Here is a 121,896-nt window from a genome sequence, read left to right as displayed (position 1 = left end):
TGCTGTTTGGAGATCTCCTTGGTCTTCATGGTGCTGTTTGGAGATCTCCTTGATCTTCATGATGCTGTTTGGAGATCTCCTTGGTTTTCGTGGTGCCGTTTGGAAATCTCCTTGGTCTTCATGGTGCCGTTTGGAGATCTCCTTGGTTTTCGTGGTGCCGTTTGGAAATCTCCTTGGTCTTCATGGAGCATTTGGAGATCTCCTTGGTCTTCATGGTGCTGTTTGGAGATCTCCTTGGTTTTCGTGGTGCCGTTTGGAAATCTCCTTGGTCTTCATGGAGCATTTGGAGATCTCCTTGGTCTTCATGGTGCTGTTTGGAGATCTCCTTGGTCTTCATGGTGCTGTTTGGAGATCTCCTTGGTCTTCATGGTGCTGTTTGGAGATCTCCTTGGTTTTCGTGGTGCTGTTTGGAGATCTCCTTGGTCTTCATGGAGCATTTGGAGATCTCCTTGTTCTTCATGGTGCTGTTTGGAGATCTCCTTGGTCTTCATGGTGCTGTTTGGAGATCTCCTTGGGCTTCATGGAGCATTTGGAGATCTCTTTGGTCTTCATGGTGCCGTTTGGAGATCTCCTTGGTCTTCATGGTGCTGTTTGGTAGTGGAGCCTCTTGTTAATGGTGTTGCAGCCTTTGTGCCCTTTCAGAGAGGGTAAAGTGTATTTCCTGACAGACATGTGACACTTAAGTTGCACATGCGGGGCGTCCTGTCACTAACCATGGGACTTAAGGACATTGATTGGACCAGGAACTTAAGGGGTGAATACATACGCACACACCAATGCTTCGTTATTTGATCCCATAAACCTAATTTTTGCCAATATATTTCTCACTTCACTAGTTTAGACTATGTAGTGCTGATGCGTCAAACACATCTGACTACAAAAATACTGACACAGGTTGTAATGTAAGAAAAGCCAAGGGGGTGAATACTTTCACAAACCACAGTACATTGTACCAACCCCTCAAGCTGTGAGATCATCATCTGCACTGATACACTGTACCGAACCCTCAGCTGTGTGAGCAGAACGCGCTCTCTTCACATCACGATGCGACCACGGCGGTTAATAAATAGCATTTTCTTGGTTTTATTGTTGTGGCTTTCGGCATGCCGGACTGCAGCAAAGAATACAGAAAGAAATAAAACATCAGACAAACGTCCCACAGAAAACCCCAGACCCACAGCGCCCTCCACAGGTAGAAATCTGCAATGCCCTCCTCAGGGTTTTTGGATTTTCATTTTTTTTTTGGTGGCAAAGGGAGGAAAGATTCCCAGAAGCCATGCATAGCGAAGCGGGGGGAGGCCGTTACAGGAGGGGCGAAGTAACGAGGATGAGCCCCCTGCGCCCCGGCCCCCCGCAGTGATTGCACGTGCAAGGCCTGCTCTGGGGGGCTCACGTGGGGAAGCGTCCGGTCCTGGCCTCGCCGCCCCCCGCCGTGTCCTGCGCTCTGAGGACAACGAGCGTCTATTTCTTTGGCTTCTTAAAGATATTGAGCGACAGCTTCTTCTTGCCGGAGTTGGGGTCGTTGTCCTCCCCCATGGAGCCGCCGCCGTCCTCCTCTCCGGGGCTCTTCTTGGCGGCCAGCTGTGGGATCCGTGTGCTCTTGGTGTGGTTGTGCCTGGCCTCCGATCCGGGGGACGGCGTGTCGGCTTCAGTGGAACTCGGACTGTGGGATCGGGAAGAGTCGGAGTGGTGGGATCCCGTGCCCACCAGGCTGATCTCTCCTAAGCTGCAGGACTTCTCATCCAGCTTCTGCTCCGCTTGGGGGCTGTCAGAAAGTCTCTGCAGGGCCCCCCCAACATTGGACAGTTCCAGCTGACGGTTTCCACCATTGGGGGTTTGACTACTGGACGGCAGCTCCTCCAAGGCTCGCTGAGACAGACAGGATCTGGAGCTGGGGATCTTATTGAGTCGCGGATCCCCCAGATACGAGATGGATGATTCCGAATCCGAGCGACTCAGGTCCCTAAGAAATAAGCAGATCAAACCATTAGTGAGAGCAGGGGGAGGGACAGCACCATCCCATCATGCAGAGGGGGGGGGGGAAAGGACCACATCATACAGGGCAGGGGATGGACCGCACCATCCCATCATACAGAGAAGGGGGGGAGGGACCGCACCACCCCATCATACAGGGCAGGGGATGGACCGCACCATCCCATCATACAGAGAAGGGGGGGAGGGACCGCACCACCCCATCATACAGGGCAGGGGATGGACCGCACCATCCCATCATACAGAGAAGGGGGAAAGGAGGGGGGGGGGGGGAGAAGGACCACATCATACAGGGTGAGGGAGGGACCGCACCACCCCATCATACGGGGCAGGGGAGGGACCGCACCACCCCATCATACAGAGAAGGGGGGGAGGGACCGCACCACCCCATCATACAGGGCGGGGGATGGACCGCACCACCCCATCACACACCACCCCATCATACAGAGAAGGGGGGAGGGACCGCACCACCCCATCAGAGAAGGGGGGGGCAGGGACCGCACCATCCCATCATACAGGGCGGGGGAGGGACCGCACCACCCCATCATACGGGGCAGGGGAGGGACCGCACCACCCCATCATACAGAGAAGGGGGGAGGGACCGCACCACCCCATCATACAGGGCGGGGGATGGACCGCACCACCCCATCACACAAGGCAGGGGGAGGGACAGCACCACCCCATCATACAGGGCGGGGGAGGGACCGCACCACCCCATCATACGGGATGGGGGAGGGACTGCACCACCCCATCATACAGAGAAGGGGGGAGGGACCGCACCATCCCATCAGAGAAGGGGGGGGGCAGGGACCGCACCATCCCATCATACAGGGCGGGGGAGGGACCGCACCACCCCATCATACAGAGAAGGGGGGGGGCAGGGACCGCACCATCCCATCATACAGAGAAGGGGGGGGGGGGCAGGGACCGCACCATCCCATCATACAGAGAAGGGGGGGGGGGGGGGCAGGGACCGCACCGTCCCATCATACAGAGAAGGGGGGGGCAGGGACCGCACCATCCCATCATACAGAGAAGGGGGGGCAGGGACCGCACCATCCCATCATACAGACAAGGGGGGGGGGGGGCAGGGACCGCACCATCCCATCATACAGAGAAGGGGGGGGGGGCAGGGACCGCACCGTCCCATCATACAGAGAAGGGGGGGCAGGGACCGCACCATCCCATCATACAGACAAGGGGGGGGGGGGGGGCAGGGACCGCACCATCCCATCATACAGAGAAGGGGGGGGGGGGCAGGGACCGCACCGTCCCATCATACAGAGAAGGGGGGGCAGGGACCGCACCGTCCCATCATACAGAGAAGGGGGGGGAGGGACCGCACCATCCCATCACACAGGGTGGGGGAGAGACCACACAGGGCGGGTGAGAGACTGCACCATCCCATTACACAGGGCGGGGGAGGGACCACACCACCCCATTACACAGGGCGGGGGAGGGACCACACCACCCCATCACACAGGGCGGAGGAGGGACCGCACCACCCCATCACACAGGGCGGGGGAGGGACCACACCACCCCATTACACAGGGCGGGGGAGGGACCACACCACCCCATCACACAGAGAGCGGGGGAGGGACCACACCACCCCATCACACAGAGAGCGGGCAGGAGCCGCCCATCACACCATACAGAGGCTGCCCGCCACACCATGCAGAGAGGGATAGCCCATAAATCCGCAATACATTGGATGACACTATGGTAAAGTGGTGGTTAGGGGGGTGCGGACTGATAGGACCATGGGGGTGAGAGGTCAATCAGCATGTAAACTATCAGGCTCAGCCCCCGGGGGCTCCTGGGATGTGGCTACGAGCGGCGGTGGAGCAAGGCGGCAGCTGGTCTTCGGCTTCATTACGTAAGTGCAGGATGTGGGCGCAGCGCCAGTGTCTGCCGTCCAGGAGCAGCGCTACTTCCTCGCCGTCTGCTGTCAGTGTGGTCGCACAGCATCGGGAAGGATTCTACAAATTACTGCGAATCATCTGCCACTTGTGACTGTATTTAGTAAGGAACAGGCAGGTGACCGCGGCGACCTGCAGCCATCGGAGCTGCCGTCTGCATCGCCTTCTATGTACGAAAATGTAAAAAATGCCGAGAGTTCTGGACTGAGGAGCGCGGACCCCGCATAAAAAATCCACGGCCCACCCCGATCACCTGACACTAACCCTTCAGATGCTGGAGCAGAATAATCACTACAGATTACATACACAGCACAGGATAAGAAGGCATACTCCACTCACCTCCAGAGCTGCACTCACTGTTACATCATGTCTTATCCTCCAGTCACCTCCAGAGCTGCAGTCTCTATTTCAATTGTGGTGAAATATGTGTACATACAGTACAGACCTAAAGTTTGGACACACCTTCTCATTTAAAGATTTTTCTGTATTTTCATGACTATGAAAATTGTACATTCACACTGAAGGCATCAAAACTATGAATTAACATATGTGGAATTATAAACTTAACAAAAAAGTGTGAAACATCTGAAATGATGTCTTATATTCTAGGTTCTTGAAAGTAGCCACCTTTTGCTTTGATGACTGCTTTGCACACTCTTGGCATTCTCTTGATGAGCTTCAGGAGGTAGTCACCGGGAATGGTTTTCACTTCACAGGTGTGCCCTGTCAGGTTTAATAAGTGGGATTTCTTGCCTTATAAATGGTGTTGGGACCATCAGTTGTGTTGAGCAGAAGTCTGGTGGATACACAGCTGATAGTCCTACTGAATAGACTGTTAGAATTTGTATTATGGCAAGAAAAAAGCAGCTCAGTAAAGAAAAACGAGTGGCCATCATTACTTTAAGAAATGAAGGTCAGTCAGTTCGAAAAATTGGGAAAACTTTGAAAGTGTCCCCAAGTGCAGTGGCAAAAACCATCAAGCGCTACAAAGAAACTGGCTCACATGAGGACCGCCCCAGGAAAGGAAGACCAAGAGTCACCTCTGCTTCTGAGGATAAGTTTATCCGAGTCACCAGCCTCAGAAATCGCAGGTTAACAGCAGCTCAGATTAGAGACCAGGTCAATGCCACACAGAGTTCTAGCAGCAGACACATCTCTACAACAACTGTTAAGAGGAGACTTGGTGCAGCAGCCTTCATGGTAAAATAGCTGCTAGGAAACCACTGCTAAGGACAGGCAACAAGCAGAAGAGACTTGTTTGAACTAAAGAACACAAGGAATGGACATTAGACCAGTGGAAATCTGTGCTTTGGTCTGATGCGTCCAAATTTGAGATCTTTGGTTCCAACCACCGTGTCTTTGTGCGACGCAGAGAAGGTGAACGGATGGACTCTACATGCCTGGTTCCTACCGTGAAGCATGGAGGAGGAGGTGTGATGGTGTGGGGGGGCTTTGCTGGTGACACTGTTGGGGATTTATTCAAAATTGAAGGCATACTGAACCAGCATGGCTACCACAGCATCTTGCAGCGGCATGCTATTCCATCCGGTTTGCGTTTAGTTGGACCATCAATTATTTTTCAACAGGACCATGACCTCAAACACCTCCAGGCTGTGTAAGGGCTATTTGACCAAGAAGGAGAGTGATGGGGTGTCACACCAGATGACCTGGCCTCCACAGTCACCAGACCTGAACCCAATCGAGATGGTTTGGGGTGAGCTGGACCGCAGAGTGAAGGCAAAAGGGCCAACAAGTGCTAAGCATCTCTGGGAACTCCTTCAAAATTGTTGGAAGACCATTCCCGGTGACTACCTCTTGAAGCTGATCAAGAGAATGCCAAGAGTGTGCAAAGCAGTCATCAAAGCAAAAGGTGGCTACTTTGAAGAACCTAGAATATAAGACATAATTTCAGTTGTTTCACACTTTTTTGTTAAGTATATAATTCCACATGTGTTAATTCATAGTTTTGATGCCTTCAGTGTGAATGTACAATTTTCATAGTCATGAAAATACAGAAAAATCTTTAAATGAGAAGGTGTGTCCAAACTTTTGGTCTGTACTGTAGAATATATAATATATATTTATATATACACACATACTGTATGTGAAGTGGACTATGTATAGATTTATTGTGTCACTGGCAATAATGTAAAGGTATCTTCACACTGAACGATATCGCTAGCGATCCGTGACGTTGCAGCGTCCTGGCTAGCGATATCGTTGTGTTTGACAGGCAGCAGCGATCTGGATCCTGCTGTGCCATCGTTGGTCGGAGCTAGAAGGTGTGACGCTGATTCAGCGATGTCTTCACTGGTAACCAGGGTAAACATCGTGTTACTAAGCACAGGGCCGCGCTTAGTAACCCGATGTTTACCCTGGTTACCAGTGTAAAAGTAAAAAAAAACCAAACACTACATACTTACATTCCGCTGTCTGTCCCCCGCTGGGCTTCTCTGCACTGGCTGTGAGCGTCGGTCAGCCGGAAAGCAGAGCACAGCGGTGACGTCATCGCTCTGCTTTCCGGCCGCCGCTTACACAGTGCAGAGAAGCACAGCGCCGGAGGACAGACAGCAGAAGGTAAGTATGTAGTGTTTTTTTTTTTACTTTTACGCTGGTAACCAGGGTAAACATCGGGGTACTAAGCGCGGCCCTGCGCTTAGTAACCCGATGTTTACCCTGGTTACCGGCATCATTGGTCGCTGGAGAGCGGTCTGTGTGACAGCTCTCCAGCGACCAAACAGCGACGCTGCAGCGATCGACATCGTTGTCTGGATCGCTGCAGCGTCGCTCAGTGTGAAGGGGCCTTTACATCTGTCTTGAAAAGCTGCAGGTTCGCACCCAGGTGTTAATATGTATTTTCCTGAGACAAGAAGACTTATGTCTCCAGTCTCACCAGGGGGTTCTGCCAAGAAGAAAGGGAACATTTGACACCACTTAGATGTTGGAAGAGAGATGTTAATTACGGCCAGATAGTATCTGTGAGAACTTTTACACAAAGGATCTCAAAAGAAAATAATATATTCATTGGGGGGCGTGGCAGTGGTCCAATCAAAAAAACAAGCAATTATGATATTAACCTGAGGGGCTGGTCTAGTAACCTAACCTCCAGACCAAACCTATTAATTAGGGCTGTATACAGAGGCTCCAATACTTCAGAGACCTCTATAAAGACATTCCAAAGGAAGGACTAAGCCAAGAACAGGAAAACATAATGGCGAAACTAAAAGCAATGGAGGAAAAAATCAAAAACTTCCAAAACCCGGTGGATACACCTATAACACTACAGGAAGTAACCGAGAGACTCTCCTCCATAAGATGTAGAAAAGCCGGTGGCCTGGATGGAATCCTACCAGAAATGCTGAAGTACAGCCCACCAGAAATACAGGCTGCAATGGTTAAACTCTTCAATATTGTACTGAGTGCCGGCTACTTCCCTCGTACCTGGAACCAAGGCCTCATCACACCCATCCACAAGAGTGGGGACAGGTATGACCCAGCCAACTACAGAGGCATATGTGTCAGCAGCAACCTGGGAAAACTGTTCAACAGTATCCTGAACAAGAGGATCCTCACCTTCCTCACCGAGCACAACGTCCTCAACAAGAGCCAAGCAGGGTTCATGCCGAACCACCGCACCACTGACCACATCTATACTCTGCACAGCCTCATTCAGAGACACATCTACAATACAAAGAATGGGAAGATATACGCCTGCTTTGTGGACTTTAAAAAGGCCTTTGATTCAGTGTGGCACCCGGGCTTATTCCTGAAACTGCAGGAGAGTGGAATAGGAGGAAAGACCTACGATGTCATCAAAAGCTCCTACACCGAGAACCGCTGCAGCGTGAGTGTGAGCGGCAAAAGAACGGCTTTTTTCCAGCAGAGCCGCGGAGTAAGACAAGGCTGCAGCCTAAGCCCAACGCTCTTCAACATCTACATCAACGAGCTGGCTACCGCCCTGGAATCCTCCTCAGCACCAGGTCTCACCCTCCACGACGCCCAGGTGAAATTCCTGCTGTATGCAGATGACCTGCTGCTGCTGTCACCAACCGAGAAAGGCCTCCAGGACAACCTGAAAATCCTAGAGAAATTCAGCTCCACCTGGGCCCTACCGGTCAACCTAAAGAAAACCAACACCATGGTGTTCCAGAGGAGAAAGAGAAGATCAGACCAACACCCATCATTTATCCTCAACAACTGCGACCTCACAGGAACGGACAAATATACCTACCTGGGCCTAGAGATTCACCGGTCAGGGAACTTCAAACAAGCCATAGAGACCCTGAAAGACAAGGCCTGCAAAACCTTCTATGCCATCCGAAGGACACTCTACCATCTGAAGCCACCAGTGAGGGTCTGGCTAAAAATCTTCGACTCCATCATCGCCCCAATCCTCCTGTATGGCAGCGAAGTCTGGGGTCCTCACACCTACCCAGACTGGTCAAAGTGGGACTCCAGTCCAACAGAAATATTCCACCTGGAATTCTGCAAGCACCTTCTCCAGGTCCATCGGAGCACCTCCAACAGTGCTTGTCGGGCCGAGCTGGGCAGATTCCCTCTACACCTAACAGTTCTAAAGAGGGCGCTGTCATTCCGGGCTCACCTGCATAGGAGCAATCCAAGCTCCCACCACCATAAAGCCCTGATACATGAAGGTGAAACAGAAAAACCAGAACCCCCGGAACAGCCCAGCCAAACCCAACCGGAGCAGAACACCAATCACAACAACCTGACAAAAGCCGGAATCAGGAAGATGGCAGATGAAGGCCAGGAGAGGTATGTCAGTGACTGGAAGAATGATATCATCAGCTCACAGAAACTGATCATGTACCGGAGCCTACAGAGAGATTACAGACTGGCCCCATATCTGGAGAAACTCCCGGACCCCAGAGACCGCCAGATCCTGAGCCGATATAGACTCAGTGCCCACAGTCTGGCCATCGAATGTGGCCGACACAGGCAGAGCTACAAGCCCAGGGAGGAAAGACTGTGCCAACACTGTGACCAGGAGGCCATAGAGGACGAAACCCACTTCCTGCTACACTGCTCCAAATACTCAGCAGTGAGGGACACTCACTTCAGGAGACTCTCACATCTCTTCCCAGACTTCACCACCATGAAGGAGGAAGAGAAAACATATATCCTGCTGGGAGAAGAAGAGAGAGCGGTGGAGATAGCAGCGCGGTATGTGAGCGAATGTCATAGACTGCGAGAAAGAACTATGATGCCATGGACTATGGCCCCCAACCTGGACCTGCCCCATCCACCTCCCCTATGCCATGGACTATAGCCCCCACAATGGACCTGCCCCATCCACCTCCCCTATGCCATGGACTATAGCCCCCACAATGGACCTGCCCCATCCACCTCCCCTATGCCATGGACTATAGCCCCCACCCTGGATCTGCCCCATCCATCTCCCCTATGCCATGGACTATAGCCCCCAACCTGGACCTGCCCCATCCACCTCCCCTATGCCATGGACTATAGCCCCCACAATGGATCTGCCCCATCCACCTCCCCTATGCCATGGACTATAGCCCCCACCCTGGATCTGCCTCATCCACCTCCCCTATGCCATGGACTATAGCCCCCAACCTGGACCTGCCCCATCCACCTCCCCTATGCCATGGACTATAGCCCCCACCCTGGATCTGCCCCATCCATCTCCCCTATGCCATGGACTATAGCCCCCACAATGGATCTGCCCCATCCACCTCCCCTATGCCATGGACTATAGCCCCCACCCTGGATCTGCCTCATCCACCTCCCCTATGCCATGGACTATAGCCCCCACCCTGGATCTGCCCCATCCATCTCCCCTATGCCATGGACTATAGCCCCCAACCTGGACCTGCCCCATCCACCTCCCCTATGCCATGGACTATAGCCCCCACCCTGGATCTGCCCCATCCACCTCCCCCCACAGCTCCTACCCAACATCCCCTCAGTCCCTATCCCTATTGCCTCTATACACTTGCTTTGGCAAAACTGATGTGTATTTGGTCCTGTCAATAAAGCTTCTTTGAATCTTGAATCTACAGAGAAAACGTGTTCACGTGAGGGCAGCCGACGCTGATGTGTTCCACCAACTCCATTCATCCCCCCCTCAGGGAGCAGAACGCAAACTACCAGTTAGATGATTTCTGTAACATAGTAACATAGTTAGTAAGGCCGAAAAAAGACATTTGTCCATCCAATTCAGCCTATATTCCATCATAATAAATCCCCAGATCTACGTCCTTCTACAGAACCTAATAATTGTATGATACAATATTGTTCTGCTCCAGGAAGACATCCAGGCCTCTCTTGAACCCCTCGACTGAGTTCGCCATCACCACCTCCTCAGGCAAGCAATTCCAGATTCTCACTGCCCTAACAGTAAAGAATCCTCTTCTATGTTGGTGGAAAAACCTTCTCTCCTCCAGACGCAAAGAATGCCCCCTTGTGCCCGTCACCTTCCTTGGTATAAACAGATCCTCAGCGAGATATTTGTATTGTCCCCTTATATACTTATACATGGTTATTAGATCGCCCCTCAGTCGTCTTTTTTCTAGACTAAATAATCCTAATTTCGCTAATCTATCTGGGTATTGTAGTTCTCCCATCCCCTTTATTAATTTTGTTGCCCTCCTTTGTACTCTCTCTAGTTCCATTATATCCTTCCTGAGCACCGGTGCCCAAAACTGGACACAGTACTCCATGTGCGGTCTAACTAGGGATTTGTACAGAGGCAGTATAATGCTCTCATCATGTGTATCCAGACCTCTTTTAATGCACCCCATGATCCTGTTTGCCTTGGCAGCTGCTGCCTGGCACTGGCTGCTCCAGGTAAGTTTATCATTAACTAGGATCCCCAAGTCCTTCTCCCTGTCAGATTTACCCAGTGGTTTCCCGTTCAGTGTGTAATGGTGATATTGATTCCTTCTTCCCATGTGTATAACCTTACATTTATCATTGTTAAACCTCATCTGCCACCTTTCAGCCCAAGTTTCCAACTTATCCAGATCCATCTGTAGCAGAATACTATCTTCTCTTGTATTAACTGCTTTACATAGTTTTGTATCATCTGCAAATATCGATATTTTACTGTGTAAACCTTCTACCAGATCATTAATGAATATGTTGAAGAGAACAGGTCCCAATACCGACCCCTGCGGTCCCCACTGGTCACAGCGACCCAGTTAGAGACTATACCATTTATAACCACCCTCTGCTTTCTATCACTAAGCCAGTTACTAACCCATTTACACACATTTTCCCCCAGACCAAGCATTCTCATTTTGTGTACCAACCTCTTGTGCGGCACGGTATCAAACGCTTTGGAAAAATCGAGATATACCACGTCCAATGACTCACCGTGGTCCAGCCTATAGCTTACCTCTTCATAAAAACTGATTAGATTGGTTTGACAGGAGCGATTTCTCATAAACCCATGCTGATATGGAGTTAAACAGTTATTCTCATTGAGATAATCCAGAATAATATCCCTCAGAAACCCTTCAAATATTTTACCAACAATAGAGGTTAGACTTACTGGCCTATAATTTCCAGGTTCACTTTTAGAGCCCTTTTTGAATATTGGCACCACATTTGCTATGCGCCAATCCTGCTGAACAGACCCTGTCTCTATAGAGTCCCTAAAAATAAGAAATAATGGTTTATCTATTACATTACTTAGTTCCCTTAGTACTCGTGGGTGTATGCCATCCGGACCCGGAGATTTATCTATTTTAATCTTATTTAGCCGGTTTCGCACCTCTTCTTGGGTTAGATTGGTGACCCTTAATATAGGGTTTTCATTGTTTCTTGGGATTTCACCTAGCATTTCATTTTCCACCGTGAATACCGTGGAGAAGAAGGTGTTTAATATGTTAGCTTTTTCCTCGTCATCTACAACCATTCTTTCCTCACTATTTTTTAAGGGGCCTACATTTTCAGTTTTTATTCTTTTACTATTGATATAGTTGAAGAACAGTTTGGGATTAGTTTTACTCTCCTTAGCAATGTGCTTCTCTGTTTCCTTTTTGGCAGCTTTAATTAGTTTTTTAGATAAAGTATTTTTCTCCCTATAGTTTTTTAGAGCTTCAATGGTGCCATCCTGCTTTAGTAGTGCGAATGCTTTCTTTTTACTGTTAATTCCCTGTCTTACTTCTTTGTTTAGCCACATTGGGTTTTTCCTATTTCTAGTCCTTTAATTCCCACAAGGTATAAACCGCTTACACTGCCTATTTAGGATGTTCTTAAACATTTCCCATTTATTATCTGTATTATTAGTTCTGAGGATATTGTCCCAGTCTACCAGATTAAGGGCATCTCTAAGCTGGTCAAACTTTGCCTTCCTAAAGTTCAGTGTTTTTGTGACTCCCTGACAAGTCCCCCTAGTGAAAGACAGGTGAAACTGCACAATATTGTGGTCGCTATTTCCTAGATGCCCGACCACCTGCAGATTTGTTATTCTGTCAGGTCTATTAGATAGTATTAGGTCTAAAAGTGCTGCTCCTCTGGTTGGATTCTGCACCAATTGTGAAAGATAATTTTTCTTGGTTATTAGCAGAAACCTGTTGCCTTTATGGGTTTCACAGGTTTCACTTTCCCAGTTAATATCCGGGTAGTTAAAGTCCCCCATAACCAGGACCTCATTATGGGTTGCAGCTTCATCTATCTGCTTTAGAAGTAGACTTTCCATGGTTTCTGTTATATTTGGGGGTTTGTAACAGACCCCAATGAGAATTTTGTTACCATTTTTCCCTCCATGAATTTCGACCCATATGGACTCGACATCCTCATTTCCTTCGCTAATATCCTCCCTTAAAGTGGACTTTAGACAAGACTTTACATAGAGACAAACCCCTCCTCCTCTCCGATTTTTACGATCCTTTCTAAACAGACTGTAACCCTGTAAGTTAACTGCCCAGTCATAGCTTTCATCTAACCATGTCTCGGTTATTCCCACTATGTCAAAGTTACCTGCAGATATTTCTGCTTCTAGTTCTTCCATCTTGTTTGTCAGGCTTCTGGCGTTTGCGAGCATGCAGTTTAGAGGATTTTGTTTTGTTCCAATCTCCTCGCTGTGGATTGTTTTAGAAATGTTCTTACCGCCCTTCTGAGTATGTTTTCCTGGATCTTCTTTGTTCAAGTCAAATGTTTTTCTTCCCGTCCCCTCTTCTTCTAGTTTAACGCCCTCCTGATGAGTGTAGCGAGTCTTCTGGCGAATGTGTTTCCCAGGTTTGTTGAGGTGTAGTCCGTCTCTGGCGAGGAGTCCATCGTACCAGTAATTCACACCGTGGTCCAGGAATCCGAATCCTTGTTGTCTGCACCATCGTCTTAGCCAGTTGTTTGCATCAAGGATCCTGTTCCATCTCCTGGTGCCATGCCCGTCTACTGGAAGGATAGAAGAAAAAACTACCTGTGCATCCAGTTCCTTTACTTTCTTCCCCAACTCTTCAAAGTCTTTGCAGATTGTCGGTAGGTCCTTCCTTGCCGTGTCATTGGTGCCAACATGTATCAGAAGAAATGGGTGGACGTCCTTGGAGTTGAAGAGCTTTGGTATCCTATCGGTCACATCCTTGATCATCGCACCTGGAAGGCAGCATACTTCTCTTGCAGTTATGTCCGGTCTGCAGATGGCTGCTTCTGTGCCTCTCAGTAGTGAGTCTCCCACCACCACCACTCTTCGTTGCTTCTTGGCTGTACTTTTTGCTGTCACTTGTAAGTTTTCTCCTGTTATTTTATACTGTTTTGCATAAGTTGTATGTCTTTTTATTATCATATTTTTATACCTTTTTCTCACTGTAAGCACTGAACCTTTTTTGTATTACAGTATAAAACTAACAAGTTGAACCTTGAATGTTCTAAAAGAATCCATAGCCTAAAGTGTTTGAGCCTTATGAGTGGTAGACATTATTAGTATTAATATTTCCGGGACTCATCGCCCGTGTATTTGGTGAGTGGTGGCAGCGTGTATGAGCGGGTGTGTGGCCTGGGTCCGTGTGTGATTTATGCTCCCATTACAGCATAGGACAGAGGTTGAATGCTGGACTGAGAGAGAGGAGATAGATTAACCCTTGCAGGTACAACCCCAAGTCACGTGCTGAGAGCGGACACGTGACGAATTAGTTACACCACGGAGAAGGGATCCGTGACACTGATGTTACATTGTGTCTTATCCTCCAGTCACCTCCAGAGCTGCAGTCACTATTCTGCTGTTACATCGTGTCTTATCCTCCAGTCACCTCCAGAGCTGCAGGAGTCACTATTCTGCTGTTACATCATGTCTTATTCTCTAGTCACCTCCAGAGCTGCAGTAACTATTCTGCTGTTACATCATATCTTCTTCTAAAGTCACCTTTAGAGCTGCAGTCACTATTCTGTGGTTATATCTTGTGTCATCATGTAATAGCAGAATAGCGCCAGCTGCTCTGGAGGTGACTGGAGTACGAGACCTGATGTCTTAGCTCAGGGTGGGCCTCTGATTTCTGGTAGTGACAGTCATCCAGAGGGGGCACATACTTATTGGACCGATTGGAGGGGCGACATTTTCACAGCAGGAGGAAACTCATGTGATGTCTGAGGTTACTAATTGCAGATGTTTGTGTCAGAACTCTATGCAACGGTTAGTCGGCACAGCCGTCAGTGATGGCACAGCACACGGGGCACAGCCGTCAGTGATGGCACAGCACACGGGGCACAGCCGTCAGTGATGGCACAGCACACGGGGCACAGCCGTCAGTGATGGCACAGCACACGGGGCACAGCCGTCAGTGATGGCACAGCACACGGGGCACAGCCGTCAGTGATGGCACAGCACACGGGGCACAGCCGTCAGTGATGGCACAGCACACGGGGCACAACCGTCAGTGATGGCACAGCACACGGGGCACAGCCGTCAGTGATGGCACAGCACACGGGGCACAGCCGTCAGTGATGGCACAGCACACGGGGCACAGCCGTCAGTGATGGCACAGCACACGGGGCACAGCCGTCAGTGATGGCACAGCACACGGGGCACAGCCGTCAGTGGTGGCACAGCACACGGGGCACAGCCGTCAGTGATGGCACAGCACACGGGGCACAACCGTCAGTGATGGCACAGCACACGGGGCACAGCCGTCAGTGATGGCACAGCACACGGGGCACAGCCGTCAGTGATGGCACAGCACACGGGGCACAGCCGTCAGTGATGGCACAGCACACGGGGCACAGCCGTCAGTGATGGCACAGCACACGGGGCACAGCGGTCAGTGATCGCACAACACATGGGGCACAGCGGTCAGTGTTTGCACAGCACACGGGGCACAATGGTCAGTGATTGCACAGCACATGGGGCACAGCGGTTAGTGTTTGCACAGCACACCGGTCAGGCTCGACACGCTCATGCAACTCTACCCAACGCTAGGAGAGCGGCAGGGGATCCCGGAGGTGAGGTCCGGTGGGGGCAGGTCAGGCAGAGAGTCCATCTGCAGGTAGTAGGTGGTGGAGTGGTGGTAGTAGACAGGCAGGGAGTGTGGCCCGGGTGGCGGTGGGGGGCATGCAGAGCTGCTGGAGGGGTAATGCTCCGAGCTGAACGACTGCCCATGAGAGAGGCTGCGCATACGGTGCAGCGACACTTTGCTGGGTCGGTAGTGGACGGGGGGGCTGGCCTCAGACTGGCCGACCACGAGACCTTCTACCAACCTCTGAGATCCCATGGTGGAGTGCGGAGAGTCCGTGTGCCGCTGCCGGAGCGAGGGCGCTGCAGAGAGAAGAGATGGCACAATGTCAGCGAGGCTCTGCTGGGACCCCCAGCCCTCCCAGTACACCATGACTTTCCCAGCATGCACAGCAGTGGAGAGACCATGCCGCCATATGCAAAGCTATGGCGCTACAGACCGGATTAGAGTCCGGCAGCCCCATGTAAGCAGAGTGTGGACGAGAGACGCCTCCTCGGGGTCGGACAGTACTTGGCGGTCAGCTCTCACCATCACATTAACTATGGATGATGGGAGTAGTGATACACTGTGAGCTCTGGGGATGAGGAGGGCGATACGTGGCCCATTGTACAGTAGGTGCTGGTCTGGTCGGACCCCCATGTGAGGGTGGATGGTGGTGGGGGCAGCAGTGGGCAGCCCATGCTCGCCTGGTGCTGTGGTGGTCCGCCCCTCCCCCGCTGTTAGATGCCCGTGCACATTCTCAGCAGCAAGAAAGTGAAGGGTTACAGGAGAGAGACGAGAACATGGAGCAAACCGGAGAACTTCCAGAGGGCAGAATCCTCGGAGCAGGTGGACGGGCGCTCGCTGTACCGGCGACCCATGAGCCAGGCGGCATCTGTGCCAACCGGGAGAGAAACGTTTCAGTGAGGGAGATATGGGGCGACACGACCACCTGCATCACCCCCGGAGAGCCGCGCACTGGGCAGGACGTGGCACCCGTCATCAGGCCCTGCTGGGAGCCACTGGATACAGCCCGTCACCTCCGCTGCGCATCTCCTCCGCACCCGCTCACTGCATCACTCTTCACCGCCGTCTCGTGCAGCACCCTCATGCTGCACACCCCCTCCGCCATCCCGCACCCCGCCCTCCTCCTAGCCCCGCCCTCCTCCTAGCCCCGCCCACACACACTTACACTGCATGCTGAGTGGAGACACGAGCTCCTCGTCCAGGTCGTCCATGTCGTCCGTCATGATGAAGTGGGCGGGGGCAGGCCGGGCTCCGCCCATCAGGTTGGGGTCGATGTTCAGCGAGGTCATCAGGACGAGCAGCCCGGGGTTATTAACGATCTGGAAGCCGCAGAGCATCTCAATCTGCTGCCAGCGATGCAGCCGCTCTCGTAGGGCCGCCGTCACCTCACTGAGGGCCTGCCTGGGGGACAGCAGAGGTCAGCCACATGGAAGACCACCGCAACATGGTGCCCCGACATACAGAAGAGACCCCAGATAGCGTTCCCACACCTGCTACATAAACTAGAGGTGGAGGGGTCACCGGTGGGGGCGCGGAGCCAGGCGAGTGGGGGGAGAGTTTGGGCGCGGAGCCTGGCAGGGATGGGTAGGGGGCAGATGGGGTGGGAGAGGGAGGTTTTGCAAAGCCCAGCAAGTGGAAGGGAAGGGGGGGGGGGGTGGAGTGGAGGAGTGCGGAGCGAAGACTGACGTGGGGGGACAGACGAGAGGCGCGGGGCCCGACAGGGGGGGCGGACGAGAGGCGCGGGGCCCGGCAGGGGGGGCGGACGAGAGGCGCGGGGCCCGGCAGGGGGGGCGGACGAGAGGCGCGGGGCCCGGCAGGGGGGGCGGACGAGAGGCGCGGGGCCCGGCAGGGGGGGCGGACGAGAGGCGCGGGGCCCGGCAGGGGGGGCAGACGAGAGGCGCAGAGCCCGGCAGAGGGGCAGACGAGAGGCGCAGAGCCCGGCAGAGGGCAGGGAGCCAGACGAGGGGCCGGCCAGCACCATTGTTACAGACTCACTTTGCAGACAGGATCTTGTGGTCCACGTCATCCAGCGATGAGGAGTGCGCCACGTGGAACGTCCCGAATAACGTGTTCCTCTTCTTCTTTATCTTCTCTGCCTAATAGGAAACCAAAGAGAAGGTGAAGGAGTCGGCGGCTGGAGGGTGGGGTGGCATCAGGGACCCCCGGATCCTCACCCCTTCCTTGGCCAGCATCAGCTGCTTCTCGGCGTTCTGCTTCTTGATGTTGTAGTACTGGACCTCCACCTCATGCGTCAGCTGCAGCCATTTCTGGAGAGATTCGGGGGCCGACCAGTTACTGTGAGACTCCAGCTCCTTCTCTGCGTTCTTCAGAGCCATGCGCACCTGCCGGGGGGCAAACAGGCGACGTCAGGGGGCAACGAGGTACCAGGGGGCACAGGGGACACAGAACACCTACAGGCCTTGTGCCAGGGCAAGAGGGCGACACGGGGCGTTACCCAAGGACACGGTAATACAGGGTAATGGGTATTCGTGGGGACGACTCGGGGGTCTTCTCCAGGGCACTGGTAATATGTGGTAATGGGGATACGTGGGGGCGACTCAGGGGACTTTACCAGGACACTGGTAATACGGGGTAATGGGGGATACGTGGGGGCGACTCGGGGGTCTTCTCCAGGGTACTTGTAATACGGGGTTCTAGTGAAATATGTATATATAAACAGTATATATGTGCAGTGAACCACGTATAGGTTTATTGTGTGACTAGTAATAATGTAACATCTGTCCTGAAGGCTGCAGGTCTCACCCAGGTGTTAATATGTATTTTCCTGAGACAGCAGACTTCTGTCTCCAATCTCAACAGGAGGTCTTGCTGGGAACCAAGAAGAAAGGGAACATCTGACACCTCCTAGCGCTTTGAAGAGAGATGTCAATTACAGCCTGACACTATATCTGTGGGAAGCTTTACACAAAGAATCTCAGAGAAAATAATATATTCATTGGGCGCGAGGCCGTGGTCAAAGCAAAACCAATCTATTAGAATATCAACTTGAGGGGCTGGTCTAGAAATCGGACCTCCAGGGTGACTCTATAAATTTGGCTTGTATACATTCAAAATTGTTCACATGTGAGGGTCAGCCTAGCTGATGTGTTCCAGTCTATATTCATCCTACCCTCAGGGAGCAGAAGCGGACTGCCAGTTAACTATTTCTGTAAGTTTTCTCCTGTTTATTTTATACTGTTTTGCATAAGTTTTGTGTCTTTATATTTCCATATTTTTATACCTTTTTCTTACTGTAAGCACTGTACTTTTGTATTAAAGCATAAAACTTTAACAAGTTGAACCTTGTATGTTCTAAAGAATCCATAGTCTTAAACTGTATGATCCGTATGAGTGGTAGACAGTATTAATAATAGTCTGGGGACTCATCGCCCGTGTGTTCGGTGAGTGTTGGCAGCGTCTATGAGCGGGTGTGTGGCCTGGGTCAGTGTGTGATTTATGCTCCCATTACAGCATAGGACAGAGGTTGAATGCTGGACTGAGAGAGGGGAGATAGATTAAGCCTTGCAGGCACAACCCCAAGTCACATGCTGAGAGCGGGTAAGTGACAAATTAGTGGCAGCACGGAGAGGGATCTGTGACACAGGTTAATGGGGATTCGTGGGGGTGACTCAGGGGTCTTCTCCAGGGCACTTGTTATACCGGGTAATGAAGACTCGTGGAGGCGACTTGGGGGTCTTCTCCAGGACACTGGTAATATGGGGTGTAGTGAAATATGTATAGTTTTATAAGTGTAATCAGAAGTAACTTATCATCTGTCCTGAAGGCTGCAGGTCTCACCAAGGTGTTAATATGTATTATTCTGATAAAGCAGACTTCTGTCTTCACTCTCGCCAGGGGGCCTCCTAAGAACCAGGAAGGAGAGGAAGCGCTTCACACCTTCAGCTCTTTTGAAGAGAGATGTCAATTACAGCCTGACACTATCTATACCTGAGAACCTTTAGGCAAAGAGTGTTCAGAGGAAAATAATATATTCATTGGTGGAGTGGCCGTGGCCCAATCCAAAAAACAAGCAATTCTAATATTAACATGAGGGGTTGGTCTAGAAATTTGACCTCCAGGGTGACTATAAATAAGGCTACTTTCACACTTCCGTCGGTACGGGGCCGTCGCAAACCGTCGGCCCTACGTACCGACGGACGTTGTACTAAATTTAGCACAACGTGGGCATAGGATGCAGTTTTACAACGCCTCCGCTGCCCATTGTGATGAGCGGGGAGGAGGGGGCGGAGTTTCGGCCACGCATGCGCAGTCGAAAATGGCAGACACGTCGCACAAAAAAAGTTACATTGAACGTTTTTTGTGTCGACGATCCGCCAAAACACGACGCATCCGTCGCACGACGGATGCGACGTGTCGCCATCGCAATGCGTCGCTAATGCAAGTCTATAGAGCAAAAATGCATCCTGCGGGCAACTTTGCAGGATGCGTTTTTTCTCCAAAACGACGCATTGCGACGTAGCCCAAACTACGGAAGTGTGAAACTAGTAGGCTTGTATACATACAAAGTTGTTCACATGTGAGGGCAGCCTGGGAAGCTGATGTGATCCAGTCTATATTCATCCTACTCTTAGGGACAGAGTATCAGACTGCAAAGTTCGATATTTCTGTAAGTTTCTCCCTTTATTTTATAACTCTTTTGCATATCTGTATGCCTCTTTATTACCATATTTCTATAACTTTTTTTTTTTTATTATAAGCACTGTACCTTTTTTGTATTAAAGCTAAAAAACTTTAACAAGTTGAACCTTGTATGTTCTAAAGAATCCATAGCCTGAGGTGTGTGAGCCTTATAAGTGGTAGACATTATTAGTATTAATATTTCTGGGACTCATCGCCCATGTGTTCGGTGAGAGGTGGCAGCGTGTATGAGCGGGTGTGTGGCCTGGGTCGGTGTGTGATTTATGCTCCCATTACAGCATAGGACAGAGGTTGAATGCTAGACAGAGTGGGGAGATAGATTAACCCTTGGCACAACCCCAAGTCACGTGCTGAGAAGTGGGTACGTGACGAATTGATGGCAGCACGGTGGGATCCGTGACACAGGGTAATGGAGATACATGGGGGGTTTCAGGGGTCTTCTCCAGGGCACTGGTAATACGGGGTAATGGAGATACGTGGGGGTGACTTGGTGCCTTCTCCAGGACACGGAAATATGGGGTAATGGGGATACGTGGGGGGACTCGGGGGTTTTCTCCAGGGCACTGGTAATATGGGGTAATGGGGATATGTGGGGGGACTCATGGGGGGTCTTCTCCAGGACACTGGTAATAGATAGTAATGGGGATACGTGGGGGGAATCGGGGTTCCTCTCCAGGACACTGGTAATATGGTGTAATGGGCATACATGGGCGAACTCGGGGGTCTTCTCCAGGGCACTGGTAATCTGGTGTAATGGGCATACATGGGGGGACTCGGGGGGTCTTCTCCAGGACACTGGTAATAGATAGTAATGGGGATACGTGGGGGGACTCAGGGACTTCTCACCTGCTCCAGCTCTTGCTCCGCGTACTTCTGCCGGCTCAGCTCGTTCTCCGTGCCCTCCCGCAGCTCTCGCAGCCGCTGCGCCTCCTGTTTGGCCAAACTGATCTCATTCTGCAGCTTCTTCTCCAGATGAACCTTCTCCACCTCCACGGTGCGGTGCTCCTCCTGCGCCTTCTGCAGCCTGGAGAGGACGGGAGCGTTATACGGAGGCAGCGAGCACGGGGAACACCATGGGGGGCACCAAGGGGAATAGTCATCATCAAGCAGACCCCCCTCACACAGGGATCTGGACCAGCCCCGAGGGTGGTCGCACTGGATGTGACCGTTCATCTGACTGAGGCCACCCGGCCAGCGCACTGATCTCTCCTCACCACTAGAGGTCGCCGAGGCTGCAGGTCGCTCGTTTCCAGTACGCAGGCACATTCCGGGGATGTGAGCAGGGGGCCGCAAGCCCGAGGGTCTCCTGGGGGGATGTCCTATACAGCTGAGTCACCACTGCTTAAAGGGGAAGTACATTGGTGTCCCCACAGCCCCAACGTTTCACAGGTGCCCGGGGGTCTCAGTGGGAATGTGAGTGGTAAAGAAGGGATGGTGGGAGTCCTACTGATTAGTCAGAGTCCTAAATGAACCTAGTTCTAGATGAGGGGGAGACGAGAGAGTGAAGAGCCCCCCACTACCACCAGCTATGACGGGGGGGATCCAGGTGCTTACAACCCCCATCCTGCCGTCTGTAGGGCGCATCCTGATGTGGCCCCCGCTCCATGCACAGTGGAGGGTGCAGTGACCGCAGACACGAGGGGACACAGTATATACACCGCAAGCAGAAGAGCCGGCAATCTACGTGGGGGCGCAGAGAGGATGTGAGCGCAGTGGGGCCTAAATATAGCGGCCGCCGCCGGCTCCAGACTGTGTATACACAGAGACAGCGCACACTCAGCTCAGCCACATCTGACCCGGGGTCACAGGGTGTTTACACAGCGATATATATAGAGCCAGCGCGTAATGGGGGCTCCACTGCAACGGGGGGGTTAACGAGGCCTCAACCGTACATGGAGGAGCATCTCCTGTACAAACCCAAAAGTCAGGAGGAAAGGAGACAACCAGTCCTGGAGAGGACCCCTACAGTGCATCACCCGGCGGACCCCTACAGTGTGTCACCCGGCGGACCCCTACAGTGTGTCACCCGGCAGACCCCTATAGGAAAGGAGACAACCAGTCCTGGAGAGGACCCCTACAGTGCGTCACCCGGCGGACCCCTACAGGAAAGGAGACAACCAGTCCTGGGGAGGACCCCTACAGTGTGTCACCCGGCAGACCCCTATAGGAAAGGAGACAACCAGTCCTGGGGAGGACCCCTACAGTGCGTCACCCGGCGGACCCCTACAGGAAAGGAGACAACCAGTCCTGGGGAGGACCCCTACAGTGCGTCACCCGGCGGACCCCTACAGGAAAGGAGACAGCCAGTCCTGGAGAGGACCCCTACAGTGTGTCACCCGGCGGACCCCTATAGGAAAGGAGACAACCAGTCCTGGGGAGGACCCCTACAGTGCGTTACCCGGCGGACCCCTATAGGAAAGGAGACAGCCAGTCCTGGAGAGGACCCCTACAGTGCGTTACCCGGCGGACCCCTACAGGAAAGGAGACAGCCAGTCCTGGAGAGGACCCCTACAGTGCGTCACCCGGCGGACCCCTACAGGAAAGGAGACAACCAGTCCTGGGGAGGACCCCTACAGTGTGTCACCCGGCGGACCCCTATAGGAAAGGAGACAACCAGTCCTGGGGAGGACCCCTACAGTGCGTTACCCGGCGGACCCCTATAGGAAAGGAGACAGCCAGTCCTGGAGAGGACCCCTACAGTGCGTTACCCGGCGGACCCCTATAGGAAAGGAGACAACCAGTCCTGGGGAGGACCCCTACAGTGCGTCACCCGGCGGACCCCTATAGGAAAGGAGACAGCCAGTCCTGGAGAGGACCCCTACAGTGCGTTACCCGGCGGACCCCTATAGGAAAGGAGACAACCAGTCCTGGGGAGGACCCCTACAGTGCGTCACCCGGCGGACCCCTATAGTGCGTCACTCGGCGGACCCCTACAGGAAAAGAGACAGCCAGTCCTGGGGAGGACCCCTACAGTGCGTCACCTGGCGGACCCCTACAGGAGAGAAGACAGCCAGTCCTGGGGGGGGACCCCTGCAGCGCGTCAGCTGGCGGACCCCTAGGGTGCGTCACGTGGCGGACCCCTGCGGCGCGTCACCCACCTCTCCTGCAGATCGTGCAGGCTCTGCTCGGCCCTGTGCAGCCCCTCCAGGTCCTTCATCATCTTCTTCATGTGCTCCTTGGAGTAGCGGTTCTGGATGTAGGCGAACCAGCAGCCCCCGACCCCGATGACGATGGAGACCACCAGCATGAAGTCCTTCAGGTGGTTATGACGAGTCACTGTGGGCAGAGGAGGGGGGGTGAGTGCGGCCCACCCATGTGATCAGTAACGAGGGCCCCCCAGTGTGCGGATCTGCCCATCTCCATCACGCAGCTGCAGACTCCTGGGACATGCTGGGAGTTGTAGTTGTGCAGCATGTTGGAGACCCCAGGTCACCGGCCTCCTCTCTGGGCAGTGTATGGTTAATCCATCCTCCTCTAGTCCCCCTCCCCCGCTCTGTACAGGAGGAGCGGATCTTAGTGTAACTGAGGTGACACTGGGGGGCTCGGCAGCTGTACAGCGGGTCACATAAAGGACCACCCCGGGGTGCCCGCCGTCAGCTGGTGCTGGCATTACCCAGAGTGCACCTGCCGCCCCCCGTGCCCTGCGGCACGTAACCTGTGGCTATGAAGCTGCGCACAGCCGAGTGGAGCAGGATCTGTAGCCGCCTCGTCCCCGGGGGCCGCGCTTCCTCCCATTATGCAGCGCTGGCTGGGGCCCCGCTCGCCTCTCGGGTTTCATTCCGTGAGAAATTATAAATTAAACGGCCTAAAAATAATCCGGTGTTTACAGCGAGCTGAAAAAACCCCGCAACGACCGCGGAGCAGCCCCCCATCATCTGTGACCCCACAGAGCGTCAGCTCCGCGGCCAAGAACGAGAGCGCCGCTAATGGGGGATTCAGAGCAGAGAGAGTGCCGCCGATGGGGGGATTCAGAGCAGAGAGAGTGCCGCCAATGGGGGGATTCAGAGCAGAGAGTGCAGCCGATGGGGGGATTCAGAGCAGAGAGAGTGCCGCTAATGGGGGATTCAGAGCAGAGAGTGCAGCCGATGGGGGGATTCAGAGCAGAGAGAGTGCTGCCGATGGGGGGATTCAGAGCAGAGAGAGCGCCACTAATGGGGGATTCAGAGCAGAGAGAGTGCCGCTAATGGGGGATTCAGAGCAGAGAGAGTGCCGCCGATGGGGGGATTCAGAGCAGAGAGAGCGCCACTAATGGGGGATTCAGAGCAGAGAGAGTGCCGCCAATGGGGGGATTCAGAGCAGAGAGAGTGCCGCTAATGGGGGATTCAGAGCAGAGAGAGTGCCCCCGATGGGGGGATTCAGAGCAGAGAGACCGCCACTAATGGGGGATTCAGAGCAGAGAGAGTGCCGCTAATGGGGGATTCAGAGCAGAGAGAGTGCCGCCGATGGGGGGGATTCAGAGCAGAGAGAGCGCCACTAATGGGGGATTCAGAGCAGAGAGAGTGCCGCCGATGGGGGGATTCAGAGCAGAGAGTGCCGCCGATGGGGGGATTCAGAGCAGAGAGAGTGCTGCCGATGGGGGGATTCAGAGCAGAGAGACTGCCGCCAATGGGGGGATTCAGAGCAGAGAGAGTGCTGCCGATGGGGGGATTCAGAGCAGAGAGACTGCCGCCGATGGGGGGATTCAGAGCAGAGAGAGTGCCGCCGATGGGGGGATTCAGAGCAGAGAGAGTGCCGCCGATGGGGGGATTCAGAGCAGAGAGTGCCGCCGATGGGGGGATTCAGAGCAGAGAGAGTGCCACTAATGGGGGATTCAGAGCAGAGAGAGTGCCGCCGATGGGGGGGATTCAGAGCAGAGAGAGCGCCACTAATGGGGGATTCAGAGCAGAGAGAGTGCCGCCAATGGGGGGATTCAGAGCAGAGAGACTGCCGCCAATGGGGGGATTCAGAGCAGAGAGAGTGCCGCCGATGGGGGGATTCAGAGCAGAGAGTGCTGCCGATGGGGGGATTCAGAGCAGAGAGAGTGCCGCTAATGGGGGATTCAGAGCAGAGAGTGCAGCCGATGGGGGGATTCAGAGCAGAGAGAGTGCCGCCAATGGGGGGATTCAGAGCAGAGAGAGTGCCGCCAATGGGGGGATTCAGAGCAGAGAGAGTGCCGCCAATGGGGGGATTCAGAGCAGAGAGAGTGCCGCCAATGGGGGGATTCAGAGCAGAGAGAGTGCCGCCGATGGGGGGATTCAGAGCAGAGAGAGTGCCGCCAATGGGGGATTCAGAGCAGAGAGTGCAGCCGATGGGGGGATTCAGAGCAGAGAGAGTGCCGCCAATGGGGGGATTCAGAGCAGAGAGAGTGCCGCCAATGGGGGGATTCAGAGCAGAGAGAGTGCCGCCAATGGGGGGATTCAGAGCAGAGAGAGTGCCGCCGATGGGGGGATACAGAGCAGAGAGAGTGCCGCTGATGGGGGGATTCAGAGCAGAGAGAGTGCCGCCAATGGGGGATTCAGAGCAGAGAGAGTGCAGCCGATGGGGGGATTCAGAGCAGAGAGAGTGCCGCCGATGGGGGGATTCAGAGCAGAGAGAGTGCCGCCAATGGGGGGATTCAGAGCAGAGAGAGTGCAGCCGATGGGGGGATTCAGAGCAGAGAGAGCGCCACTAATGGGGGATTCAGAGCAGAGAGAGTGCTGCCGATGGGGGGATTCAGAGCAGAGAGAGTGCCGCTAATGGGGGATTCAGAGCAGAGAGTGCAGCCGATGGGGGGATTCAGAGCAGAGAGAGTGCTGCCGATGGGGGGATTCAGAGCAGAGAGAGCGCCACTAATGGGGGATTCAGAGCAGAGAGAGTGCCGCTAATGGGGGATTCAGAGCAGAGAGAGTGCCGCCGATGGGGGGATTCAGAGCAGAGAGAGCGCCACTAATGGGGGATTCAGAGCAGAGAGAGTGCCGCCAATGGGGGGATTCAGAGCAGAGAGTGCCGCCGATGGGGGGATTCAGAGCAGAGAGTGCCGCCAATGGGGGGATTCAAAGCCGCTAATGGGGGATTCAGAGCAGAGAGTGCAGCCGATGGGGGGATTCAGAGCAGAGAGAGTGCTGCCGATGGGGGGATTCAGAGCAGAGAGAGTGCCGCCGATGGGGGGGATTGAGAGCAGAGAGACTGCCGCCAATGGGGGGATTCAGAGCAGAGAGAGCGCCGCTAATGGGGGATTCAGAGCAGAGAGACTGCCGCCGATGGGGGGATTCAGAGCAGAGAGTGCAGCCGATGGGGGGATTCAGAGCAGAGAGAGCGCCACTAATGGGGGATTCAGAGCAGAGAGAGTGCTGCCGATGGGGGGATTCAGAGCAGAGAGTGCTGCCGATGGGGGGATTCAGAGCAGAGAGAGTGCCGCCGATGGGGGGATTCAGAGCAGAGAGACTGCCGCCAATGGGGGGATTCAGAGCTGAGAGAGTGCTGCCAATGGGGGGATTCAGAGCAGAGAGTGCCGCCGATGGGGGGATTCAGAGCAGAGAGAGTGCCGCCGATGGGGGGATTCAGAGCAGAGAGAGTGCCGCCAATGGGGGGATTCAGAGCTGAGAGAGTGCCGCCGATGGGGGGATTCAGAGCAGAGAGAGTGCCGCCGATGGGGGGATTCAGAGCAGAGAGAGTGCCGCCGATGGGGGGATTCAGAGCAGAGAGAGTGCCGCCGATGGGGGGATTCAGAGCAGAGACTGACGCCAATGGGGGGATTCAGAGCTGAGAGAGTGCCGCCGATGGGGGGATTCAGAGCAGAGAGAGTGCCGCCGATGGGGGGATTCAGAGCAGAGAGAGTGCCGCCGATGGGGGGATTCAGAGCAGAGAGAGTGCCGCCGATGGGGGGATTCAGAGCAGAGAGACTGCCGCCAATGGGGGGATTCAGAGCTGAGAGAGTGCTGCCGATGGGGGGATTCAGAGCAGAGAGAGTGCCGCCGATGGGGGGATTCAGAGCTGAGAGAGTGCCGCCAATGGGGAAATTCAGAGCAGAGAGAGTGCTTCCAATGGGAGATTCAGAGCAGAGAGAGTGCCGCCGATGGGGGGATTCAGAGCAGAGAGTGCCGCCGATGGGGGGATTCAGAGCAGAGAGAGTGCTGCTGATGGGGGGAGGATTCAGAGCAGAGAGAGTGCCGCCAATGGGGGGGGGGATTCAGAGCAGAGAGAGTGGTGCTGATGGGGGGAGGATTCAGAGCCGAGAGAGTGCCGCCGATGGGGGGGGGATTCAGAGCTGAGAGAGTGCCGCCGATGGGGGGGATTCAGAGCCGAGAGAGTGCTGCTGATGGGGGCGGGGGGATTCAGAGCCGAGACAGAGCGCCACTGACATGGAGGTGGGGGGTTAGGTAGACGGGGCTGAGACAGAGCGCCGCTGACGGAGGGGAAATCAGAGCCGAGAGTGCTGCCGCTGACAGGGGGTGGAGGGTTAGAGGGACAGGGATGAGACAGAGAACCACCGACAGGGGGGCTGATAAACTACACAACTTCACCATTGACAGAGATAGATTCTATTCAGCCGTTAATGGGAAAGCTGCGGGGAGATTACAGCTCTGGAGTTAACACAGACTATGGATAAAACACAGCACGGCCCCTGAACTTCCAGCCCCAGGGTCATGGCACTCAGAAATCCCCCCACCCCCAGGTTTTCACCCCGGGGTCACCAACCTCTGCAGGAAGTAAATCATTGCTGGTGAAGTAAACAGCAGTGACGGCAGTAATGGCTGCCGGGGGTCACAGGCGGGGAGTCCGCTCCATCGGAGAGCCCCAGAGATGTAATGTACCCCAAAGCCCACCATTGACACTCCCTAATCACAGGAGCTCTGCGTGCAGGACCCCACCTCACCTAATGCCCCAGGACTTTCTCCGCTGTCAGTGAATGCCTCCAGGACGCCATTATTATACAGCGCCATCGTCACTGTCCCCATCGGGGCTCACGATCTACATCAGTCTCTAGAATGTGGGAGGAGCGGAGATTCCAGAGGAGGAGACCCCTGAAAAACTGGGGAGGGGGAGAAGATACAGACATAACCACCCCAGTACACCTCCAATCACAGAACGCAGGCGCCCCGGCCGTGTCACCGCCATAATGCGCCTGCAGTGCTGTCCGCCATCCTTCCCATCAGTGCAGAAGAGCGGAATCCCCGGGTTACTCACACAAAGGGGGTCCGAACAGAACCGTGTCCAGAGCCTTTAGCTGCAGCTTCTGGCGGTGGCTGCGGTCCGTCATCTTCAGCAGCGTGCCAGTCATGGTCGCATTCGCCACCGCTAACCTGAGACACAAAGGTGGAGAAAGTCAGTGGTGAGGACGGAGCAGGAGACGTGGCGGCCATATGCCAGAGCGCGGCGGCAGCACGGCCGAGGAGAGAGCTCACACCGTGCAGTACCTAACCCAGTTACCACGGGCACCAGGCTCCGCACAGCCGAGGAGGGAGCTCACACCGTTCAGTACCTATCCCAGTTACCACGGGCACCAGGCTCCGCACAGCCGAGGAGAGAGCTCACACCGTTCAGTACCTATCCCAGTTACCACGGGCACCAGGCTCCGCACAGCCGAGGAGGGAGCTCACACCGTTCAGTACCTATCCCAGTTACCACGGGCACCAGGCTCCGCACAGCCGAGTAGAGAGCTCACACCGTGCAGTACCTAACCCAGTTACCACGGGCACCAGGCTCCGCACAGCCGAGGAGGGAGCTCACACCGTTCAGTACCTATCCCAGTTACCACGGGCACCAGGCTCCGCACAGCCGAGGAGAGAGCTCACACCGTTCAGTACCTAACCCGTTACCACGGGCACCAGGCACCGCACAGCCAAGGAGGGAGCTCACACCGTCCAGTACCTAACCCGTTACCATGGGCACCAGGCACCGCACAGCCGAGGAGGGAGCTCACACCGTCCAGTACCTATCCCAGTTACCACGGGCACCAGACTCCGCACAGCCGAGGAGAGAGCTCACACCGTCCAGTACCTAACCCGTTACCATGGGCACCAGGCACCGCACAGCCGAGGAGGGAGCTCACACCGTCCAGTACCTAACCCAGTTACCACGGGCACCAGACTCCGCACAGCCGAGGAGAGAGCTCACACCATCCAGTACCTAACCCAGTTACCACGGGCACCAGGCACCGCACAGCCGAGGAGAGAGCTCACACCGTCCAGTACCTATCCCAGTTACCACGGGCACCAGGCTCCGCACAGCCGAGGAGGGAGCTCACACCGTCCAGTACCTAACCCAGTTACCACGGGCACCAGACTCCGCACAGCCGAGGAGAGAGCTCACACCATCCAGTACCTAACCCAGTTACCACGGGCACCAGGCACCGCACAGCCGAGGAGAGAGCTCACACCGTCCAGTACCTATCCCAGTTACCACAGGCACCAGGCTCCGCACAGCCGAGGAGGGAGCTCACACCGTCCAGTACCTAACCCAGTTACCACGGGCACCAGACTCCGCACAGCCGAGGAGAGAGCTCACACCGTCCAGTACCTAACCCGTTACCATGGGCACCAGGCACCGCACAGCCGAGGAGGGAGCTCACACCGTCCAGTACCTAACCCAGTTACCACGGGCACCAGACTCCGCACAGCCGAGGAGAGAGCTCACACCATCCAGTACCTAACCCAGTTACCACGGGCACCAGGCACCGCACAGCCGAGGAGAGAGCTCACACCGTCCAGTACCTAACCCAGTTACCACGGGCACCAGGCACCGCACAGCCGAGGAGAGAGCTCACACCATCCAGTACCTAACCCAGTTACCACGGGCACCAGACTCCGCACAGCCGAGGAGAGAGCTCACACCGTCCAGTACCTAACCCAGTTACCACGGGCACCAGGCACCGCACAGCCGAGGAGAGAGCTCACACCGTCCAGTACCTAACCCAGTTACCACGGGCACCAGGCTCCGCACAGCCGAGGAGGGAGCTCACACCGTCCAGTACCTATCCCAGTTACCACGGGCACCAGGCTCCGCACAGCCGAGGAGAGAGCTCACACCGTCCAGTACCTAACCCAGTTACCACGGGCACCAGACTCCGCACAGCCGAGGAGAGAGCTCACACCGTCCAGTACCTATCCCAGTTACCACGGGCACCAGGCTCCGCACAGCCGAGGAGAGAGCTCACACCGTCCAGTACCTAACCCAGTTACCACGGGCACCAGGCTCCGCACAGCCGAGGAGAGAGCTCACACCGTCCAGTACCTAACCCAGTTACCACGGGCACCAGACTCCGCACAGCCGAGGAGAGAGCTCACACCGTCCAGTACATATCCCAGTTATCATGGGCACCAGGCACCGCACGGCCGAGGAGGGAGCGCACATCGTCCAGTACCTAACCCAGTTACCACGGGCACCAGGCTCCGCACAGCCGAGGAGAGAGCTCACACCGTCCAGTACCTAACCCAGTTACCACGGGCACCAGGCTCCGCACAGCCGAGGAGAGAGCTCACACCGTCCAGTACCTAACCCAGTTACCACGGGCACCAGGCTCCGCACAGCCGAGGAGAGAGCTCACACCGTCCAGTACCTATCCCAGTTACCACAGCCACCAGACTCCGCACAGCCGAAGAGAAAGCTCACACCGTCCAGTACCAGTAACCCAGTTACCACGGGCACCAGGCACCGCACAGCCGAGGAGAGAGCTCACACCGTCCAGTACCTATCCCATTTACCACGGGCACCAGGCTCCGCACAGCCGAGGAGAGAGCTCACACCGTCCAGTACCAGTAACCCAGTTACCACGGGCACCAGACTCCGCACAGCCGAGGAAAGAGCTCACACTGTCCAGTACCAGTAACCCAGTTACCACGGGCACCAGGCTCCGCACAGCCGAGGAGAGAGCTCACACCGTCCAGTACCTATCCCAGTTACCACGGGCACCAGGCTCCGCACAGCCGAGGAGAACGCTCACACCGTCCAGTACCAGTAACCCAGTTACCACGGGCACCAGGCTCCGCACAGCCGAGGAGGGAGCTCACACCGTCCAGTACCTAACCCAGTTACCACGGGCACCAGGCTCCGCACAGCCAAGGAGGGAGCTCACACCGTCCAGTACCTAACCCAGTTACCACGGGCACCAGGCTCCGCACAGCCGAGGAGGGAGCTCACACCGTTCAGTACCTATCCCAGTTACCACGGGCACCAGGCTCCGCACAGCCGAGGAGGGAGCTCACACCGTTCAGTACCTAACCCAGTTACCACGGGCACCAGGCTCCGCACAGCCGAGGAGGGAGCTCACACCGTCCAGTACCTAACCCAGTTACCACGGGCTTCAGAATCCGCACAGCAGAGGAGGGAGCTCACACCATCCAGTACCTATCCCAGTTACCACGGCTGTGCGGAGCCTGGTGCCCGAGGAGAGAGCTCACACCGTCCAGTACCTAACCCAGTTACCACGGGCACCAGGCTCCGCACAGCCGAGGAGGGAGCTCACACCGTCCAGTACCTAACCCAGTTACCACGGGCACCAGGCTCCGCACAGCCGAGGAGGGAGCTCACACCGTCCAGTACCTATCCCAGTTACCACGGGCACCAGACTCCGCACAGCCGAGGAGGGAGCTCACACCGTCCAGTACCTATCCCAGTTACCACGGGCACCAGGCTCCGCACAGCCGAGGAGAGAGCTCACACCGTCCAGTACCTATCCCATTTACCAAGGGCACCAGGCTCCGCACAGCCGAGGAGAGAGCTCACACCGTCCAGTACCTATCCCAGTTACCACGGGCACCAGGCACCGCACAGCCGAGGAGAGAGCTCACACCGTCCAGTACCTATCCCAGTTACCACGGGCACCAGGCTCCGCACAGCCGAGGAGAGAGCTGACACCGTCCAGTACCTAACCCGTTACCACGGGCACCAGGCTCCACACAGCCGAGGAGAGAGCTCACACCGTCCAGTACCTAACCCGTTACCACGGGGACCAGGCTCCGCACAGCCGAGGAGAGAGCTGACACCGTCCAGTACCTAACCCGTTACCACGGGCACCAGACTCCACACAGCCGAGGAGGGAGCTCACACCGTCCAGTACCTATCCCATTTACCACGGGCACCAGGCTCCGCACAGCCGAGGAGAGAGCTCACACCGTCCAGTACCTATCCCAGTTATCATGGGCACCAGGCACCGCACAGCCGAGGAGGGAGCTCACACCGTCCAGTACCAGTAACCCAGTTACCACGGGCACCAGACTCCGCACAGCCGAGGAGAGAGCTCACACCGTCCAGTACCTATCCCAGTTATCATGGGCACCAGGCACCGCACAGCCGAGGAGGGAGCTCACACCGTCCAGTACCAGTAACCCAGTTACCACGGGCACCAGACTCCGCACAGCCGAGGAGGGAGCTCACACCGTCCAGTACCTATCCCATTTACCACGGGCACCAGGCTCCGCACAGCCGAGGAGAGAGCTGACACCGTCCAGTACCAGTAACCCAGTTACCACGGGCACCAGGCACCGCACAGCCGAGGAGGGAGATCACACCGTCCAGTACCAGTAACCCAGTTACCACGGGCACCAGGCACTGCACGGCCGAGGAGGGAGATCACACCGTCCAGTACCAGTAACCCAGTTACCACGGGCACCAGGCACTGCACGGCCGAGGAGAAAGCTCACACTGTCCAGTACCAGTAACCCATTTACCACGGGCACTGGCGGAGCACCAAGCACCGCACCGCCAGATGATCAGCCATCTGTTAATAATCAGCAGCTAATTACCGACATTAAAGCTAGAGGAGGAGTTGGGGGAACACAGGCTGCACTCACCCACAGGCTGCACTCACCCGGAGGGGGGTACCAACCACACAACCGAAAATCATGATTTCCAAGGGGTGACCAGACAGTGTAATTAATAAAATGCCATTATTAAGTAAAAAGTGGCAAAATATACAAACAATTAAAAATTAATAATAAAAAACAAAACAATGCGTGCATATTAGAACGGAGATTACCAATGATAGATAGAATAAAATATATAATTACACCGTGTTCCAAATAATTATGCAAATTATATTTTTCTCGGATTTTCCTAAATGGTCGGTGCAAATGACAGTCAGTCTAATAAAAGTCATCACCCGTTAGATTATACATCGAATTTTATTGAAGAAACCTCCCAATGATAACAGTATAATCTCCACAATGAATAAAACCCCACAATGCACTGCTCCAAATTATTAGGCCCAGTAGAATTTCTATACATTTGATATAAAGAACTGAAAAGTCTCATTTGTGGAATTTGCAGCATTAGGAGGTCACATTCACTGAGCAAAAAAGCTATTTAACCCCAAAACCTCCTAACAGCCAAGTTACATGTAACACAGGAACCTTCTTTGCTATCACCTTCACAATTCTTGCCTCCATTGAACTTGTGAGTTTATGGAGAGTTTCTTCTTGTATTTCTTCCCTCCCAGAGCTGCTGTTTTGATGTGATCGGCCTCCCACCCTCATAGATCTTGTGCTGGATGATCCTCCAAAGGTTCTCTATAGGGTTGAGGTCAGGGGAAGATGGTGGCCGCACCATGAGTTTATCTCTTTTATGCCCATAGCAGCCAATGACTCAGAAGTTTCTTTGCAGCATGAGATGGGGCATTGTCAGCATGAAGATGATTTTGCTCCTGGTTTCTGCTTTTCAGACCATGGAAGAAAGTTGTCAGAAACTCTATATACTTTGCAGAGGTCATTTTCACACCTTCAGGAACCTTAAAGGGCCCCACCAGCTGTTTCCTCATGATTCCGACCCAAAACATGACTCCACCTCCTTGCTGACGTCGCAGCCTTGTTGGGACATGGTGGCCTCCACCAACCATCCACTACTCCATCCATCTGGACCATCCAGGGTTGCTCGACACTCATCAGTAAACAAGACTGTTTGAAAGTCTTCATGTGTGTCTGGGCCCACTGCAACCTTTTCTGCTCATGAACACTGTTTAAGGGTGGCCGAATAGTAGGTTTATTAACCACAGCAAGCCTTGGAAGCATCCTACACCTTGAGGCTCGAGGGACTCCAGAGTCACCAGCAGCTTCAAATAACTGTTTGCTGCGTTGTAATGGTATTTTGGAAGCTGCTCTCTTGAATTTGCTCTCCAATGAATTTGTCTGGCAGAAACCTTCCTCATTATGCCTTTATCTGCATGAACTCTGTCTGTGCTCTGTTTCAGTCACAAATGTCTTCACAGTACGATGATCACTCTTACATTTTCGTGAAATATCTAATGTTTTCATCCCTTGTCCAAGGCATTGCACTATTTAACGCTTTTCAGCAGCAGAGAGATCCTTTTTATTTCTCATATTGCTTGAAACCTGTGGCCTGCTTAATAATGTGGAACATCATTTTTAAGTAGTTTTCCTTTAATTAGAATCACCTGGAAAACTAATTATCACATGTGTTTAAGATTGATTTCAGTGATCCATTGAGTCCTGAGACACAAAACCATCCATGAGTTTATTTGAAAAACAAAACAATTAAATCTTTATGACACTTAAGTCCAATTTGCATAACAATTTCGAACACAGTATATATATATATATATATATATATATATATATATATATATATATATATATATATATATATATATATATATATATATATATATCTATATCTATATCTATATATATATATATATATATATATCTATATCTATATCTATATCTATATATCTCAATCAAGACCGGCAGACCCAATTCTATCACATATTCCTCAAGTGAAAAACAGAACAAACATTTGTGCCAAAAAAACACCAATATCATATCAAAATCAATTGTACCATATACAATAATTATATTAATGTGCCAGTGTAAAAATAAGATGAAATATGTGCTCAATCATAAGATTATTCCAAAAATTACAATGCTCCATTAAAGTGCTAAGTGCAAGAGTAATAAAATATGAGGGTAATATACCTTTAAGGGTTAACACGTCCTGTTGCCGCGCACCCCGACGCGCGTTTCGGAAAGAATTTCCTTAGTCAGTGGGCTGAACTCCCCGGGAGTGGGGGGAAAGGGGGAGATACAGGCTGCACTCACCAGGGGGGGTTCAGGCTGCACTCACCGAGGATGGGGGGGACACGGGCTGCACTGTTGCACTCACTGGGGAAGGATGCGGGGGCTGCACTGCGTGCTGGTGTAAGGAGCCACGGGTGGACAATCCACTGCTGTCATTGCAGATCCCAGGATCCTCCACAGGAAGATTCCATATTGCAGGGATTCCCGTGGGGCAATTTCTTCCCTGGAGATATCTGGATTCAGCAGACGCTGCGTACAGTATACGACATAGCGGACCACCTACCGCGGCATATCCGTCCCGCTGAGCTGCAGCTTCCGGAACGTCTCCTCGTACTGGGGAAGCTCCACGTAAGTGATCAGCCACTGCACCACCTCCTCCACCGTCCAGTTATACACTGAGGAGAAGAGGCATCTGGTGAGAGTGATGGCCGCCAGGCAGGGAAGACGGAGGGAGGCCGGCCGACGTGCAGGGAAGACGGAGGGAGGCCGGCCGACGTGCAGGGAAGACGGAGGGAGGCCGGCCGACGTGCAGGGAAGACGGAGGGAGGCCGGCCGACGTGCAGGGAAGACGGAGGGAGGCCGGCCGACGTGCAGGGAAGACGGAGGGAGGCCGGCCGACGTGCAGGGAAGACGGAGGGAGGCCGGCCGACGTGCAGGGAAGACGGAGGGAGGCCGGCCGACGTGCAGGGAAGACGGAGGGAGGCCGGCCGACGTGCAGGGAAGACGGAGGGAGGCCGGCCGACGTGCAGGGAAGACGGAGGGAGGCCGGCCGACGTGCAGGGAAGACGGAGGGAGGCCGGCCGACGTGCAGGGAAGACGGAGGGAGGCCGGCCGACGTGCAGGGAAGACGGAGGGAGGCCGGCCGACGTGCAGGGAAGACGGAGGGAGGCCGGCCGACGTGCAGGGAAGACGGAGGGAGGCCGGCCGACGTGCAGGGAAGACGGAGGGAGGCCGGCCGACGTGCAGGGAAGACGGAGGGAGGCCGGCCGACGTGCAGGGAAGACGGAGGGAGGCCGGCCGACGTGCAGGGAAGACGGAGAGAGGCCGGCCGACGTGCAGGGAAGACGGAGCGGGGCCGAGGTGCAGGGAAGACGGAGCAAGGCCGAGGTGCAGAGAAGACGGAGCGAGGCCGACGTGCAGGGAAGATGGGAGGAGGCTGACGTGCAGGGGAGATGTGGGTCGCCTTTGCCGAGGGGGGCCAGGTGTGAGAGGGAGGCGAGAGGCTCTGGCATGCTGGGGAGCGCAGGGTGTGCAAAGGAGGTGACGGAGAGGGCATGGCACGAGGGGTAGGCGAGGTGCGCTGGGAAGGTCATAGTGCACAGAGGTGGCTGGGGGGCACGGTGGGCAGTGAGGTGAAACGCGCTAGGGAGGGTGAGGTGGGGGAGGCGAAGCGTGCTAGAGAGGTTACAACGCGCAAAAGAGGCGAGGGAGGCACGGTGTGCACAGAAGGCGAGGGGGAGGTGAGGGGGTCATCACACGCAGGGGAGGAGGTCAGGACAATTAGAGGAAGACATCACAACAAGCAGAGGAGAGGGGCACAGAGGAGCAGACATGGTTATGAGGAGGATCTGCTGACCTACAGCAGGAAGCCCAGCCGCTCCCTCTCCAGAGGTCATACCAAGGAGAGTAGTAGCAACAGTGCATATAAGAAGTCTTCACGCCCCTGGTAACATCCCAGGTTTTTATCATACAAAACAATATCACCAAGAAAAATCATTTCATGACTTTTCTAACAGATAAAACCTCCAGGCCAGCGATGTTCTGCTAGAACCTCCATCACATCGGCCAGAAGCAGAAATGTGATCTCTCTGATGAGACCGAGGGGAACTGCGGCCATAATCCCAGAAGGCACAAAGCCAAAACCGGGCAATCAGTGACCTGAAGAGGGCGCTGTACACAGGAGATGACCCGCAATCTGTGGTGACCTGAAGAGGACGCTGTACACAGGAGATGACCCGCAATCTGTGGTGACCTGAAGAGGACGCTGTACACAGGAGATGTCCCCGCAATCTGTGGTGACCTGAAGAGGACGCTGTACACAGGAGATGTCCCCGCAATCTGTGGTGACCTGAAGAGGGCGCTGTACACAGGAGATGCCCCCGCAATCTGTGGTGACCTGAAGAGGACGCTGTACACAGGAGATGTCCCCGCAATCTGTGGTGACCTGAAGAGGACGCTGTACACAGGAGATGCCCCCGCAATCTGTGGTGACCTGAAGAGGACGCTGTACACAGGAGATGTCCCCGCAATCTGTGGTGACCTGAAGAGGACGCTGTACACAGGAGAGGCCCCTGCAATCTGTGGTGACCTGAAGAGGGCGCTGTACACAGGAGATGTCCCCGCAATCTGTGGTGACCTGAAGAGGACGCTGTACACAGGAGATGTCCCCGCAATCTGTGGTGACCTGAAGAGGGCGCTGTATACAGGAGATGTCCCCGCAATCTGTGGTGACCTGAAGAGGACGCTGTACACAGGAGATGTCCCCGCAATCTGTGGTGACCTGAAGAGGGCGCTGTACACAGGAGATGTCCCCGCAATCTGTGGTGACCTGAAGAGGACGCTGTACACAGGAGATGTCCCGCAATCTGTGGTGACCTGAAGAGGACGCTGTGCACAGGAGATGTCCCCGCAATCTGTGGTGACCTGAAGAGGGCGCTGTACACAGGAGATGTCCCCGCAATCTGTGGTGACCTGAAGAGGACGCTGTACACAGGAGATGTCCCCGCAATCTGTGGTGACCTGAAGAGGACGCTGTACACAGGAGATGTCCCCGCAATCTGTGGTGACCTGAAGAGGGCGCTGTACACAGGAGATGTCCCTGCAATCTGTGGTGACCTGAAGAGGGCGCTGTACACAGGAGATGTCCCCGCAATCTGTGGTGACCTGAAGAGGACGCTGTACACAGGAGATGTCCCCGCAATCTGTGGTGACCTGAAGAGGGCGCTGTACACAGGAGATGTCCCCGCAATCTGTGGTGACCTGAAGAGGACGCTGTACACAGGAGATGTCCCGCAATCTGTGGTGACCTGAAGAGGACGCTGTGCACAGGAGATGTCCCCGCAATCTGTGGTGACCTGAAGAGGGCGCTGTACACAGGAGATGTCCCCGCAATCTGTGGTGACCTGAAGAGGACGCTGTACACAGGAGATGTCCCCGCAATCTGTGGTGACCTGAAGAGGACGCTGTACACAGGAGATGTCCCTGCAATCTGTGGTGACCTGAAGAGGGCGCTGTACACAGGAGATGTCCCCGCAATCTGTGGTGACCTGAAGAGGACGCTGTACACAGGAGATGTCGCCGCAATCTGTGGTGACCTGAAGAGGATGCTGTACACAGGAGATGTCCCCGCAATCTGTGGTGACCTGAAGAGGACGCTGTACACAGGAGATGTCCCCGCAATCTGTGGTGACCTGAAGAGGACGCTGTACACAGGAGATGTCCTGCAATCTGTGGTGACCTGAAGAGGACGCTGTACACAGGAGATGTCCCCGCTATCTGACAGGTGTGGAGCTGCTGCCAGGAACCGGCATAGATATCACTCCGAGAGGTGCCGAGCGATGGACCCCGACCCAACAACACTGCTCGCTGCCAGGACCTCTCAGGGCTGCAGCTCGGTGTCGGTGGACGGCCGTGCAGATCGTCTCACTGGATTTGTGCACTTTATGGCGACATTAGGATTATTTTACACAACAAGAATCTGGGATTTTATCAGGGTTCGTGAAGACTTCCTGTCCACTGCACATCACCATGGTAACCCGCAGTTACCCCTTCACCTGGACTCGTGCTCCAGTGTGTTGTCACGGGAACGGTCACCTGACACGCTACCTTCTGACGCTTTCCACGTGTTCCACAGGTCCTCCACGCTGATCAGCTTGTCCTCTCCATGGAAGGTGCTGTGCTTCACCGTGGGGTCGTGATAGTTCAGGTCCTCCCTCAAGAACTGCGAACAGAAGAGAGGACCATGACTAAGTGCCCCTGCGTCAGCCCCCCATGTATTCTGATGGACTCCTGTTATATCGGAGGCCACTGCGGCACAGAGAACTACAGCAGTAGTGTCCTAACCAATCACAGAAACAAAAGCCCCCCACAATAACCCCTATGCCACACACAGCACCGGGGGGCCACAGGACTGAAGGAAGGACCCCCACAAATGGAACACTGCCTCACATACAGGGTTCCCAGAGACCCCGCTACATCTGTCCCAGACCTCATTATAAAGAACTATATCCTGTGCCCCCCGCTGTGTCTCATGCAGCCAGGAACCCCCCAAACACCAGACAGCGCAGCCCACCCCCCCATCCAGGAAAACCGGCAACCGCCTCAGCCCCCCATAAAACTGTGGAGCCCTCTGACCCTTTCCCCCTCAGGAACCAGCCAAGCCCTCTACCCTCCTCGTGTACCCGCCGAGCCCTCTGCCCCTCCTCATGTACCCGCTAAGCCCTCTGCCCCCTTCCTCGAGTCCCCGCCAAGCCCTCTACCCTCCTCGTGTACCCGCCGAGCCCTCTGCCCCTCCTCATGTACCCGCTAAGCCCTCTGCCCCCTTCCTCGAGTCCCCGCCAAGCCCTCTACCCTCCTCGTGTACCCGCCGAGCCCTCTGCCCCCTTCCTCGAGTCCCCGCCAAGCCCTCTGCCCCTCCTCATGTACTTGCTAAGCCCTCTGCCCCCTTCCTCAAGTCCCCGCCAAGCCCTCTACCCCCTCATGTACCCGCTAAGCCCTCTACCCCCTCGTGTACTCGACAAGCCCTCTGCCTCCTTCCTCGTGTACCTGCTAAGCCCTCTGCCCCCCTCCTCGTGTACCGACCCAGGCCTCTGCCCCCTCCTCGTGTACCCGCTAAGCTCTCTGCCCCCCTCCTCGTGTACCCACCCAGGTCTCTGCCCCCTCCTCGTGTACCCACCAAGCCCTCTGCACCCCCCCTTCGTGTACCCACCAAGCCCACTGCCCCCTTCCTCGTGTACCCGCCAAGCCTTCTGCCCCCCTTCGTGTATCCGCTGAGCCTTCTACCCCCCTCATGTATCCCCCGAGCCCTGTACTCCCCCTCGTGTATCCGCCGAGCCCTGTACTCCCCCCTCGTGTATCCGCCGAGCCCTGTACTCCCCCCTCGTGTATCCGTCGAGCCCTGTACTCCCCCCTCGTGTATCAGTCGAGCCCTGTACTCCCCCCTCGTGTATCCGTCGAGCCTTGTACTCCCCCCTCGTGTATCCGCCGAGCCTTGTACTCCTTTTCATGTATCCACCGAGCCCAGTACTCCCCCCTCGTGTATCCGCCGAGCCCTGTACTGCCCCCTCGTGTATCCGTCGAGCCTTGTACTCCCCTCATGTATCCGCCGAGCCTTCTACCCCCTTCTTGTATCCGCCGAGCCTAGTACTCCTCCCTCGTGTATCCGTCGAGCCTTGTACTCCCTCCCCCCCCCCATGTATCCGCCGAGCCTTCTACCCCCCTCGTGTATCCGCCGAGCCCTGTACTCCCCCCTCGTGTATCCGTCGAGCCCTGTACTCCCCCCCTCGTGTATCCGCCGAGCCCTGTACTCCCCCCTCGTGTATCCGTCGAGCCCTGTACTCCCCCCCTCGTGTATCCGCCGAGCCCTGTACTCCCCCCTCGTGTATCCGCCGAGCCCTGTACTCTCCCCTTGTGTATCCGCCGAGCCCTGTACTCTCCCCTCGTGTATCCGTCGAGCCCTGTACTCCCCCCCTCGTGTATCCGCCGAGCCCTGTACTCCCCCCTCGTGTATCCGTCGAGCCTGGTACTCCCTTTCATGTATCCGAGCCCAGTACTCCCCCCTCGTGTATCCGCCGAGCCCTGTACTGCCCCCCCCGTGTATCCGTCGAGCCTTGTACTCCCCCTCATGTATCCGCCGAGCCTTCTACCCCCTTCTTGTATCCGCCGAGCCTAGTACTCCTCCCTCGTGTATCCGTCGAGCCTTGTACATCCTTCCCCCCCCCCCCATGTATCCGCCGAGCCTTCTACCCCCCTCGTGTATCCGGCGAGCCCTGTACTCCCCCCTCGTGAATGCGCCGAGCCCTCTGCTCCCCTCCTCATGTTTATGATGAGCCTTGAAGCCCACCTAATCTATTAGAGAAACCCTCATCTCCCCCTGTATATCCTGGTGCCCCCGCTATAGTCAGCGAGCCCTGCCCCCGCACACTGGCTGACGCCATGCTTCACACACTTTGCAGCATGGACACAGGTGAACACGAGGCCCGGTGTGGGGGACCCGATGCGGGGTCCAGGATGCCCTCTGATCAGTAACAGGTTAATGTTGTGGCCCCCTCCCCCGCCCTCAGCTGTTCCTCCGTATATTTAGCCCAGAGGATGTAAAGTGATCGCTCTTTTCTTCAGGCCTGAGCTCCGCTGCAGTGCCGTGCGTCACATCCCGTCCTGTCCTCCGGTCACAACCAGAGCTGCTGCCACAGCATTCACCACCTCGCGCCACACTGCTGCATTGCATTCTGGGAGATGCAGACAATTCACCATGGATGCAATGTAAGCAGCACAGAGCACTTCAGCATCCGGCCAGTGCGGTGTCAGCACACGGCTCACAGCAAAACCGCGAGTGCAGCTCTGGATGTGAGAGGAGACAGTAAGGTAGGGGAGTGACTGAGGGCGGTGGCGACAGCTCTGGATGTGAGAGGAGACAGTAAGGTAGGGGAGTGACTGAGGGCGGTGGCGGCAGCTCTGGGTGTGCGAGGAGACAATACAGTAGGGGAGTGACTGAGGGCGGTGGCGACAGCTCTGGGTGTGAGGAGACTGTACAGTAGGAGAGTGACCGAGGGCGGTGGCGACAGCTCTGGGTGTGCGAGGAGACTGTACAGTAGGGGAGTGACTGAAGGCGGTGGCGAAAGCTCTGGGTGTGAGAGGAGACTGTACAGTAGGGGAGTGACTGAGGGCGGTGGCGACAGCTCTGGGTGTGCGAGGAGACAGTACGGTAGGGGATTGACCGAGGATGGTGGCAACAGCTCTGGGTGTGTGAAGAGACAGTAAGGTAGGGGAGTGACTGAGGGCGGTGGCGACAGCTCTGGGTGTGTGAGGAGACAGTACAGTAGGGGAGTGACTGAGGGCGGTGGCGACAGCTCTGGCTTTGACTAGAGTAGCTGGAAGGGGGGCTTTCGGCGGGATCCATGGTGGGATGCGCCCACTCACCTCGTCGCTCTCCTCAACATCCACGTTGCCGTTGGCGTCGTCGTCCATCTGCTTGTGAATACTGACGACGGCCTCGAAGCCGAGCAGTTCGTCCTCCCGCTGACACAGGATAGGGTCGATCCGGCAGAACTCTGCGGAGAGAGAAGTGTAAGACCCAAGGCTGTCCATACCCAAACCACTGCCTGCGGCCCCCCAATCCCAGTCACTACTGAGCATGTGCAGAACGTGCAGCCCCAGTCACACTACTGAGCATGTGCAGAAAGCGCAGCACCAGTCACACTGCTGAGCATGTGCAGAACGCGCAGCACCAGACACAATGCTGAGCATGTGCAGAACGCGCAGCACCAGACACAATGCTGAGCATGTGCAGAACGCGCAGCACCAGTCACACTACTGAGCATGTGCAGAACGCGCAGCACTAGTCACACTACTGAGCACGTGCAGAATGTGCAGCACCAGTCACACTACTGAGCATGGGCAGAACGCGCAGCACCAATCACACTGCTGAGCATGTGCAGAACGTGCAGCACCAGTCACACTACTGAGCATGTGCAGAACGTGCAGCACCAGTCACACTACAGAGCATGTGCAGAACGTGCAGCACCAGTCACACTGCTGAGCATGTGCAGAACGTGCAGCATATTCATCTCCACTAACAGCCGAGGTCCTCAGTACAGGAGCAGAACAGACATTTATAGGACATCGTACTACTGCACCCAACGTGTGATATATGGTGGGAGTCGCTCCATGTTAAACCAACTCCAGCAAAATGGACACGGACTTCACAGCCCTGGTGAAAAAAAGGCCGGGGGGGGAGGGGGGTGGGGGTGCCATTATGCACGGACAAGGCCGGGGAAATAGAGGACGAACCACCAGAGCAAGAGGACAATCTGCTCCATCCCATCCCTCCTCCCACAATGCACCTGCTGCTCATCCTGCGCCTGCTGCTTCATGAATTGAATCCCAGATATAGATATGGCGCCAGTGTGAGGGAGCACAGAGCTGGTAATATTGGACTGTGCCCAGCAGTGGGGGGAGCTGAACTCTCACCGTACGCCCGTATTCAAAAGATCAATGCCAAGTGTCACCAAACCAGTCCGACCACCCGCCTCCCCGACACTGAAAGGCCCATAAACAAAGACATTACTGACAAGTCACTGTATACAGTATCGGCCCACAGGTACCACGCCCAGGGACCCCCAGAACAGAGGGACGACACCCACCCCCCGAACACCCGCTGTACAGAGGGACGACAGCCACCCCCGAACACCCGCCGTACAGAGGGAGGACACCCCCCCGAACACCCGCCGTACAGAGGGACGACACCCCCCCCCAAAAGATCCGCCGTACAGAGGGACGACACCCACCCCCGAACTCCCGCCGTACAGAGGGACGACATCCCCCCAAAAGATCCACCGTACAGAGGGACGACATCCCCCCAAAAGATCCGCCGTACAGAGGGACGACATCCCCCCAAAAGATCCGCCGTACAGAGGGACGACATCCCCCCAAAAGTTCCGCCGTACAGAGGGACGACACCCCCCCAAAAGTTCCGCCGTACAGAGGGACGACATCCCCCCAAAAGATCCGCCGTACAGAGGGACGACATCCCCCCAAAAGATCCGCCGTACAGAGGGACGACATCCCCAGAAAAGACCCAACGTACAGAGGGACGACATCCCCCCAAGAGACTCGCCGTACAGAGGGACGACATCCCCCCAAAAGATCTGCCGTACAGAGGGACGACATCCCCCCAAAAGATCTGCCGTACAGAGGGACGACATCCCCCCAAAAGACTCGCCGTACAGAGGGACGACATCCCCCCAAAAGATCTGCCGTACAGAGGGACAAGATCCCCCCAAAAGATCCGCCGTACAGAGGGACGACATCCCCCCAAAAGTTCCGCCGTACAGAGGGACGACATCCCCCCAAAAGATCCGACGTACAGAGGGACGACATCCCCCCCCAAACACCCGCCGTACAGAGGGACGACACCCACCCCCGAACACCCGCCGTACAGAGGGATGACATCCCCCCAAAAGATCCGCCGTACAGAGGGACGACATCCCCCCAAAAGACTCGCCGTACAGAGGGACGACATCCCCCCAAAAGATCTGCCGTACAGAGGGACAAGATCCCCCCAAAAGTTCCGCCGTACAGAGGGACGACACCCACCCCCGAACACCCGCCGTACAGAGGGACGACATCCCCCCAAAAGATCCACCGTACACAGGGACGACATCCCCCCAAAAGATCCGACGTACAGAGGGACGACATCCCCCCCCAAACACCCGCCGTACAGAGGGACGACATCCCCCCAAAAGATCCGCCGTACAGAGGGACAACATCCCCCCAAAAGATCTGCCGTACAGAGGGACGACATCCCCCCAAAAGATCTGCCGTACAGAGGGACAAGTTCCCCAAAAAAGATCCGCCGTACAGAGGGACGACATCCCCCCAAAAGATCCGCCGTACAGAGGGACGACATCCCCCCAAAAGATCCGCCGTACAGAGGGACGACATCCCCCCAAAAGATCCGCCGTACAGAGGGACGACATCCCCCCAAAAGATCCGCCGTACAGAGGGACGACATCCCCCCAAAAGATCCGCCGTACAGAGGGACGACATCCCCCCAAAAGATCCGCCGTACAGAGGGACGACATCCCCCAAAAGATCCGCCGTACAGAGGGACGACATCCCCCCAAAAGATCCGCCGTACAGAGGGACGACATCCCCCCAAAAGATCCGCCGTACAGAGGGACAACGTCCCCCCAAAAGACCCGAGAGAGAGACTGCAGAATGGCAAATGCAGCTACTGGGCATGCTCAGTGCGAAAAAAAGGTAATAGGTAGCCGGATCCAGTCAGCGCGCCTCACGTTTCATCCGGTTATCGCGGCAACTGTCGTTGGGCGTTTTTCAGACGGACAGAAAAAATGTTCATATGTCCGTTTTCTCCGTCCGCCGGAATAGAATTTTTTGACGGATCCGGCAAAAAACGGATGAAACGTGCGGCCATCAGGCCTGATGTGTGAAAGTAGCCTAATACACAATGTAACAGCAGAATAGTGAGTGCAGCTCTGGAGGTGACTGGAGGATAAGATATGTAACAGCAGAATAGTGAGTGCAGCTCTGGAGGTGACTGGAGGATAAGACATGATGTAACAGCAGAATAGTGAGTGCAGCTCTGGAGGTGACTGGAGGATAAGACACGCTGCAACAGCAGAATAGTGAGTGCAGCTCTGGAGGTGACTGGAGGATAAGACATGATGTAACAGCAGAATAGTGAGTGCAGCTCTGGGGGGTGACGGGAGGATAACAGCAGACTGCCCAGACTCTGGTGCTGCGGGGTACACGGACCCCCACATGCAGGCACCGGCATATCCCTCATTTCGCCGTAGTCACGTTTTGCAGTCTTGGTGAAATGTGATCTGTATCTGGGGGGAGCGGAGCTGCGGACCCCCGGGGAGGATCGAGGAAATTCGAGGAATGATTGCTAGTACAGGAATGAGGTCACCGCCTCTGCTGACAACTGTCCAGTGACATCACAGCGGAAGTGAGGCGCCACTCGGGGTCCTGGGAAAGTGGGGTGATGTGGAGGTTCTCACCCCGGGGCGATGTCCGCTCACCACAGAGAGGTTCTGTAATTGTCCGGGACATTGTGTTCTGCAGCCACCATCGCAGGGAATCTGGGCCGGCTCTCCGGGGATCGCCCATCATCATCGCTATCCGGGTCACCTCCTTAGAGCCCCCCTGCTGCCTCATTAACTCTAAAGACTGATCCACAGCCTGGCGAGAACAGAGAAAAATCATCATCTGTGACTGGAGAGGGGGAAGTGAGCAAAACCGACCACATGGTCCGCAGGAGCAACAACCGACCAGTCCCGAATATAACGTAGTATGCATCGGTCGGCCTGAACCCGCGAGAAAAAGGCACCGGACGGCGCAGAGGGAGAAAAAGGCACCGGACGGCGCACAGAGTAAAAGGCACCGGACGGCGCACAGAGAAAAAGGCACCGGACAGCGCAAAGAGAAAAAGGCACCGGACAGCACAGAGGGAGAAAAAGGCACTGGACAGTACAGAGGGAGAAAAAGCCACCAGACAACACAGAGATAAAGCCACCAGACAACACAGAGATAAAGCCACCAGACAACACAGAGATAAAGCCACCAGACAACACAGAGATAAAGCCACCAGACAACACAGAGATAAAGCCACCAGACAACACAGAGATAAAGCCACCAGACAACACAGAGATAAAGCCACCGGACAGCACAGAGAGAAAGGCACCGGACAGCAGAGTGCGGCAGCTGCACCACACTGCAACTATGATTCCCAATTCTGATAATCTGTGGGATGATCCATGGAGGCGGCACTGAGGAGCGCATCGGACCCCTGCAGGGATCAGAGGGGTATCCACCGCATACAGTGGGGGGCGCTCATGTTGTGGCGGGGTTGTGGATGTTGGACTGCTACCTGTGTAACATTTACATTGGCGGCCTCTCCGTGTACAGAGCAGGCGGCGGCGGCTGCTGTTTGCAGATCTCACGCCTGCTCTGCTCCACATCAGAGAGGGGGGATACACTGAATGCTCGGCCTGCAGGAAGCTCGCCGTCACATGCACCCCAGGAGCGAAGCTCTGCGGACCACTGATGACCACACACTGGGGAAAGATGGGGAACATATTAGGAGAGTCATCAAAAACCTCCAATGTACCCCCCGATCACTGCAGGCCGCCATCTATTCCCCCACATGTGCCAACATATGCCTGTATCACAAGCCTAGCCCGAAGACCACCACATCCCTATACAGCAAGCATAGCCGAAGACCACCACATCCCTATATAGCAAGCATAGCCCGAAGACCACCACATCCCTATACAGCAAGCATAGCCGAAGACCACCACATCCCTATATAGCAAGCATAGCCCGAAGACCACCACATCCCTATACAGCAAGCATAGCCCGAACACCACCACATCCCTATACAGCAAGCATAGCTCAAAGACCACCACATCCCTATATAGCAAGCATAGCTCAAAGACCACCACATCCCTATATAGCAAGCATAGCCCGAAGACCACCACATCCCTATACAGCAAGCATAGCCGAAGACCACCACATCCCTATATAGCAAGCATAGCCCGAAGACCACCACATCCCTATACAGCAAGCATAGCCGAAGACCACCACATCCCTAAACAGCAAGCATAGCCAGAACACCACCACATCCCTATACAGCAAGCATAGCTCAAAGACCACCACATCCCTATATAGCAAGCATAGCCCGAAGACCACCACATCCCTATACAGCAAGCATAGCCCGAACACCACCACATCCCTATACAGCAAGCATAGCTCAAAGACCACCACATCCCTATATAGCAAGCATAGCCCGAAGACCACCACATCCCTATACAGCAAGCATAGCCGAAGACCGCCACATCCCTAAACAGCAAGCATAGCCAGAACACCACCACATCCCTATACAGCAAGCATAGCCCGAACACCACCACATCCCTATACAGCAAGCCTAGCCCGAAGACCGCCACATCCCTAACCAGCAAGCATAGCCCAAAGACCACCACATCCCTATACAGCAAGCCTAGCCCGAACACCACCACATCACTATACAGAAAGCATAGCCCGAACACCACCGCATCCCTATACAGCAAGCCTAGCCCGAAGACCGCCACATCCCTAAACAGCAAGCATAGACCAAACACCACCACATCCCTAAACAGCAAGCATAGCCCGAACACCACCACATCCCTATACAGCAAGCATAGCCCGAACACCACCACATCCCTATACAGCAAGCCTAGCCCGAAGACCGCCACATCCCTAACCAGCAAGCATAGCCCAAAGACCACCACATCCCTATACAGCAAGCCTAGCCCGAACACCACCACATCCCTATACAGCAAGCATAGCCCGAACACCACCACATCACTATACAGAAAGCATAGCCCGAACACCACCGCATCCCTATACAGCAAGCCTAGCCCGAAGACCGCCACATCCCTAAACAGCAAGCATAGCCCAAACACCACCACATCCCTAAACAGCAAGCATAGCCCGAACACCACCACATCCCTATACAGCAAGCATAGCCCGAACACCACCACATCCCTATACAGCAAGCATAGCTCGAACACCACCACATCCCTATACAGCAAGCATAGCCCGAACACCACCACAACCCTATACAGCAAACCTAGCCCGAAGACCACCACATGCCTATACAGCAAGCCTAGCCTGAAGACCACCACATCCCTATACCGCAAGCCTAGCATTACCACCACATCCCTATACAGCAAGCATAGCCCAAAGACCGCCACATCCCTATACAGCAAGCATAGCCCGAAGACCACCACATCCCTATACAGCAAGCATAGCCCGACCACCACCACCTCCCTACACAGCAAGCATAGCCCGACCACCACCACATCCCTATACCGCAAGCCTAGAATTAACACCACCACCTCCCTACACAGCAAGCATAGCCCGAACACAACCACATTCCTATACAGCATGCATGGCCCAAAGATCACCACATGCCTATACAGCAAGCCTAGCCAGAAGACAACCACATCCCTATACAGCAAGCCTAGCCCGAAGACCACCACATCCCTATACAGCAAGCCTAGCCCGAAGACCACCACATTCCTATACAGCATGCATGGCCCAAAGACCACCACATCCCTATACAGCAAGCCTAGCCCGAAGACCACCACATCCCTATACAGCAAGCCTAGCCCGAAGTTTACCCCCAATCCTGACTGCTGTGGGGCCCCTTCATTATGGCCGCTGGGTGGGCTGTATTTGTGGTGACGGGGCCCTTTAAAGCTGCTGAATGAGGGGATTGGGGAGGATTAGCGGCTCCTGGAGACGCGCTGCCGTTTACTGGCTGTGTACACGGTGACCATGGAGAGGCCGGGACAGAGGGTCAGGCGGCCTCAGCCGGGCAGCCACGCTCACCATTCACCAGTCATGACTCGGTGCCACTGATCACACTGTACTGAATGCTCCTCACACAGCTGAGGGGTTGTCACAGTGCATCAGTAATCTGCACACATCCTGGACTCCAGGAGATGATACAGTGCAACAACCCCTCAGCTGTGTGAGCAGGACTGAGTATAAGGAAACCGGGGCGGACCTTAGAGACAAACTACATCTACAAGCTGCATTGTCACATGCTGGGGGTTGTAGTTCTGGGCAGTAGGATGTGTGTACTGGAATGATGGAGGTGATAGTTTCCACTACAGCTCGGGAGCGGGGGCGGCTGGCACAGGACACCTGGCATCAGCGCGGCACATCATAAGCCGGGATAAACACAGGTGTGTCCTCCGGAGGAACAGCGGGCGATTGTTCTGTGTACGCAGGTGGTGAGCAGAGGGACAGCAGGCAGGTTCTGTGTACGCAGGAGGTGAGCGGAGGGACGGCAGGCAGGTTCTGTGTACGCAGGAGGTGAGCGGAGGGACGGCAGGCAGGTTCTGTGTACGCAGGTGTGCGGAGGGACGGCAGGCAGGTTCTGTGTACGCAGAAGGTGAGCGGAGGGACGGCAGGCAGGTTCTGTGTACGCAGGAGGTGAGCGGAGGGACGGCAGGCAGGTTCTGTGTACGCAGGAAGTGTGCGGAGGGTCGGCAGGCAGGTTCTGTGTACGCAGGAGGTGAGCGGAGGGACGGCAGGCAGGTTCTGTGTACGCAGGAGGTGAGCGGAGGGACGGCAGGCAGGTTCTGTGTACGCAGGAAGTGTGCGGAGGGTCGGCAGGCAGGTTCTGTGTACGCAGGAGGTGAGCGGAGGGACGGCAGGCAGGTTCTGTGTACGCAGGTGTGCGGAGGGACGGCAGGCAGGTTCTGTGTACGCAGGAGGTGAGCGGAGGGACGGCAGGCAGGTTCTGTGTACGCAGGAGGTGAGCGGAAGTACGGCAGGCAGGTTCTGTGTATGCAGGAGGTGAGCAAAGGGACGGTAGGCAGGTTCTGTGTACGCAGGAGGTGTGCGGAGGTACGGTAGGCAGGTTCTGTGTACGCAGGAGGTGAGCAAAGGGACGGTAGGCAGGTTCTGTGTAAGCAGGAGGTGAGCAAAGGGACGGCAGGTTCTGTGTACGCAGGAGGTGAGCGGAGGGACAGCAGGCAGGTTCTGTGTACGCAGGAGGTGTGCGGAGGGACGGCAGGCAGGTTCTGTGTACGCAGGAGGTGAGCGGAGGGACGGCAGGCAGGTTCTGTGTACGCAGGAGGTGAGCGGAGGGACGGCAGGCAGGTTCTGTGTACGCAGTAGGTGAGCGGAGGTACGGCAGGCAGGTTCTGTGTACGCAGGAGGTGTGCGGAGGGACGGCAGGCAGGTTCTGTGTACGCAGGAGGTGAGCGGAGGGACGGCAGGCAGGTTCTGTGTACGCAGTAGGTGTGCGAAGGGACGGCAGGCAGGTTCTGTGTACGCAGGAGGTGAGCGGAGGGACGGCAGGCAGGTTCTGTGTACGCAGGAGGTGAGCGGAGGGACGGCAGGCAGGTTCTGTGTACGCAGGAGGTGAGCGGAGGGACGGCAGGCAGGTTCTGTGTACGCAGGAGGTGAGCGGAGGGACGGCAGGCAGGTTCTGTGTACGCAGGAGGTGAGCGGAGGGACGGCAGGCAGGTTCTGTGTACGCAGGAAGTGTGCGGAGTGTCGGCAGGCAGGTTCTGTGTACGCAGGAGGTGTGCGGAGGGACGGCAGGCAGGTTCTGTGTACGCAGGAGGTGAGCGGAGGGACGGCAGGCAGGTTCTGTGTACGCAGAAGGTGTGCGGAGGGACGGCAGGCAGGTTCTGTGTACGCAGGTGTGCGGAGGGACAGCAGGCAGGTTCTGTGTATGCAGGAGGTGTGTGGGGGGACGGCAGGCAGGTTCTGTGTACGCAGGAGGTGAGCGGAGGGACGGCAGGCAGGTTGTGTGTACGCAGGAGGTGAGCGGAGGGACGGCAGGCAGGTTGTGTGTACGCAGGAGGTGAGCGGAGAGACGGCAGGCAGGTTCTGTGTACGCAGGAGATGAGCGGAGGGATGGCGGGCAGGTTCTGTGTACGCAGGAGGTGTGTGGAGGGACGGCAGGCAGGTTCTGTGTACGCAGGAGGTGAGCGGAGGGACGGCGGGCAGGTTCTGTGTACGCAGGAGGTGTGTGGGGGGACGAGGTGAGCCGAGGGACGGCGGGCCCGTTCTGTGTACGCAGGAGGTGAGCGGAGGGACGGCAGGCCCGTTCTGTGTACGCAGGAGGTGAGCGGAGGGACGGCAGGCCCGTTCTGTGTACGCAGGAGGTGAGCGGAGGGACGGCGGGTCCGTTCTGTGTACACAGGAGGTGTGTGGGGGGACGGCAGGCAGGTTCTGTGTACGCAGGAGGTGAGCCGAGGGACGGCGGGCCCGTTCTGGGTACGCAGGAGGTGAGCGGAGGGACGGTGGGTCCGTGCTGTGTACACAGAACCTGCCTGCCGTCCCTGCACACAGCGTGGCCCTATCACTGACCGGACCCTGCGCTCTGCACACAGCGTGGCCCCATCACTGACCGGACCCTGCGCTCTACACACAGCGTGGCCCCATCACTGACCGGACCCTGCGCTCTGCACACAGCGTGGCCCATCACTGACCACACCCTGCACACAGCGTGGCCCCATCACTGACCGGACCCTGCGCTCTGCACACAGCGTGGCCTCATCACTGACCGGACCCTGCGCTCTGCACACAGCGTGGCCTCATCACTGACCGGACCCTGCGCTCTGCACACAGCGTGGCCCCATCACTGACCGGACCCTGCGCTCTGCACACAGCGTGGCCCCATTACTGACCGGACCCTGCGCTCTGCACACAGCGTGGCCCCATCACTGACCGGACCCTGCGCTCTGCACACAGCGTGGCCCCATCACTGACCGCACCCTGCGCTCTGCACACAGCGTCGCCCCATCTCTGACCGCACCCTGGGGTCTGCACACAGCGTGGCCCCATCACTGGCCGGACCCTGCGCTCTACACACAGCGTGGCCCCATCACTGACCGGACCCTGCGCTCTGCACACAGCGTGGCCCCATCACTGACCGGACCCTGCGCTCTGCACACAGCGTGGCCCCATCACTTACCGGACCCTGCACACAGCGTGGCCCCATCACTGACCGCACCCTGCGCTCTACACACAGCGTGGCCCCATCACTGACCGGACCCTGCGCTCTACACACAGCGTGGCCCCAACACTGACCGGACCATGCACACAGCGTGGCCCCATCACTGACCGCACCCTGCGCTCTACACACAGCGTGGCCCCATCACTGACCGGACCCTGCGCTCTGCACACAGCGTGGCCCCATCACTGACCGGACCCTGCGCTTTGCACACAGCGTGGCCCCATCACTGACCGGACCCTGCGCTCTACACACAGCGTGGCCCCATCACTGACCGGACCCTGCACACAGCGTGGCCCCATCACTGACCGGACCCTGCGCTCTGCACACAGCGTGGCCCCAACACTGACCGGACCCTGCGCTTTGCACACAGCGTGGCCCCGTGGCCCCATCACTGACCGGACCCTGCGCTCTGCACACAGCGTGGCCCCATCACTGACCGGACCCTGCGCTCTGCACACAGCGTGGCCCCATCACTGACCGCACCCTGCGCTCTGCACACAGCGTGGCCCCATCACTGACCGGACCCTGCGCTCTGCACACAGCGTGGCCCATCACTGACCGCACCCTGCACACAGCGTGGCCCCATCACTGACCGGACCCTGCGCTCTGCACACAGCGTGGCCCCATCACTGACCACACCCTGCGCTCTGCACACAGCGTGGCCCCATCACTGACCGGACCCTGCGCTCTGCACACAGCGTGGCCCCATCATTGACCGCACCATGCACACAGCGTGGCCCCATCACTGACCGGACCCTGCGCTCTACACACAGCGTGGCCCCAACACTGACCGGACCCTGCGCTCTGCACACAGCGTGGCCCCATCACTGACCGGACCCTGCGCTCTACACACAGCGTGGCCCCATCTCTGACCGGACCCTGCGCTCTGCACACAGTGTGGCCCCATCACTGACCGAACCCTGCGCTCTACACACAGCGTGGCCCCATCTCTGACCGGACCCTGCGCCCTGCACACAGCGTGGCCCCATCACTGACCGGACCCTGCGCTCTGCACACAGCGTGACCCCAACACTGACCGGACCCTGCGCTTTGCACACAGCGTGGCCCCATCACTGACCGGACCCTGCGCTCTGCACACAGCGTGGCCCCATCACTGACCGGACCCTGCGCTCTGCACACAGCGTGGCCCCATCACTGACCGGACCCTACGCTCTGCACACAGCGTGGCCCCATCACTGACCGGACCCTGCGCTCTGCACACAGCGTGGCCCCATCACTGACCGGACCCTGCGCTCTGCACACAGCGTGGCCCCATCACTGACCGGACCCTGCGCTCTGCACACAGCGTGGCCCCATCACTGACCGGACCCTGCGCTCTGCACACAGCGTGGCCCCATCACTGACCGGACCCTGCGCTCTGCACACAGCGTGGCCCCATCACTGACCGGACCCTGCGCTCTGCACACAGCGTGGCCCCATTACTGACCGGACCCTGCGCTCTGCACACAGCGTGGCCCCATCACTGACCGGACCCTGCGCTCTGCACACAGCGTGGCCCCATCACTGACCGGACCCTGCGCTCTGCACACAGCGTGGCCCCATCACTGACCGGACCCTGCGCTCTGCACACAGCGTGGCCCCATCACTGACCGGACCCTACGCTCTGCACACAGCGTGGCCCCATCACTGACCGGACCCTGCGCTCTGCACACAGCGTGGCCCCATCACTGACCGCACCCTGCGCTCTGCACACAGCGTCGCCCCATCTCTGACCGCACCCTGGGGTCTGCACACAGCGTGGCCCCATCACTGACCGGACCCTGCGCTCTGCACACAGCGTGGCCCCATCACTGACCAGACCCTGCGCTCTGCACACAGCGTGGCCCCATCACTGACCGGACCCTGCGCTCTGCACACAGCGTGGCCCCATCACTGACCGCACCCTGCGCTCTGCACACAGCGTGGCCCCATCACTGACCGCACCCTGCGCACTGCACACAGCGTGGCCCCATCTCTGACTGCACCCTGGGGTCTGCACACAGCGTGGCCCCATCACTGACCGGACACTGCGCTCTGCACACAGCGTGGCCCCATCACTGACCGGACCCTGCGCTCTGCACACAGCGTGGCCCCATCACTGACCGGACCCTGGGGTCTGCACACAGCGTGGCCCCATCACTGACCGGACCCTGCGCTCTGCACACAGCGTGGCCCCATCACTGACCGCACCCTGCGCTCTACACACAGCGTGGCCCCATCACTGACCGGACACTGTGCTCTGCACACAGCGTGGCCCCATCACTGACCGCACCCTGCGCTCTGCACACAGCGTGGCCCCATCACTGACCGGACCCTGCGCTCTGCACACAGCGTGGCCCCATCACTGACCGCACCCTGCGCTCTGCACACAGCGTGGCCCCATCTCTGACCGGACCCTGCGCTCTGCACACAGCGTGGCCCCATCACTGACCAGACCCTGGGGTCTGCACACAGCGTGGCCCCATCACTGACCGGACCCTGCGCTCTGCACACAGCGTGGCCCCATCACTGACCGCACCCTGCGCTCTACACACAGCGTGGCCCCATCACTGACCGGACCCTGCGCACTGCACACAGCGTGGCCCCATCTCTGACTGCACCCTGGGGTCTGCACACAGCGTGGCCCCATCACTGACCGGACACTGCGCTCTGCACACAGCGTGGCCCCATCACTGACCGGACCCTGCGCACTGCACACAGCGTGGCCCCATCTCTGACTGCACCCTGGGGTCTGCACACAGCGTGGCCCCATCACTGACCGGACACTGTGCTCTGCACACAGCGTGGCCCCATCACTGACCGCACCCTGCGCTCTGCACACAGCGTGGCCCCATCACTGACCGCACCCTGCGCACTGCACACAGCGTGGCCCCATCTCTGACTGCACCCTGGGGTCTGCACACAGCGTGGCCCCATCACTGACCGGACACTGCGCTCTGCACACAGCGTGGCCCCATCACTGACCGGACACTGCGCTCTGCACACAGCGTGGCCCCATCACTGACCGGACCCTGGGGTCTGCACACAGCGTGGCCCCATCACTGACCGGACCCTGCGCTCTGCACACAGCGTGGCCCCATCTCTGACCGGACCCTGCGCTCTGCACACAGCGTGGCCCCATCACTGACCAGACCCTGGGGTCTGCACACAGCGTGGCCCCATCACTGACCGGACCCTGCGCTCTGCACACAGCGTGGCCCCATCACTGACCGGACCCTGCGCTCTGCACACAGCGTGGCCCCATCACTGACCGCACCCTGCGCTCTACACACAGCGTGGCCCCATCACTGACCGGACCCTGCGCACTGCACACAGCGTGGCCCCATCTCTGACTGCACCCTGGGGTCTGCACACAGCGTGGCCCCATCACTGACCGGACACTGCGCTCTGCACACAGCGTGGCCCCATCACTGACCGGACCCTGCGCACTGCACACAGCGTAGCCCCATCTCTGACTGCACCCTGGGGTCTGCACACAGCGTGGCCCCATCACTGACCGGACACTGTGCTCTGCACACAGCGTGGCCCCATCACTGACCGCACCCTGCGCTCTGCACACAGCGTGGCCCCATCACTGACCGCACCCTGCGCACTGCACACAGCGTGGCCCCATCTCTGACTGCACCCTGGGGTCTGCACACAGCGTGGCCCCATCACTGACCGGACACTGTGCTCTGCACACAGCGTGGCCCCATCACTGACCGCACCCTGGGGTCTGCACACAGCGTGGCCCCATCACTGACCGGACCCTGCGCTCTGCACACAGCGTGGCCCCATCACTGACCGGACACTGCGCTCTGCACACAGCGTGGCCCCATCACTGACCGGACCCTGCGCTCTGCACACAGCGTGGCCCCATCACTGACCGGACCCTGCGCTCTGCACACAGCGTGGCCCCATCACTGACCGGACCCTGCGCTCTGCACACAGCGTGGCCCCATCACTGACCGGACCCTGCGCTCTGCACACAGCGTGGCCCCATCACTGACCGGACCCTGCGCTCTGCACACAGCGTGGCCCCATCACTGACCGGACCCTGCGCTCTGCACACAGCGTGGCCCCATCACTGACCGGACCCTGCGCTCTGCACACAGCCAATCAATTCTCAGAACGTCCAACTCAAAAAATCTGATCGCAGCATCGCGTCTTATGCTCTAGTCACACCCAGAGCTGCAGGCTTCCTGTCACTAATGAGCAGTGCATCATGGGAGTTACAGCAGGCTCAGTGACCCCCGTACACACAGACACCGATGCTACTGCGGTGACAGAAGATGTCGTATCCGTCCACCGGAAGCCGCACACAAACCACAGAGCCGGATGTGACCGACGCCAGCGCAGCAGCTCTGCTACAACCATTGGGTTCCTGCATACAGCGCTGGTGCAGAGCTATGTGTCTCCATGGTTACAGACTACATCCCTGCAGTCACCTGCTCCACTATGATGCAGCAGCTCTAGCCTTAACTGGAGTAGAAGGTGAACGCAGCTCTGGATGTGACTCCACGTCAGTAGTAGGCGAGAGTCTGTGCCGCAGTCAGAGGAGCAGAGGCAGGAAAACCACTAATTCCTGCGCACAGGAGGCAGGGGCCCGGACGAGATCGGGGGCCGCACAGGACATCAGGGGCCGCACAGGACATCAGGGGCCGCACAGGACATCAGGGGCCGCACAGGACATCAGGGGGCCGCACAGGACATCAGGGGGCCGCACAGGACATCAGGGGGCCGCACAGGACATCAGGGGGCCGCACAGGACATCAGGGGGCCGCACAGGACATCAGGGGGCCGCACAGGACATCGGGGGCCCGGACGAGATCGGGGGCCGCACAGGACATCAGGGGGCCGCACAGGACATCAGGGGGCCGCACAGGACATCAGGGGGCCGCACAGGACATCAGGGGGCCGCACAGGACATCAGGGGGCCGCACAGGACATCAGGGGGCCGCACAGGACATCAGGGGGCCGCACAGGACATCAGGGGGCCGCACAGGACATCAGGGGGCCGCACAGGACATCAGGGGGCCGCACAGGACATCAGGGGGCCGCACAGGACATCAGGGGCCCGGACGAGATCGGGGGCCACACAGGACATCAGGGGCCGCACAGGACATCACGGGCCCGGACGAGATCGGGGGCCGCACAGGACATCACGGGCCCGGACGAGATCGGGGGCCGCACAGGACATCAGGGGCCGCACAGGACATCAGGGGCCGCACAGGACATCACGGGCCTGGACGAGATCGGGGGCCGCACAGGACATCGGGGGCCGCACAGGACATCGGGGGCCCGGACGAGATCGGGGGCCGCACAGGACATCAGGGGGCCGCACAGGACATCGGGGGCCCGGACGAGATCGGGAGCCGCACAGGACATCGGGGGCCCGGACGAGATCGGGGGCCGCACAGGACATCGGGGGCCCGGACGAGATCGGGGGCCGCACAGGACATCGGGGGCCGCACAGGACATCGGGGGCCGCACAGGACATCGGGGGCCGCACAGGACATCGGGGGCCGCACAGGACATCGGGGGCCGCACAGGACATCGGGGGCCGCACAGGACATCGGGGGCCGCACAGGACATCGGGGGCCGCACAGGACATCGGGGGCCGCACAGGACATCGGGGGCCGCACAGGACATCGGGGGCCGCACAGGACATCGGGGGCCGCACAGGACATCGGGGGCCGCACAGGACATCGGGGGCCGCACAGGACATCGGGGGCCGCACAGGACATCGGGGGCCGCACAGGACATCGGGGGCCGCACAGGACATCGGGGGCCGCACAGGACATCGGGGGCCGCACAGGACATCGGGGGCCGCACAGGACATCGGGGGCCGCACAGGACATCAGGGGGCCGCACAGGACATCAGGGGGCCGCACAGGACATCAGGGGGCCGCACAGGACATCAGGGGGCCGCACAGGACATCAGGGGCCCGGACGAGATCGGGGGCCGCACAGGACATCAGGGGCCCGGACGAGATCGGGGGCCGCACAGGACTTCAGGGGCCCGGACGAGATCGGGGGCCGCACAGGACATCAGGGGCCCAGACGAGATCGGGGGCCGCACAGGACATCAGGGGCCCGGACGAGATCGGGGGCCGCACAGGACATCAGGGGCCGCACAGGACATCAGGGGCCGCACAGGACATCAGGGGCCGCACAGGACATCAGGGGCCGCACAGGACATCAGGGGCCGCACAGGACATCAGGGGCCGCACAGGACATCAGGGGCCGCACAGGACATCAGGGGCCGCACAGGACATCAGGGGCCGCACAGGACATCAGGGGTCCGAACGAGATCGGGAACCGCACAGGACATCAGGGGCCCGAACGAGATCGGGGGCCGCACAGGACATCAGGGGCCGCACGAGATCGGGGGCCGCACAGGACATCAGGGGCCGCACGAGATCGGGGGCCGCACAGGACATCAGGGGCCCGATCGAGATCGGGGGCCGCACAGGACATCAGGGGCCGCACAGGACATCAGGGGCCGCACAGGACATCAGGGGTCCGAACGAGATCGGGAACCGCACAGGACATCAGGGGCCCGAACGAGATCGGGGGCCGCACAGGACATCAGGGGCCGCAAGAGATCGGGGGCCGCACAGGACATCAGGGGCCCGAACGAGATCGGGGGCCCGAACGAGATCGGGGGCCCGAACGAGATCGGGGGCCCGAACGAGATCGGGGGCCGCACAGGACATCAGGGGCCCGGACGAGATCGGGGGCCGCACAGGACATCAGGGGCCGCACAGGACATCAGGGGCCGCACAGGACATCAGGGGCCGCACAGGACATCAGGGGTCCGAACGAGATCGGGGGCCGCACCGGACATCAGGGGCCCGAACGAGATCGGGGGCCGCACAGGACATCAGGGGCCCGGACGAGATCGGGGGCCGCACTGGACATCAGGGGCCGCACAGGACATCAGGGGCCCGAACGAGATCGGGAACCGCACAGGACATCAGGGGCCCGAACGAGATCGGGGGCCGCACAGGACATCAGGGGCCCGAACGAGATCGGGGGCCGCATCGGACATCAGGGGCCCGAACGAGATCGGGGGCCGCACAGGACATCAGGGGCCCGGACGAGATCGGGGGCCGCACTGGACATCAGGGGCCCAGACGAGATCGGGGGCCGCACAGGACATCAGGGGCCCGGACGAGATCGGGGGCCGCACAGGACATCAGGGGTCATACATGAGGCAGGGGCCCGCATGAGATCGGGGACCGCACAGGACATCAGGGGCCGCACAAGAGGCAGGGGCCCGAACGAGATCGGGGGCCGCACAGGACATCAGGGGCCATACACGAGGCAGGGGCCCGGACGAGATTGGGGGCCGCACAGGATATCAGGGGCCGTACACGAGGCAGGGACCTGGACGAGATCGGGGGCCGCACAGAACATCAGTGGCGCGGACGAGATCGGGGGCCGCACAGGACATCAGGGGCCGCACCACTCACAGCAGAGTCCACAGACTCAGACAGCGCTGGCAATCACTGCACATCGCCTCCTCAGATGGGAGTGGTAGTTGCAGACGATGGGTGCTTGGTGGTGGCCCAAACGTGGGGGTGCCCCCCCAGGAGCAGAGGATCCCCCAAATCATCTAGCACACTGCTTCACTTCAGTGTCAGCATCTCCGCTTGCTGTCAGTAAAGGGAAAATCTCCGACATCCGTTGGCCGAGCAATGATCCAATACTTCTCACAGCTGAGATTTGTTACACTGTGTCCACTGTAGACTAACATCTGTGGATCCCGGACTGACACACTGTAACATTAGCACAGCTCAGGAGCTGGGGCTAGACTAGATACAACTGTAACAAAGCCTCAGCTGTGGAGGATCAGCTCTGCACATACAATGCTCCCATCCACTGACGGCAAGAAAGGACGATGACTGCGCTTCACTCTCCGGAGACACCGGCCCTTTAATGATGGACGGACGCAACCGAGGAACAAACTACAGACGACAGCGAGGAAACCGCAAGAGTCAGCCGGATATTACACCAGCACATGTCCTGTGTACAGGAAACGGAGCGCGCCATCACAGCCGCCACTACAGCCATGTATCTATTACTCCCTGGTATCAGCCGTTACTGGGGGAGGAGACTGTAGGACAGGAGCCTACAAGCTATTACTCCCTGTTATCAGCCATTTTAGGCTTACTGGGGTGCATAGATGCCCCCATGATCTCCACTTAACGCCCTATTTCCAGTACCATGACCGCTTTCTTATAATGTTCCCGCATGATTAAAGAAATCCATTGACCCCATCCCTTTAAAGTGGTGTTTTTTTTTAGGGCCGAGTGGACAATCGGTCGGTGACCTCCATGGGGGCATCTGGCACCGGCCACTTCAATATCTCAAGTACTGATACCTGTTGCAGAAGTATTCACACCCACTGCCACTACTGAATGGGGTAATTTCTTGCCCACTGGACGGCAGCCCCCCAGGAAGTAGGGGCCCCGCCAGCAGGAGGAAGGAGCGCACGGTCTTAAAGGGCCAGCAACCCCGAAGTGATAGGAAGAGCAGAATATATACAAGAAGTTTCCGTCCACTGTATATAAAGACACATCTGCAGGTTTCTCTCAATATCTGACATGAAATGAGAATAAACCTTTCCTGTTTTAGGTCAGGTAGGATTAACATAATTATTAATATTAATATTAATATTTACCAAATGCCAGAATGAGAGAGAGAGAATGTTTTAAGGCATTTTTATTACTTATTGGAAAGTCAGAAGTTTCCATCCATTTCATTAGTATTTGGTGCCATTGACCTTACACTGAATGACTTCGGTTAGACGTTGGGGATCTCCTTCCACAAGCTTCTCACAATAGGAGAACTTGAGTTTTTGTATATAAAAATATCATTTATTAAATGCAATCAACAAAGTAGAAAAAATTCATATCAACCATAAATTACATAACTGTTACATTTGTATGGAAATAGTGTGATCCTAGTGAAAAAAAAACGCAAAGTGATCGTAATCGAGGGCTGATTATAAAGCAGTACTAAAAATTAAATTCCAAATGGACATGTATATAGATATAAAACGAAGATAATTCTATACCTCACATGTGCAATCAGGAATAAGTACCGCACAAAAGATATATAGAAGCGCTGCACAAAGTAATATTCAAGTGAAAGGTTAATTACCCACAGTCATTCACATTCAGTCCTGGAGGCGATCACTCACCCCGACGCGCGTTTCGCGATTCTCGCCTCCTTGAGAACTATAGGACTGAATTTGAAAAAGTTCAAAAATGTTATGCTAGAGTTCGTATATTTTCAAAAATTATGTTTAATTGTGGCTGGTTCTTTTGTATGTTATGCTAAGCTTCTCACAATAGTTGGTCGGAATTTGGGCCCATTCCTCCTGACAAAACTGGTGTCACTGATCCAGGTCTGTAGGTCCCTTGCTCGCACCGGCTTTTTACATTTTCCATAGGACTGAGATCAGGGCTTTTTGATGGCTTCAAAACATTGAACTTCTCATCCTGAAGCCACTTGGTTGCCATGTTGGCAGCATGCTTCGGGTCATTGTCCATTTGGAAGACCCATTTCCGCCCAAGCTTTCACTTCCTGGCTGATGTCTTGAGATGTTGCTTCAGTATTGCTACATAATCTTATTTTCTCACGACGCCATCTATTTTGTGGAGTGAACCAGTCACTCCTGCAGCAAAAGAACCCCACAACGTGATGCTGCCACCTCCATGTTTCACAGTGGAGATGGTGTTTTTAGGCTTCCAAGCTTCTCCCTTTTTCCTCCAAACGTAACGATGGTCATTATGCCCAAAAAGTTCAATTTTAGTTTCATCAGATCACAGGACAGGTCTCCAAAAATTAAGGTCTTTGTTCCTGTGTGCATTTACAGACAATAACCCTGCTGTTGTCTTCGGTCAAAAACGACCGACCTTGAACTTCAATATTCAAGATGCTGCTCTGAAACCCGTGGCCGACCGACTCATCCTCATTTAAGTCAATCAACCACAAGTTTCAGAACCGTATCTTGAACACCCCCAAAAAATACCAAAGTTCAAAATAGGTCTCCCCAGACCGAAGACAACAGCAGGGTGAATCTGGCCTTTTCATGTTACTTTTGGAGTAATGGCTTCTTCCTGGCAGAGTGGCCTTTCAGCCCATGTTGATACAGTTCTCGATTCACTGTGGATATTGACACAATCTTACCATCCTCCACCATCATCTTCACAAGGTCTTTTTGCTTTTGTCCTTGGGTTGATATGCTCATGTTGGACCAAAGCACGTTCATCTCTGGGACACAGAACCCATCTCCTTCCTGAGCAGTATGATGGCTGGACATTCCCATCTTGCTTGTACAGATGAACCTTCAGGTATCTTGAAATTGTACTCAAGGATGAGCCAGACTTGTGCAAGGACACAATTATATTGGCTGATTTCTTGAAACTTTCCCATGAGGCTACACAAAGAAGCCTTGTGTTTCAGGTGTGCATTATAACTTATCCACAGGGGTGTCTCTGATGGGCAGCCCACAATTGTTTAAAGGCATAGTAACCTTAGTGGATGGAAACTTATGACTTTGCAATAAGTAATAAAAATGCCTTAAAACATTCTCTCTCTCTCATTATTCTGGCATTTGGTGAATATTAATAATTATGTTAATCCTACCTGACCTAAAACGGGAAAGGTTTATTCTCATTTCATGTCAGATAATGAGAACAACCTGCAGCTGTGTCTTTATATACAGTGGACGGAAACTTCTGGCTCCACCTGTAAGTGACGGCTGCTGACTGAGCAAATCCAGAGGCCGATCTGCAGCTTGGCGGCAATGGGGGCACAATTACTGGACGCGTCACCCGACAAGCAAGAGACGCGCTCAACAGGCGGGTAAAAGGATCGGTGATCGCTAAGGTGCCACTATGGAAAACTAAGACAGCGCAGGCCCGCATCCGGCCCCGTGGCACACCCCCAAGATCTCCCTCCTGATTGTCAGCAGGCAGGACACAGACTGGGGGGCACGGATATTATAGGGTAGGACGCGCTGTGCAGACACCGGCCCCCGCCGCCTACACTCTGAGGTTTTGATTCTGCTTCCATCAAACAAAGCAAAGATCAAATTTCATGTTTTGTTTAAATACTAAATACTGCAACGTCAAAAAATGCAGGAGGGGACTGGGGGGGCCATGAAAGGGGACGGCCGGGGGCCAAGAAAGGGGACGGCCGGGGGCCAAGAAAGGGGACGGCCGGGGGCCAAGAAAGGGGACGGCCGGGGGCCAAGAACGGGCACGGCCGGGGGCCAAGAACGGGCACGGCCGGGGGCCAAGAAAGGGCACGGCCGGGGGCCAAGAAAGGGCACGGCCGGGGGCCAAGAAAGGGCACGGCCGGGGGCCAAGAAAGGGGACGGCCGGGGGCCAAGAAAGGGGACGGCCGGGGGCCAAGAAAGGGGACGGCCGGGGGCCAAGAAAGGGGACGGCCGGGGGCCAAGAAGGGGCAGCGGCAACGGGGACCGAGTGTACAAATACAAAGGGTTAATAGGAATTCCTATTCTGTTACACATTTTATTTGACAAAAGTCCAAAAACTCCACCTCCCCCCAGACCACAACCCCCCCATACCCTTCAGATCTGGACCACCAGTGCCAGGCTCTCACCCAGTCTGTCTCTCGGTCCCCTGATCTGGGGGTCTCCTTTCTCCCCTCCTATCAGCAGGGGAGAAGTCTCTGGCTCTCACTGTCCAGGACGCCCCCCTCTCCGACCAGGATCTCACCTGTCTACAAGTCTGTCCTTGGGGGTCCGCCCTCTCCAGCCCCTAATAACCTACTGCAGGGGCTCCTCGGCCGGGTCTTCCATTAAAGCCACCTGTCTGCCCGAGGCTGCCGTCATCCCGCGGTCTCTCTTCCCTCATCCCCGCGGTCTCACTCCTCCTCCCTGGCGATCTCTCTCCCTCCTCATCCCCGCAGTCTCTCTCCCCTCATTCCCGCGGTCTCTCCCCTCACCCCCGCAGTCATTCTCTCTTCACCCCGCGGTCCCTCCTCACCCCGCAGTCTCTCTCCCCTCACCCCCGCAGTCATTCTCTCTTCACCCCGCGGTCCCTCCTCACCCCGCAGTCTCTCTCTCCTCATCCCCGCGGTCATTCTCTCTTCCTCCTCCTCACCCCCGCGGTCTCTCCCTTCACCCCCGGCAGTCTCTCTCCCTCCTCCTCACCCCCGCGGTCTCTCTCCCCACCGGTCTCTCTCCCCTCCTCATCCCCGCAGTCTCTCTCCTCTTCCTCCCCCGGTCTCTCGCCCTCCTCATCCCGCGCGGTCCCTCCTCCCCGCTGTCTCTCTCCTCCTCACCCCCGCTGTCTCTCCCTTCTCATCCCCGCGGTCTCTCCCCCCCCCTCACCCTCGCGGTCTCTCCCTCCTCATCCTCGCGGTCTCTCTCCCCCCTCACCCCCCCCCTCATCCCCGCGGTCTCTCTCCTCATCCCCACGGTCTCTCTCCCCTCACCCCCGCGGCCTCCCCCCCCCCCTCATTCCCGCGGTCTCTCTCCCCTCACCCCCGCGGTCTCTCTCCCCTCACCTTCGCGGTCTCTCTCCCCCTCACCCCCGCGGTCTCTCTCCCCCTCACCCCCGCGGTCTCTCTCCTCATCTCCGCGGTCTCTCTCCCCTCATCCCCACGGTCTCTCTCCCTTCATCCCCGCGGTCTCTCTCCCCCTCACCCCCGCGGTCTCTCTCCCCTCACCCCCGCGGTCTCTCTCCCCTCACCCCCGCGGTCTCTCTCCCCTCACCCCCGCGGTCTCTCTCCCCTCACCCCCACGGTCTCTCTCCCCTCACCCCCGCGGTCTCCCCCCCATCACCCCCGCGGTCTCTCTCCCCTCACCCCCGCGGTCTCTCTCCCCTCACCCCCGCGGTCTCTCTCCCCTCACCCCCGCGGTCTCTCTCCCCTCACCCCCGCGGTCTCTCTCCCCTCACCCCCGCGGTCTCTTTCCCCTCACCCCCGCGGTCTCTTTCCCCTCACCCCCGCGGTCTCTCTCCCCTCACCCTCGCGGTCTCTCTCCCCTCACCCCCGCGGTCTCTTTACCCTCATCCCCGCGGTCTCTCTCCCCTCACCCCCGCGGTCTCTCTCCCCTCCTCCCCGCGGTCTCTCTCCCCTCCTCCCCGCGGTCTCTTTCCCCTCACCCCCGCGGTCTCTTTCCCCTCACCCCCGCGGTCTCTCTCCCCTCACCCCCGCGGTCTCTCTCCCCTCACCCCCGCGGTCTCTCTCCCCTCACCCCCGCGGTCTCTCTCCCCTCACCCCCGCGGTCTCTTTCCCCTCCTCCCCGCGGTCTCTCTCCCCTCATCCCCGCGGTCTCTTTCCCCTCACCCCCGCGGTCTTTCTCTCCTCACCCCCGCGGTCTCTTTCCCCTCACCCCCGCGGTCTCTCTCCCCTCACCCCCGCGGTCTCTCTCCCCTCACCCCCGCGGTCTCTCTCCCCTCACCCCCGCGGTCTCTCTCCCCTCACCCCCGCGGTCTCTCTCCCCTCACCCCCGCGGTCTCTCTCCCCTCATCCCCGCGGTCTCTCTTCCCTCACCCCCGCGGTCTCACTCCTCCTCCCTGGCGATCTCTCTCCCTCCTCATCCCCGCAGTCTCTCTCCCCTCATTCCCGCGGTCTCTCCCCTCACCCCCGCAGTCATTCTCTCTTCACCCCGCGGTCCCTCCTCACCCCGCAGTCTCTCTCTCCTCATCCCCGCGGTCATTCTCTCTTCACCCCCGCGGTCTCTCTCCCTCCTCCTCACCCCCGCGGTCTCTCCCTTCACCCCCGGCAGTCTCTCTCCCTCCTCCTCACCCCCGCGGTCTCTCTCCCCTCCTCATCCCCGCAGTCTCTCTCCTCTTCCTCCCCCGGTCTCTCGCCCTCCTCATCCCCGCGGTCCCTCCTCCCCGCTGTCTCTCTCCTCCTCACCCCCGCTGTCTCTCCCTTCTCATCCCCGCGGTCTCTCTCCCCCCTCACCCCCGCGGTCCCTCCTCCCCGCTGTCTCTCTCCTCCTCACCCCCGCTGTCTCTCCCTTCTCATCCCCGCGGTCTCTCCCTCCTCATCCTCGCGGTCTCTCTCCCCCCTCACCCTCCCCCCCCCCTCATCCCCGCGATCTCTCTCCTCATCCCCGCGGTCTCTCTCCTCATCCCCACGGTCTCTCTCCCCTCACCCCCGCGGCCTCCCCCCCCCTCATTCCCGCGGTCTCTCTCCCCTCACCCCCGCGGTCTCTCTCCCCTCACCTTCGCGGTCTCTCTCCCCTCACCTTCGCGGTCTCTCTCCCCCTCACCCCCGCGGTCTCTCTCCCCCTCACCCCCGCGGTCTCTCTCCTCATCTCCGCGGTCTCTCTCCCCTCATCCCCGCGGTCTCCCCCCTCACCCCCGCGGTCTCCCCCCTCACCCCCGCGGTCTCTCCCCCCTCACCCCCGCGGTCTCTCTCCCCTCACCCCCGCGGTCTCTCTCCCCTCACCCCCGCGGTCTCACTCCTCCTCCCTGGCGATCTCTCTCCCTCTTCATCCCCGCAGACTCTCTCCCCTCATCCCCGCAGTCATTCTCTCTTCACCCCGCGGTCCCTCCTCACCCCGCAGTCTCTCTCTCCTCATCCCCGCGGTCTCTCTCCCTCCTCCTCACCCCCGCGGTCTCTCCCTTCACCCCCGGCAGTCTCTCTCCCTCCTCCTCACCCCCGCGGTCTCTCTCCCCTCCTCATCCCCGCAGTCTCTCTCCTCTTCCTCCCCCGGTCTCTCGCCCTCCTCATCCCCGCGGTCCCTCCTGCCCGCTGTCTCTCTCCTCCTCACCCCCGCTGTCTCTCCCTTCTAATCCCGCGGTCTCTCTCCCCCCTCACCCCCGCGGTCCCTCCTCCCCGCTGTCTCTCTCCTCCTCACCCCCGCTGTCTCTCCCTTCTCATCCCCGCGGTCTCTCCCTCCTCATCCTCGCGGTCTCTCTCCCCCTCACCCTCCCCCCCCCCTCATCCCCGCGGTCTCTCTCCTCATCCCAGCGGTCTCTCTCCTCATCCCCACGGTCTCTCTCCCCTCACCCGCGCGGCCTCCCCCCCCCCCTCATTCCCGCGGTCTCTCTCCCCTCACCTTCGCGGTCTCTCTCCCCTCACCCCCGCGGTCTCTCTCCCCTCACCCCCGCGGTCTCTCTCCCCCTCACCCCCGCGGTCTCTCTCCTCATCTCCGCGGTCTCCCCCCCTCACCCCCGCGGTCTCTCTCCCCTCACCCCCGCGGTCTCTCTCCCCCCCATCACCCCCGCGGTCTCTCTCCCATCACCCCCGCGGTCTCTTTACCCTCACCCCCGCGGTCTCTCTACCCTCACCCCCGCGGTCTCTCTCCCCTCACCCCCGCGGTCTCTCTACCCTCACCCCCGCGGTCTCTCTACCCTCCTCCCCGCGGTCTCTCTCCCCTCCTCCCCGCGGTCTCTCTCCCCTCGGTCTCTTTCCCCTCACCCCCGCGGTCTCTCTCTCCTCACCCCCGCGGTCTCTCTCTCCTCACCCCCGCGGTCTCTCTCCCCTCACCCCCGCGGTCTCTCTCCCCTCACCCCCGCGGTCTCTCTCTCCTCACCCCCGCGGTCTCTCTCCTCCTCACCCCCGCGGTCTCTCTCCCCTCACCCCCGCGGTCTCTCTCCCCTCACCCCCGCGGTCGCTTTCTCTCCTCACCCCCGCGGTCTCTCTCTCCTCACCCCCGCGGTCTCTCTCCCCTCACCCCCGCGGTCTCTCTCCCCTCACCCCCGCGGTCTCTCTCCCCTCACCCCCGCGGTCTCTCTCCCCTCACCCCCGCGGTCTCTCTCTCCTCACCCCCGCGGTCTCTTTCCCCTCCTCCCCGCGGTCTTTCTCCCCTCACCCCCGCGGTCTCTCTCCTCCTCACCCCCGCGGTCTCTCTCTCCCCTCACCCCCGCGGTCTCTCTCTCCCCTCACCCCCGCGGTCTCTCTCTCCCCTCACCCCCGCGGTCTCTCTCTCCCCTCACCCCCGCGGTCTCTCTCTCCCCTCACCCCCGCGGTCTCTCTCTCTCCTCACCCCCGCGGTCTCTTTCCCCTCCTCCCCGCGGTCTCTTTCCCCTCCTCCCCGCGGTCTCTCTCTCCTCCTCACCCCCGCGGTCTCTCTCCTCATCCCCACGGTCTCTCTCCCCTCACCCCCGCGGCCTCCCCCCCCCTCATTCCCGCGGTCTCTCTCCCCTCACCCCCGCGGTCTCTCTCCCCTCACCTTCGCGGTCTCTCTCCCCTCACCTTCGCGGTCTCTCTCCCCCTCACCCCCGCGGTCTCTCTCCTCATCTCCGCGGTCTCTCTCCCCTCATCCCCGCGGTCTCCCCCCTCACCCCCGCGGTCTCCCCCCTCACCCCCGCGGTCTCTCCCCCCTCACCCCCGCGGTCTCTCTCCCCTCACCCCCGCGGTCTCTCTCCCCTCACCCCCGCGGTCTCTCTCCCCTCACCCCCGCGGTCTCACTCCTCCTCCCTGGCGATCTCTCTCCCTCTTCATCCCCGCAGACTCTCTCCCCTCATCCCCGCAGTCATTCTCTCTTCACCCCGCGGTCCCTCCTCACCCCGCAGTCTCTCTCTCCTCATCCCCGCGGTCTCTCTCCCTCCTCCTCACCCCCGCGGTCTCTCCCTTCACCCCCGGCAGTCTCTCTCCCTCCTCCTCACCCCCGCGGTCTCTCTCCCCTCCTCATCCCCGCAGTCTCTCTCCTCTTCCTCCCCCGGTCTCTCGCCCTCCTCATCCCCGCGGTCCCTCCTGCCCGCTGTCTCTCTCCTCCTCACCCCCGCTGTCTCTCCCTTCTCATCCCGCGGTCTCTCTCCCCCCTCACCCCCGCGGTCCCTCCTCCCCGCTGTCTCTCTCCTCCTCACCCCCGCTGTCTCTCCCTTCTCATCCCCGCGGTCTCTCCCTCCTCATCCTCGCGGTCTCTCTCCCCCTCACCCTCCCCCCCCCTCATCCCCGCGGTCTCTCTCCTCATCCCAGCGGTCTCTCTCCTCATCCCCACGGTCTCTCTCCCCTCACCCGCGCGGCCTCCCCCCCCCCCTCATTCCCGCGGTCTCTCTCCCCTCACCTTCGCGGTCTCTCTCCCCTCACCCCCGCGGTCTCTCTCCCCTCACCCCCGCGGTCTCTCTCCCCCTCACCCCCGCGGTCTCTCTCCTCATCTCCGCGGTCTCCCCCCCTCACCCCCGCGGTCTCTCTCCCCTCACCCCCGCGGTCTCTCTCCCCCCCATCACCCCCGCGGTCTCTCTCCCATCACCCCCGCGGTCTCTTTACCCTCACCCCCGCGGTCTCTCTACCCTCACCCCCGCGGTCTCTCTCCCCTCACCCCCGCGGTCTCTCTACCCTCACCCCCGCGGTCTCTCTCCTCTCCTCCCCGCGGTCTCTCTCCCCTCCTCCCCGCGGTCTCTCTCCCCTCGGTCTCTTTCCCCTCACCCCCGCGGTCTCTCTCTCCTCACCCCCGCGGTCTCTCTCTCCTCACCCCCGCGGTCTCTCTCCCCTCACCCCCGCGGTCTCTCTCCCCTCACCCCCGCGGTCTCTCTCTCCTCACCCCCGCGGTCTCTCTCCTCCTCACCCCCGCGGTCTCTCTCCCCTCACCCCCGCGGTCTCTCTCCCCTCACCCCCGCGGTCTCTCTCCCCTCACCCCCGCGGTCGCTTTCTCTCCTCACCCCCGCGGTCTCTCTCTCCTCACCCCCGCGGTCTCTCTCCCCTCACCCCCGCGGTCTCTCTCCCCTCACCCCCGCGGTCTCTCTCCCCTCACCCCCGCGGTCTCTCTCTCCTCACCCCCGCGGTCTCTTTCCCCTCCTCCCCGCGGTCTTTCTCCCCTCACCCCCGCGGTCTCTCTCCTCCTCACCCCCGCGGTCTCTCTCTCCCCTCACCCCCGCGGTCTCTCTCTCCCCTCACCCCCGCGGTCTCTCTCTCCCCTCACCCCCGCGGTCTCTCTCTCCCCTCACCCCCGCGGTCTCTCTCTCTCCTCACCCCCGCGGTCTCTTTCCCCTCCTCCCCGCGGTCTCTTTCCCCTCCTCCCCGCGGTCTCTCTCTCCTCCTCACCCCCGCGGTCTCTCTCCTCATCCCCACGGTCTCTCTCCCCTCACCCCCGCGGCCTCCCCCCCCCCTCATTCCCGCGGTCTCTCTCCCCTCACCCCCGCGGTCTCTCTCCCCTCACCTTCGCGGTCTCTCTCCCCTCACCTTCGCGGTCTCTCTCCCCCTCACCCCCGCGGTCTCTCTCCCCCTCACCCCCGCGGTCTCTCTCCTCATCTCCGCGGTCTCTCTCCCCTCATCCCCGCGGTCTCCCCCCTCACCCCCGCGGTCTCCCCCCTCACCCCCGCGGTCTCTCCCCCCTCACCCCCGCGGTCTCTCTCCCCTCACCCCCGCGGTCTCTCTCCCCTCACCCCCGCGGTCTCTCTCCCCTCACCCCCGCGGTCTCACTCCTCCTCCCTGGCGATCTCTCTCCCTCTTCATCCCCGCAGACTCTCTCCCCTCATCCCCGCAGTCATTCTCTCTTCACCCCGCGGTCCCTCCTCACCCCGCAGTCTCTCTCTCCTCATCCCCGCGGTCTCTCTCCCTCCTCCTCACCCCCGCGGTCTCTCCCTTCACCCCCGGCAGTCTCTCTCCCTCCTCCTCACCCCCGCGGTCTCTCTCCCCTCCTCATCCCCGCAGTCTCTCTCCTCTTCCTCCCCCGGTCTCTCGCCCTCCTCATCCCCGCGGTCCCTCCTGCCCGCTGTCTCTCTCCTCCTCACCCCCGCTGTCTCTCCCTTCTCATCCCGCGGTCTCTCTCCCCCCTCACCCCCGCGGTCCCTCCTCCCCGCTGTCTCTCTCCTCCTCACCCCCGCTGTCTCTCCCTTCTCATCCCCGCGGTCTCTCCCTCCTCATCCTCGCGGTCTCTCTCCCCCTCACCCTCCCCCCCCCTCATCCCCGCGGTCTCTCTCCTCATCCCAGCGGTCTCTCTCCCCTCACCCCCGCGGTCTCTCTCCCCTCACCCCCGCGGTCTCTCTCCCCTCACCCCCGCGGTCTCTCTCCCCTCACCCCCGCGGTCTCTCTCTCCTCACCCCCGCGGTCTCTTTCCCCTCCTCCCCGCGGTCTTTCTCCCCTCACCCCCGCGGTCTCTCTCCTCCTCACCCCCGCGGTCTCTCTCTCCCCTCACCCCCGCGGTCTCTCTCTCCCCTCACCCCCGCGGTCTCTCTCCCCTCACCCCCGCGGTCTCTCTCCCCTCACCCCCGCGGTCTCTCTCCCCTCACCCCCGCGGTCTCTCTCCCCTCACCCCCGCGGTCTCTCTCTCCTCACCCCCGCGGTCTCTTTCCCCTCCTCCCCGCGGTCTTTCTCCCCTCACCCCCGCGGTCTCTCTCCTCCTCACCCCCGCGGTCTCTCTCTCCCCTCACCCCCGCGGTCTCTCTCTCCCCTCACCCCCGCGGTCTCTCTCTCCCCTCACCCCCGCGGTCTCTCTCTCCCCTCACCCCCGCGGTCTCTCTCTCCCCTCACCCCCGCGGTCTCTCTCTCTCCTCACCCCCGCGGTCTCTTTCCCCTCCTCCCCGCGGTCTCTTTCCCCTCCTCCCCGCGGTCTCTCTCTCCTCCTCACCCCCGCGGTCTCTCTCCTCATCCCCACGGTCTCTCTCCCCTCACCCCCGCGGCCTCCCCCCCCCTCATTCCCGCGGTCTCTCTCCCCTCACCCCCGCGGTCTCTCTCCCCTCACCTTCGCGGTCTCTCTCCCCTCACCTTCGCGGTCTCTCTCCCCCTCACCCCCGCGGTCTCTCTCCCCCTCACCCCCGCGGTCTCTCTCCTCATCTCCGCGGTCTCTCTCCCCTCATCCCCGCGGTCTCCCCCCTCACCCCCGCGGTCTCCCCCCTCACCCCCGCGGTCTCTCCCCCCTCACCCCCGCGGTCTCTCTCCCCTCACCCCCGCGGTCTCTCTCCCCTCACCCCCGCGGTCTCTCTCCCCTCACCCCCGCGGTCTCACTCCTCCTCCCTGGCGATCTCTCTCCCTCTTCATCCCCGCAGACTCTCTCCCCTCATCCCCGCAGTCATTCTCTCTTCACCCCGCGGTCCCTCCTCACCCCGCAGTCTCTCTCTCCTCATCCCCGCGGTCTCTCTCCCTCCTCCTCACCCCCGCGGTCTCTCCCTTCACCCCCGGCAGTCTCTCTCCCTCCTCCTCACCCCCGCGGTCTCTCTCCCCTCCTCATCCCCGCAGTCTCTCTCCTCTTCCTCCCCCGGTCTCTCGCCCTCCTCATCCCCGCGGTCCCTCCTGCCCGCTGTCTCTCTCCTCCTCACCCCCGCTGTCTCTCCCTTCTCATCCCCGCGGTCTCTCCCTCCTCATCCTCGCGGTCTCTCTCCCTCTCACCCTCCCCCCCCCTCATCCCCGCGGTCTCTCTCCTCATCCCAGCGGTCTCTCTCCTCATCCCCACGGTCTCTCTCCCCTCACCCGCGCGGCCTCCCCCCCCCCCTCATTCCCGCGGTCTCTCTCACCTCACCTTCGCGGTCTCTCTCCCCTCACCCCCGCGGTCTCTCTCCCCTCACCCCCGCGGTCTCTCTCCCCCTCACCCCCGCGGTCTCTCTCCTCATCTCCGCGGTCTCCCCCCCTCACCCCCGCGGTCTCTCTCCCCTCACCCCCGCGGTCTCTCTCCCCCCCATCACCCCCGCGGTCTCTCTCCCATCACCCCCGCGGTCTCTCTCCCATCACCCCCGCGGTCTCTTTACCCTCACCCCCGCGGTCTCTCTACCCTCACCCCCGCGGTCTCTCTCCCCTCCTCCCCGCGGTCTCTCTCCCCTCCTCCCCGCGGTCTCTCTCCCCTCGGTCTCTTTCCCCTCACCCCCGCGGTCTCTCTCTCCTCACCCCCGCGGTCTCTCTCTCCTCACCCCCGCGGTCTCTCTCCCCTCACCCCCGCGGTCTCTCTCCCCTCACCCCCGCGGTCTCTCTCTCCTCACCCCCGCGGTCTCTCTCCTCCTCACCCCCGCGGTCTCTCTCCCCTCACCCCCGCGGTCTCTCTCCCCTCACCCCCGCGGTCTCTCTCCCCTCACCCCCGCGGTCGCTTTCTCTCCTCACCCCCGCGGTCTCTCTCTCCTCACCCCCGCGGTCTCTCTCCCCTCACCCCCGCGGTCTCTCTCCCCTCACCCCCGCGGTCTCTCTCCCCTCACCCCCGCGGTCTCTCTCTCCTCACCCCCGCGGTCTCTTTCCCCTCCTCCCCGCGGTCTTTCTCCCCTCACCCCCGCGGTCTCTCTCCTCCTCACCCCCGCGGTCTCTCTCTCCCCTCACCCCCGCGGTCTCTCTCTCCCCTCACCCCCGCGGTCTCTCTCTCCCCTCACCCCCGCGGTCTCTCTCTCCCCTCACCCCCGCGGTCTCTCTCTCCCCTCACCCCCGCGGTCTCTCTCTCTCCTCACCCCCGCGGTCTCTTTCCCCTCCTCCCCGCGGTCTCTTTCCCCTCCTCCCCGCGGTCTCTCTCTCCTCCTCACCCCCGCGGTCTCTCTCTCTCCTCACCCCCGCGGTCTCTCTCTCCTCACCCCCGCGGTCTCTCTCCCCTCACCCCCGCGGTCTCTCTCTCCTCACCCCCGCGGTCTCTCTCCCCTCACCCCCGCGGTCTCTCTCCCCTCACCCCCGCGGTCTCTCTCTCCTCACCCCCGCGGTCTCTCTCTCCTCACCCCCGCGGTCTCTCTCCCCTCACCCCCGCGGTCTCTCTCTCCTCACCCCCGCGGTCTCTCTCTCCTCACCCCCGCGGTCTCTCTCTCCTCACCCCCGCGGTCTCTCTCCCCTCACCCCCGCGGTCTCTTTCTCCTCACCCCCGCAGTCTCTCTCTCCTCACCCCCGCGGTCTCTCTCCCCTCACCCCCGCGGTCTCTCTCCCCTCACCCCCGCGGTCTCTCTCTCCTCACCCCCGCGGTCTCTCTCTGCTCACCCCCGCGGTCTCTCTCTCCTCACCCCCGCGGTCTCTCTCCCCTCACCCCCGCGGTCTCTCTCCCCTCACCCCCGCGGTCTCTCTCTCCTCACCCCCGCGGTCTCTCTCCCCTCACCCCCGCGGTCTCTCTCTCCTCACCCCCGCGGTCTCTCTCTCCTCACCCCCGCGGTCTCTCTCTCCTCACCCCCGCGGTCTCTCTCTCCTCACCCCCGCGGTCTCTCTCTCCTCACCCCCGCGGTCTCTCTCCCCTCACCCCCGCGGTCTCTTTCTCCTCACCCCCGCAGTCTCTCTCTCCTCACCCCCGCGGTCTCTCTCCCCTCACCCCCGCGGTCTCTCTCCCCTCACCCCCGCGGTCTCTCTCTCCTCACCCCCGCGGTCTCTCTCCTCACCCCCGCGGTCTCCCTCACCTGAGTGCAGCGGCTCCTCGGCCGGGGCTCCCGTCGGTCTCTCCGCCTGTCCGTGCTGCAGGAAGGAGGCGCACAGCACCCACAGCACGAGGCGGGAGCAGGCGTCCATGTCCCGCGATGCTGCCGCCGCCGCCGGTGTCCGGGCCCCGGAGCTCGCACTTCTCTGCTGTAGGAGCTGCAGTCGCTCAGAGGAGCAGCAGAGGGCGCTGTGCAGCTCCCATGCCCGGCGCAATCCACAGGGGCCAGTCCATAGCACTCACATCCCGGGGGGCGCCGTCCGCAGGGCTCTATGGACAGTCACGGCCGGTCCGCGCCTCACTCCGGCACCTCCGCACCGCGACCACCGCCGTCACTACAGGCTCCGCCCCCACACTGACAGGCGCAGGACGGAAACTGACGTCACGGCGCCGAGAGCGCAGAGGGCGGGACAAGGGCGGGGCGAGAACGAGACTGACGGCGGCATCGGGAACACGGAAAAAAAAAATTGGGCGGGACAATCATGAATAGTAATGAGATAGGCGGAGACATTCATGGAAGGCGTGGTTTACCAATAAAGCAATCGTGAGCTGAGGGGAGTTTCCTGCACTACAAAGCCGCGTCATGGAGCCACAATGAGACCACAGGGCGGGGCCGGGAGAAGGCGGGGTCTAAAGAAGGCGGGGCCTAAAGTAGGCGGGGCATGGAGAAACTTAGGAAACACCCAGTCTTTACAGTTATTGATGAGAGCGAGGACTGTGTGATGAGCGGAGCTGCAGGGTAAAGCAGGGAGGAGACCAGAGCCGCACACTGCACCAACCACCAAGAGCATACGGTGCTACCGCACTATAGTCCAGCGCAGCTCTGGAGGATAGGACACGATGTAACAGCAGAATAGTGAGTGCAGCTCTGGAGGAGAAGACACAATGTAACAGCAGAATAGTGACTGCAGCTCTGGAGGTGACTGGAGGATAGGACATGATGTAACAGCAGAATAGTGAGTGCAGCTCTGGAGGAGAAGACACAATGTAACAGCAGAATAGTGAGTGCAGCTCTGGAGGAGAAGACACAATGTAACAGCAGAATAGTGAGTGCAGCTCTGGAGGTGACTGGAGGATAAGACACAATGTAACAGCAGAATAGTGAGTGCAGCTCTGGAGGGGACTGGAGGATAAGACACAATGTAACAGCAGAATAGTGAGTGCAGCTCTGGAGGTGACTGGAGGATAAGACACAATGTAACAGCAGAATAGTGAGTGCAGCTCTGGAGGTGACTGGAGGATAAGACACAATGTAACAGCAGAATAGTGAGTGCAGCTCTGGGGGTGACTGGAGGATAAGACACAATGTAACAGCAGAATAGTGAGTGCAGCTCTGGAGGTGACTGGAGGATAAGACACAATGTAACAGCAGAATAGTGAGTGCAGCTCTGGAGGAGAAGACACAATGTAACAGCAGAATAGTGACTGCAGCTCTGGAGGATAAGACACAATGTAACAGCAGAATAGTGACTGCAGCTCTGGAGGTGACTGGAGGATAGGACATGATGTAACAGCAGAATAGTGAGTGCAGCTCTGGAGGAGAAGACACAATGTAACAGCAGAATAGTGACCGCAGCTCTGGAGGATAGGACACAATGTAACAGCAGAATAGTGAGTGCAGCTCTGGAGGATAAGACACAATGTAACAGCAGAATAGTGAGTGCAGCTCTGGAGGAGAAGACACAATGTAACAGCAGAATAGTGACCGCAGCTCTGGAGGTGACTGGAGGAGAAGACACAATGTAACAGCAGAATAGTGACCGCAGCTCTGGAGGTGACTGGAGGAGAAGACACAATGTAACAGCAGAATAGTGACCGCAGCTCTGGAGGTGACTGGAGGATAAGACACAATGTAACAGCAGAATAGTGAGTGCAGCTCTGGAGGTGACTGGAGGATAGGACACAATGTAACAGCAGAATAGTGAGTGCAGCTCTGGAGGATAGGACACGATGTAACAGCAGAATAGTGAGTGCAGCTCTGGAGGAGAAGACACAATGTAACAGCAGAATAGTGAGTGCAGCTCTGGAGGATAAGACACAATGTAACAGCAGAATAGTGACCGCAGCTCTGGAGGTGACTGGAGGATAAGACACAATGTAACAGCAGAATAGTGAGTGCAGCTCTGGAGGTGACTGGAGGATAAGACACAATGTAACAGCAGAATAGTGAGTGCAGCTCTGGAGGATAGGACACAATGTAACAGCAGAATAGTGAGTGCAGCTCTGGAGGATAAGACACAATGTAACAGCAGAATAGTGAGTGCAGCTCTGGAGGAGAAGACACAATGTAACAGCAGAATAGTGAGTGCAGCTCTGGAGGAGAAGACACAATGTAACAGCAGAATAGTGAGTGCAGCTCTGGAGGATAAGACACAATGTAACAGCAGAATAGTGACCGCAGCTCTGGAGGTGACTGGAGGATAAGACACAATGTAACAGCAGAATAGTGAGTGCAGCTCTGGAGGTGACTGGAGGATAAGACACAATGTAACAGCAGAATAGTGAGTGCAGCTCTGGAGGATAGGACACAATGTAACAGCAGAATAGTGAGTGCAGCTCTGGAGGATAGGACACAATGTAACAGCAGAATAGTGAGTGCAGCTCTGGAGGAGAAGACACAATGTAACAGCAGAATAGTGAGTGCAGCTCTGGAGGATAAGACACAATGTAACAGCAGAATAGTGACCGCAGCTCTGGAGGTGACTGGAGGATAAGACACAATGTAACAGCAGAATAGTGAGTGCAGCTCTGGAGGTGACTGGAGGATAAGACACAATGTAACAGCAGAATAGTGAGTGCAGCTCTGGAGGATAGGACACAATGTAACAGCAGAATAGTGAGTGCAGCTCTGGAGGATAAGACACAATGTAACAGCAGAATAGTGAGTGCAGCTCTGGAGGATAGGACACAATGTAACAGCAGAATAGTGAGTGCAGCTCTGGAGGAGAAGACACAATGTAACAGCAGAATAGTGAGTGCAGCTCTGGAGGATAAGACACAATGTAACAGCAGAATAGTGAGTGCAGCTCTGGAGGATAGGACACGATGTAACAGCAGAATAGTGAGTGCAGCTCTGGAGGAGAAGACACAATGTAACAGCAGAATAGTGAGTGCAGCTCTGGAGGATAGGACATGATGTAACAGCAGAATAGTGAGTGCAGCTCTGGAGGATAAGACACAATGTAACAGCAGAATAGTGAGTGCAGCTCTGGAGGTGACTGGAGGATAAGACACAATGTAACAGCAGAATAGTGAGTGCAGCTCTGGAGGATAGGACACGATGTAACAGCAGAATAGTGAGTGCAGCTCTGGAGGAGAAGACACAATGTAACAGCAGAATAGTGAGTGCAGCTCTGGAGGTGACTGGAGGAGAAGACACAATGTAACAGCAGAATAGTGAGTGCAGCTCTGGAGGAGAAGACACAATGTAACAGCAGAATAGTGAGTGCAGCTCTGGAGGAGAAGACACAATGTAACAGCAGAATAGTGAGTGCAGCTCTGGAGGATAAGACACAATGTAACAGCAGAATAGTGACCGCAGCTCTGGAGATGACTGGAGGATAAGACACAATGTAACAGCAGAATAGTGAGTGCAGCTCTGGAGGTGACTGGAGGATAAGACACAATGTAACAGCAGAATAGTGAGTGCAGCTCTGGAGGTGACTGGAGGATAAGACACAATGTAACAGCAGAATAGTGAGTGCAGCTCTGGAGGTGACTGGAGGATAAGACACAATGTAACAGCAGAATAGTGAGTGCAGCTCTGGAGGTGACTGGAGGATAAGACACAATGTAACAGCAGAATAGTGAGTGCAGCTCTGGAGGTGACTGGAGGATAAGACACAATGTAACAGCAGAATAGTGAGTGCAGCTCTGGAGGTGACTGGAGGATAAGACACAATGTAACAGCAGAATAGTGAGTGCAGCTCTGGAGGGGACTGGAGGATAAGACACAATGTAACAGCAGAATAGTGAGTGCAGCTCTGGAGGTGACTGGGGGATAAGACAATGTAACAGCAGAATAGTGACTGCAGCTCTGGAGGTGACTGGAGGATAAGACACAATGTAACAGCAGAATAGTGACTGCAGCTCTGGAGGTGACTGGAGGATAAGACACAATGTAACAGCAGAATAGTGAGTGCAGCTCTGGAGGTGACTGGGGGATAAGACACGATGTAACAGCAGAATAGTGACTGCAGCTCTGGAGGTGACTGGAGGATAAGACACGATGTGACAGTAGAATAGTGAGTGCAGCTCTGGAGGATAAGACACAATGTAACAGCAGAATAGTGAGTGCAGCTCTGGAGGATAAGACACAATGTAACAGCAGAATAGTGAGTGCAGCTCTGGAGGTGACTGGAGGATAAGACACAATGTAACAGCAGAATAGTGACTGCAGCTCTGGAGGTGACTGGGGGATAAGACACGATGTAACAGCAGAATAGTGAGTGTAGCTCCGGAGGTGACTGGAGGATAAGACACGATGTAACAGCAGAATAGTGAGTGTAGCTCTGGAGGTGACTGGAGGATAAGACACAATGTAACAGCAGAATAGTGACTGCAGCTCTGGAGGTGACTGGAGGATGAGACACGATGTAACAGTAGAATAGTGAGTGCAGCTCTGGAGGATAAGACACAATGTAACAGCAGAATAGTGAGTGCAGCTCTGGAGGATAAGACACAATGTAACAGCAGAATAGTGAGTGCAGCTCTGGAGGTGACTGGAGGATAAGACACAATGTAACAGCAGAATAGTGAGTGCAGCTCTGGAGGTGACTGGAGGATAAGACACAATGTAACAGCAGAATAGTGACTGCAGCTCTGGAGGTGACTGGAGGATAAGACACAATGTAACAGCAGAATAGTGAGTGCAGCTCTGGAGGTGACTGGAGGATAAGACAATGTAACAGCAGAATAGTGAGTGCAGCTCTGGAGGTGACTGGAGGATAAGACACAATGTAACAGCAGAATAGTGAGTGCAGCTCTGGAGGTGACTGGAGGATAAGACACAATGTAACAGCAGAATAGTGAGTGCAGCTCTGGAGGTGACTGGAGGATAAGACACAATGTAACAGCAGAATAGTGAGTGCAGCTCTGGAGGTGACTGGAGGATAAGACAATGTAACAGCAGAATAGTGAGTGCAGCTCTGGAGGTGACTGGAGGATAAGACACAATGTAACAGCAGAATAGTGAGTGCAGCTCTGGAGGGGACTGGAGGATAAGACACACTGTAACAGCAGAATAGTGAGTGCAGCTCTGGAGGTGACTGGAGGATAAGACACACTGTAACAGCAGAATAGTGAGTGCAGCTCTGGAGGTGACTGGAGGATAAGACAATGTAACAGCAGAATAGTGAGTGCAGCTCTGGAGGTGACTGGAGGATAAGACACAATGTAACAGCAGAATAGTGAGTGCAGCTCTGGAGGTGACTGGAGGATAAGACACAATGTAACAGCAGAATAGTGACTGCAGCTCTGGAGGTGACTGGCGGATAAGACACAATGTAACAGCAGAATAGTGAGTGCAGCTCTGGAGGTGACTGGAGGATAAGACACAATGTAACAGCAGAATAGTGAGTGCAGCTCTGGAGGTGACTGGAGGATAAGACACAATGTAACAGCAGAATAGTGAGTGCAGCTCTGGAGGTGACTGGAGGATAAGACACAATGTAACAGCAGAATAGTGAGTGCAGCTCTGGAGGTGACTGGAGGATAAGACACAATGTAACAGCAGAATAGTGAGTGCAGCTCTGGAGGTGACTGGAGGATAAGACATGATGTAACAGCAGAATAGTGAGTGCAGCTCTGGAGGTGACTGGAGGATAAGACACAATGTAACAGCAGAATAGTGAGTGCAGCTCTGGAGGTGACTGGAGGATAAGACACGATGTAACAGCAGAATAGTGAGTGCAGCTCTGGAGGTGACTGGAGGATAAGACACAATGTAACAGCAGAATAGTGAGTGCAGCTCTGGAGGTGACTGGAGGATAAGACACAATGTAACAGCAGAATAGTGAGTGCAGCTCTGGAGGTGACTGGGGGATAAGACACGATGTAACAGCAGAATAGTGACTGCAGCTCTGGAGGTGACTGGAGGATAAGACACGATGTGACAGTAGAATAGTGAGTGCAGCTCTGGAGGATAAGACAATGTAACAGCAGAATAGTGAGTGCAGCTCTGGAGGATAAGACACAATGTAACAGCAGAATAGTGAGTGCAGCTCTGGAGGTGACTGGAGGATAAGACACAATGTAACAGCAGAATAGTGACTGCAGCTCTGGAGGTGACTGGGGGATAAGACACGATGTAACAGCAGAATAGTGAGTGTAGCTCTGGAGGTGACTGGAGGATAAGACACGATGTAACAGCAGAATAGTGAGTGTAGCTCTGGAGGTGACTGGAGGATAAGACACAATGTAACAGCAGAATAGTGACTGCAGCTCTGGAGGTGACTGGAGGATGAGACACGATGTAACAGTAGAATAGTGAGTGCAGCTCTGGAGGATAAGACACAATGTAACAGCAGAATAGTGAGTGCAGCTCTGGAGGATAAGACACAATGTAACAGCAGAATAGTGAGTGCAGCTCTGGAGGTGACTGGAGGATAAGACACAATGTAACAGCAGAATAGTGACTGCAGCTCTGGAGGTGACTGGGGGATAAGACACGATGTAACAGCAGAATAGTGAGTGTAGCTCCGGAGGTGACTGGAGGATAAGACACGATGTAACAGCAGAATAGTGAGTGTAGCTCTGGAGGTGACTGGAGGATAAGACACAATGTAACAGCAGAATAGTGACTGCAGCTCTGGAGGTGACTGGAGGATGAGACACGATGTAACAGTAGAATAGTGAGTGCAGCTCTGGAGGATAAGACACAATGTAACAGCAGAATAGTGAGTGCAGCTCTGGAGGATAAGACACAATGTAACAGCAGAATAGTGAGTGCAGCTCTGGAGGTGACTGGAGGATAAGACACAATGTAACAGCAGAATAGTGAGTGCAGCTCTGGAGGTGACTGGAGGATAAGACACAATGTAACAGCAGAATAGTGACTGCAGCTCTGGAGGTGACTGGAGGATAAGACACAATGTAACAGCAGAATAGTGAGTGCAGCTCTGGAGGTGACTGGAGGATAAGACAATGTAACAGCAGAATAGTGAGTGCAGCTCTGGAGGTGACTGGAGGATAAGACACAATGTAACAGCAGAATAGTGAGTGCAGCTCTGGAGGTGACTGGAGGATAAGACACAATGTAACAGCAGAATAGTGAGTGCAGCTCTGGAGGTGACTGGAGGATAAGACACAATGTAACAGCAGAATAGTGAGTGCAGCTCTGGAGGTGACTGGAGGATAAGACAATGTAACAGCAGAATAGTGAGTGCAGCTCTGGAGGTGACTGGAGGATAAGACACAATGTAACAGCAGAATAGTGAGTGCAGCTCTGGAGGGGACTGGAGGATAAGACACACTGTAACAGCAGAATAGTGAGTGCAGCTCTGGAGGTGACTGGAGGATAAGACACACTGTAACAGCAGAATAGTGAGTGCAGCTCTGGAGGTGACTGGAGGATAAGACAATGTAACAGCAGAATAGTGAGTGCAGCTCTGGAGGTGACTGGAGGATAAGACACAATGTAACAGCAGAATAGTGAGTGCAGCTCTGGAGGTGACTGGAGGATAAGACACAATGTAACAGCAGAATAGTGACTGCAGCTCTGGAGGTGACTGGCGGATAAGACACAATGTAACAGCAGAATAGTGAGTGCAGCTCTGGAGGTGACTGGAGGATAAGACACAATGTAACAGCAGAATAGTGAGTGCAGCTCTGGAGGTGACTGGAGGATAAGACACAATGTAACAGCAGAATAGTGAGTGCAGCTCTGGAGGTGACTGGAGGATAAGACACAATGTAACAGCAGAATAGTGAGTGCAGCTCTGGAGGTGACTGGAGGATAAGACACAATGTAACAGCAGAATAGTGAGTGCAGCTCTGGAGGTGACTGGAGGATAAGACATGATGTAACAGCAGAATAGTGAGTGCAGCTCTGGAGGTGACTGGAGGATAAGACACAATGTAACAGCAGAATAGTGAGTGCAGCTCTGGAGGTGACTGGAGGATAAGACACGATGTAACAGCAGAATAGTGAGTGCAGCTCTGGAGGTGACTGGAGGATAAGACACAATGTAACAGCAGAATAGTGAGTGCAGCTCTGGAGGTGACTGGAGGATAAGACACAATGTAACAGCAGAATAGTGAGTGCAGCTCTGGAGGTGACTGGGGGATAAGACACGATGTAACAGCAGAATAGTGACTGCAGCTCTGGAGGTGACTGGAGGATAAGACACGATGTGACAGTAGAATAGTGAGTGCAGCTCTGGAGGATAAGACAATGTAACAGCAGAATAGTGAGTGCAGCTCTGGAGGATAAGACACAATGTAACAGCAGAATAGTGAGTGCAGCTCTGGAGGTGACTGGAGGATAAGACACAATGTAACAGCAGAATAGTGACTGCAGCTCTGGAGGTGACTGGGGGATAAGACACGATGTAACAGCAGAATAGTGAGTGTAGCTCTGGAGGTGACTGGAGGATAAGACACGATGTAACAGCAGAATAGTGAGTGTAGCTCTGGAGGTGACTGGAGGATAAGACACAATGTAACAGCAGAATAGTGACTGCAGCTCTGGAGGTGACTGGAGGATGAGACACGATGTAACAGTAGAATAGTGAGTGCAGCTCTGGAGGATAAGACACAATGTAACAGCAGAATAGTGAGTGCAGCTCTGGAGGATAAGACACAATGTAACAGCAGAATAGTGAGTGCAGCTCTGGAGGTGACTGGAGGATAAGACACAATGTAACAGCAGAATAGTGAGTGCAGCTCTGGAGGTGACTGGGGGATAAGACACGATGTAACAGCAGAATAGTGAGTGCAGCTCTGGAGGTGACTGGAGGATAAGACACGATGTAACAGCAGAATAGTGAGTGCAGCTCTGGAGGATAAGACACAATGTAACAGCAGAATAGTGACTGCAGCTCTGGAGGTGACTGGAGGATAAGACACAATGTAACAGCAGAATAGTGAGTGCAGCTCTGGAGGTGACTGGAGGATAAGACACAATGTAACAGCAGAATAGTGAGTGCAGCTCTGGAGGATGAGACACGATGTAACAGCAGAATAGTGAGTGCAGCTCTGGAGGTGACTGGAGGATAAGACACGATGTAACAGCAGAATAGTGACTGCAGCTCTGGAGGTGACTGGAGGATAAGACACGATGTGACAGTAGAATAGTGAGTGCAGCTCTGGAGGATAAGACACAATGTAACAGCAGAATAGTGAGTGCAGCTCTGGAGGATAAGACACAATGTAACAGCAGAATAGTGAGTGCAGCTCTGGAGGTGACTGGAGGATAAGACACAATGTAACAGCAGAATAGTGAATGCAGCTCTGGAGGTGACTGGGGGATAAGACACGATGTAACAGCAGAATAGTGAGTGTAGCTCTGGAGGTGACTGGAGGATAAGACACGATGTAACAGCAGAATAGTGAGTGTAGCTCTGGAGGTGACTGGAGGATAAGACACAATGTAACAGCAGAATAGTGACTGCAGCTCTGGAGGTGACTGGAGGATGAGACACGATGTAACAGTAGAATAGTGAGTGCAGCTCTGGAGGATAAGACACAATGTAACAGCAGAATAGTGAGTGCAGCTCTGGAGGATAAGACACAATGTAACAGCAGAATAGTGAGTGCAGCTCTGGAGGTGACTGGAGGATAAGACACAATGTAACAGCAGAATAGTGAGTGCAGCTCTGGAGGTGACTGGAGGATAAGACACAATGTAACAGCAGAATAGTGACTGCAGCTCTGGAGGTGACTGGAGGATAAGACACAATGTAACAGCAGAATAGTGAGTGCAGCTCTGGAGGTGACTGGAGGATAAGACAATGTAACAGCAGAATAGTGAGTGCAGCTCTGGAGGTGACTGGAGGATAAGACACAATGTAACAGCAGAATAGTGAGTGCAGCTCTGGAGGTGACTGGAGGATAAGACACAATGTAACAGCAGAATAGTGAGTGCAGCTCTGGAGGTGACTGGAGGATAAGACACAATGTAACAGCAGAATAGTGAGTGCAGCTCTGGAGGTGACTGGAGGATAAGACAATGTAACAGCAGAATAGTGAGTGCAGCTCTGGAGGTGACTGGAGGATAAGACACAATGTAACAGCAGAATAGTGAGTGCAGCTCTGGAGGTGACTGGAGGATAAGACACACTGTAACAGCAGAATAGTGAGTGCAGCTCTGGAGGTGACTGGAGGATAAGACACACTGTAACAGCAGAATAGTGAGTGCAGCTCTGGAGGTGACTGGAGGATAAGACAATGTAACAGCAGAATAGTGAGTGCAGCTCTGGAGGTGACTGGAGGATAAGACACAATGTAACAGCAGAATAGTGAGTGCAGCTCTGGAGGTGACTGGAGGATAAGACACAATGTAACAGCAGAATAGTGACTGCAGCTCTGGAGGTGACTGGCGGATAAGACACAATGTAACAGCAGAATAGTGAGTGCAGCTCTGGAGGTGACTGGAGGATAAGACACAATGTAACAGCAGAATAGTGAGTGCAGCTCTGGAGGTGACTGGAGGATAAGACACAATGTAACAGCAGAATAGTGAGTGCAGCTCTGGAGGTGACTGGAGGATAAGACACAATGTAACAGCAGAATAGTGAGTGCAGCTCTGGAGGTGACTGGAGGATAAGACACAATGTAACAGCAGAATAGTGACTGCAGCTCTGGAGGTGACTGGAGGATAAGACACAATGTAACAGCAGAATAGTGAGTGCAGCTCTGGAGGTGACTGGAGGATAAGACACAATGTAACAGCAGAATAGTGAGTGCAGCTCTGGAGGTGACTGGAGGATAAGACACGATGTAACAGCAGAATAGTGAGTGCAGCTCTGGAGGTGACTGGAGGATAAGACACAATGTAACAGCAGAATAGTGAGTGCAGCTCTGGAGGTGACTGGAGGATAAGACACAATGTAACAGCAGAATAGTGAGTGCAGCTCTGGAGGTGACTGGGGGATAAGACACGATGTAACAGCAGAATAGTGACTGCAGCTCTGGAGGTGACTGGAGGATAAGACACGATGTGACAGTAGAATAGTGAGTGCAGCTCTGGAGGATAAGACACAATGTAACAGCAGAATAGTGAGTGCAGCTCTGGAGGATAAGACACAATGTAACAGCAGAATAGTGAGTGCAGCTCTGGAGGTGACTGGAGGATAAGACACAATGTAACAGCAGAATAGTGACTGCAGCTCTGGAGGTGACTGGGGGATAAGACACGATGTAACAGCAGAATAGTGAGTGTAGCTCTGGAGGTGACTGGAGGATAAGACACAATGTAACAGCAGAATAGTGACTGCAGCTCTGGAGGTGACTGGAGGATGAGACACGATGTAACAGTAGAATAGTGAGTGCAGCTCTGGAGGATAAGACACAATGTAACAGCAGAATAGTGAGTGCAGCTCTGGAGGATAAGACACAATGTAACAGCAGAATAGTGAGTGCAGCTCTGGAGGTGACTGGAGGATAAGACACAATGTAACAGCAGAATAGTGAGTGCAGCTCTGGAGGTGACTGGGGGATAAGACACGATGTAACAGCAGAATAGTGAGTGCAGCTCTGGAGGTGACTGGAAGATAAGACACGATGTAACAGCAGAATAGTGAGTGCAGCTCTGGAGGATAAGACACAATGTAACAGCAGAATAGTGACTGCAGCTCTGGAGGTGACTGGAGGATAAGACACAATGTAACAGCAGAATAGTGAGTGCAGCTCTGGAGGTGACTGGAGGATAAGACACAATGTAACAGCAGAATAGTGAGTGCAGCTCTGGAGGATTAGACACGATGTAACAGCAGAATAGTGAGTGCAGCTCTGGAGGTGACTGGAGGATAAGACACGATGTGACAGTAGAATAGTGACTGCAGCTCTGGAGGTGACTGGAGGATGACACACGATGTGACAGTAGAATAGTGAGCGCAGCTTTGGAGGTGACTGGAGGATGACACACGATGTGACAGTAGAATAGTGACTGCAGCTCTGGAGGTGACTGGAGGATAAGGCACGATGTGACAGTAGAATAGTGAGTGCAGCTCTGGAGGTGACTGGAGGATAAGGCACGATGTGACAGTAGAATAGTGAGTGCAGCTCTGGAGGTGACTGGAGGATAAGGCACGATGTGACAGTAGAATAGTGACTGCAGCTCTGGAGGTGAGTGGAGTGGATGCCTTCTCAGTATTTCCGGTTCCCGGTTGCGGTGTCCCTGCAGATCGCGGTTGTGCGCAGGGACAGGATGCAGCTCTGCAGCTCGGTGACGTCTTGTTTCCTCCGAGCAGCCGATGATGATTATTAGTGATGATCACACATCTGCCCGGATTCCTGGAGCCCGATGATCAGACTCTCCATACAGTCACACGGCACCGGACACCTGATCATCGGGCTCCAGGAATCCGGGCAGATGTGTGATCATCACTAACTATTCTGCACTCTATTGTTCCCTGTTATCATTTATTCCAAAATGTGACGTTACTGAGTGTAGAGCAGAAGAAGACAATCTATTATGTATCATCCACAGATCCCCCATAACAGTGCATCATCCACAGATCCACCATAACAGTGCATCATCCACAGATCCCCCATAACAGTGCATCATCCACAGATCCCCATAACAGTGCGTCATCCACAGATCCCCCATAACAGTGCATCATCCACAGATCCCCATAACAGTGCATCATCCACAGATCCACCATAACAGTGCATCATCCACAGATCCCCCATAACAGTGCATCATCCACAGATCCCCCATAACAGTGCATCATCCACAGATCCCCATAACAGTGCATCGTCCACAGATCCCCATAACAGTGCATCATCCACAGATCCACCATAACAGTGCATCATCCACAGATCCCCCATAACAGTGCATCATCCACAGATCCCCATAACAGTGCATCGTCCACAGATCCCCATAACAGTGCATCGTCCACAGATCCCCATAACAGTGCATCGTCCACAGATCCCCCATAACAGTGCATCGTCCACAGATCCCCCATAACAGTGCATCGTCCACAGATCCCCCATAACAGTGCATCGTCCACAGATCCCCATAACAGTGCATCGTCCACAGATCCCCCATAACAGTGCATCATCCACAGATCCCCATAACAGTGCATCATCCACAGATCCCCCATAACAGTGCATCATCCACAGATCCCCATAACAGTGCATCGTCCACAGATCCCCATAACAGTGCATCGTCCACAGATCCCCCATAACAGTGCATCGTCCACAGATCCCCCATAACAGTGCATCGTCCACAGATCCCCCGTAACAGTGCATCGTCCACAGATCCCCCATAACTGTGCATCGTCCACAGATCCCCCATAACAGTGCATCATCCACAGATCCCCATAACAGTGCATCATCCACAGATCCCCCATAACAGTGCATCATCCACAGATCCCCCATAACAGTGCATCATCCACAGATCCCCCATAACAGTGCATCATCCACAGATCCCCATAACAGTGCATCATCCACAGATCCACCATAACAGTGCATCATCCACAGATCCCCCATAACAGTGCATCATCCACAGATCCCCATAACAGTGCATCATCCACAGATCCCCCATAACAGTGCATCGTCCACAGATCCCCATAACAGTGCATCGTCCACAGATCCCCCATAACAGTGCATCGTCCACAGATCCCCCATAACAGTGCATCGTCCACAGATCCCCCATAACAGTGCATCGTCCACAGATCCCCATAACAGTGCATCATTCACAGATCCCCCATAACAGTGCATCATCCACAGATCCCCCATAACAGTGCATCATCCACAGATCCCCCATAACAGTGCATCATCCACAGTTCCCCATAACAGTGCATCATCCACAGATCCCCATAACAGTGCATCATCCACAGATCCCCCATAACAGTGCATCATCCACAGATCCCCATAACAGTGCATCATCCACAGATCCCCCATAACAGTGCATCATCCACAGATCCCCCATAACAGTGCATCATCCACAGATCCCCATAACAGTGCATCATCCACAGATCCCCCATAACAGTGCATCATCCACAGATCCCCCATAACAGTGCGTCATCCACATATCCCCATAACAGTGCGTCATCCACAGATCCCCATAACAGTGCATCATCCACAGATCCCCATAACAGTGCGTCATCCACAGATCCCCCATAACAGTGCGTTGTCCACAGATCCCCCATAACAGTGCGTCATCCACAGATCCCCCATAACAGTGCATCGTCCACAGATCCCCCATAACAGTGTGTCATCCACAGATCCCCCCATAACAGTGCATCATCCACAGATCCCCCATAACAGTGCGTCATCCACAGATCCCCCATAACAGTGTGTCATCCACAGATCCCCCTGTATCGTGAGAGCTGCTGATGGTGTCGGTGGTTACAGCTGCATGATCCTTCTTCTGCCTTTGTGGCTCCTAATCTTCGGCCTCTGCTGATCCTACAGCCGAATGGTTCTAGTTCTGCTCTTCTCTTTGGCTTCTGGTTATCATACAGCTGGATGGTCCTAGTATTGTGTTACGGAACCACTCAGCACCCAGAATATGTTGTGCAGTTATATGTATGTATAGGTTCCATGTGAGATGCATGTCCCTAATGCATCAGCCCACAGGCTGCGCCCCTGGGCAGAGGGGACACAATATTCCCCTTTTGTCCTCCCCCTTTGTAATTCCCACAGTAAATATCGGCAGGCTCCAGCCACCTGCGTCTATTGTAATGTATGTCTGGCCTGCCGCTTTTCTATTGGCCTGCCCTCTGTATCTGTGTGATATATTCTGTGTACTGTGAGTAAAGTGTTGTCAGACTTGAAATATGTGGAGAAGCAGTGATCTTTTATATGCGCCCATGTAACCAAGCAATTCCAGCCAGCGTCCTTCATTCAGAATCCAGCCAAAGCAGAGTGGGCCTCCTGAAACACGGGGTGGTACTGAAAGAGGTACCCCAGCTTGGTAGACCCCGATACATATTGCTTATCTCTTTGGCCTCTGGTGGTACTACAGCTGAATGGTCCTAGTTCTGCTCTTCTCTTTGGCCTCTTGTGATCCTACAGCCGGATGGTCCTTGTTCTGCTCTTCTCTTTGGCCTCTGGTGATACTACAGCTGAATGGTCCTAGTTCTGCTCTTCTCTTTGGCCTCTTGTGATCCTACAGCCGGATGCTCCTGGTTCTGCTCTCTTCTTTGGTCTCTGGTGATCCTACAGCCGTATCGTCCTAGTTCTGCTCACCTCTTTGGCCTCTGGTGACCCTACAGCTGGATGATCCTAGTTTTGCTTATTTCTTTGGCCTCTGGTGATATTACGGCTGGATGATCCTTGTTCTGCCCTTCTCTTTGGGCTCTGGTGATACTACTGCTGAATGGTCCTAGTTCTGCTCTTTTCTTTGGCCTCTGGTAATCCTACAGCCGGATTGGATGGTCCTTGTTCTGCTCTTCTCTTTGGCCTCTGGTGGTACTACATCTGAATGGTCCTAGTTCTGCTCTTCTCTTTGGCCTCTGGTTATCCTACAGCTGGATGGTCCTAGTTTTGCTTATCTCTTTGGCCTCTGGTGATACTACAGCTGAATGGTCCTAGTTCTGCTGTTCTCTTCGGCCTCTGGTGATCCTACGGCTGGATGGTTCTAGTTCTGCTCTTCTTTTTGGCCTCTGGTTATCCTACAGCCAGATGGTCCATTTTCTTCTCTTCTCTTTGGCCTCTGGTGATTTAACAGCCAAATGGTCCTAGTTCTGCTTTTCTCTTTGGCCTCTGGTGATACTACAGCTGGGTGGTCCTAGTTCTGCTCTTCTTTTTGGCCTCTGGTGAGCCTACAGCTGGATGGTCCTAGTTTTGCTTATCTCCTTGGCCTCTCATGGTACCACAGCTGAATGGTCCAAATTCTGCTCTTCCCTTTGGCCTCCTGTGATCCTACAGCTGAATGGTCCTAGTTCTGCTCATCTATTTGGCCTCTGCACATGTGATAGCCGTCTGTTGGCCTAAAGTCACCCCGATCCGTGACGTAGGGGTGACGGTCACGGTGTGAATCTTGACAACAGGCAAAAGAGAAGAGCAGAACAAGGACCATCCAGCTGTAGGTTCATCAGAGGCCAAAGAGAAGAGCAAAACTAGGACCATTCGGCTGTAGGATCACCAGAGGCCAAAGACAAGAGCAGAACCAGGACCATCCGGCTGTAGGATCACCAGAGGCCAAAGAGAAGAGCACCTCTTTGGCCTCTGGTGACCCTACAGCTGGATGATCCTAGTTTTGCTTATTTCTTTGGCCTCTGGTGATATTACGGCTGGATGATCCTTGTTCTGCTCTTCTCTTTGGGCTCTGGTGATACTACTGCTGAATGGTCCTAGTTCTGCTCTTCTCTTTGGCCTCTGGTAATCCTACAGCCGGATTGGATGGTCCTTGTTCTGCTCTTCTCTTTGGCCTCTGGTGGTACTACATCTGAATGGTCCTAGTTCTGCTCTTCTCTTTGGCCTCTGGTTATCGTACAGCTGGATGGTCCTAGTTTTGCTTATCTCTTTGGCCTCTGGTGATACTACAGCTGAATGGTCCTAGTTCTGCTGTTCTCTTCGGCCTCTGGTGATCCTACGGCTGGATGGTTCTAGTTCTGCTCTTCTCTTTGGCCTCTGGTTATCCTACAGCCAGATGGTCCATTTTCTGCTCTTCTCTTTGGCCTCTGGTGATTTAACAGCCAAATGGTCCTAGTTCTTCTTTTCTCTTTGGCCTCTGGTGATACTACAGCTGGATGGTCCTAGTTCTGCTCTTCTTTTTGGCCTCTGGTGATCCTACGGCTGGATGGTTCTAGTTCTACTCTTCTCTTTGGCCTCTGGTTATCCTACAGCCAGATGGTCCATTTTCTGCTCTTCTCTTTGGCCTCTGGTGATTTAACAGCCAAATGGTCCTAGTTCTGCTTTTCTCTTTGGCCTCTGGTGATACTACAGCTGGATGGTCCTAGTTCTGCTCTTCTTTTTGGCCTCTGGTGAGCCTACAGCTGGATGGTCCTAGTTTTGCTTATCTCCTTGGCTCTCATGGTACCACAGCTGAATGGTCCTAGTTCTGCTCTTCCCTTTGGCCTCCTGTGATCCTACAGCCGAATGGTCCTAGTTCTGCTCATCTATTTGGCCTCTGGTGATACTACGGCTAGATGGTCCTAGTTCTTCTCATCTCTTTGGCGTCTGGTGATCCTACAGCCAAATGGTCCTAGTTCTGCTCTTCTCTTTGGCCTCTGATGATCCTACAGCTGGATGGTCTTTGTTCTGCTCTTCTCTGTGGCCTCTGGTAATCCTACAGCCGGATTGGATGGTCCTTGTTCTGCTCTTCTCTTTGGCCTCTGGTGATACTACAGCTGAATGGTCCTAGTTCTGCTCTTCTCTTGGCCTCTGATTATCCTACAGCTGGAAGGTCCTAGTTTTGCTTATCTCTTTGACCTCTGGTGATATTACAGCTGAATGGTCCTAGTTCTGCTCTTCTCTTTGGCCTCTTGTGATCCTACAGCCGGATGCTCCTGGTTCTGCTCTCCTCTTTGGTCTCTGGTGATCCTACAGCCGAATGGTCCTAGTTCTTCTCACCTCTTTGGCCTCTGGTGATACTACAGCTGAATGGTCCTAGTTCTGCTCTTCTCTTTAGCCTCTGGTGACCCTACAGCTGGATGATCCTAGTTTTGCTTATTTCTTTGGCCTCTGGTGATATTACAGCTGGATGATCCTTGTTCTGCTCTTCTCTTTGGGCTCTGGTGATACTACAGCTGAATGGTCCTAGTTCTGCTCTTCACTTTGGCCTCTGGTGACCCTACAGCTTGATGGTCCTTGTTCTGCTCTTCTCTTTGGCCTCTGGTGGTACTACATCTGAATGGTCCTAGTTCTGCTCTTCTCTTTGGCTTCTGGTTATCCTACAGCTGGATGGTCCTAGTTTTGCTTATCTCTTTGGCCTCTGGTGATACTACAGCTGAATGGTCCTAGTTCTGCTCTTCTTTTTGGCCTCTTGTGATCCTACAGCCAGATGGTCCTTGTTCTGCTCTTCTCTTTTGCTTCTGGTGATTTTACAGCTGGATGGTTCTAGTTCTGCTCTTCTCTTTGGCCTTTGGTTATCCTACAGCCAGATGGTCCATTTTCTGCTCATCTCTTTGGCCTTTGGTGATTTAACAGCCAAATGGTCCTAGTTCTGCTCTTCTCTTTGGCCTCTGATGATCCTACAGCTGGATGGTCTTTGTTCTGCTCTTCTCTGTGGCCTCTGGTAATCCTTCAGCCGGATTGGATAGTCCTTGTTCTGCTCTTCTCTTTGGCCTCTGGTGATACTACAGCTGAATGGTCCTAGTTCTGCTCTTCTCTTTTGCCTGTGATGATCCTACAGCCGAATGGTCCTAGTTCTGCTCATCTCTTTGGCCTCTGGTGATACTGCGGCTGGATTGTCCTAGTTCTGCTCTTCCCTTTGGCCTCTTGTGATCCTACAGCCGGATGGTCCTGGTTCTGGTCTTCTCTTTGGTCTCTGGTGATCCTACAGCCGGATGGTCCTGGTTCTGCTCTTCTCTTTGGCCTCTGGTGATCCTACAGCTGGATGGTCTTTGTTCTGCTCTTCTCTTTAGCCTCTGGTAATCCTACAGCTGGATTGGATGGTCCTTGTTCTGCTCTTCTCTTTGGCCTCTGGTGATCCTACAGCTGGATGGTCCTTGTTCTGCTCTTCTCTTCGGTCTCCAGTGATCCTACAGCTGAAAGATCCTAGTTCTGCTCTTCTCTTCGACCTTTGATGATCCTACAGCTGGATGGTCCTAGTTCTTTTCTTCTCTTTGGCCTCTAGTGATCCTACAGCTGGATGGTCCTTGTTCTGCTCTTCTCTTTGGCCTCTAGTGATCCTACAGCCGAATGGTCCTAGTTCTGCTCATCTCTTTGGGCTCTGGTAATACTACAGCTGAATGGTCCTAGTTCTGCTCTTCTCTTTGGCCTCTGGTGACCCTACAGCTGGATGATCCTAGTTTCAATTATCTCTTTGGCCTCTGGTGTTACTACGGCTGGATGGTCCTAGTTCTGCTCTTCTCTTTGGCCTCTGGTGATCCTACAGCCGGATGGTCCTGGTTCTGCTCTTCTCTTTGGCCTCTGGTGATCCTACAACCGAATGGTCCTAGTTTTGCTCTTCTCTTTGGCCTCTGATGAACCTACAGCTGGATGGTCCTTGTTCTGCTCTTCTCTTTTGCCTGTTGTCAAGATTCACACCGTGACCGTCACCCCTACGTCACGGATCGGGGTGACTTTAGGCCAACAGACGGCTATCACATGTGCAGGGGGCTTATCTTAGTTATCCCTCCACTGCTAACAATGTGATGAAACAACACACACAAGGCTATTGACCTCTTAGTTTACAGCAGGGGCTTATTTTAGGTATCCCACTGCTCTTCACTATACCACGAACTGCAGGGATTTATGTATATCCCGCTTACAGTTCCACTTAACACTGGCAGCTCTCTGGCGCCCCCTTACTCTTAGGTCAGATTAGGTACTGCACCCTGGGTAAATGGTCGCCAGACAGGCTGCCTGCTATGTACTGGCTATTGGGCACCCTGCAGCGACGCGGTAAACTACTCCCACTCAGGCAGGAACAATAATTATTAACGCCGCAGTCGCTACAACATCACCCAAAAGCCTGCACGGTATTGCTGCCACCAGCTCCGATTAAACGGTTCCGAAGCTAACCCAACACAGTAGCGTAATTCCCTTCAGGAGACTTAGGGTATGTTTTAGAGCGTGGAGAAAGAACTAGTATTAAATAATATACCCCACAAAATTTAGGCAGTGCTTTATCAAAATATTTTACAAAGATGTTACAAATGAGACAATTGCAAATATGTACAAGGTAATTATAACAAAGGGGATAAAAGGAGAAAAGATAACACTCGCATGTTCTCAGTTTATTGCCGGCAACCAGGCTAGTGGAGCTCCCATACGTCCCAGTGCATTGGACGTGCTCCGGGCTCTCCAGGAAAAAGACAAGAAGTGACTGCTGGGAGCCTGCCAGAAACTTAAAACCTGCAGCTAGTGACATCACAGAAGGGCTGGCTTATCCAGACCCTCCTCTCTCTACATTCTGAGTACTTCAACCTTAAATTTGTCTACTTTCTATAACTTCGCTACAAAACATGTCATAGTCATAACAAGCCCAGCATTCATCCCGAATTAACGTGGGCATTCAATGAGATCAAATATGTCCTGTCTGTGATACATATTTACAGAGAAGTCCCTACTTCTTTACCAGATGGAGTTAGAAGCCCGTGTTTAGAGTGATGGATAGATCCACCGAGGGAGATTAAGAATATATATTTTCGTGTTCTTAGCTTAAATGGTTTGCCTAATATCTTACAAAAGCAGAACAAAGGACTTTCATGGATTCTGGAAATTTGTAATCCAGTTATAGCTGGAGAAGAGTTTGAGCCTCCCAAAGTGATTGTAAATTCCTTTGCTCTCCGAGCTAGAGGCAATAAAATTTCCCCCACACCCACTGACAAGGGGAGCTGAACTCTGAAGTAAAGGAAGGGGGGGGTTTAAGCCCAACCTGGGCTAACAGGAGACTAAACTTATATGATATTTCATACAACATCGTGACACCTCCCCCTTTTGGTGGGCGCTACGGAGGCAGAACCCCTCGGTATGCCTCCATGCGCACCTCAGTAGGTTCACCCTGGCGGGACAGTCCATCTGCATTCCCATGCTCTCTGCCCGTTTGTGTTCAATGGTGAAGTCAAACTGCTGAAGGGCAAGGCTCCAGCGTAGCAACCTGCCGTTGGTTCCACACATGGTGTTTAGCCAGCGCAGAGGGTCGTGGTCAGTCACCACAGTGAAGGTGCGACCGTATAAGTAGGGCTGCAAGCACTGCAGGGCCCAGACTATGGCCAGGCACTCCTCGATGGTGGAGTAGGCCACTTCCCTCGGCAAAAGTTTCCGGCCCAGGTATAGCACGGGGTGCTCTTGGTCCTCCGAGTCAACCTGGCTGAGCACAGCACCGAGACGAAACTCGCTGGCGTCAGTCTGTACCAAGAACGGTCGACTGCTGTCGACTGCTTTCAACACTGGGGCGTTGCACAGTGCTGTTTTCAACGCCTGGAATGCCCCCTCACTGCCATCTATCCAGTTGACAATGTGGGGTAGCTTCTTCCTGGTGAGGTCCGTCAAAGGTTTTGCCAGGCTACTATAGTGCTGTACGAAGCGCCTATAGTACCCTGCAGTGCCCAAGAAGGACATCACCTGTTTCTTGGTCATGGGAGTGGGCCAGTTCACGATCGCGCCCACTTTCTCATGCTCTGGCTTTAATGTGTTTCCGCCTACCCGGTGCCCCAGGTAGTGGACCTCCCTCATGCCCACCCGGCTTGATAGTCAGTCCTGCTTGGTGAATTCGCCTGAGCACCTCCTCGAGATGCTGCAGGTGTTCATCTCAGGAGGAACTGAAGATGGCAATGTCATCCAAGTATGCCACGGCATACTTCTCCAGTCCCTGAAGCAGGAGGTTGACCATCCGCTGGAAAGTGGCAGGGGCATTCTTCATGCCGAAGGGCATGACCGTGGACTCGTACAGTCCAAAGGGCGTGATAAAGGCGGACTTCTCCTGCGCCTCGGGGCTCAGGGGAATCTGCCAGTATCCTCTACTCAGATCCATTATTGTTAGGTAATCTGCGCCAGCTAACCTATCCAGCAGCTCCTCGATGCGCGGCATTGGGTGCGCGTCAGAGGCTGTGATGGCGTTGAGCCCCCTGTAGTCCACGCAGAACCGGCTGGTCCGGTCTTTCTTTGGCACGAGAACTACAGGTGAGGCCCACGCGCTTTTTGACCGTCGAATCACCCCCAGCTGTAACATCTCATCGATCTCTTGGCGCATAATCTGCTGCACCTGGTCAGAGATTCGATAGGGTGTTCGCCGTAGTGGGGCGTGATTCCCGGTGTCCACCTCGTGCACTGCTAACTCAGTCCTACCAGGTCGGTTGGAGAACACGACCCGGAAGGGTTCCAGTGTGGTTTGCAACTGCAACCGCTGGGGTTCAGTTAACGAGGCGCTTACCTCCACGTCCTCGATGGACCCACCGGCCTTGGCTTGGGCCAGCATGTCCAGGAGGGTGTCTTCCTTCCCGTCTTCGGGCAAGCTGCAGACCGGTAGGACCAAAGGTTCACGTTCGTGATGAGCCTTCATCATGTTGACGTGAAAGGCCTTTCGCCTACCCCGAGCGTGGTCAAGCGTGACCACGTAGGTGACCGGGTTGAGCTGTGGGTGGACGACGTACGGGCCCTCCCAGGCTGCCTGAAGCTTATCCGTTGGTACGGGGACCAGCACCCACACCTTTTGACCCACATGGTAGGTCTGCTCCCGGGCGTTCTGGTCGTACCAGTGCTTCTGGTCAACCTGAGCCTGCGTCATGTTGTCATGCACCAACTGCGTCAAGGTCTGCATCTTGTCACGGAAGCGCATGACATACTTCACTATGGACACTTCAGAAGGGTTCGGCTCCTCTTCCCAGGATTCTCTTACCAACCCAAGGGGTCCCCGAACTCGCCTGCCATACAGGAGCTCGAAGGGGGAGGACCCCGTCGAGGCCTGCGGAACCTCTCGGTAAGAGAATAGCAGGTGTGGGAGGTACCGCTCCCAGTCGCGCCCTTGAGTCTCAACCAGCATGTGTAGCATCTGTTTGAGGGTACCATTGAAGCGTTCACACAAGCCATTGGTCTCTGGGTGATACGCACTCGATACCAGGTGCTTCACCTGCATTCTCTTACAGAGAGCCTCCATTAGGCGAGACATAAATTGGGTCCTTTGATCAGTAAGCATTTCTCTGGGAAATCCTACCCGTGCAAAGATGGCCAACAGGGCATCCGCCACCTTATGTGCCCTAGTTGACGACAGAGCTACTGCCTCTGGGTACCGGGTAGCGTAGTCTACCACAGTAAGGATGTATTGCTTTCCAGAGCTGCTGGGGACGGCCAGCGGGCCCACAATGTCCACCGCGATCCTCTGGAAAGGCTCCTTTATCACTGGTAATGGGATCAGGGGAGCCTTAATAGCAGGCCCCGCCGTCCCCACTCTTTGACAAGTGATACAGGAGCGGCAGTAGTTTGACACATCTGTCCCCATCTTAGGCCAATAGAAGTGTTGAGACAGCCGGGCCTCAGTTTTGCTGATCCCCAAGTGTCCAGCTAGCGGGATCTCATGGGCAATCCGTAACAACTCACCCCGGAATTGCTGCGGGACGACCAGCTGTCTTTCCCTCAACCACTCCTTTTGTGATTCTCCAGGTACTGTCTCCCGGTATAACCTTCCTCGTTCCCAGAACACCCTCTGCTTATCAGTCTCGGAGGTGGGCGTCTTGGCGAGTTGCGTCAAACTCCCTAGGCTCGCATCTGTGCGCAGAGCGGCCTGAAACTCCTGGCTAGGGGAAGCCAGAAGCGATGTCAGGGTCCCTTCCCCACGGGAACCCTCTTGGACCTGCTCTGGGTCCACCTCTGGTTCAGTCACACTGATGACTGAGGAGGGTTCGGAAGGCTGACAGTTATCTGCGTTCCGGGCACTCTGACTGCGGGTGACAGCAGCTACGTAGACTGTCTCCCCGGGGGTTTCTACAGACCCATCAGCCGGCGCTGCTATGGGCTCTACCTCCCCATCCACCCCCAACACTCCAGGGGCAGTGCTACTTATGGGCCAGTTACCTTCCTCGGTGGCACTGGTCACTTTCATGGCATCACCTTCCTCACGGTTCCCATGCATCTCCCCATTTCCGGTAGCACCGACACTTGCCCCTGTTAGGGGTTCCTCAGCCGTCTCACTCCGCAGAGCGACGTGGCTGGGCACGCCTGTACCTATGGACACATTAACCTTCACAGAAAAATCATTATCAGGTTCAGTTGGCACAGGTACAACATTTTCACCATCAATCCTAGGAAAAAAATGGTTATTAGATGCATCACTACAAGATAAAGCATGGTCAGGTAACACATGTGATTTCCCATCATCATCATCATCATCATCAGGGTTAACGTTACCCTTATTAGCAGATTGGGGAGGGGTGTCAGGGACGTAGTATGCAAGCATCCTCCCCAAATCAGTCCCCAACAAAACATCAGTGGGCAAATTATCAGACAGCCCCACTTCCTTCACCCCGCTCCCAGCACCCCAATCAATAAAAACCCGGGCCATCGGTAAGGGACAGCTGATGCCCCCAATCCCAGTGACAGTTAGGGTTTTCCCCGGAATGATTTCATCAGGGGCCGCCAGTTCGGGTCGGATGAGGGTTCGTTCAGCCCCGGTGTCCTTGAGGCCTGTAGCAACATGGCCTCCCACAGTGACGTGCTGTACGTTGTCACACACCCTCCCAGCCACACCACCCACCAAAAGAACTGCTGCATTAGGCCCTGGGGCCTTGGATGGGAGGTTCTTCTGCTTGTCTGGACAGTTGGGACTGATATGACCAGGCCGCTTGCAGTAGTAACACTGGAGAGGTTCGGTGGTAGGTGTGGTGTTGTTGGCCACAGGGCCAAGACCTCTGGTGTGTTGGCTGGCAGGGGTACTGGCGTTGGTTGCAGGCTTACCCCCTCTCCAGCTGGTGATTACTGGCTTCTGCGCTTCCAATCTACGGTTGGCCTCATAGGCATCGGCAATCTGCGCTGCTTTCGTCACGTCTTTGGGTTCTCTGTCCATCAAGAACTGTCGCACCTCAGCTGGGCAAAGATGAAAGAACTGGTCTTTGATCATCAGGTCTCGCAGCTGTGCAAAGGTGGTCACTGACAGTCCTTGGGTCCACTGGTCAAAGTGGGTCCCCAGTTCATGCACCACATCACTGTAACTGTCGTGTGGGCCACGTTGGAGGGTCCGGAACTTTCTACAGTACACCTCGGGTGTAAGCTGGTACTTGGCTATCAGGGCCTGCTTGATGGCCTCATAGTCACCATCTTGTTCTTGAGGGAGGGCAGCAAACGCCTCCAGAGCTTTGCCTCTCAGCCCTGGTGTCAGGTATCGGGCCCATTCATCTGTAGGCAGCCGGTACTGTCTGCAGGCTTTCTCAAAGGCCTATTAAACCATTTCCACATGGTGGGTACCAAGCGAGAAAAATGAAGTGAGGGAGATATTATTAAAACAAAAAGAATTTATTTAGAACATAGTCTAAAATCATGTAACATATAGGATAAAATTAGACATAAAGTGGGGGGAACGGAAACCTCCAGATACCAGGGAGGCGCACCACAACGCTATCGTATAAACAGGAATACCAAGAGCAAGCTGCTGAAGCAATTAGTCACAAGTGTGTCCACAGATAGGTTATTGTTTAGTCTCAAAGGCCTGCAGAAAAGTGTCCAAGTCCCCGTCCTTCTCCATTACAGGAAAGTGAACGGGCCGGGGCTTAGGTATATGAACGCTGCGGGGCTCACGGCTTTGGGCGGTGGAGGGCATCCCCCCCTGCCGGAGCATCTCCAGTTCATGTTCTCGCTGGGCTTGGCGCTCGGCTCTCTCAGCCTCCCGCTCGGCTCTCTCAGCCTCCCGCTCGGCTTGCTCCTGGTATTGCTGGATCAGCTGCCGACGTCCCTCATGGTCGTCAGTGGGGAATTCTTTCAAGGCCGCCTGCAGGTGGGGGTCCAATCCACCATGGTTGCTAGTCGGGCCCATATTCAGTAGTTGGACCTCTGCTGCACCACCTCTGCTCGTGCTGGCTTCTGCGGCCTCTGGACTCTCAGAGTTGTCTAGAGCAGCTTCCCATTGCACCAGGTCTGCAACCAGTTGGGCTTTGTTTTTGCCTGCAAAGTCCATGTGCTGTGACTTGCATATGGCAATAAGGGTGTCTCTGGTCTGCTGCTCATAAAAGGTTTCTCCCAGCCCAACCATGGTTGCCAAATAAAAGATAGCACAGAAAAACGAAGAAAAAGTGAAGGAATAATTACCAGTACACACAATTGTCTCAGGACTAATAAACACTGAGTTCGTTCTCCAAACTTATTTGCGCAGAGTCCTCGCAAGAACTTTGCAAGTTTTTAGTGAGAAGAATGATCACTCAAACCAAATCACTAATGCTCTAAGATATCCCACCGCCTTGCCACCAATTTGTCACGATTCACACCGTGACCGTCACCCCTACGTCACGGATCGGGGTGACTTTAGGCCAACAGACGGCTATCACATGTGCAGGGGGCTTATCTTAGTTATCCCTCCACTGCTAACAATGTGATGAAACAACACACACAAGGCTATTGACCTCTTAGTTTACAGCAGGGGCTTATTTTAGGTATCCCACTGCTCTTCACTATACCACGAACTGCAGGGATTTATGTATATCCCGCTTACAGATCCACTTAACACTGGCAGCTCTCTGGCGCCCCCTTACTCTCAGGTCAGATTAGGTACTGCACCCTGGGTAATTAGTCACCAGACATGCTGCCTGCTATGTACTGGCTATTGGGCACCCTGCAGCGACGCAGTAAACTACTCCCACTCAGGCAGGAACAATAATTATTAACGCCGCAGTCGCTACAACATCACCCAAAAGCCTGCATGGTATTGGTGCCAAAAGCTCCGATTAAATGGGTCCGAAGCTAACCCAACACAGTAGCGTAATTCCCTTCAGGAGACTTAGGGTACGTTTTAGAGCATGGAGAAAGAACTAGTATTAAATAATATACCCCACAAAATTTAGGCAGTGCTTTATCAAAATATTTTACAAAGATGTTACAAATGAGACAATTGCAAATATGTACAAGGTAATTATAACATAAAGGGGATTAAAGGAGAAAAGATAACACTCCCATGTTCTCAGTTCATTGCCGGCAACCAGGCTAGTGGAGCTCCCATACGTCCCAGTGCATTGGACGTGCTCCGGGCTCTCCAGGAAAAAGACAAGAAGTGACTGCTGGGAGCCTGCCAGAAACTTAAAACCTGCAGCTAGTGACATCACAGAAGGGCTGGCTTATCCAGACCCTCCTCTCTCTACATTCTGAGTACTTCAACCTTAAATTTGTCTACTTTCTATAACTTCGCTACAAAACATGTCATAGTCATAACAAGCCCAGCATTCATCCCGCAGTAACGTGGGCATTCTAATGAGATCAAATATGTCCTGTCTGTGATACATATTTACAGAGAAATCCCTACTTCTTTACCAGATGGAGTTAGAAGCCCGTGTTTAGAGTGATGGATAGATCCACCGAGGGAGATTAAGAATATATATTTTCGTGTTCTTAGCTTAAATGGTTTGCCTAATATCTTACAAAAGCAGAACAAAGGACTTTCATGGATTCTGGAAATTTCTAATCCAGTTATAGCTGGAGAAGAGCTTGAGCCTTCTAAAGCGATCGTAAATTCCTTTGCTCTCCGAGCTAGGGGCAATAAAATTTCCCCCACACCCACTGACAAGGGGAGCTGAACTCTGAAGTAAAGGAAGGGGGGGGGGAAGGGGTTTGAGCCCAACCTGGGCTAACAGGAGACTAAACTTATATGATATTTCATACAACATCGTGACACCTGTGATGATCCTACAGCCGAATGGTCCTAGTTCTGCTCATCTCTTTGGCCTCTGGTGATACTACAGCTGAATGGTCCTAGTTCTGCTCTCTTTAGCCTCTGGAAAGCCTACAGCTGTATGATCCTAGTTTTGCTTATATATTTGGCCTCTGGTGATACTGCGGCTGGATGGTCCTGGTTCTGCTCTTCTCTTTGGTCTCTGGTGATCCTACAGCTGGATGGTCCTTTTTCAGCTCTTCTCTTCGGCCTCTGGTGATACTACAGCCGAATGGTCCTAGTTTTGCTCTTCTCTTTGGCCTCTGATGATCCTACAGCCGAATGGTCCTAGTTCTTTTCTTCCCTTTGGCCTCTAGTGATCCTACAGCTGGATGGTCCTTGTTCTGCTCTTCTCTTTGGCCTCTGGTGAGCCTACAGCTGAATGGTCCTAGTTCTGCTCATCTCTTTGGGCTCTGGTGATACTACAGCTGAATGGTCCTTGTTCTGCTCTTCTCTTTGGCCTCTGGTAATCCTACAGCCGGATTGGATGGTCCTTGTTCTGCTCTTCTCTTTGGCCTCTGGTGATTCTACAGCTGGATGGTCCTAGTTCTGATGTTATCTTCGGCCTCTGGTGATCCTACAGCTGGATGCTTCTAGTTCTGCTCTTCTCTTTGGCCTCTGGTTACACTACAACCAGATGGTCCATTTTCTGCTCTTCTCTTTGGCCTCTGGTGATGCAACAGCCAAATAGTTCTAGTTCTGCCCTTCTCTTTGGCCTCTGGTGATACTACGGCTCGATGGTCCTAGTTCTTCTCTTCTCTTTGGCCTCTGGTGAGCCTACAGCTGGATGGTCCTAGTTTTGCTTATCTCCTTGGCCTCTCTTGGTACCACAGCTGAATGATCCTAGTTTTAATTATCTCTTTGGCCTCGGGTGATACTACTGCTGGATGGTCCTTGTTCTGCTCTTCTCTTTGGCCTCTGGTGATACTACAACTGGATGGTCCTAGTTCTTCTCTTCTCTTTGGCCTCTGGTGAGCCTACAGCTGGATGGTCCTAGTTTTGCTTATCTCCTTGGCCTCTCGTGGTACCACAGCTGAATGATCCTAGTTTTGCTCTTCTCTTTGGCCTCTGGTGATCCTACAGCCGAATGGTCCTAGTTCTGCTCATCTCTTTGGCCTCTGGTGATACTACAGCTGAATGGTCCTAGTTCTGCTCTCTTTAGCCTCTGGAAAGCCTACAGCTGTATGATCCTAGTTTTGCTTATATATTTGGCCTCTGGTGATACTGCGGCTGGATGGTCCTGGTTCTGCTCTTCTCTTTGGTCTCTGGTGATCCTACAGCCGAATGGTCCTTGTTCTGCTCTTCTTTTTGGCCTCTGGTGATCCTACAGCTGGATGGTCTTTGTTCTGCTCTTCTCTTTAGCCTCTGGTGATCCTACAGCTGGATGGTCCTTTTTCAGCTCTTCTCTTCGGCCTCTGGTGATACTACAGCCGAATGGTCCTAGTTTTGCTCTTCTCTTTGGCCTCTGATGATCCTACAGCCGAATGGTCCTAGTTCTACTCTTGTCTTCGGTCTCCAGTTATCCTACAGCTGAAAGATCCTAGTTCTGCTCTTCTCTTCGACTTTTGATGATCCTACAGCTGGATGGTCCTAGTTCTTTTCTTCTCTTTGGCCTCTAGTGATCCTACAGCTGAATGGTCCTTGTTCTGCTCTTCTCTTTGGCCTCTGGTGAGCCTACAGCTGAATGGTCCTAGTTCTGCTCATCTCTTTGGGCTCTGGTGATACTACAGCTGAATGGTCCTTGTTCTGCTCTTCTCTTTGGCCTCTGGTAATCCTACAGCCGGATTGGATGGTCCTTGTTCTGCTCTTCTCTTTGGCCTCTGGTGATACTACAGCTGAATGGTCCTAGTTTTGCTTATCTCTTTGGCCTCTGGTGATACTACAGCTGGATGGTCCCTTTTCTGCTCTTCTCTTTGGCCTATGGTGATCCTACAGCCAAATGGTCCTAGTTTTGCTCTTCTTTTTGGCCTCTGGTGATTCTACAGCTGGATGGTCCTAGTTCTGCTGTTCTCTTCGGCCTCTGGTGATCCTACAGCTGGATGCTTCTAGTTCTGCTCTTCTCTTTGGCCTCTGGTTACACTACAACCAGATGGTCCATTTTCTGCTCTTCTCTTTGGCCTCTGGTGATGCAACAGCCAAATAGTTCTAGTTCTGCTCTTCTCTTTGGCCTCTGGTGATCCTACAGCGGAATGGTCCTAGTTCTGCTCTTCTCCTCGGTCTCCTGTGATCCTACAGCTGAATGATCCTAGTTCTGCTCTTCTCTTCGACATCTGGCGATCCTACAGCTGAATGATCCTAGTTCTTTTCTTCTCTTTCGCCTCTGGTAATCCTGCCACTCGATTGGATGGTCCTAGTTCTGCGCTTCTCTTTGGCTTCTGGTGATCCTAGAGCTGGATGGTTCTAGTTCTACTCTTCTCTTTGGTCTCTAGTGATCCTACAGTCGGATGTTCCTTGTTCTGCTCTTCTCTTTGGCCTCTGGTGATCCTACAGCCGAATGGTCCTAGTTCTGCTCTTCTCTTCGGCCTCTCGTGATACTACAGCCGATGTGACTCCATTCGGTCTTAGTTCTGCTCTTCTCTTTGGTCTCTAGTGATCCTATAGCTGAATGATCCTATTTCTGCTCTTTTCTTCGACCTCTGGTGATCCTACAGCTGTATGGTCCTGGTTCTTTTCTTCTCTTTGGCCTCTGGTGATCCTACAGCTGGATGGTTCTAGTCCTGCTCTTCTCTTTGGCTTCTGGTGATCCTAGAGCTGTATGGTTCTAGTTCTACAATTCTCTTTGGTCTCTAGTGATCCTACAGTCGGATGTTCCTTGTTCTGCTCTTCTCTTTGGCCTCTGGTGATCCTACAGCCGAATGGTCCTAGTTCTGCTCTTCTCTTCGGCCTCTCGTGATACTACAGCCGATGTAACTCCATTCGGTCTTAGTTCTGCTCTTCTCTTTGGTCTCTAGTGATCCTACAGCTGAATGATCCTATTTCTGCTCTTTTCTTCGACCTCTGGTGATCCTACAGCTGTATGGTCCTGGTTCTTTTCTTCTCTTTGGCCTCTGGTGATCCTACAGCTGGATGGTTCTAGTCCTGCTCTTCTCTTTGGCTTCTGGTGATCCTAGAGCTGGATGGTTCTAGTTCTACAATTCTCTTTGGTCTCTAGTGATCCTACAGTCGGATGTTCCTTGTTCTGCTCTTCTCTTTGGCCTCTGGTGATCCTACAGCCGAATGGTCCTAGTTCTGCTCTTCTCTTCGGCCTCTCGTGATACTACAGCCGATGTGACTCCATTCGGTCTTAGTTCTGCTCTTCTCTTTTGTCTCTAGTGATCCTACAGCTGAATGATCCTATTTCTGCTCTTTTCTTCGACCTCTGGTGATCCTACAGCTGTATGGTCCTGGTTCTTTTCTTCTCTTTGGCCTCTGGTGATCCTACAGCTGGATGGTTTTGTCCTGCTCTTCTCTTCGGTCTCCGGTGATCCTACAGCTGAATGATCCTAGTTCTGCTCTTCTCTATGGCCACTGGTGATGCTACAGCCGAATGGTCCTAGTTCTGCTCTTCTCTTTGGCCTCTGGTGATCCTACAGCTGAATGATCCTAGTTCTGCTCTTCTCTTCGACCTCTGGTGATCCTACAGCTGGATGGTCCTAGTTCTTTTCTTCTCTTTCGCCTCTGGTGATCCTGCAGCTGGATGGTCTTTGTTCTGCTCTTCTCTTTGGCCTCTGGTAATCCTGCCGCTCGATTGGATGGTCCTTGTTCTGCGCTTCTCTTTAGCCTCTTGTCAACCTACAGCTGGATGGTCCTAGTTCTGCTCATCTCTTTGGCTTCTGGTTATCCTAGAGCTGGATGGTTCTAGTTCTACTCTTCTCTTTGGTCTCTAGTGATCCTACAGTCGGATGTTCCTTGTTCTGTTCTTCTCTTCGGCCTCTGGTGATACTACAGCCAAGTGGTCCTAGTTTTGCTCTTCTCTTTGTCCTCTGGTGATCCTACAGCCGATGTGACTCCATTCGGTCTTAGTTCTGCTCTTCTCTTTGGTCTCTAGTGATCCTACAGTCGGATGTTCCTTGTTCTGCTCTTCTCTTCGGTCTCCGGTGATGCTACAGCTGAATGATCCTAGTTCTGCTCTTCTCTTCGACCTCTGGTGATCCTACAGCTGGTTGGTCCTAGTTCATTTCTTCTCTATGGCCACTGGTGATCCTACAGCCGAATGGTCCTAGTTCTGCTCTTCTCTTTGGCCTCTGGTGATCCTACAGCCGAATGTGACACCTTGGTTGTGTCTATAAGCACTGCACACCTTGTACTTCTGTGTCTTGCTCAGTAGTGGTCGGGCTCGGCCTCCTCACCTCGGCTGTGTCTTTGGGCACTGAGCACCTTGCACTTCTGTATCTTGCTCAGTGGTAGTCGGGCTTGGCTTCCTCACCTCGGCTGTGTCTCTGAGCACTCAGCACCTTGTACTTCTGCGTCTTGCTCAGTGGTGGTCGGGCTCGGCCTTCTCTCCTCGGCTGTGTCTCTGAACACCTTTTACTTCTGTGTCTTGCTCAGTGGTGGTCGGGCTCGGCCTCATCACCTCGGCTGTGTCTCTGGGCACTGAGCATCTTGCACTTCTGTATCTTGCTCAGTGATGGTCGGGCTCAGCTTCCTCACCTCCGCCGGGTCTCTGAGCACTGAGCACCTTGTACTTCTCTGTCTTGCTCAGTGGTAGTCGGGCTCGACCTCCTCACCTCGGCTGTGTCTCTGAGCACCTTGTACTTCTGTGTCTTCTGTGGTGGAGCTGAGACGACTGTTCCCCCGATGTCCTGTGGACCTCTCGCTGCAGTATCAATGTATCAGAATCTGGAAATGTCACAATGACTGTTTCCATCCCCCGCCGCTTTACAGACTTATTGATGCTCAGTAGTAGGAGTCACATCCAGAGCTGCAGTCCTAATTCTGTTCTGCGGAAACTGTCAGCAGGCTGGTAGACTGATGCACCTCGACATACTGAGCGCAGCTCCTAAAAAATATAATAGATGGGGAAATATCAATGTGGAAGAAGTCAGAATCTGGGAAGTTGTCTGATAACTCCGACAGGGGACATAGTGGCAGCCATATGTTTACCAGGAGACTCGTCTTCATCTCCAGAAAGTGAGCAGAGACGTGCAGAACTTGTGGGTGCTGTGACCGCGCCGCCGGTATGCTGCACTGCTCCAGCCTCCTAAGGGAAGGCTAGGCTACAGCTAGACGGTAAAACGACTGAGTGACCACCAGAGGGCAGCGCAAGCTCAAGACAAACAAGCATGGAGCGCTGTGGACCGCACTGCATACTGACCTCAGGGTACTGTAATACTGACTACATGGTGCTGCAGAGGATAAGTGCGTCACAGAGGGAGCTTCACGCAGAGCAGATACTGAGAATTACACCCCGCTTACAGTACAGGAGAGGTGATACTGTGCAGAGTATATATACAGGACAGAAGGGGTGTTACTGTGCAGTGTATATATACAGTACAGGAGGAGTGGTACTGTGCAGTGTATATATACAGGAGGAGTGGTACTGTGCAGGGTATATATACAGGAGGAGTGGTACTGTGCAGTGTATATATACAGGACAGAAGGGGTGTTACTGTGCAGTGTATATATACAGTACAGGAGGAGTGGTACTGTGCAGTGTATATATACAGGAGGAGTGGTACTGTGCAGGGTATATATACAGGAGGAGTGGTACTGTGCAGTGTATATATACAGGACAGAAGGGGTGTTACTGTGCAGTGTATATATACAGTACAGGAGGAGTGGTACTGTGCAGTGTATATATACAGGAGGAGTGGTACTGTGCAGGGTATATATACAGGAGGAGTGGTACTGTGCAGTGTATATATACAGGACAGGAGGAGTGGTACTGTGCAGTGTATATATACAGGACAGGAGGAGTGGTACTGTGCAGTGTATATATACAGGACAGGAGGAGTGGTACTGTGCAGTGTATATATACAGGAGGAGTGGTACTGTGCAGTGTATATACACAGGACAGGAGGAGTGGTACTGTGCAGTGTATATATACAGGAGGAGGGGTACTGTGCAGTGTATATATACAGGAGGAGTGGTACTGTGCAGTGTATATATACAGGACAGGAGGAGTGGTACTGTGCAGTGTATATATACAGTACAGGAGGAGTGGTACTGTGCAGCGTATATATACAGGAGGAGTGGTACTGTGCAGTGTATATATACAGGAGGAGTGGTACTGTGCAGTGTATATACACAGGACAGGAGGAGTGGTACTGTGCAGTGTATATATACAGGAGGAGTGGTACTGTGCAGTGTATATATACAGGAGGAGTGGTACTGTGCAGTGTATATATACAGGAGGAGTGGTACTGTGCAGTGTATATATACAGGACAGGAGGAGTGGTACTGTGCAGTGTATATATACAGGAGGAGTGGTACTGTGCAGTGTATATATACAGGAGGACTGGTACTGTGCAGTGTATATATACAGGAGGAGTGGTACTGTGCAGTGTATATATACAGGAGGAGTGGTACTGTGCAGTGTATATATACAGGAGGAGTGGTGCTGTGCAGTGTATATATACAGGAGGAGTGGTACTGTGCAGAGTATATATACAGGACAGAAGGGGTGTTACTGTGCAGTGTATATATACAGGACAGGAGGTGTGATACTGTGCAGTGTATATATACAGGACTGGAGGAGTGGTACTGTGCAGTGTATATATACAGGACTGGAGGAGTGGTACTGTGCAGTGTATATATACAGGACAGGAGGAGTGGTACTGTGCAGTGTATATATACAGGAGGAGTGGTACTGTGCAGTGTATATATACAGGAGGAGCGGTGCTGTGCAGTGTATATATACAGGAGGAGCGGTTCTGTGCAGTGTATATATACAGGAGGAGTGGTACTGTGCAGTGTATATATACAGGAGGAGTGGTACTGTGCAGTGTATATATACAGGAGGAGTGGTACTGTGCAGTGTATATATACAGGAGGAGTGGTACTGTGCAGTGTATATATACAGGAGGAGTGGTACTGTGCAGTGTATATATACAGTACAGGAGGAGTGGTACTGTGCAGCGTATATATACAGGAGGAGTGGTACTGTGCAGTGTATATATACAGGAGGACTGGTACTGTGCAGTGTATATATACAGGAGGAGTGGTCCTGTGCAGTGTATATATACAGGACAGGAGGAGTGGTACTGTGCAGTGTATATATACAGGAGGAGTGGTACTGTGCAGTGTATATATACAGGAGGAGTGGTACTGTGCAGTGTATATATACAGGAGGAGTGGTACTGTGCAGTGTATATATACAGGACAGGAGGAGTGGTACTGTGCAGTGTATATATACAGGAGGAGTGGTACTGTGCAGTGTATATATACAGGAGGAGCGGTACTGTGCAGTGTATATATACAGGAGGAGCGGTACTGTGCAGTGTATATATACAGGAGGAGTGGTACTGTGCAGTGTATATATACAGGAGGACTGGTACTGTGCAGTGTATATATACAGGAGGAGTGGTACTGTGCAGTGTATATACACAGGAGGAGTGGTACTGTGCAGTGTATATATACAGGAGGAGTGGTACTGTGCGGTGTATATATACAGGACAGGAGGAGTGGTACTGTGCAGTGTATATATACAGGAGGAGTGGTACTGTGCAGTGTATATATACAGGAGGAGCGGTACTGTGCAGTGTATATATACAGGAGGAGCGGTACTGTGCAGTGTATATATACAGGAGGAGTGGTACTGTGCAGTGTATATATACAGGAGGACTGGTACTGTGCAGTGTATATATACAGGAGGAGTGGTACTGTGCAGTGTATATACACAGGAGGAGTGGTACTGTGCAGTGTATATATACAGGAGGAGTGGTACTGTGCGGTGTATATATACAGGACAGGAGGAGTGGTACTGTGCAGTGTATATATACAGGAGGAGTGGTACTGTGCAGTGTATATATACAGGACAGGAGGAGTGGTACTGTGCAGTGTATATATACAGGAGGACTGGTACTGTGCAGTGTATATATACAGGAGGAGTGGTACTGTGCAGTGTATATATACAGGACAGGAGGAGTGGTACTGTGCAGTGTATATATACAGGACAGGAGGAGTGGTACTGTGCAGTGTATATATACAGGACAGGAGGAGTGGTACTGTGCAGTGTATATATACAGGACAGGAGGAGTGGTACTGTGCAGTGTATATATACAGGAGGAGCGGTACTGTGCAGTGTATATATACAGGAGGAGCGGTACTGTACAGTGTATATATACAGGAGGAGCGGTACTGTGCAGTGTATATATACAGGAGGAGCGGTACTGTGCAGTGTATATATACAGGAGGAGCGGTACTGTGCAGTGTATATATACAGGAGGAGCGGTACTGTACAGTGTATATATACAGGATGTCACGATTCACGGGGAGGATTCCCTTATCATATCCACCAATCTCACCAATTTGTCATGAACCGGGGTTGTTTGCCCCTGGTTCTTTCTGAAGGGGATTTATCTATATCCCACTTCCCATTTCCGGTTTGGAACTTGCAGCTCTCTGGCGCCCCCCTTACCCTCAGGTCAGATTAGATACTGCACCTAGGATAATTAGTCGCCAGAAAGCCTGCCTTACTTTGTACTGGCTAATGGGCACGCTGCAGCGAGGGCGATATAACTACTCCCACTCAGGCGTGAACAATAATTATCAATGCCGCCGTCGTTACCAAGCCTCCCAAACGCACAGGACAAATCTGCTGCCACCAGCTCTGATTTCTTAATTATTAATGGATCCAGAGCCAACCCAGATTAGTAGCATAATTCACTTCAGAGGACGTGACAGTTCGTTATAGAGCAAGGAGAGACTAAGCTAGTAATTTAATATATTTTACTCTGAAAAGGTAGGCAGTGTTTACAGAAGTATAAAAAAGGTATTATAAAAGTAGATAAGTATCGAATGTACAGTACAATTACAGTTAAAATGGGATTAAAGTTGAAAAACACTGACATTTCCTTCATATCATTTCATCTCAAGGCTGACCGTGTGCTGTGGGGGAGGGGCACACATCTAGATGCATCACACATCTGTCTCGCAGCTAGACCAAGAACAAAAGACTAGTGAAGACTGATATAATAGAAAAAGGAGGGGCTGACAGCACTCACTCAAAGGGGCGCCCGTTCCATGTCCAGGGAACCATCCTGGATACTCCAAACAGTCCAAAAGTAGATTAACAGCGCTCCAACCGGGTGTAATGGTATCAAAAAAGTAGTTTATTTCGCCATGAAACAGCAACGTTTCGACCAGAACCTGGTCTTTTTCAAAAAGACCTTGAAAAGACCAGGTTCTGGTCGAAACATTGCTGTTTCATGGCGAAATAAACTACTTCTTTGATACCATTACACCCAGTTGGAGCGCTGTTCATCTACTTTTGGACTGTAGTGAAGACTGATGTCTTACTCACTTATCCCAGCCCAAAACCAAGGCCCTCCCCGTGGTGACCTCACTCAGAGGCTGAATCCTCCCCTTTCTTAGAGTTATGACAAACCATTTCTATACATAACTCGCTGGATGTACCTCGTATGAGAATGACACAATGATCAGGATGTTCCCCACATTAGGGGCTTTCTTTTAAGTATAAACACGGCGTAGTTACATGACCCACTTACGGAGGAATCCGTTCCTTGCATTCCGTTGGTGTAGCTCCTAGCGATTTCAGTGAGCTATAGATCTCTCGGTGGACTATATAATCCTTATATCTCTAGCCCTGATCGGTGCCAGTATACATAACTTTAAAAGAACAAAAGAGTCCCATGCAGTTTGGGAAGTGGCTGTACCAGTTTGGGCTGGTATTAGGCGGGAGGGGGAATGAGAGGTTTAGGGAGACTGGCTTTCACAACAAAGAGCCATAAAAATTCTTCAGTGAATGTGCTGGCTCGTCTCAAATTACAACAAGATAGCAGGGAGAGGAAACTGCAGCTGAGAGCTTTCTAGGCCAAGTGAAGAGGGGGTTGGAAAAGCCCACAGCGTGTGTCTGAAAAGCCATGGACCTTTTAGGTATATACTCAAAACGTGGCATATTCATATTATCATGACACCTCCCCCTTTCGCACCGCTCTACGGAGGCAGAACCTCTCAGTACTCCTCCATGCGCCCCTCAGCAGGTTTGCCCCGGCGGGACAACCCATCTGCATTGCCATGCTCGCTGCCCTTTTGTTTCATGGTAAAGTCGTACTGTTGGAGGGCAAGGCTCCAGCATAGCTACCTTCCGTTGGTTCCACACATGGCTTGTAGCCAGCGCAGAGGGTTGTGGTTAGTCACCACAGTCAAGATGCAGCCGTACAGGTAGGGCTGCAAACGTTGCAGTGCCCAGACCATGGCCAGACACTCCTCAATGGTGGAGTAGGCCACTTCCCTTGGTAGAAACTTCTGGCTCAGGTACAACATGGGGTGCCTATAGTTCCCCGATTCAACCTGGCGGAGCACAGCACCGAGGCCAAACTCGCTGGCGTCGGTCTGTATCAGGAACAGTCGACTGCTTTAACAAAGGAGAGTTGCACAGGGCTGTTTTTAAAGCCTGGAAGGCCCCCTCACAGCCGTCGGTCCAGTCGACTATTTGGGGTAGCTTCTTCCTGGTGAGGTCCGTCAAGGGTTTTGCCAGGCTACTATAGTTCTGTACAAAGCGCCTAGAGTACCCTGCAGTGCCCAGGAAGGACACTTTCCCAGGCTCTGGCCTTATGGAGTTCCCGTCTACCCGGTGTCCCAAGTTACTGGACCTATGTCATGCCCATTTTATTATTATTATTTATTGTTATAGCGCCATTTATTCAATGGAGCTTTACATGTACGGAGGGGTATACATAATAAAAACAAGTACAATAATCTTATACAATACAAGTCATAACTGGTACCAGGAGGAGAGAGGATCCTGCCCGCGAAGGCTCACAATCTACAAGGGATGGGTAACGATACAGTAGGTGAGGGTAGAGATGGTCATGCAGCGGTTTGGTCGATCGGTGGTTACTGCAAGTTAGAGGCTTGTCGGAAGAGGTGAGTCTTCAGGCTCTTTTTGAAGGTTTCAATGGTAGGCGAGAGTCTGATATGTTGGGGTAGAGAGTTCCAGAGTAGGGGTGATACGCGAGAGAAATCTTGTATACGATTGTGGGAAGAGGAGATAAGAGGGGAGTAGAGAAGGAGATCTTGTGAGGATCGGAGGTTGCGTGCAGGAAAGTACCGAGGTCACAGATGTATGGAGGAGACAGGTTGTGGATGGCTTTGTATGTCATGGTTAGGCTTTTGTACTGGAGACTCTGGGTAATGGGGAGCCAGTGAAGGGATTGACAGAGGGGAGAGGCCGGGGAATAGCGGGGGGACAGGTGGATTAGTCGGGCAGCAGAGTTTAGAATAGATTGGAGGGGTGCGAGAGTGTTAGAGGGGAGGCCACAGAGCAGGAGGTTGCAGTAGTCAAGGCGAGAGATGATGAGGGCATGGACTAGGGTTTTTGCAGATTCTTGGTTGAGGAATGAACGGATTCGTGAAATATTTTTGAGTTGAAGTCGGCAGGAAGTGGAAAGGGCTTGAATATGTAGTTTGAAGGAGAGATCAGCGTCAAGAATTACCCCGAGGCAGCGAGCTTGTGGGACTGGGGAGAGTGGGCAGCCATTTACTGTAATGGATAGGTTCCTTGGGGGGGTCACGTGAGATGTGGGAAAGATGATGAATTCTGTTTTGTCCATGTTACGTTTCAGAAATCTAGCGGAGAAGAAGGATGAAATAGCGGACAGACATTGAGGGATTCTGGTTAGTAGGGTGGTGATATCTGGTCCAGAGATGGAGATCTGCATGTCATCAGCATAGAGATGATACTGAAAGCCATGAGATTCTATGAGCTGTCCGAGGTCAAAGGTGTAAATGGAGAAGAGCAGGGGCCCAAGGACTGAACCTTGTGGGACTCCGACAGATAGTGGGCGAGGTGAGGAGGTGGTGTGTGAGTGGGAGACGCTGAATGTCCGGTCTGTTAGGTGTGATGAGATCCAGGATAGGGCCGAGTCTGTGATGCCAAGGGATGAGAGGGTCTGTAATAATAGGGAATGGTCCACTGTGTCAAAGGCAGCCGACAGGTCCAGGAGGAGGAGGACAGAGTAGTGTCGCTTGCTCTTGGCGGTTAATAGGTCATTGGTGACCTTAGTAAGGGCAGTTTCAGTGGAGTGGTGTGACCGGAAGCCAGATTGTAAGTGGTCAAAGAGGGAGCAGGAAGAGAGATGGGAGGACAGTTCTAGGTAGACATGTTGTTCCAGTAGCTTGGAGGCATAAGGGAGAAGTGATATAGGACGTTAGCTAGATACAGAGGATGGGTCAAGAGAGGGCTTTTTGAGGATAGGTGTGATTGAGGCATGTTTAAAGCTTGAGGGGAAAACACCAGTTGTTAGTGATAGGTTGAAGAGATGGGTTAGGGTTGGGATGAAGACTGTGGCGAGGTTTGGGATGAAGTGGGATGGGATCTGGTCAAGTGCACAGGTGGTGAGATGTGATCTTGAGAGTAGAGTGGAGAGTCGATCTTCTGTAATGGTGGACAAGTTGGTTTTGGAGGTGGAGGACTGGGAAGTCGGGAGGAAGGGCTCTGGGGGTTGTTGACCAAAATTGTCTCTGATGTTATCAATCTTCTGCTTGAAAAATGAGGCAAAGTCTTCAGCTGAGATGAGTGGGGAGGGAGGAGGTGCTGGGGGACGGGGGAGATAATTGAAGTTGTTGAATAACTGTTTAGGGTTGTGAGACAGGGAGGATATGAGAGATGAGAAGTAGGTTTGTTTAGCTGTGGCGAGTGTGATCTTGAAAGTAGTGAGGGACTGTTTGAATGTGATGAAGTCCTCATTGGAGTGGGATCTTTTCCATCTGTGCTCAGCATCCCTGGAAGCTCGCCTCAGTTCTTTGGTCAGGCTGGTGTGCCAGGGCTGTCTGTTGATTTTGCAAACTTTGGTGTTATGACCTGGTGGTCAGGACAATAATGGACCTGATGGTTAAGAGCACACGGAATGACCTGATAGTTACTGATAATTTAGGACGAGCTCTGGGACGTGGGAACTCTGCTGACCGCAATCCCTAATCCTATCACACACACTAGAAATAGCCGTGGATTGCTCCTAACGCTCCCCATGCAACTCGGCACAGCCTAAGGAACCAGCTAGCCCCGAAGATAGAAAAACAAAGCCTACCTTGCCTCAGAGAAATTCCCCAAAGGAAAAGGCAGCCCCCCACATACAATGACTGTGAGTAAAGATGAAAATACAAACACAGAGATGAAATAGATTTAGCAAAGTGAGGCCCGGCTTACTGAACAGACTGAGGATAGGAAAGGTAGCTTTGCGGTCAGCACAAAAACCTACAAAAAGACCATGCAGAGGGCGCAAAAAGACCCTCCGCACCGACTCACGGTGCGGAGGCGCTCCCTCTGCGTCCCAGAGCTTCCAGCAAGCAAGACAACAATCAAAATAGCAAGCTGGACAGAAAAATAGCAAACCAGAGAAAAACAAGCAGGCACTGAGCTTCTGCTGGGAAGACAGGTCACAAGAACGATCCAGGAGTGAACAAGACCAATACTGGAACATTGACAGGTGACATGGAGCAAAGATCTAAGTGGAGTTAAATAGAGCAGCCAGCTAACGAATTAACCTCGTCACCTGTGGAAGGAAACTCAGAAACACCCACATATACCAGAGGAAGTCCATGGATAGAACCAGCCGAAGTACCATTCATGACCACAGGAGGGAGCCCGACAACAGAATTCACAACAGTACCCCCCCTTGAGGAGGGGTCACCGAACCATCACCAGAGCCCCCAGGCCGACCAGGATGAGCCAAATGAAAGGCACGAACCAGATCGGCAGCATGAACATCAGAGGCAAAAACACAGGAATTATCTTCCTGACCATAACCCTTCCACTTGACCAGGTACTGGAGTTTCCGTCTCGAAATACGAGAATCCAAAATCTTCTCCACCACATACTCCAACTCCCCCTCAACCAACACCGGGGCAGGAGGAACAATGGATGGAACCACAGGCGCCACGTATCTCCGCAATAACGACCTATGGAACACATTATGGATGGCAAAAGAAGCAGGAAGGGCCAAACGGAATGACACAGGATTGATAACCTCAGAAATCTTATACGGACCAATGAAACGAGGCTTAAACTTAGGAGAGGAAACCTTCATAGGAACATAACGAGACGACAACCAAACCAAATCCCCAACACGAAGTCGGGGACCCACACAGCGCCGGCGGTTAGCGAAACGTTGAGCCTTCTCCTGGGACAATGTCAAATTGTCCACCACATGAGTCCAAATCTGCTGCAACCTATCCACCACAGTATCTACACCAGGACAGTCCGAAGACTCAACCTACCCTGAAGAGAAACGCGGATGGAAACCAGAATTGCAGAAAAACGGCGAAACCAAAGTAGCCGAGCTGGCCCGATTATTATGGGCGAACTCAGCCAATGGCAAAAAGGACACCCAATCATCCTGATCAGCAGAAACAAAGCATCTCAGATATGTTTCCAAAGTCTGATTAGTTCATTCGGTTTGGCCATTTGTCTGAGAATGGAAAGCCGAGGAAAAAGACAAATCAATGCCCATCCTAGCACAAAAAGATCGCCAAAACCTCGAAACAAACTTGGAACCTCTGTCAGAAACGATGTTCTCCGGGATACCATGTAAACGAACCACATGCTGGAAAAATAATGGCACCAAATCAGAGGAGGAAGGCAATTTAGACAAAGGTACCAAATGGACCATCTTAGAAAAGCGATCACAAACCACCCAAATGACCGACATCTTTTGAGAGACGGGGAGATCTGAAATAAAATCCATAGAAATATGCATCCAGGGCCCACTTCATGGCCAACAACTCTCGATTACCAACATCATAATTGCGCTCAGCAGGCGAAAACTTTCTAGAAAAGAAGGCACATGGTTTCATCACCGAGCCATCAGAACTTCTTTGCGACAAAACAGCCCCAGCTCCAATCTCAGAAGCATCAACCTCAACCTGAAACGGGAGCGAAACATCTGGCTGGCACAACACGGGGACAGAAGAAAAACGACGCTTCAACTCCTGAAAACCCTCTACAGCTGCAGAAGACCAATTGACCACATCAGCACCCTTCTTGGTCAAATCAGTCAACGGTTTAGCAACACTAGAAAAATTAGCGATGAAGCGCCGATAAAAATTAGCAAAGCCCAGGAACTTCTGCAGACTCTTCAGAGATGTCGGCTGAGTCCAATCGTAAATGGCCTGGACTTTAACCGGGTCCACCTCGATAGTAGAAGGGGAAAAAAAATGAACCCCAAAAATGAAACCTTCTGAACTCCAAAGAGACACTTTGACCCCTTCACAAACAAGGAATTCGAACGAAGGACCTGGAACACCATTCTGACCTGCTTCACATGAGACTCCCAATCATCCGAAAAGACCAAAATATCATCCAAATACACAATCAGGAATTTATCCAGGTACTCTCGGAAGATGTCATGCATAAAGGACTGAAATACTGATGGAGCATTGGAAAGCCCGAATGGCATAACCAGGTACTCAAAATGGCCCTCGGGCGTATTAAATGCTGTTTTCCATTCATCACCCTGTTTAATACGCACACGATTATACGCCCCTCGAAGATCTATCTTGGTGAACCAACTAGCCCCTTTAATACGAGCAAACAAATCAGACAGCAACGGCAAAGGATACTGAAATTTGACTGTAATTTTATTGAGAAGGTGGTAATCAATACAAGGTCTCAAAGAACCATCCTTCTTGGCCACAAAGAAAGAACCCTGCTCCCAACGGTGATGACGACGGGCGAATATGACCCTTCTCCAAGGATTCCTTTATATAACTCCGCATAGCGGCGTGTTCTGGCACAGATAAATTGAACAATCGGCCCTTAGGAAACTTACTACCAGGAATCAAATTAATTGCACAATCGCAATCCCTATGAGGAGGTAGGGCACTGGCTTTGGGCTCATCAAATACATCCCGATAATCCGACAAAAACTCTGGAACTTCAGAAGGAGTGGAAAACGAAATAGACAAAAATGGAACATCACCATGTACCCCCTGACAACCCCAGCTGGACACAGACATAGATTTCCAGTCCAATACTGGATTATGGACCTGTAGCCATGGCAACCCCAAAACGACCACATCATGCAGATTAAGCAACACCAGAAAGCGGATATCCTCCTGATGTGCAGGAGCCATGCACATGGTCAATTGGGTCCAGTACTGAGGCTTATTCTTGGCCAAAGGCGTAGCATCAATTCCTCTCAATGGAATAGGATACTGCAAGGGCTCCAAGAAAAACCCACAGCGCCTAGCATACTCCAAGTCCATCAAATTCAGGGCAGCGCCTGAATCCACAAATGCCATAACAGAATAGGATGACAAAGAGCAAATCAGAGTAATGGACAATAGAAATTTAGACTGTACCGTACCAATGGTGGCAGACCTAGCGAACCGCTTAGTGCGCTTAGGACAATCGGAGATAGCATGAGTGGAATCACCACAGTAAAAACACAGCCCATTCCGACGTCTGTGTTCTTGCCGTTCAGCTCTGGTCAAAGTCCTATCACATTGCATAGGCTCAGGCCCATGCTCAGATAGTACCGCCAAATGGTGCACAGCTTTACGTTCACGCAAGCGTCGATCGATCTGAATGGCCAAGGACATAGACTCATTCAGACCAGCAGGCATGGGAAACCCCACCATGACATCCTTAAGGGCTTCAGAGGGACCCTTTCTGAAGATTGCTGCCAGGGCACATTCATTCCACTGAGTGAGCACAGACCACTTCCTAAACTTCTGACAATATATCTCCGCTTCATCCTGACCCTGACACAAAGCCAACAAGATTTTCTCTGCCTGATCCACTGAATTAGGTTCGTCATAAAGCAATCCAAGCGCCAGGAAAAACGCATCAACATCACGCAATGCCGGATCTCCTGGCGCAAGGGAAAATGCCCAGTCTTGAGGGTCACCACGTAACAACGAAATAATGATCTTTACTTGTTGAACAGGGTCACCTGAGGAGCGAGGTTTCAAGGCAAGAAACAATTTACAATTATTTTTGAAATTCAAGAACTTAGATCTATCACCAAAAAATAAATCAGGAATTGGAATCCTTGGCTCTGACATTGGATTCTGAACCACAAAATTTGAATGTTTTGTATCCTTGTAGTGAGATTATCCATCAAAGAGGACAGACCTTGAATGTCCATGTCTACACCTGTGTTCTGAACCACCCAGATGTAAAGGGGAAAAGAGAGACAAAACACACTGCAAAGAAAAAAAAATGGTCTCAGAACTTCTCTTATCCCTCTATTGAGATGCATTAGTACTTTTGGCCACCTGTACTGTTATGACCTGGTGGTCAGGACAATAATGGACCTGATGGTTAAGAGCACATGGAATGACCTGGGACGTGGGAACTCTGCTGACCGCAATCCCTAATCCTATCACACACTAGGAATAGCCGTGGATTGCTCCTAACGCTCCCCATGCAACTCGGCACAGCCTAAGGAACCAGCTAGCCCCGAAGATAGAAAAACAAAGCCTTCCTTGCCTCAGAGAAATTCCCCATAGGAAAAGGCAGCCCCCCACATACAATGACTGTGAGTAAAGATGAAAATACAAACACAGAGATGAAATAGATTTAGCAAAGTGAGGCCCGACTTACTGAACAGACTGTGGATAGGAAAGGTAGCTTTGCGGTCAGCACAAAAACCTACAAAAAGACCACGCAGAGGGCGCAAAAAGACCCTCCGCACCGACTCACGGTGCGGAGGCGCTCCCTCTGCATCCCAGAGCTTCCAGCAAGCAAGACAACAATCAAAATAGCAAGCTGGACAGAAAAATAGCAAACCAGAGAAAAACAAGCAGGCACTTAGCTTCTGCTGGGAAGACATGTCACAAGAACGATCCAGGAGTGAACAAGACCAATACTGGAACATTGACAGGTGGCATGGAGCAAAGATCTAAGTGGAGTTAAATAGAGCAGCCAGCTAACGAATTAACCTCGTCACCTGTGGAAGGAAACTCAGAAACACCCACATATACCAGAGGAAGTCCATGGATAGAACCAGCCGAAGTACCATTCATGACCACAGGAGGGAGCCCGACAACAGAATTCACAACACTTTGGTATGTGTAAGTGGGGCAGCAGATTCCAAAGCTACAGCTATTGTGGTGTTATATAGAGCGGCAGTGTCATCCAAATTGTGTATGGAACTTATGTCTGTGAGAGGGAGGAGGGATTCAGAGAATGAGTGTAGGTCAAGGTGTTTAAGATTTCTGCGAGGGTGTGAAAGTTTGTGGGGTGGGGATTGTAGATATGGAGTGGAGAGGGAAGAGAATGTGAGATGGTTGTGTTCAGAGAGAGGAAGAGGTGAGTTAGAGAGGTTAGATAGGGAGCATAGGCGGGTGAAGATGAGGTCCAGTGTGTGGCCATCTTTGTGGGTGGCTGTAGAAGACCATTGAGTGAGGCCGAAGGAGGAAGTGAGAGATAGAAGTTTAGTGGCAGCTGAGAGGGAAGTCTCAATGGGGATGTTGAAGTTGCCCATGATGATAGTAGGGTAGTCCGCGGAAAGGAAATGAAGTAGCCAGGTGGTGAAGTGGTCAAAGAAGGTGGTGGCTGGCCCTGGGGGGCGGTAGATGACAGCCAGTTGGAGGGGGAGTAGATGCGCACGGAGTGCACCTCAAAGGAGGGGAGGGTAACAGAGGGTGGCAGTGGGATTGGGGTGAAGGAGCAGGTATCTGACAGGAAAAAACCAACTCCTCCGCCATGTTTGCTGCTGGAGCGGGGGGGGGGCGGGGGGGGTTGAGAAAGGTGGAAGCCACCATACAAAAGTGCAGCAGCAGAGGCTGTGTCAGAAGGGGTGAGCCAGGATTCGGTGATGGCGTGGAAGATCTCTGTTATTAGATCTACCAATGATTTAATAACAGCTAAATACAAAGGTCATTGCTCTCTGCTGATTCTCCTGGATCTCTCTGCCGCATTTGACACTGTAGATCACCAGCTCCTTCTCACTATGCTCCGCTCTATAGGCCTCAAGGACACAGCCCTCTCCTGATTCTCCTCCTACCTCTCTGACTGCTCCTTCACTGTATCCTTTGCCGGCTCCTCTTCCTCTCCTCGTCCCCTTACTATCGGGGTTCCGCAGGGCTCAGTCCTAGGCCCCCTCCTTTTCTCTCTATACACTGCCCCTATTGGACAAACAATCAGCAGATTTGGCTTCCAGTACCATCTCTATGCTGACGACACCCAATTATACACTTCTTCCCCTGACATCACCCCTACCCTAATTCAAAATACCAAGGATTGTCTCTGCTGTCTCTAACATCATGTCCTCCCTCTGTCTGAAACTAAATCTCTCCAAAACTGAACTACTTGTGTTTCTCCCTTCTACTAACCTCACTCTACCCAACATCGAAATTACCCTGGAGGGTTCAACCATAACTCACAAACAGATATATACATATCCGGGGCAATGTGCCCTGAATTGTCATGTTTACTTCATGATGTTTTTCCATCGGTTTGTCATGAGTTCCATATGGTGGGCTAACTCCTTTTGTACACTGGTTTCAAACAATATATGGTTTATTATCCTTGATGGTATATAGGTTGATGTGCCTAACGGCACCTAACTTAACTCTGTATAGATACATAGTGGAGGAATTATCTATCTGCGCCCTCTACAATGATATAAGATCTTGTACATGTGTGACGTGCCCAGATTTTTAAATTTTGATTTATGTGAG

The 121,896-nt window shown here is 54.7% G+C and overlaps 1 protein-coding gene across 2 annotated transcripts; it reads right to left on the bottom strand.

Annotated features, from left to right (window-relative positions):
* Positions 1-1,059: 1,059 nt before the first annotated feature.
* On the bottom strand, positions 1,060-74,846 carry STIM1 (stromal interaction molecule 1). Of its 2 annotated transcripts, XM_069759585.1 has the most exons (13): positions 74,470-74,846; positions 42,133-42,263; positions 38,821-38,935; positions 35,279-35,390; positions 28,154-28,269; positions 23,107-23,284; positions 20,855-21,032; positions 17,524-17,691; positions 17,345-17,445; positions 16,515-16,750; positions 16,137-16,217; positions 15,588-15,645; positions 1,060-1,963 (listed from the first exon to the last, which is right to left on the bottom strand). In XM_069759585.1, exons 1-13 carry the CDS (start codon positions 74,576-74,578, stop codon positions 1,462-1,464), a joined length of 2,085 nt encoding a protein of 694 aa, XP_069615686.1. In that variant the 5' UTR covers positions 74,579-74,846; the 3' UTR covers positions 1,060-1,461. The 2 variants fall into 2 exon arrangements, with proteins under 2 accessions (XP_069615686.1, XP_069615688.1); XM_069759587.1 differs by lacking the exon at positions 16,137-16,217.
* Positions 74,847-121,896: the final 47,050 nt, after the last annotated feature.

The sequence above is a fragment of the Ranitomeya imitator genome, chromosome 3 (assembly GCF_032444005.1).
Source record: "Ranitomeya imitator isolate aRanImi1 chromosome 3, aRanImi1.pri, whole genome shotgun sequence".
Lineage (NCBI taxonomy): Eukaryota > Metazoa > Chordata > Amphibia > Anura > Dendrobatidae > Ranitomeya > Ranitomeya imitator.
Note: the sequence above shows the minus strand (reverse complement) of the source record. Positions and strands in the feature narration are given on the sequence as shown.

Excerpts from the sequence above, each read along its gene's own strand:
- STIM1 (XM_069759585.1), bottom strand. The coding sequence starts at position 74,578 with ATGGACGCCTGCTCCCGCCTCGTGCTGTGGGTGCTGTGCGCCTCCTTC. Across the intron at positions 21,033-23,106 it reads CTGCACGATCTGCAGGAGAG|GCTGCAGAAGGCGCAGGAGG; the intron begins GTGGGTGACGCG and ends CGTCCTCTCCAG. Across the intron at positions 17,446-17,523 it reads TGATGCTGGCCAAGGAAGGG|GCAGAGAAGATAAAGAAGAA; the intron begins GTGAGGATCCGG and ends GTTTCCTATTAG.